Source organism: Salmo trutta, chromosome 21 (assembly GCF_901001165.1).
Source record: "Salmo trutta chromosome 21, fSalTru1.1, whole genome shotgun sequence".
Lineage (NCBI taxonomy): Eukaryota > Metazoa > Chordata > Actinopteri > Salmoniformes > Salmonidae > Salmo > Salmo trutta.
The window spans coordinates 35,158,729-35,285,213 of NC_042977.1; the positions used below are offsets into that span (position 1 = coordinate 35,158,729).

The 126,485-nt window shown below is 43.9% G+C and overlaps 6 protein-coding genes across 10 annotated transcripts; 2 read left to right on the forward strand and 4 right to left on the reverse strand.

Moving 5' to 3' along the window:
- Positions 1-17,126: 17,126 nt before the first annotated feature.
- LOC115157266 (zinc finger protein 358) lies at positions 17,127-21,352 on the reverse strand. The gene is made up of 4 exons (XM_029705371.1): positions 20,936-21,352; positions 20,715-20,836; positions 19,478-19,592; positions 17,127-19,260 (listed from the first exon to the last, which is right to left on the reverse strand). Exons 1-4 carry the CDS (start codon positions 21,147-21,149, stop codon positions 18,152-18,154), a joined length of 1,560 nt encoding a protein of 519 aa, XP_029561231.1. The 5' UTR covers positions 21,150-21,352; the 3' UTR covers positions 17,127-18,151.
- Positions 21,353-42,668: 21,316 nt separating this feature from the next.
- On the reverse strand, positions 42,669-46,816 carry LOC115157279 (zinc finger and SCAN domain-containing protein 2-like). The gene is made up of 4 exons (XM_029705395.1): positions 45,734-46,816; positions 45,511-45,611; positions 45,235-45,349; positions 42,669-45,034 (listed from the first exon to the last, which is right to left on the reverse strand). Exons 1-4 carry the CDS (start codon positions 45,945-45,947, stop codon positions 43,908-43,910), a joined length of 1,557 nt encoding a protein of 518 aa, XP_029561255.1. The 5' UTR covers positions 45,948-46,816; the 3' UTR covers positions 42,669-43,907.
- Positions 46,817-53,252: 6,436 nt separating this feature from the next.
- tep1 (telomerase-associated protein 1) lies at positions 53,253-77,622 on the reverse strand. Of its 3 annotated transcripts, none has more exons than XM_029705399.1 (56): positions 77,504-77,622; positions 75,972-76,546; positions 75,674-75,841; positions 75,380-75,529; positions 75,103-75,267; positions 73,469-73,606; positions 73,285-73,356; positions 72,113-72,234; positions 71,823-71,980; positions 71,497-71,606; positions 69,593-69,671; positions 69,294-69,486; positions 68,837-69,068; positions 68,381-68,533; positions 68,136-68,210; positions 67,924-68,045; positions 67,629-67,694; positions 67,384-67,530; positions 66,838-67,129; positions 66,527-66,648; positions 66,235-66,348; positions 66,016-66,133; positions 65,733-65,921; positions 65,413-65,597; positions 65,135-65,276; positions 64,654-64,833; positions 64,296-64,388; positions 64,080-64,212; positions 62,007-62,166; positions 61,681-61,817; positions 61,495-61,583; positions 61,290-61,404; positions 61,134-61,178; positions 60,822-61,023; positions 60,583-60,703; positions 60,292-60,416; positions 60,087-60,186; positions 59,843-59,995; positions 59,519-59,731; positions 59,172-59,228; positions 58,939-59,068; positions 58,616-58,840; positions 58,328-58,485; positions 57,727-57,834; positions 57,482-57,586; positions 57,147-57,276; positions 55,438-55,523; positions 55,190-55,325; positions 54,961-55,091; positions 54,734-54,855; positions 54,395-54,526; positions 54,211-54,310; positions 53,973-54,087; positions 53,773-53,855; positions 53,577-53,681; positions 53,253-53,458 (listed from the first exon to the last, which is right to left on the reverse strand). In XM_029705399.1, the coding sequence occupies exons 2-56, from the start codon at positions 76,542-76,544 to the stop codon at positions 53,339-53,341; spliced, it is 7,794 nt and encodes a 2,597-aa protein (XP_029561259.1). In that variant the 5' UTR covers positions 76,545-76,546; positions 77,504-77,622; the 3' UTR covers positions 53,253-53,338. The 3 variants fall into 3 exon arrangements, with proteins under 3 accessions (XP_029561259.1, XP_029561256.1, XP_029561257.1); XM_029705396.1 differs by having other exon boundaries at positions 58,939-59,083; XM_029705397.1 differs by having other exon boundaries at positions 58,939-59,083; positions 75,972-76,549; positions 77,504-77,616.
- A 69-nt stretch (positions 77,623-77,691) lies between these two features.
- Positions 77,692-79,660, forward strand: LOC115157281 (gastrula zinc finger protein XlCGF48.2). The gene is made up of 2 exons (XM_029705400.1): positions 77,692-78,083; positions 78,336-79,660. The coding sequence occupies exons 1-2, from the start codon at positions 77,798-77,800 to the stop codon at positions 79,253-79,255; spliced, it is 1,206 nt and encodes a 401-aa protein (XP_029561260.1). The 5' UTR covers positions 77,692-77,797; the 3' UTR covers positions 79,256-79,660.
- Positions 79,661-93,810: 14,150 nt separating this feature from the next.
- Positions 93,811-98,423, forward strand: LOC115157283 (zinc finger protein 232-like). Of its 2 annotated transcripts, none has more exons than XM_029705404.1 (2): positions 93,811-93,917; positions 97,136-98,423. In XM_029705404.1, exons 1-2 carry the CDS (start codon positions 93,899-93,901, stop codon positions 98,056-98,058), a joined length of 942 nt encoding a protein of 313 aa, XP_029561264.1. In that variant the 5' UTR covers positions 93,811-93,898; the 3' UTR covers positions 98,059-98,423. The 2 variants fall into 2 exon arrangements, with proteins under 2 accessions (XP_029561264.1, XP_029561263.1); XM_029705403.1 differs by lacking the exon at positions 93,811-93,917 and adding an exon at positions 95,457-95,955.
- A 120-nt stretch (positions 98,424-98,543) lies between these two features.
- Positions 98,544-108,985, reverse strand: nectin4b (nectin cell adhesion molecule 4b). Of its 2 annotated transcripts, XM_029705401.1 has the most exons (12): positions 108,537-108,985; positions 108,282-108,394; positions 106,481-106,678; positions 106,136-106,303; positions 105,612-105,890; positions 105,407-105,524; positions 100,421-100,572; positions 100,042-100,207; positions 99,728-99,803; positions 99,538-99,600; positions 99,209-99,421; positions 98,723-99,082 (listed from the first exon to the last, which is right to left on the reverse strand). In XM_029705401.1, exons 2-12 carry the CDS (start codon positions 108,343-108,345, stop codon positions 98,783-98,785), a joined length of 1,797 nt encoding a protein of 598 aa, XP_029561261.1. In that variant the 5' UTR covers positions 108,346-108,394; positions 108,537-108,985; the 3' UTR covers positions 98,723-98,782. The 2 variants fall into 2 exon arrangements, with proteins under 2 accessions (XP_029561262.1, XP_029561261.1); XM_029705402.1 differs by having other exon boundaries at positions 98,544-99,082; positions 108,282-108,985.
- Positions 108,986-126,485: the final 17,500 nt, after the last annotated feature.

Consider the following 126,485-nt stretch of genomic DNA (forward strand, 5'->3'; position numbering starts at 1 on the left):
GTTTTATAGTCACCCTTGGCCTCATGGTAAAATTCCAGAACGGTTTCCTTCCTCTCCGGCAACTGTCTTGTTCAAGTTTTAAATTGACACAATACCTGTGAGCAAAGGTGTCAGCTAGAGCTGACATGCAGGAGCTTGCAGGGATTTGTAGTTTTGCATGATGTACTTTGATGGTAATTAGCATTTTTCTAAACCTGAGAGTAAATAGAGCTGAATATATTGATAAATCAAATCAAATCAAATGTTATTTGTCACATGCGTCGAAAACAACAGGTGTAGACCTTACAGTGAAATGCTTACTTACAAGCCCTTAACGAACGATGCAGTTTTAAGAAAATACCTAAAAAATAAAAAGTAAAAAAAGTAAGAGATAAGAAAAACAAATAATTGAAGAGCAGCAGAAAATAACAATAGCAGGGCTATATACAGGGGGTACCGGTACAGAGTCAATGTGTCAATGTGCGGACCATGTTAGTTTGTTGTTGATGTGGACGCCAAGGAACTTGAAGCTCTCAACCTGCTCCACTACAGCCCCATCGATGAAAATGGGGGCATGCTCGGTCCTCTTTTTCCTGTAGTCCACAATCATCTCCTTTGTCTTGATCACGGTGAGGGAGAGGTTGTTGTCCTTGCACCACATGGTCAGGTCTCTGACCTCCTCCCTATAGGCTGTCTCATCGTTGTCAGTGATCAGGCCTACCACTGTTGTGTCATCAGCAAACTTAATGATGGTGTACCTTAGTAAGACTGACTATCCTACCAATCCTCGACTTCGGCGATGTCATCTACAAAATAGCTTCCAATAGACTACATCCAATTTGCTGAGTAGAGTACCACAGTGCCATCCGTTTTATTACCAAAGCGCTTTATACCATCCACCACTGCGACCTGTATGCTCTAGTCGGCTGGCCCTCGCTACATATTCGTCGCCAGACCCAATGGCTCCAGGTCATCTATAAGTCTATGCTAGGTAAAGCTCCGCCTTATCTCAGCTCACTGGTCACGATAACAACACCCACCCGTAGCACGCGCTCCAGCAGGTATATCTTACTGGTCATCCCCAAAGCCAACACCTCCTTTGGCCGCCTTTCCTTCCAGTTCTCTGCTGCCAGTGACTGGAAAGAATTGCAAAAATCGCTGAAGCTGGAGACTTACATTTCCCTCACTAACTTTAAACATCAGCTATCTGAGCAGCTAACCGATCGCTGCAGCTGTACATAGTCCATCTGTAAATAGCCCACCCAATCTACCTACCTCATCCCCATATTGTTTTTATTTACTTTGCTGCTCTTTTGCATATCAGTATCACTACTTACACACCATCATCTGCTCATCTATCACTCCAGTGTTAATCTGCTAAATTGTAATTACTTTGCTACTATGGCCTATTTATTGCCTTACCTCCTCATGCCATTTGCACACACTGTATATAGACTTTATTTTTTCTATTGTGTTATTGACTGTACGCTTGTTTATTCCATGTGTTGTTGTTTCTGTCGCACTGCTTTGCTTTATCTTGGCCAGGTCGCAGTTGTAAATGAGAACTTGTTCTCAACTAGTTTACCTGGTTAAATAAAGGTGAAATAAAATTAAATAAAAAATGATGGTTTTGGAGTTGTGCCTAGTCGTGCAGTCATGAGTGAACAGGGAGTACAGGAGGGGACTGAGCACGCACCCCTGAGGGGCCCCGTGTTGAGGATCAGCGTGGCAGATGGGTTGTTACCTACCCTTACCACCTGGGGCGGCCCATCAGGAAGTCCAGGATCCAGTTGCAGAGGGAGGTGTTTAGTCCCATGGTCCTTAGCTTAGTGATGCGTTTTGAGGGCACTATGGTGTTGAATGCTGAGCTGTAGTCAATGAATAGCATTCTCACATAGGTGTCCTTTTGTCCAGGTGGGAAAGGGCAGTGTGGAGTGCAATAGAGATAGCATCATCTGTGGATCTGTTGGTGCAGTATGCAAATTGGAGTGGGTCTAGGGTTTCTGGGATAATGGTGTTGATGTGAGCCATGACCAGCCTTTCAAAGCATTTCATGGCTACAGACGTGAGTGCTACGGGTCGGTAGTCATTTAGGTAGGGTACCTTAGTGTTCTTGGGCACAGGGACTATGGTGGTCTGCTTGAAACATGTTGGTATTACAGACTCAGACAGGGAGAGGTTGAAAATGTCAGTGAAGACACTTGCCAGTTGGTCAGCGCATGCTCGGAGTACACGTCCTGGTAATCCGCCTGGCCCAGCGGCCTTGTGAATGTTGACCTGTTTAAAGGTCTTACTCACATCGGCTGCGGAGAGCGTGATCACACAATCCCCCGAAACAGTTGGTGCTCTCATGCCTGTTTCAGTGTTACCTGCCTAGAAGCGAGCACAGAAGTTATTTAGGTCACCTGGTAGGCTCGTGTCACTGGGCAGCTCTCGGTTGTGCTTCCATTTGTAGTCTGTAATAGTTTGCAAGCCCTACGACATCCAACGAGCATCGGAGCCGGTGTAGTACGATTCGATCTTAGTCCTGTATTGATGCTTTGCCTGTTTGATGGCTCGTTGGAGGGCATAGCGGGATTTCTTATAAGCTTCCGGGTTAGAGTCCTTGAAAGCGACAGCTCTACCCTTTAGCTCAGTGCGAATGTTGCCTATAATTCATGGTTTCTGGTTGCGGTATGTACGTACAGTCACTGTGGGGGACGACATCCTTTATGCACTTATTGATAAAGCCAGTGACTGATGTGGTGTACTCCTCAATGCCTTCGGAAGAATCCCAAAACATATTCCAGTCTGTGCTAGCAAAATAGTCCTGTAGTTTAGCATCTGCTTCATCTGACCACTTTTTTTATAGACCGTGTCACCGGTGCTTCCTGCTTTAATTTTTGCTTGTAAACAGGAATCAGGAGGATAGAGTTATGGTCAGATTTGCCAAATGGAGGGCGAGGGAGAGCTTTGTACGGAGTAGAGGTGGTCTAGAATTATTTTTCCTCTGGTTGCACGTTGGACATGTTGATAGAAATTCGGAAAAACTGATTTAAGTTTCCCTGCATTAAAGTCACCGGCCACTAGGAACGCCACCTCTGGATGAGCGTTTTGCTGTTTGCTTATGGCGGAATACAGCTCATTTACTGCGGTTTTAGTTCGAACCTCGCTCTGTGGTGGTATGTAGACACCTACGAAAAATACAGATAACTCTCTGGGTAAATAGTGTAGTCTACAGCTTATCATAAGATACTCAACCTCAGGTGAGCAAAACTTTTGTGCACCAGCTGTTGTTTACATAAATGCATAGGCCCCCACCCCGTGTCTTACCAGAGGGTGCTGTTCTGTCTTGCCGATTGAGTGTATAACCCGCCAGCTCTATGTTCTTAATGTCGTCGTTCATCCACGACTCGGTGAAACATAAAATATTACAGTTTTTAATGTCCCGTTGGTAGGATATACGTGCTTTCAGTTCGTCCCATTTATTTTCTAGCGATTGAACGTTAGCTAGCAGAATGGGGGGCAAGGGCAGATTAGCTACTCGTCGCCTGGTCCTCACAAGGAACCCTGATCCTTTGCCTCGAAATCTCTGTTTCGTTCTCCAGCGAATCACGGGGATCGGGGCCTGGTCTGGTGTCAACAGTATATCCCTCGCGTCCAACTCATTGAAAAAAACTATTCGTCCAGTTCGAGGTGAGCAATCCCAGTTCTGATGTTGAGAAGCTCTTTTCGGTCATAGGAGACAGTAGCAGCAACATTATGTACAAAACAAGTTACGAACAACACGAAAAAACAAACAAAATAGCATGATTGAGGGCCGATAAGACGGCAGCCCTACCCATCACGCCATCACTAAAAGTCACCTTGTCAGAGCAAGATCACAACGCCACGCCAGAGTAAGCCTATACGAAACACAGCTTTTATTTTAAGTGTTTCTAAAATCACCTATGGGAAAAATGAATGGTGGAACAACGATTGGAACAATTTCCCTGTTTGACCGCTAGGTTTTATGGGTAATATGAAACCTCCACTGCGGGGCTCTATTATGTGACTTATTAAGCTAATCTTTACTCCTAAACTTATTTAAGCTTGCCATAACAAAGGGGTTGAATACTGATTTTCAGCTTTTCACTTTTAATTCATTCGTTTTTTTGTTACTTTTTTTCCATTATGAGGTATTGTGTGTATGTCAGTGACAAAAGCTCTCAATTTAATTGATTTAACGATTTAAATTCTGGCTGTAACACAACAAAATGTGGAAACGTCAAGGGGTATGAATACTTTCTGAAAGGACTATAGGTGGGAGCAACAGACTGATGGCTTGGACCAGGGAATTTAACCCCGGTGTCTAAGCAGGGTGCGCTATCACTAGAACACAGGCTCTGTTTGACTTGCATTCAATAAAAACAAAAATCACCTGAGAATAATTTCTTACAGTGTGGTTGAGTGGATAAAATTCCAGCGAAATGTACCATCTTACTGCCCCTCCTATTTCTAGTCCATCTAAATAAAGCATTGAAAAAATTAAGGTGGAGTTCCACAAAAAATATTCTCCATAGGCCCTTATATCAATGAATATTTGGGATATAAACCATTTTCATTTCTAAACCATTGATTGTATGAAAAACACATTTTTTTTGTTTTAATGCTGCCCTTTACATGCACTGAAACCCTCAAATTGTTTTCACAACACTTTCTTAAAAACACCAATATTAAGTTTGAAGAACCACATTGGGTGTTTCAGAGTTCTTAATTTCAGTTTTAAAACACATTCTGTGCATTAAAACATTTATATTGGGTTTACATTCAAACACCCTCCAAACACCAGATCTCAGCTTAGGTGCTCTAATTTTCATGGTTTCATTACACAATCATGGTGTTTTGAGACTTTATATTTTTACAGAGTAGCTGCCTGCTCCATAGACCTACAGTATATACTGTACAGTGGCAACCCGTCATTTAGGGCAGGTGGGGCAGAGCCCCACAGGTTTTGAGCCCCACCGGTTTATTGCCTGTTTTGCATGTTATTTTGGTATTAATACATGTCACATACCAGTTTGAAAACATTGTCACCCCCCCAAAAATTGAGTTAATAAAGCCGCATACAAACATAGTCTCTTTTTTGCTTTCTTGAGTAAGGCAGGTCCAAAATGCAGGTGTTTCAGCCTAGCTCAGCGCTTTCTGTGGTGGTGGGGCAGCCAACGGAAAATACCTCGCGTATAGGTTGGTAATGTTCTCTGGTTGCGCCGTGATTGGCTCAGTGTTCTGTCACTCACGGGGACACTACATCACCACAAAATATATGGGGAGAGCTCATAAATTCAAGGTCATTGGCCACAGATAAAATGACGTCAAATCATGTTATATCTACCGTAGCTTTGATTGGACTGATCCTGTCAACATCATACTTTCACAATCTTAGCTAGCAAGCTAGACAAGCAGTCATCCTCATGAATCACGTCGACAATCTACAGGCAAATCCTTCTCAATCCTTGTCATATGAAAAACTAGTTATAGATAAAACGTATCGGTGCTCATCGGCCATTGGACATTACACAACAAGTTGGAAATCGCAAATTCAACAAAGAGTGGTTTGGAAGGAATCAGTGGCTAACTGCAAGCGTTGCAAAGCAATCACTAGCCTGCTATTCAGTGGAGTGGATGTGTGGTCCAAGTCTGGGTTTAAGGGTCTCTTTTCCAAACTTAAAAGGATAAACATTCAACACCATGGGCCAAAAAAGGTGAAATATATTGGCCATGCTGTCAAACCAGCATGACTTCTGCCGCGTTCAAAACAACTGGAACCTTGGAACTGGGAAATCTCAGACTTCAGTGAGTTCAAGACAACTGGGAACTCCGACTGGGAAAATACGTTTTGAATGGTCATCCAACTCGGAATTCCAAGTCGGGAGCACGGGCCTCTTTCTAGAGTTCCGACCTTAAGACCACTGACGTCATGATTCAAACTTGTTTTTTTTCCACAGTTCCCAGTTGTCTTGAAAGCACCATAAATCCAGAGAATGACAGACTTTGATGAAAAAATTTGCCCACAAGAAGGATCACCGTCCCACCTTCCTGTTCAAGTGAGTCCAAAAATGTATTGCATGCTGCTGCATAAATGATGTAATATGCCAGGGAGATATGTATACCGTAGCTAAGAAAGTAATACTAAGTGTATGTTGTGTAGTAAGCTGTTAGTAGCCCATGTGCCTCACCCTAATAATTTGGTCCCTTTCCCCCCTCATAATTTAACCTACTATTCTGACTTGGTGGTGCACATGTTGTCACGGTAGTCGTCGGTGAAGGAGGACCAAAATGCAGCAGGACTGTGTTTGTTCATTTTGAACATTTATTAAATCAAAATTAACACAAAAACGAACTCACGAAATACCGACAGTCTTCTCAGGCTCATACATGCTAGACAAGAAACAATCTCCCACAAAACCTACACCAAACAATTACCCATATATAGGACTCTCAATCAGAGGCAACACCTGCCTCCAATTGAGAGTCCCAAACCCAATCAACCTAACATAGAAATACATCAACCAGACTACACATAGAAATACATCAACATAGACCATAACTCAAAACCCGGAAATAATAAATCAAACGCCCTCCTAACTAACACATCACCCCGAACCACATAAAACAAATACCCTCTGCCACGTCCTGACCAAACTAAAATGACAATTAACCCTTATACTGGCCAGGACGTGACAGTACCCCCCCCCCCCCCCCCCCCAAGGTGCTAACCCCGGAAGCACCTCAAGAAACAAAAACCCCAAACAACAACAAAAATCCCCCTAAACTAAAGGGAGGGAAGGGAGGGTGGCTGCCGTCAACGACGGCACTGTGCTACACCCTCCCTCCCCAACCCGCCTGTCCTGGAGGTGGCTCAGGTGCGGGACGTAAACCTCTCTCCACCTTCGGTGTCGTCCACTTTGGTGGCGCTGATAGCTGCGCCGGGCAGACGGGCCACTCGGGCTGGGCCGGAGGACAGGCGGGCCACTCGGCCTGGGCCGAAGGGCAGGCGGGCCACTCGGCCTGGGCCGAAGGGCAGAACCGGGCAGCTCTGGCGACTCATGACTGGCGGGCAGCTCTGGCGACTCATGACTAGCGGGCAGCTCTGGCGACTCATGACTGGCGGGCAGCTCTGGCGACTCATGACTGGCGGGCAGCTCTGGCGACTCATGACTGGCGGGCAGCTCTGGCGACTCATGACTGGCGGGCAGCTCTGGCGACTCATGACTGGCGGGCAGCTCTGGCGACTCATGACTGGCGGGCAGCTCTGGCGACTCATGACTGGCGGGCAGCTCTGGCGACTCATGACTGGCGGGCAGCTCTGGCGACTCATGACTGGCGAGGCTGGGCTGACGCACTAGACGCCTGATGCGTGGTGCTGGTACTGGATATGTCAGCTTTGAAACACACACACCTTAGGGCTAGTGCGCGGAGCGGGAACAGGACGTACTGGACTGGGCTGACGCACTATAATCCTGGTGCGTGGTGCTGGTACTGGATATGCCAGCTTGGAAACACGCACCTCTAGGCTAGTGCGTGGAGCGGGAACAGGATATATAGGACCGTGGAGGCTTACTGGCGGTCTCGAGCTTAAACCTGGCATCGCCCTTTCTGGCTGAATGCCTACTACCCCCTGGTAAATGTGGGGCGCTGGTATAGCGCGTACTGGCCTAAAAACACTTGGCCTCGCCATAACACCCATTACCCCGAAGCATAAGACCTGTCCATTAACTGGCCTCCGAGAAACAGTCCGGGGATTTGGCCTGGGGCTCCAAACTTGCCCCGCCAAACTACCCATATGCCTCCCCCAAAAAATGTATTGGGGTTGCCTCTCGGGTTTAATCGCCAGTCGTGTTCCTCGGTAGCATTCCCGGTCTTTGCTCCATTTCTTCCATGGGCCCTCTCCGGCCATAACTTGCTCCCATGTCTATTTCTCCCGTTTATCCAATCCAAATTCCCTCTGCTCCTTCCTCTGCTGCTTGGTCCTTTGGTGGTGGGAGATTCTGTCACGGTAGTCATCGGTGAAGGAGGACCAAAATGCAGCCGGACTGTGTTTGTTCATTTTGAACATTTATTAAATCAAAATGAACACAAAAACGAACTCACGAAATACCGACAGTCTTCTCAGGCTCATACATGCTAGACAAGAAACAATCTCCCACAAAACCTACACCAAACAATGACCCATTTATAGGACTCTCAATCAGAGGCAACGAGGAAACACCTGCCTCCAATTGAGAGTCCCAAACCCAATCAACCTAACATAGAAATACATCAACCAGACTACACATAGAAATACATCAACATAGACCATAACTCAAAACCCGGAAATAATAAATCAAACGCCCTCCTAACTAACACACCACCCCGAACCACATAAAACAAATACCCTCTGCCACGTCCTGACCAAACTAAAATGACAATTAACCCTTATACTGGGTTAATTGCAACACCATCTCCTCCCAAGGAGCCACCATTGGTAGGCACGAGGAATTGCTTCGTGGCCTTATGGAGGGGGTCTATGCCTTGGCCAAACGCCATGCCCATGGACATCTTGCTGGAGAAATTCCGGGGGTTAGTTGGGAGGCAGCCTACTATGACAGTAACCTCACAGCCCCTCAGTAACTCAGCACTTAGCAGCGCAGCCTCATCGGTCACTCCGCCTTCCCGGGAGCCCCGCTTACCTCCCCCGGAACGCTTCAATGGAGAGCCGGGCACCTGTCAGGGGTTTCTAGCTCAGTGTGCCCTCACCTTCAAGCTTCAGCCCTCCTCCTTCCCCTTGGACCACTCTAAGATAGCGTACCTAATCACGCTGATGTCCGGGAGGGCGCTCGCCTGGTCTACAGCTGTATGGGAGCAACAGCTGTCCATATGCGTCAGTCTGGAGGAGTTCATGGGAGAAGTAAAGAAGGTGTTTGATGCCCCATTCTCCAGAAGAGAGGCTACCCAGAAGCTACTCCAGCTTCGGTAGGATTTCCGAATGTTGGCAGCTGAGAGTGCCAGGAACCAGGAAGCGCTGTTCGACATGTTTCTACACGGAGTCTCGGAGGAGGTCAAGGACGAGCTTGCAGCCCAGGAATTACAGATAGATCTTGATTCCCTCATCGCCTTGACCATCAGGATCATTGGGTGACTACGGGAACGACAGAGGGAGAGGAGATTCGATTTTGCTCACCCGTCCAAGGATTCAACCTCACCTCCGAGGCATCCCGGAAGTCCCTGACGGCCCCGTTGTCGAGAGAAGCCGAGACTACCCGAGGTTCCCCGAGAGTTGCCGAAGATGGCCGAGTCACCATTTCCCGAGCCTATGTAACATCTTCCTAGCGGCTCGGAAGTTGCCCCGGACCTCTTCGCCATTCCGCTGAGTACCAGGACCTTCGGGAGGTGTTCAACAAGGTCCGGGCCACTTCGCTTCCGCTACACCAACCATATGACTGCGGGATTGACCTTCTACCTAGCACCACTCCACTCCAGGGACGACTGTACTCGCTGTTGGGACCGGAGACCAAGGCTATGGAGACCTACATTGGGGACTCCCTAGCTGCATCGACTACCGGGGACTCAATGACATAACGGTGAAGAACCGCTACCCGCTACCACTCATCTCCTCGGCCTTCGAGCCACTCCAGGGGGCCACCATGTTTTCCAAGCTGGATCTATGGAACGCCTACCACCTGGTGCGGACACGGGAGGGGGATGAGTGGAAGAACGCTTTCCACACAGCCAGCGGCCACTACGAGTATTTGGTCATGCCATTTGGCTTTACCAACGCCCCTGCTGTGTTCCAGGCTTTGGTAAATTATGTTCTCCATGACATGTTGAACTAGTTCGTCTTCATTGATGACATCCTCCTCTTTTCCCGCTCCCCCAAGGACATGTGCTCCACGTCCGCCAGGTTATTCAACGCCTCCTGGAGAATCAGCTGTTTTTAAAGGCAGAGAAGTCCGAGTTCCATCGCTCCACCATCCCCTTTTTGGGGTACATCATCTCTGCTGGGAGTGTCCAGATGGATCCCGGGAAGGTGAGAATGGTGGTGGATTGGCCCCAGCCTACGTCCAGGTTGCAGCGGCAACGTTCGCTGGGGTTCGCCAACTTTTATCATCACTTTATCCAGGGTTACAGCACAACAGTTTGTGGGTACCGTTTGTCACCATTATAGAGCAATTAATGTATTGTTTAGTGTTGTGTTGTGGCTTTGCTGGCATGCGTCAACAAAAAAAAAAGGGGAGTTTGCCCCACCAAGATGTACAGTTCAATTCAGAAGTTTACATACACCTTAGACAAATACATTTAAATTCCGTTTTTCACAATTCCTGACATTGAATCCTAGTAAAAATGTATTTCAGCTTTCATTTCTTTCATCACATTCCCAATGGGTCAGAAGTTTACATACACTCAATTAGTATTTGGTAGCATTGCCTTTAAATTGTTTAACTTGGGTCAAACATTTCGGGTAGACTTCCACAAGCTTCCACAATAAGTTGGGTGAATTTTGGCCCATTCCTCCTGACAGAGCTGGTGTAACTGAGTCAGGTTTGTAGGCCTCCTTGCTCGCACACGCTTTTTCAGTTCTGCCCACAAATTTTCTATAGGATTGAGGTCAGGGCTTTGTGATGGCCACTCCAATACCTTGACTTTGTTGTCCTTAAGCCATTTGCCACAACTTTGGAAGTATTCTTGGGGTCATTGTCCATTTGGAAGACCCATTTGCGACGAAGCTTTAGCTTCCTGACTGATGTCTTGAGATGTTGCTTCAATATATCCACATCATTTTCTTGCCTCATGATGCCATCTATTTTGTGAAGTGCACCAGTCCCTCTTGTAGCAAGCACCTCCACAACATGATGCTGCCACCCCCGTGCTTCACGGTTGGGATGGTGTTCTTCGGCTTGCAAGCCTCCCCCTCCTCCTCTAAACATAATGATGGTCATTATGGCCAAACAGTTCTATTTTTGTTTCATCAGACCAGAGGACATTTCTCCAAAAAGTACGATCTTTGTCCCCATGTGCAGTTGCAAACAGTAGTCTAGGTTTTTTATGGCGGTTTTGGAGCAGTGGCTTCTTCCTTGCTGAGCTGCTTTTCAGCTTATGTCGATATAGGACTTGTTTTACTGTGGATATAGATACTTTTGTACCTGTTTCCTCCAGCATCTTGCCAAGGTCCTTGGCTGTTGTTCTTGGATTGATTTGCACTTTTCGCACCAAAGTACCTTCAACTCTAGGAGACAGAATGCGTCTCCTTCCTGAGCGGTATGAAGGCTGCGTGGTCCTATGGTTTTTATACTTGCATACTATTGTTTGAACAGATGAACGTGGTACCTTCAGGCGTTTGGAAATTGCTCCCAAGGATGAACCAGACTTGTGGAGGTCTACAATTTTTTTTCTGAGGTCTTGGCTCATTTCTTTAGATTTTCCCATGATGTCAAGCAAAGAGGCACTGAATTTGAAGGTAGGCCTTGAAATACATCCACAGGTTGTAATGGAAATTATATGATTAAAGGTTTGACTAAATTATTTCACCCTGAAAATGTATAACCGAGTGATTATAGATGAATGTACTAATGTGTGTGTGTGTAGGAAAAGTTTAAGCTTAATGATTTAGCAATGTAAGTAAGACATTCAAGGAAAAGGGGAACTGTTAACAGACAGCAGACAACTTGTGAAACTGATAAACAGGAAGGTCTCCCCACCCAGGGAGGGGAGAAACCTTTAGGGTTGCAGTAGATTATGTAACATGGGGCAGGATATGATACGCAATGTATGTGATGGAGAAGACTTGTAAAAAAGCATTGACAGTGTTAAAGCAGAGGAGGAGCATTTGTAAGCGGTATGACATATGGTATCACCAAATGTTAGGTATAAAAGGCTGTGTACATTGTATGATATTCAGAGCTGACTATTGTAAGCTGGGTCTCCGTCTGCTTCATTCAACCAGAATCTTACAAGTTCTGGGATACAGACTGAGTAGATTAATTGAAGTTCAGTTTAAGAACATTGGGAAGAGAATTCCCATAACACAGGTACACCTCCAATTGACTCAAATTATGTCAATTAGCCTATCAGAAGCTTCTAAAGCCATGACATAATTTTCTGGACTTTTCCAAGCTGTTTAAAGGCACAGTCAACTTAGTGTATGTAAACTTCTGACCCACTGGAATTGTGAAACAGTGAATTATAAATGAAATATAAGTGAAATAATCTGTCTGTAAACAATTGTTGGAAAAATTACTTGTATCATGCACAAATTAGATGTCCTAACCGACTTGCCACAACTATAGTTTGTGGAGTGGTTGAAAAACAGGTGTTAATGACTCCAACATAAATGTATGTAAACTTCCGACTCCAACTGTACATGCTAATATTATCACTGACACTGTACCTATAATAACAAGCTGCACTGATGCAGTACAAAATGTTTTATAACTGTTTTTACACTTTCACGTGTCATCCTCTGGATTTTCTTGTTCTTAAATTGTTTTTTTTTTACTGTACAATGTGTTTTACCTAAAATAAAATCAATCAATAGTCTCTGCTCTTTTACTTCACTTTTTCTTAACCAAATGCTCAATACATCATGAGTACCCCCACCACCACTCTCAGCATCAGCCCTTATTTATCAGTGGAGGAGGGAGGGACAAGATCAAAGTTTCCCACACACCTGGTGGAACAGTGAATGGTTGATTGACTGAACGAGAAGGATAGGCCTACAGTATACTCTATACTATCGAATTAAAATGACAGGGAAAAGGCTTTGTTATCATTATGCAGAAATATGAAAAAATATATAAACGCAACATGCAATAACTTTAAAGACTTTACTGAGTTACAGTTTATATAAGGAAATCAGTCTATTTAAATAAATGTATTAGGCCCTAATCTATGGATTTCACATGACTGGGAAAACAGATATGAATCTGTTGGTCACAGATACCTTAAAAAAAAAAAAAGTTCAGTATCTGACGTGACCATCGTTTGCCTTATGCAGCGGGACACATCGGGGCTTTTGATTGTGGCCTGTGGAATGTTTCACTCCTCTTCAATGGCTGTTCAAAACTGCTGGATATTGGCGGGAACTGGAACAAGCTGTCATACACGTCGATCCAAAGCATCCAAAACTTGCTGAATGGGTGACATGTCTGATGAGTATGCAGGCCATGGAAGAACTAGGACATTTTCAGCTTCCAGGAATTGTGTGCAGATCAAGTTTCAAATGTTAATGTCACATGCACAAGTACAGTGAAATTCCTTTCTTACAAACTCAAAACCCAACAATGCAATAGTCAATAACAGTATAACACTAGAAGAAAAAAACACAATAAATAAGAAAAAATATGAAGAACACAATAAGTAAGTAAGCATACTATATACAGGGTCAGTTCCAATACCATATTTACAATGTGCAGGGATACTAGAGTGATGGAGGTAGATATGTATAGGGGTAAGGTGACTAGGCATCAGGATATACGATAAACAGAGTAGTGAGTAGGTGTGCATGTGTGTAGTCAGTATAAATGTAAGGGCATGTTATGTGTGAGTAAGCAGATGATGAAGCGAGTGTGTGTGTGAGTGTGTAGGACCCTGTGAGTGTGCATAGAGCCCGTGCAAAAATACTAATAAAAAGGTCAATGAGGATACAAGGTTAACTGAGATAGTCTGTGTAGCTATTTTGTTAGCTATTTATCAGTCATATTGCTCGGGGATAGAAGCTGTTCAAGAGCCTGTTGGTGCCAGACTTGATGCACCGGTACCACTTGCCGTGCGGAAGTAGAGAGAATTGTCTATGGCTTGGATGGTTGGAGATCCTTGCGACATGTGACTTTGCATTATCATGCTGAAACATGAGTTGATGGCACGACAATGGTCCTCAGGATCTTGTCACAGTATCTCTGTCCATTCAAATTGACATCAATAAAATGCAATTGTGTTCGTCGTCCGTAGCTTATTCCTGCCCATAACATAAACCCACCACCACCATGGGGCACTCTGTTCACAATGTTGACATTAACAAACCGCTCGGCCACACGCCATACATGTGGTCTGCGATTGTGACGCCAGTTGGACGTACTGGCAAATTCTCAAAAACCACGTAGAAGGCGGTTTATGGTAGAGAAATTAACATTACATTATCTGGCAACAGCTTTGGTGGACATTCCTGCAGTCAGCATGCCAATCGCACACTCCCTCCAAAGTTGAGACATCTGTGGCATTGCGTTGTGTGACAAAACTGTACAAGATGCACATGTGTAATGATGCTGTTTAATCAGCTTCTTGATATGCCACACCTGTCAGGTGGATGGATTATCTTGACAAAGGAGAAATTGTCACTAACAGGGATGTAAACAAATTTGTGCTCAAAATTTGAGAGATTCCTCTCTGTTTGAATTAACACTTTTAATCTATTCCACACCCAGTGATATTCCACACATCCGTTCTGCAGCTATGTTTAATTTTCCCCAGCTTTGACTATGGCAATAGTACATTTCTTTCTGACAGCCTGCGTGACAGTTTAGTGGTTGAATTTTAATCACATTTCTCAATAAAAATGACAGCCTAGGTGTGCATTCCAGATGGCATCCTGTTCCTTATTTATTTTACCTTTATTTAATTAGGCAAGTCAGTTAAGAACAAATTCTTATTTACAATGACACCGGCCAAACCCGGACGACGCTGGGCCAATTGTGCATCATCCTATGGGACTCCCAATCATGGCCGGTTGTGATACAGCCTGGAATCGAACCAGGGTGTCTGTAGTGACACCTCTAGCACTGAGATGCAGTACCTTAGACCGCTGCGCCACTCGGGAGACCCATTAAAATCAGGGTGTCTGTAGTGACGCCTCTAGCACTGAGATGCAGTGCCTTAGACCGCCACTCGGGAGCCCATATAGTGCATTACTTTTGACCAGCAATTGCAAATTGTGATTTTGATGTGTGCTTGGGGTTATTGCCTTGCTGGAAATTCAGCTTCCTGGTGTGACAGAGTGGATACAAACCCTGAGTCTACTGCAGTAGAAACCAACTTTTTACCATTAAGCCAAGAGGAAATTCCCTCTTGGTTTACAGACATTGATTTTGAAGACGCAGGTGGGGCTTCACCTTCACGTGACCATGAGCAACCATTCTTCGGCTCATGTCCACTACACCGGCAGAGGTAACCAGGTTTTTGGCTAACTAGTGTACATTAGAAATGTGTTATAAACATTATGCTGACCATGGTATCTCAAGACAGCCTTTTTCTTCTAAGCAATTTGATCTGAAAAAGCATCACTGACTCAAGAACTGAAAAATGACAGGATGTTGAGAACATGATTTTATAATTTGGATGCATAAGGATGCACTCTGCCATAATTGTAATTCATATCCGTCATTCAAAATAGCAACTCTTGATCTTTGATAAAATAAAGTCAATATGTCATAATTTACCTTGCTTAAATATATTTCTGATGCTTCTGATATCCTTATTAGGGAATATGGAAAGATTTCTTCTCTGTGGAGAAAAGAAAACAAAGTGTATGTTGACATAGGTTTAATTATTTTCCAATTAAAAGTGAAAGCAAGTGATACCAATTAATACAAGGAAGGAATTGATGCAGACTCGCATGCCCAAGTGACGATTAGAGTCTGCCTGATGTTGCAACAAACTAGCCAAGTCCGACCATCCTGATATCCTGAACTTACAGTGCCAGACAAATGTATTGACACCCTTGCACTTTTCTGAAATTGTTTACTATTTCTTTTAAAGTACTTGATGTTTTAGGAAGAGGAAGGACTCCTAAGGATTCCTTATTTCCATGTTAGAAAGACATGTTTGTTCTACGGTACGGCGTAATTCTATGTCAGATCAAACTTTATTTATAGAGCACATTTCTACAAGTGAATGCATTTCAAAGTTGTTAAAACAAAAAGTTAAATAATAAATAAAAATGACAAAGATAAAATAGATGATCTAGACAAATGAAAATGTTAAAATTAAACAGATCATATTAATATAATAACAGGACAATAAAACAGTGAAACCAGAGAGACTGTTGGAAGGAAAATAAGATAAATAAAATTGAATAAAGCAAATAAAATTATATCAGGTAGATAAAATAGCACAATAAAATGACCCTAAGTAAAAGCACGGCTAGAAAGGTATGTCTTGAGCTCTATCTTAAAAATGTCTACTGTCTCTGAGGCCGTCAGATCCTCCAGCAGGCTGTTCCAACAGTCTGGTCTCATAGACTAGACATAACATAGTAAATATAACTCCGGGACTCTCAAATTAGTATGATATGTTACGTTTGGTTACACAAGACAGATGGTTGCTTAAGGCAAAAATGAAAGTAGGGTGGTTTGTCGGGGTGGATGCATAACGTTAAAGATTGCGAGTTTGAATCTCATCAAGGACAAGTTTAGCATTTTAGCAACGTTTAACTACTTACTACTTTTTAGCTACTTTGCATGTTAGTTAACCCTTCCCCTAACCCTTTAACTTAACCCTAACCCCTAGCCTAGCTAATGTTGGCCAGCTAGCTAACGTTAGCCAACTAGCTAGAATTCGTAACATATCATACGTTTTAAAAATTCATAACATTTTGTACATTTTGCAGATTCGTAAGATATTATTTGAATTGTAATTCGAAACATATCATATGAAATGGGTGATGGACATCTACAAATTAATACATACCATACAAAATGTCACATATCATACCAAATGGAGTGTCTCAGATTTACCCACAGAATAATACGAAATGCTCTTAGACCAGGTTGGTTCCAAAGGTCCGGACCATAATGACTGAATGCAGCCACACCAAATGTTTTAAAACGTTGCATCCTGCTGAACGCACCTGAGAACAGCAGAGTGGAGAAGAGTCAGGATGTTATAGGATGAACAGGTTGGCTGTCGTGGTTCCGAAAGACAAAACTATGTTGAAAGGCTATGAAATACTTCATGAACCAAAATAATATTATGAAAATATTAATGTGCATTTTGTTATAAAGCGGGTGACCGGCATCTTGAAGGGGAGGTTCCATATTCTTAATGGGCCACTTCCTCAAAATGGAAAACAGGGAGGTGGCCACAATTGATAAAACTGTACGTGTGTGCAGCTTTGATATTGTAATCTCCATTCTCATCGACACAACCTAATGAAACCATTCTGAAAATGTGGTATGGTATTTATTAAAGTATAGAAAAAAGTATAGAACTTGTTTGAAACACAGCTGGCAAACAAAGACCATAAACTACTTTCATGTAAACTTAATTTCATTATATATTTCAAGTAACTATTGATGCATTATAGCTGATTTACATTGAGGTTCTTTACTTAGGGTTTTTAAGGCACATACATAAACACTCCCCTACTATTTATTCAGACAGTGAAGCTAAAAGTTTTTATTTTGGCAAATTGACTCTTTCATTAAATATATGTTATTGAATATAGCATGGTTTTTATGATTTTATGATACAAATACACATTACCAGTTGAAAATAGGTTGTTGAAATGAAAGTGAGGAGCCGTCAACAGTCAAACATGAAAAATCAAATCAATTTGGAGGAAAAGCTTGTCAAAATGTCTCAAAATACCTTCTGTAACACATTTTTACATAGAAAGTGTTACAGGAAAACTATGCAATTATTAACTATTTGTTTCATCTGGTTTGAGACAACATTAAAGAGCAACTGAACACACTAATTCCACATTTCTCTGTTGCTCTTTAAGAAAAAACAGATTTCAGACTTGAGGGTGTGGTTCGATGTGGCAGTTAATAATGTTTGTCCCCCATGAGACACCATAGGAACGATGCCAGTATTATGAATCTAAGATAACTCAAGAAGTCTAACTTGGACGTTTTTGCAGAGGAGATTTTAGTTGCGTAATTTTACATATAGTTAAGATGTTTGGTGCTGTATTTCTCAAGTTAAACAAAATGCAAACAAAGTGAGATGGGCAGGTGTGTCTCAACAGCTGTGTATCCGGTGTTAGTGGGCAAGTGAGCATTGTTAAAATCAAAACCCAACCCTAAAGTAAGTTATGTCGAACTTACTTACAAAACTCAGTTTTGGATGAGACTGAATTTATGAACACAATTATTCTATTTACAATTTTGACAATAGAATAAATGTTTCTGACTCATCGGTGCTACATAGGCCTTTTTATATCAGAAGATATTTATTGCCTTCAGTTGCGCTTTAAACTTGTGTGTGGATCCCCAGGGTATGCGGGTGCCACGTATTGAGAAACTGGACTCTCTCCTATGTGAGTTTTCTGATGAGACTTCATGCTGGAGCGCTGAGTGAAGCATTTCCCACACTGTTTGCACTCGTATGGCTTCTCCCCACTGTGGACCACAGCATGTCTGATCAAGTTGCACTGCTGGGTGAAACTCCTGCCACACTGTTCACAGGTGTACGGTTTCTCTCCGGTGTGACTCCGGAGGTGTACTTTGAGCTGGCAGAAACGCTGGAAGCTCTTACCACAGAAGGTGCAGCTGAAACGCCTCTCTGTGGTGCTGCCTGATCTCCACTGAGTCCTCATTCTCTTCACCATGTTAAAACTACTGTGACTCAGGCTGTATCCAGAGAAGGTGGAGGTGGTGGCCATGTTTGACCCTGTCGTGCACTCACTCAATCTCACTGTTGCTTCTGAAGCCCTGTATTGATGCTGCCTTGGCTGTAGAGCTAAACTATTTCCTTCATTACTTGAATTCAGCGTCTCGCTACTCTGTCCCTCTGGCATCTGTTGTCTAGTTTCATCAGCTAATGTCCTGACATGTCCTTTCATGTGTTTTTCTGCACTGAACATGTTAGCATGTGGTTTTCCTATAGAAGAGTGAAGCGATGGCCCTACATCATCTGTCATAGTAGGAACAGATGGCAGCCCACTATAAGATGGGCAAATTGAGATATTCTGAGAGTACTCTTCTGTGGAATGAAAGGAGAAATCTGGGTGGCAGACAGGGTCAGTGTCTCTGCCTGGATCCACAGAGGTCCACAGCTGCCCATCAGACTCATCCATAACAAACTGGTCAGGACCTGCCAGGGTCGTGGTCTGATCCAGCTCCTCCTCTTTCACCATCACTAGGTCTAGTGAGTCCTCATCTGGCCGGTGCTGCTCTGTCCTGAACACCTCTGTAGACGTGAGCTGGGGTGTTCCTGGTTCCTCTGGACGATCAGAATTTGGGTAATGTTCCACTGAGTCTCTGGGAGATATATTGGGTTGTGTGATGAAGTCCTCATCACAGTGCCGTTGCTCAAAGGATGGTGGTTTCCCAGGCTTGGAACCAGACTCTAAAGATTTAGGGATAAAGATAAAATAAACATTACAAAAGACCCTTAACAGTTGCAAAACACGACTGCTCTAGAACTGACTGTGTGTGTACGTGCACTCCATACGCCAGAACATGAAGCACCCGACACCAATGTAGCAATTTGGAACGTGCATACCACCACACCCTCACAGTCTTCCATAGACAGACAGAGCAGTGCCCCTTATGGTCACACCCACCCTCTCCAGTGATCCTGAGCTCTTCCTGAGGGTCAGTCTTCCACACATCCTCTGCTGTCTCCTCATCTTTGATCAGTATGGGTTCAGTCTCCACTCTCTGCTCCACATCTGTAGGCTGTAACAGGGACTGAGGTTATTACTCTGGACACACCATTTCGAACGCTTTTCATACTCATAATTCACACAAAAACAGTACATTCTCCTGATATTCCAATAACAGAATTGATCCTAGAGGTCAGGGGCCTCATTTAAAACCGTGCGTACGTACAAAATATACCCCAAAACATGCGTGGCCAGTTTTCACACAAAAGTTGGCATTTATAAAAACCTAATATGGCCAGAGAATGTGCTCACCTTCCCGCAAAAGTTAGACCATGCCAATGCAGTTTCTATGTGGTTGAAGCATTGCATTGCAAGCAGGCAAGTAGCCTAGTATTTCTTGCAAACGCGGGTTAAGATGGTTATGTTTGTTCATAACAAATAACAGGTTAATAACAAGATACAATCGTTTGCCTTTAGTGAGAAGACAACATCAATTTCGTTTATCTTCGTATTATAAAATAATTAGAAATAGGCAATTGCCTAGGCTATTATTTATTTAATTTCCATTATCATTGCAGATTAAATTCATCACCTTTTCTGTGATGGTTTCATACTCATCAGGTAGCCTACAGGCCTACAACAAGTTAGATACCATTCTCCGTCTCTCATTTAATTGGCCCACTTCACAGTAGTAAATAGATAAGCTATTTCAAGTATTTTGCTCTATGCCATCTGATCCAGAGCACAGTTTAACAATAGAACAAACGATTGTAGGCTACTTCTGTACTGTCTGAAAAAATGTAATTCAACATTTCTCCAGTAGACAATATTTAATTTGTAAACATAATAGATATTTTCATAATCTTACCAGAATAAATCCCTCACCTTTCTGCCCATTTTGGGTTCATATTCATGAAGTATCCTAAAACAAATTACCACGGCATCTCTCATTTAATTGGGCCTATTGAATATACCACGGCTTTCAAACAATCAGTTTATAATGCTCGATCACACGCACTGTTTCACGACGGGTCTGATGTATACCTGGAAATATCGTGTGCGCCAAGTTTATGAATTTATATATGTTTGTATATGCGCAGTCTTGTCAGTAATGGCACACGCAGATAGTGTTAAATGAATGCAACAGTTACGAGGCCCCTGGATTTCTGTAATTGTAAAAGGTGATGTATCACACCTGGGGTAGAGAGTCCTCTTCAACAGCCAGCTCTTCTTCTCTCCACTGTGAGTTACTCCTCTGCTTGTTCAAAACAATCTTGACTGGATATGAAGATCTCTCTGATGCCACGGGGTAAAAAACTGGAAAACAATTCTATTCAGTCAAATATTCACTCGTGTTTTTCTTCAGTTGCTCCATGATGCAATCAAATGACCATGAATAAGAACACATCTATATACCTTTTCTTCTGACTCGTCCTCGTGTCTTCTTCAACTCGCTCTCCATCATTTGCCACTTCCTTTTCAGTACATCAATATCTCGCTGGCTTTGGGTCATTTCCAAACGTATAACAGCACAGCTATCATCTACACGTTTGTTTATTTCTGCTACCGCTGCTTTAGCTAATACCTCCATAACGGATACCAACTGCGCCTGAAAATTGCAGCTGGCCATCTTGTCCAGCCCAGTATTCTCTGTTATTAAGTAAATATGTTACAATTATGTAGCTAGCCAATGTGCAATAAATAATACATTAATAAAAAATTCTTACACTATGGCAAATGTTGATATTGGCCAAATTTGGCATATGTAAGAGATCGATTAAGGCAAAAAAAAATTCAAGTAAGAGATGGGTGCGTAATCACACTTCCGTTCAACTCGTGACGTAAGTATTTATTACCGTAAATATGAGACTGCAACAACCCTTCAAAATTGGTAGTGTTTAGCGCTGGCAACGCAATTTCTTCTTTTTTTTACGCTTTAGTCACACAGGCGCCATTTTGAAACGAAAACGAGGCTGAGGTGGGAAATACTACAGTCGTGGACAAAAGTTTTGATGACACAAATATAAATGTTCACAAAGCCTGCTGCCTGAGTTTGTATGATGGCAATTTGCATATACTCCAGAATGTTATGAAGAGTGATCAGATGAATTGCAATTAATTGCAAAGTCCCTCTTTGCCATGCATTTTACATTTACATTTTACATTTTAGTCATTTAGCAGACGCTCTTATCCAGAGTGACTTACAGTAGTGAATGCATACATTTCATACAAAAAAATTCTGTGCTGGCCACCCGTGGGAATCGAACCCACAACCCTGGCGTTGCAAACACCATGCTCTACCAACTGAGCTACCAACTGAGCTACAAGGAAGCATGCAAATGAACTGAATCCCCCAAAAAACATTTCCACTGCAGTTCAGCCCCAAAAGGACCAGCTGACATCATGTCAGTGATTCTCTCGTTAATACAGGTTGAGTGTTGACGAGGACAAGGCTGGAAATCACTCTGTCATGCTGATTGAGTTCGAATAACAGACTGGAAGCTTCAAAAGGAGGGTGGTGCTTGGAATCATTGTTCTTCCTCTGTCAGTCATGGTTACCTGCAAGGAAACACGTGCCGTCATCATTGCTTTGCACAAAAAGGGCTTCACAGGCAAGGATATTGCTGCCAGTAAGATTGCACCTAAATCAACCATTAATTGGATCATCAAGAACTTCAAGGAGAGCGGTTCAATTGTTGTGAAGAAGGCTTCAGGGCGCCCAAGAAAGTCCAGCAAGAGCCAGGACCGTCTCCTAAAGTTGATTCAGCTGCGGAATCGGGGCACCACCAGTACAGAGCTTGCTCAGGAATGGCAGCAGGCAGGTGTGAGTGCATCTGCACGCACAGTGAGGCGAAGACTTTTGGAGGATGGCCTGGTGTCAAGAAGGACAGCAAAGAAGCCACTTCTCTCCAGGAAAAACATCAGGGACAGACTGATATTCTGCAAAAGGTACAGGGATTGGACTGCTGAGGACTGGGGTAGAGTCATTTTCTCTGATGAATCCCCTTTCCGATTGTTTGGGGCATTACATCAGAATTTTACAAATTATTTTCTGAACAAGTAGCTCCCTTCCTATTTGAAGTCTTTTTAGAGAGTATTAAAAACAATGTTCTCCCTCCTACAATAAGTCAGGGGTTAATAACACTGATACCTAAGCCTAAAAAAGAAGTGCTGCTCGTCGATAACTGGCGTCAATTTGTCTTCTTAATAATGACTATTATTATTATTACTTGCAAAAAGAATTAAAGAAGTCCTGGATGCAATCATTGATGAAACACAGTCTGGCTTTATGAGGAACAGACATATTTCTAACAATGTCAGACTAGTATTAGACATACTTGACTACTCAGACCTAATAACCGAGGATAGCTTCATATTATTTTTTGATTTTTATAAAGCATTTGACACAGTAGAGCATCAGTTCCTCTTCCACTCCCTTGAGAGACTTGGCTTTGGGGATTTTTTCTGTAAGGCTATTAAGATTCTCTATACAAATGGTAACAGCTCTATCAAATTGAAATATGGCACCTCACCTAGATTTGAGTTAAAGAGAGGGATTAGGCAAGGTCGTCCTATCTCTCTGTACCTGTTTTTATTAATCACCCAACTTCTTTTAAATTCTTTAAATAATAGTCCTGTACAAGGTATTTCCATAGCTGGTAAAGAAATTATTATAAGCCAGCTGGCTGACGATACTACACTTATCCTGAAAGATGCTAACCAAATTCCCATATCGATCAATGTGATACAAACCTTTTCCAAAGCGTCTGGTCTATATCTTAACATTAATAAATGTGAACTCATGGCTGTCAAAACTTGTGTGACACCTTACACCCAGAAGAAACTAAATCAATGGCTACAGAGGGACTTATCTTTAAAAGGAAGAGACCTTCAGCCTTGGTTATTAGGAATCTCCAGACTAACATATGACGCTCTATCTTTATATCTTGACAGTAAAATAAGCAAGGAGATAGACCAGATGCTTTTCAACTTTCTGTGGAGAAACCATACCCATTACATTAGGAAAACTGTTGTAATGAACACTTATGAGAATGGTGGGCTGAATTTTCTGGACTTTACTACCTTAAATAATACTTTTAAGATCAATTGGATAAAACAATTCCTAAGAAGAATTTTATTCCTCATCATGTCTTCTCTACTTTTGGTGGATTTAACTTCATGTTGGTTTGCAATTATAATATTGACAAAGTTCCAGTGAAACGTTCTGCTTTTCTTCGGCAGGTTATTTTGTCATGGTCCTTAATTTATAAGCATAATTTTTCTCCACACAGATATTATATATGGAATAATTGGGATATATATGTTATAAAAATACTTCTTTGTTTTTAGAATATTGGTTCCGAAATAATATCCTATTGGTGAGCCAACTGGTAAATAATATCCTATTGGTGAGCCAACTGGTAAATAATATCCTATTGGTGAGCCAACTGGTAAATAATATCCTATTGGTGAGCCAACTGGTAAATAATATCCTATCGGTGAGCCAACTGGTAAATGCAGAGGGTCTTTTACTCAGTTATAAGGAATTCTTATCACTTTACAAGGTCCCTGTAACACCTAAAGATTTTGCAATTGTTTTAGATGCCATTCCCTCAGGTGTTGCTTTATTATTATTGTGGTGAGTTTCATATTTATTAAACATGTGGAACTCTAAGTACGCTGCGCCTTGGTCTACTCCTTTTGACGAGCTTGACAGAAGATCCCACCACCAAAGGACCAAGCAGCGTGCCCAGGAGGAGCAGGGATCCTGGGCTAGGGAGAAGAGAGAGTGGAGGACGTCCTGGACATGGGAGGAGGTAATGGCAGGGGACAAGACCCTGCCATGGAAGCAGGTGGAGACGGCGCAAGTGGAACGGCGATGCTATGAGGAGCTAGCCCAACCACGGAAGCCCGAGAGGCAGCGCCCCAAACATTTTTTTGGGGGGCACACGGGGAGATTGGCGAAGTCGGGGTTGAGACCTGAGCCAACTCCCCGTGGGGAGCGAGTGACCGAGCAAGCACCATGTTATGCGGTGATGCGCACTGTGTCGCCAGTGCGCACTCACAGCCCGCTGCGCTCGGTGCAAGCTCCTCACCGTTGTCGTGCTAGAGTTGGCCGTCAGCCAGGAAGAAGTGCACCGGCTCAGCGTTCCTGGTCTCCAGTGCGTCTCTTCGGTCCAGGTTATCCTGCGCCAGCTCTTCGCACGGTACCCCCCGTTCACCAGCACAGCCCAGTTCGTCCTGTGCCAGCGCTCCGCCCTTGCTGGGCTAAAATAACCATCCAGCCAGGACTGGGTGTGCCAGCCCTAAGCTCCAGACCTCCAGTGCGCCTCCACGGCCCAGTATACCCTGTGCCTTCTTTGCGCACCCAGACTCCTGTGCGTCTCCCCAGTCCGGTGAGACCGGTTCCAGCTCTGCGTAGGAAGCCTCCAGGGATGATCTGTGGTCCGAAGCCTCTAGTGATGATCCATGGCACGAAGCCTCTAGTGATGATCCATGGCCCGGAGCCTGTAGGGATGATCCATGGCACGAAGCCTCCAGTGATGATTCATGGCCCGGAGCCTGTAGGGATGATCCATGGCACGAAGCCTCCAGTGATAATCCATGGCCCGGAGCCTGTAGGGATCTTGTTTTTTGTGTAGCTGCCTGTGAGCAGCCCAGAACGTTACGTTTCGTTTTCTTCTGTATTGTTTTTGGTGAGTTTCATATTTATTAAACATGTGGAACTCTAAGTACGCTGCGCCTTGGTCTACTCCTTTTGACGAGCGTGACACTTACACAATTGTGGAGAGATGTACTGCTTGGATTCTTTACCTACGATGGAAGTAAGCTGAAATATTTGTATGTAATTCATTTCATTATTCTTTTGGCCAAATTTCATATTCACAAATGTAAATTTACAAACAAAAAAACACATTTTCTTACCTTACCTTACATAAATAAAAAAACTTGCTAGCTAATTTGTCCTATTTAGCTAGCTTGCTGTTGCTTGCTAATTTGTCCTCTACTCCGCCAATTAATCCACACATAAAACTGTCAACCGAATCGTTTCTAGTCATCTCTCTTCCTTCCCGTCTTTTTCTTCTCTTGACTTTATATTGCGATTGGCAACTTTCATAAATTAGGTGCATTACCACCACTGACCTCGATCGTCTTTCAGTCACCCACGTGGGTATAACCAATGAGGAGATGGCACGTGGGTACCTGCTTCAATAAACCAATGTGGAGATGGGAGAGGCAGGACTTGCAGCGCGATCTGCGTCAGAAATAGAACTGATTTCTATTTTAGCCCTTGGCAACGCAGATGCTCGTTGGCGCGCGTGAGCAGTATGGGTGCAATAATTGAATAACATAGATTTCAAAATGTATTTTGCAGCGCATGTGACGCGAGCTGTGTGGTCAGTCTGTTAGGTGGTGTCGTGCAGATGGAATGATCAAGCAGGGAAGCAGTGGATTAAAGGGGTGATAACAGGAGTGCCTGTGAGTATTAGCATTCAGTAGGTAAGGGACAATTTCAGAGGAGGCGTTCTAGTAAATGTTCATAGATTGCAAGCAACAAGGGGTGAAGTTAGGGCAGATAGCCCGTATATTCTGTTACACTTCAAGGACCAGGTACTTCCAAATAAAGTAACCATTGGGTATATGAGGTATTATGTGAGGGCATATGTACCGAAGCCTTTAAGATGTTATAAATGCCAGAGGTTTGGGCATGTGGCAACAGCATGTAAAGAGAAAAAGAGATGTGCCAGGTGTGGAGGGGAGCATGAGTATGGGAAATGTGGGGATGGTGTAAAACCAAAGAGTTGCAGCTGTGGGGGTGCTCATAATGTGGCATATAGTGGTTGTGAGGCTATGAAGCTGGCAGTGGAGGTGCAACAAGTGTGAGTGGAGAGAAGAGTGTCTTATGCTGAGGCAGTGAGGGTGGTCTAGGTCCAGAGAGATACAGGTTCAAGAGAGAGATGGGTAGGAGCATCTAGATCGGGGATTACGGGGCAGGTGGGTGGCGATATGGTATACATAGATAAGAAAAAGTTGGTGACGTTCATAGCAGGAGTTATCACTCGCACTGCTGAAGTAAAGTCTAAAATATTAAGCTACTAGTGGAAGCTGCTGGGAGACATCTGAGTATGACAGGGCAGGGTTGACATGGGAAGAGGTTCAAGATGACCTCAATCAGCCGAGGGTGGAGTCATGTATTACTGGATCTTAGTTATGGTGGTAGTACTACAATGGAATGCTCGAAGCCTGTTGGCTAATGGGCAGGAGTTCAAGAAGTTAATTGTGGATATGCCAGCTAAACCTGATGTGATTTGTGTGCAGGAAACATGGCTCAAACGAATGTGGAGTTTATAATACAGGGATACGTAGTGGTTCATAGGGACAGAGGTGTGTGTGTGGGGGGGACTTCCCTACAGGATGCTAGGCAAAGGTATTGAACAGGAATATGTGGAGCTATGGTTGAGAGGAGGGATGATAGTGGTAGTGAACTACTATAATCTGTGCCAGGTATTGGACCTAGAAGAGTTGGAGAGGGTGAAGGGCCAGAATAGAAGTAAGGAGTGAACATTACCCCTACTGTGGTAGGCCAAAGGGAGGAGGTGTCAGTGGATGGAGTAGGCAGGTGGGTTTTGAAAGGGCAAAGTTGGATCAGTTTCAGGAGTTAAGTGAGTGGGTATAGGCTCGGGTGGATTTGAGAGGGGAAGTGGATAGTATGAATAACTGGGTGAGAGCAGCTTTAGTGAGGGCAGCTACTGAAGCGAGAGAGAGAACGAGAGAGGAGCATCCTGGAGTGCTGGATAGGAGGGTGGATGTAAATGATGCATTGAATATGTTGGTCAATTTCTTCAACAGATGATCAGGTCTATATAATTATCAAACATAAACTCAGCAAAAAAATAAACGTCCTCTCACTGTCAACTGCGTTTATTTTCAGCAAACGTGTAAATATTTGTATGAACATAACAGGATTCAACAACTGAGACATAAACTGAACAAGTTCCACAGACATGTGACTAAAATAAATTCAATAATGTGTCCCTAAACAAAGGGGGGGTCAAAATCAAAAGTAACAGTCAATATCTGGTGTGGCCACCAGTTGCATTAAGTACTGCAGTGCATCTCCTCCTCATGAATTATCTTTGAAAGACAGGGTCCGGAAAAAGGGACGTTTCTTTTTTTGCTGAGTTTACATTAGTAATGGAAAGGAAACACAGACTCTTTGTTTAAGTATTAGAATTCTCCTTTAGTAATACAATTGTCAGTAGAAGTTGGTACAGAGACAGTATATGATAGCTCTCCCCAGGTTCTGCAAGGTGTCTAAGACATCCTGCAACTCATATAGCCTCTCCCAGTCCTCCTTGCGTAAGTTTCCCTGGCAACAACATTTTAATAAATCTAACATCCCCCTGACAGCAGCAACCATCTTGTCAGCAATTAAAAGCTCAGAAGTGGGTTTGACCGAAACTTGACCTTTAATCACAAGTATAGGGTCATAACAAGGTGAATGAGTCCAAGCATCTTCTGATGAAAACAGCCACCTGTCAGGCCTGCGGCAGCCTTATGTTCTCAGAAAACCAGTCGTATTCTCAGAATGTCAGATAGCCAGGTGGGGCCCAGACAGGAGGAGTATGAACGTAGGCAGTTTCCGCTTTCTGATGGTGTCTGAAGGGCACAACACTCAAAACAGGTGTTAACACACACACACACAGAGAGGTCTCCTAAAGAGGAGACCTTACAGTTTATCATAACACAATTTATTAACCCTTTAAAAGGTATGAGGCATTGGTTTAACCCATTCATTCCCCCCTTTGAGGCCACAAGGCCTCAACAAAAGCAATGTAGCTCAAGCATAGTGATTATAAGAATCATCCATAAAAAGTGCATTAGATTGCAAGCAATCCTCAGGAGATTGAGGATAGCAATAAGGGTCTGGGTGTGTGTGTACTCTTATCTGTTATGATGGTTGTGACATCTTCTGGCAGTGCAATAGGTGTTGATTGTGTCTTGGCATCATTCCATATTTCTCCAAGTTCTTGATACATTCTACCTGGTGGTGGAGAAGAGTCATCGCCTTGGTCTGACAGGGGAACAGGTCCCTGCGTCTTCATACTCAGAAGGGTTAAGTCTCTCCTGAAGACAGCCTTCCTGGTAACTTCCGACTCCCCTCCTTGGCTTGGGACTTTGTCTCTCTGAGTCTAGAGAACAAACACCTGGAGCCAGTAGCTCATTCGGGAGTAATGGATAGATTCCTTCAAATTTATCTCCACAGTAGGGAGGGGGTGGAGCATATGGTGGAGCGCTGCATTCTAGAGGAAACTTCTGTTTTTTTTCCCGATATTTTACCAGGTAAGTTGACTGAGAACACGTTCTCATTTACAGCAACATTTTTACATTACATTTTAGTCATTTAGCAGACACTCTTATCCAGAGCGACTGCATACATTTCATTTCATGCATTTTTTTTTTTGTACTGGCCCCCCCGTGGGAATCGAACCCACAACCCTGGTGTTGCACACACCATGCTTTACCAACTGATCCACAGGGAAGACTGGGGAATAGTTACAGGGGGAGGAGGGGGATGAGTGAGCCAATTGTAAACTGGGGATTATTAGGTGACCGTGATGGTTTGCGGGGCCAGATTGGGAATTTAGCCAGGACAACGGGGTTAACACCCCTACTCTTACAATAAGTGCCATGGGATCTTTAATGACCTCAGAGAGGTCAGGACACCCGTTTAACATCCCATCCGAAAGACGGCACCCTACACAGGGCAGTGTCCCCAATCACTTCCCTGGGGCATTGGGATATTTTTTAGACCAGAGGAAAGAGTGCCTACTACTGGCCCTCCAACACCACTTCCAGCAGCATCTGGTCTCCCATCCAGGGACTGACCAGGACCAACCCTGCTTAGCTTCAGAAGCAAGCCAGCAGTGGTGTAGGCAGAAGTTGGTCAGAGTACAGTATATGATAGTTTAGTCCAACGGTAGCTATCCCCGTAAATCCACCATGGCTACTCCCACCTTCAGCAGTAGATCTAGAAGTATTGGAGAGACTAGGGAAAGATAGGGAGGGTGTTGATCCATCTGATTTGTTTAAGAGACGTCTGGATACTGTGTATCTGAATTTTGTGGCCATTTACACTGATGGTTCAAAAGATCCAAGGACAGGACGTACTGGGTCAGCATTTGTAGTGCAGGAATGTGGGGTGAGAGTCAGGAAACGTATTACAGATCATCTGACTGTATGGCAGAGATGATGGCCATACTGTTGGCCTTGCAGTGGGTGGAGGAAGTTAAGCCAGAAAGAGTAGTTATTTGCTCTGATTCATGTGCAGTGCTAAGGAGTCGCCAGTCCTTTATATCACATAGCAGACAAGGCCTGCTTTATGAGGTGCTACAAACTCATGGCAGGAGTAAACAAATGTGTATACAGATAATATTTACATGGGTCCCAGCTCATGTGGGAGTGGAGGGGAACAAGGCAGTTGATGTACTGGCTAAACAAGCACTAAGTAGTGGGGATGTTGTGGTAGTTTCAATGAGCAAGGCAGAGGCAAAAAGCATGATATGGACAAATGGCAGGAGCAGTGGAAGAGATAATAAGGGCAGGCATTTATTTCTAGTACAGAGGAAAGTTGGGGAGGGGAGAACGGCAGGAAGGGACATAAGAGAGGAGGCTATATTTACAAGATTAAGGGTGGGACACAGCCTGTTGAATAAGACCTTACATGTGATAGGAAAGCATCCAACAGGAAAATGTGAGCATTGCCAAGAAACAGAGACCGTGGAGCATGTATTGATACAGTGTGGACATTATTGGAGGGAAAGTGAGAGGATGAGATCTAGTATGAGGGAGAAGGGGATACAGGAAATTAGTCTAAAGAGTATATTGAGTAGAACGTCATTAGATATAGTCTCAAATATTTTATATTTTTTAAGAGCAACGAGGCTGGCAGGTAGGATTTAGTTTCTCCCTGTCTCCGGACCACACTCCAGTACAGTAGGTGGCGGTAATGCACCATAACGTTGGATGCCAAACGCTGATAAACCCCACCGAAGAAGAATATAATAATGTTGGTAAATATTTAGCCGAAGTACAACGAGAGCGGATACAAATTCATTGCTTTAACTAATTATGACAAATGTTAAGAAAATGTTGAGCAATGTAATAAAGTAATGACTTTTCAAATAAGTTACCTTACACGTTATGTTGGCTGACAATTTGTTAGCTACGCTGTCCTTTCGAACCACATAGCATATCATTACAGCAGTATGTACCGGTATATTAGCTAGCTACCTAACGTTAGAAGTTATACCTCAAACTTGCCAGTATGTTAACTATAGGCTATCTAACGACCCAACGTTTATTGACTTGACTATTCTCGTCATTCTTAGCTTAGCTAAATGGTATAGTCGTGCGTTCTCAATGGACATTCGGGTGCTTTCGTAAATTAGCTCTGGCTATCTACTCCGATTTCAGGGCACTCTAGTCTGAGTGTACCAGAGCACAGACTAATGAATTTACGAGCACTCAACACCCGTTGAATATGGTCAGTGTCAGTAAACATCGGCAAAAAAGCATAATTAAACTGTTGCCAGCAGCACAATTACAGTCACCAACGCTGTGGACAACATGAAAACAGCCTAACCAGCTCTGCTAGGGCTAGTAAAATGGTCAGAGTGGTCTCAGTTGTGAATGGAAGTAGCTAGCAAGCTAACCAACGTTAGCTTGGGTGCTTGACTGCCGTTGTAAGGTCAGAACGCTCAAATCAACCCTACTCGGCCTGAGCGTTCAAATCAAATGTTATTGCTCACATACACATGGTTAGCAGATGTTAATGCGAGTGTAGCGATATGCTTGAGCTTATAGTTCGGACAGTGCAGTAATATCAAATAAGTAATCAAAAAATTACACAAAATTACCTAATACAAACATCTAAAGGGATGGAATAAGAATATGTACAGTTAAAGTCGGAAGTTTACATACACTTAGGTTGGAGTCATTAAAACGTGTTTTTCAACCACTCCACAAATTTCTTGTTAACAAACTATAGTTTTGGCATGTCGGTTAGGACATCTACTTTGCATGACACAAGTAATTTTTCCACCAATTGTTTAGACAGATTATTTAATTTATATTTCACTGTATCACAATTCTAGTGGGTCAGTTTTCAACCATTCATACAAATTCATTGTTTATATATGATAAAATATTGTCATCTCCATTCTCATCCACACAACCTAATGAAACCATTCTGAAAATGTGGTATGGTATTTATTAAAGGATAGAAAAGGGAAATAACTTGTTTGACACACAGCTGGGGAACAAAGGACAATAAACCAGTTTCATGTGAACTTAAAATGAAACTTCATTTATATATTTCAAGTAACTATTGAAAACTACATGCATTATAGCTGATTTACATTGAGGTCCTTCTCTTAGGTTTTTAAAGGCATGTACATACAGTTGAAGTCGGAAGTTTACATACACTTAGGTTGGAGTCATTAAAACTTTTTTCAACCACTCCATAAATTTGTTAACAAACTATAGTTTTGGCAAGTCGGTTAGGACATCTACTTTGTGCATGACAAGTCATTTTTCAAAAAATTGTTAAGATTATTTCACTTATAATTCACTGTTTCATAATTCCAGTGGGTCAGAAGTTTACATACACTAACTTGACTGTGCCTTTAAACAGCTTGGAAAATTCCAGAAAATGGCTTTAGAAGCTTCTGATAGGCTAGACATCATATGAGTCAATTGTTGGTGTACCTGTGGATGTATTTCAAAGCCTACCTTCTAACTCAGTAACTCTTTTCTTGACATCATGGGAAAATCAAAAGAAAGAAAGAAAATTTGGAGACCTCCACAAGTCAGGTTCATCCTTGGGAGCAATTTCCAAACGCCAGAAGGTACCACGTTCATCTGTATAAACAATAGTACGCAAGTATAAACACTATGGGACCACGCAGCCGTCATACCGCTCAGGAAGGAGACGTTCTGTCTCCTAGAGATGAACGTACTTTGGTGGGAAAAGTGCAAATAAATCCCAGAACAACAGCAAAGGAACTTGTGAAGATGCTGGAGGAAACGGGTACAAAAATATCTATATCCACAGTAAAACGAGTCCTATATCGACATTACCTGAAAGGCCTCTCAGCAAGGAAGAAGCCACTACTCCAAAACCGCCATAAAAAAGCCAGACTACGGTTTGCAACTGCACATGGGGACAAAGATCGTACTTTCTGGATCAATGTCCTCTGGTCTGATGAAACAAAAATATAACTGTTTGGCCATAATGACCATCGCTATGTTTGGAGGGAAAAGGGGGAGGCTTGCAAGTCGAAGAACACCATCCCAACCGTGAAGCATGCAGGTGGCAGCATCATGTTGTGGGGGTGCTTTGCTGCAGGAGGGACTGGTGATTACCTTGTACATCGTGAACGTAACCCTCGATCCAGTTACTGTAACCTTTCAGTTGGACTGCCCTGAGCAGTCTGTCGTTTTCATCTGCCCATTTATCGATATAAGTTGATGTATGAGAGCATAAATTGTTCTGGACGACTCACGCTCTCCGTAGCCGATATAAGACCTTCAAACAGGTCAGCATTCACAAGGTCGCAGGGCCAGACGGATTACCAAGACGTGTACTCCGAGCATGTGCTGACCAACTGGCAAGTGTCTTCACTGATATTTTCAACCTGTCCCTGACCGAGTCTGTAATACCAACATGTTTCAAGCAGACCACCATAGTCCCTGTGCCTAAGAACACCAAGGTAACCTGCCTAAATGACTACCGACCCATAGCACTCACGTCTATAGCCATGAAGTGCTTTGAAAGGCTGGTCATGGCTCACATCAACACCATTATCCCAGAAACCCTAGACTCACTCCAATTTGCATACCGCCCCTACACATCCACAGATGATGCAATCTCTATTGCATGCCACACTGCCCTTTCCCTAGAAAATAAAGGAAAGCCGCACACTCTAAGAGCTCAGATGCAAAAATTTTAATAACCAACATTTCGACAGCGAAGCTGTCTTCATCAGGGTATCATCACAAACACTGAGAGATGAGTCATTTATATAGTGTCAAGAGACACACAGGTGTTTGTAATCATGGCCAAGTGTGGCCTAATATCATTGGTTAACTGAAATATTTAAAAAATGGAATACAAGAAACATACAAAAAGACAAACAAATGGATAACATATGATCATAGCATTTGTAGTCTAAAAAGTATCTAACAAACAATTACAATGGCAAAATCACAATAATCACAAGAATGGCTTCAGATCAAAGTCTATGTTGAGACCGAAGGGAGCAAGTGTCTTTAAATTAAAGATCCAGGCAGCCTCTTGTTTTAACTGCCCTTTCCCACCTGGACAAAGGGAACTCCTATGTGAGAATGCTGTTCATTGACTACAGCTCAATGTTCAACACCATAATGCCCACAAAGCTCATCACTAAGTTAAGGACTCTGGGACAAAACACCTCCCTCTGCAACTGGATCCTCAACTTCCTAATGGGCCGCCCCCAGGTGGTAAGGGTAGGTAACAACACATCTGCCACACTGATCCTCAACACAGGGGCCCTTCAGGGGTGCGTGCTTAGTCCCCTCCTGTACTCCCTTTTCACCCATGACTGCATGGCCAGGCACGACTCCAACACTATCAATTTTGCCACGACAACAACACAACAGGCCTGATCACCGACAACGATGAGACCTGGCAGTGAGGTGCCAGGATAACAAACTCTCCCTCAATGTGATCAAGACAAAGGAGATGATTGTGGACTACAGAAAAAGGAGGACCGACCACGCCCCCATTATCATCGACTGGGCTGTAGTGGAGCAAGTTGAGAGCGCCTATTGACATGACAACGCCTATTCCCCCTCAGGAGGCTGAAAAGATTTGGCATGGGTCCTCAGATCGTCAAATAATTCTACAGCTGCACCATCGAGAGCATCCTAACTGGTTGCATCACGACCTGGTATGCTAACTGCTCGGCCTCCGATTGCAAGGCACTACAGAGTGTAGTGCGTACGGCCCAGTACATCACTGGGGCCAAGCTTCTTGCCATCCAGGACCTCTATACCAGGCGGTGTCAGAGGAAGGACCAAAGAATTACCAAAGACTGCAGCCACCCTAGTCATAGACTGTTCTCTCTGCTACCGCACAGCAAGCGGTACCAGAGCGCCAAGTCTAGGTCAAAAAGGCTTCTTAACAGCTTCCATGACCAAGCCATAAGACTCTTGAACAGTTAATCAAATGGCTACCCATACTATTTGCATTGTCCCCACCCCCATTTTTACGCTGCTGCTACTCTCTGTTTATTATCCATGCATAGTCACTTTACTTCTACCTACATGTACATATTACCTCGACTAACCGGTCACCCCGCACACACCCCTCTGTATATAGCCTCGCTACAGTTATTTTATTGTTGCTTCTTAATTTCTTTTTTTTTTAAACTGCTTTGTTGGTTAAGGGCTTGTAAGTATGCATTTGTTGTATTTGGCACATGTGACAATAAAATTCGATTTGAACATTTTTAAGCTAGTCCACGCCATTGTTTTGACTAGCAACTTCCGGTGGTTTCCCAAGTCTGCCTCGCTTTCGTTTCAAAATAGCGCCTGCGTGACTAAAGCGTATTCTAGCCCAACCGGTCGCAAGACAGCGGTATCACAGATTGAACAATGAGAGATATTTCACTAGATGTATAAATGTGAAGCATCCGGTTGCCGTTTCCACTCACTACCAAATATGGTAGGGAGAGGAAGCCAACTGGCGGGCAATGGGAGAAGATAGAACGAGAAATTTTGCCAACATTCTGCAAATTTTCCAATCGATTAAACATTTGATCTCAATACAGTTTGTTCACAAAAATAGAACGTTATCAACAGAGTGGACTAAGTTTTGTAGACTTTACCTTTTGCAAACGTAAAAAAAAAATTGTGCTGTTTAGGAGCGCAAAAGCGTATTGAGTTAATGCACATGCGCACTTCAGAGTAGGTGTTCCCTAACGTTCCCTTTTTAGGATAAAATTGGAATAGAGCTAAGCACTGGCAAAATCCTAGAGTAAATCCTGGCTGTCTGCTTTCCAACAGACACAGGGAGACAAGTTCACCTTTCAGCAGGACAATAACCTAAAACACAAGACCAAATATACACCGGAGTTGCTTACGAAGACGACATTGAATGTTCCTGAGTGGCCTAGTTACAATTTCGATTTAAATTGGCTTGAAAATCTACGATCAATGATCAACAACCAACTCGACAACCTTGAAGAATTTTTAAAAGAATAATCTGCACATATTGTACAGCTCTTAGGGACTTACCCAGAAAGACTCACAGCTGTAATCGTTGCCAAAGGTGACTCAGGTGTGTGAATACTTATGTAAATGAGATATTTCTGTATTTCATTTTCCATAAATTAACAAACATTTCAAAAAACATGTTTTCACTTTGTCATCATGGGGTAAAGAGAGTGAGAAATAGCAATTTAATCAATTTTGAATTCAGACTAACACAAAATGTGTAAGTCAAGGGGTATGAATACTGTCTTTGAGTCACTGTATATGCATTTAAATGCACAATGGTAAAATACAAAACACTTTCTTCAACCATTCATAACTCAGTTTATATATGATCAAATATTGTCATTAATATTGTCATTTCCATTCTCCACACAACCTAATGAAACCATCCTGAAACGGTGGTATGGTATTTACTAAAGGAAAATAGATAACTTGTATGACACACAGCTGGGGAACAAGGTCGATAAACCAGTTTCATGTAAACTTCATTTCATTATACACTCACAGGCCAGTTTAAAGGTACACAACCGCGTTCACAAAAAATGGATCGCTCCTAAAGACAGTGGCTTGCTATATAAAGCAGGCAGACAGGAGGCATTCAGTGAATTTGTTCTTAACTGACTTAGTTAAATAAAGGCCTAGTTAAATAAAGGTAAAATAAAAGTTACTGTTTGATTGAATGTTAGAATGGCCAAAACGAGTGACCGAAGCGACTTTGAGCGTGGTATGATCATCTGTGCCAGGCGCGCTGGATCCACTATCTCAGAAACGACAGCCCAACTGACTTGCCTAGTTTAAAAAAAATATATATATATATATATATTTCACACCTTTATTTAACCAGGTAGGCAAGTTGAGAATAAGTTCTCATTTACAATTGCGACCTGGCCAAGATAAAGCAGATTGACACATACAACAACACAGAGTTACACATGGAGTAAAACAAACATACAGTCAATAATATAGTAGAAAAATAAGTCTATATACAAAGTGAGCAAATGAGGTGAGATAAGGGAGGTAAAGGCAAAAAAGGCCATGGTGGCGAAGTAAATACAATATAGCAAGTAAAACACTGGAATGGTATATTTGCAGTGGAAGAAAGTGCAAAGTAGAAATAGAAATAATGGGGTGCAAAGGAGCAAAATAAATAAATAAATACAGTAGGGGAAGAGGTAGTTGTTTGGGCTAAATTATAGATGGGCTATGTACAGGTGCAGTAATATGTGAGCTGCTCTGACAGCTGGTGCTTAAAGCTAGTGAGGGAGATAAGTGTTTCCAGTTTTAGAGATTTTTGTAGTTCGTTCCAGTCATTGGCAGCAGAGAACTGGAAGGAGAGGCGGCCAAAGGAGGAATTGGCTTTGGGGGTGACCAGAGAGATATACCTGCTGGAGCGCGTGCTACAGGTGGGTGCTGCTATGGTGACCAGCGAGCTGAGATAAGGGGGAACTTTACCTAGCAGGGTCTTGTAGATGACCTGTAGCCAGTGGGATTGGCGACGAGTATGAAGCGAGGGCCAACCAATGAGAGCGTACAGGTCGCGGTGGTGGGAAGTATATGGGGCTTTGGTGACAGAACAGATGGCACTGTGATAGACTGCATCCAATTTATTCAGTAGGGTATTGGAGGCTATTTTGTAAATTACATCGCCGAAGTCAAGGATCGGTAGGATGGTCAGTTTTACGAGGGTATGTTTAGCAACATGAGTGAAAGATGCTTTGTTGCGAAAGAGGAAGCCAATTCTAGATTTAACTTTGGATTGGAGATGTTTGATGTGAGTCTGGAAGGAGAGTTTACAGTCTAACCAGACACCTAGGTATTTGTAGTTGTCCACATACTCTAAGTCAGAACCGTCCAGAGTAGTGATGCTGGATGGGCGGGCATGTGCAGACAGCGATTGGTTGAAGAGCATGCATTTAGTTTTACTTGTATTTAAGAGCAGTTGGAGGTCACGGAAGGAGAGTTGTATGGCATTGAAGCTCATCTGGAGGGTAGTTAACACAGTGTCCAAAGAAGGGCCAGAAGTATACAGAATGGTGTCGTCTGCGTAGAGGTGGATCAGAGAATCACCAGCAGCAAGAGCATCATCATTGACGTATACAGAGAAAAGAGTCGGCCCAATAATTGAACCCTGTGGCTCCCACATAGAGACTGCCAGCGGCCTGGACAACAGGCCCTCCGATTTGACACACTGAACTCTATCAGAGAAGTAGTTGGTGAACCAGGCGAGGCAATCATTTGAGAAACCAAGGCTGTTGAGTCTGCCGATGAGGATGTGGTGATTGACAGAGTCGAAAGCCTTGGCCAGGTCAATGAATACGGCTGCACAGTATTGTTTCTTATCGATGGCGGTTAAGATATCGTTTAGGACCTTGAGCGTGGCTGAGGTGCACCCATGACCAGCTCTGAAACCAGATTGCATAGCGGAGAAGGTGCAGTGGGATTCGAAATGGTTGGTAATCTGTTTGTTGACTTGGCTTTCGAAGACTTTAGAGAGGCAGGGTAGGATAGATATAGGTCTGTAGCAGTTTGGGTCAGGAGTGTCCCCCCCTTTGAAGAGGGGGATGGCCGCAGCTGCTTTCCAATCTTTGGGAATCTCAGACAACACAAAAGAGAGGTTGAACAGGCTAGTAATAGGGGTTGCAACAATTTCGGCAGATAATTTTAGAAAGAAAGGGTCCAGATTGTCTAGCCCGGCTGATTTGTAGGGGTCCAGATTTTGCAGCTCTTTCAGAACATCAGCTGACTGGATTTGGGAGAAGGAGAAATGGTGAAGGCCTGGGTGAGTTGCTGTGGGGGGTACAGTGCTGTTGACCGGGGTAGGGGTAGCAGGTGGAAAGCATGGCCAGCCATAGAAAAATGGTTATTGAAATTCTCAATTATAGTGGATTTATCGGTGGTGACAGAGTTTCCTATCCTCAGTGCAGTGGGCAGCTGGGAGGATGTGCTCTTATTCTCCAAGGACTTTACAGTGTCCCAGAACCTTTTTGAGTATGTGTTGCAGGAAGCAAATTTCTGTTTGAAAAAGCTAGCCTTGGCTTTTCTAACTGCCTGTGTATATTGGTTTCAAACTTCCCTGAAAAGTTGCATATCATGGGGGCTGTTCGATGCTAATGCAGAACGCCACAGGATGTTTTTGCGTTGGTTAAGGGCAGTCAGGTCTGGAGAGAACCAAGGGCTATATCTGTTCCTGGTTCTACATTTCTTGAATGGGGCATGCTTATTTAAGATGGTGAGGAAGGCATTATTTTTTAAATAACCAGGCATCCTCTACTGAAGGGAAGAGGTCAATATCCTTCCAGGATACCCGGGCCAGGTCGATTAGAAAGGCCTGCTCGCTGAAGTGTTTCAGGGAGCGTTTGACAGTGATGAGTGGAGGTAGTTTGACCGCTGACCCATTACGGATGCAGGCAATGAGGCAGTGATCGCTGAGATCTTGGTTGAAAACAGCAGAGGTGTATTTAGAGGGCAAGTTGGTTAGGATGATATCTATGAGGGTGCCCGTGTTTACGGCTTTGGGGTGGTACCTGGTAGGTACATTGATAATTTGTGTGAGATTTAGGGCATCAAGCTTAGATTGTAGGATGGCTGGGGTGTTAAGCATGTTCCAGTTTAGGTCACCTAGCAGCACGAGCTATGACGATAGATGGTTAGTTAAATAAAAAAGCTTGTCAATTTCTAAAAACGTCCGTATTGTATTTTTCACATAGAAAGTGTTACATAAAAACTATGCAATTATGAACTATATGTTCCATCTGGTATGAGACAACATTAAACTTGTGTGTGGATCCCCTGGGTTTGCGGGTATCATGTACTGAGACACTGGACTCTCTCCGATATGAGTTTTCTGATGTGACTTCATACCAGAACGCTGGGGGAAGCATTTCCCGCACTTGTAGGGTTTCTCACCACTGTGGATCATGTCTGATCAGGTTGCACAGCTTGGTGAAACTCCTGCCAGACTGTTCGCATTAGTGAACGGTTTCTCTCCGGTGTGACTCCGGAGGTGTTCTTTGAGCTGGCAGAAGGTGCAGCTGAAACGCCTCTCGGTGGTGCCGCCCGACCTCCACTGAGTCCTCATTCTCTTCACCATCTTAAAACTACTGTGACTCAGGCTGTATCCAGAGAAGGTGGAGGTGGTGGCCATGTTTGACCCTGTCACGCACTCACTCAATCTCACTGTTGCTTCTGAAGCCCTGTATTGATGCTACCTTGACTGTAGAGCTAAACTATTTCCTTCATTACTTGAGTTTAGCCTCTCACTGCTCTGTCCCTCTGGCATCTGTTGTCTAATCTCATCAGCCAATGTCCCTACATGTCTTTTCATGTGTTTTGCAGTACTGAACATGTTAGCATGTGGTTTCCATATAGAAGAGTGAAGCGATGGCCCTACATCATCTGTCATAGTAGAAACAGATGGCAGCCCACTATGAGATGGGAAAATTGAGATATTCTGAGAGTACTCTTCTGTGGAATGAAAGGAGATATCTGTGTGGCCATCAGGGTCAGTCTCTCTGCCTGGATCCACAGAGGTCCACAGCTGCCCATCAGACTCATCCATAACAAACTGGCCAGGACCTGCCAGGGTCGTGGTCTGATCCAGCTCCTCCTCTTTCACCATCACTAGGTCTAGTGAGTCCTCATCTGGCCGGTGCTGCTCTGTGCTGAACACCTCTGTAGATGCGAGCTGGGCTGTTCCTGGTTCCTCTGGGCGATCAGAATTGGGGTAATGTTTTACTGAGTGTTCAGGAGATATGTTGGGTTGTGTGATGAAGTCCTCATCACAGTGCTGTTGCTCAAAGGATGGTGGTTTCCCAGGCTTTGAACCAGATTCTAAAGATTTAGGGATAAAGATAAAATAAACATTACAAAAGACCCTTAACAGTTGCAAAACATGACTGCTTTAGAACTGACTGTGTGTCCGTGCGCTACATATCCCAGAACATAAACCACCCAACACCAATGCAGCAATTTGGAACGTGCATACCACCACACCCACACAGTCTTCCATAGACAGACAGAGCAGTGCCCCTTATGGTCACACCCACCCTCTCCAGTGATCCTGAGCTCTTCCTGAGCGTTAGTCTTCCACACATCCTCTGCTGTCTCCTCATCTTTGATCAGTATGGGTTCAGTCTCCACTCTCTGCTCCTCATCTGTAGGCTGTAACAGGGACTGAGGTGATTACTCTGGACACACACCATATATGCATTTATATTACCTTTATTCAACCAGGAAAATCCCATTGAGACACAGTCTAGTTTGCAAGGGAGACCTGGCCAAGAAGGCAGCAGCAATCAATACATTACAACACTTAAAACACAACACAATCAGCACAGTAATACAATCCAGCCTACAGGAAACATTTACACTCCTCCTGAACAGAGTTTTGTACTAGAGTTTTAAAGTAATTGAGAGGCACTAATACATCTAGTTTAAACATACTTTGTAGAAAATGTCATGCCTCTGGTGAACAATAAAGAAGGCAGTCTTGCCTAACTCAGTAACAGCCCTGGGGACTTTAAGTGGAAACCACCTAGTCGACCGGGTCTGGTAACTGCTAGCGATGAAGAAGAGCAGGTTACAGAGATAAAGAGGGAGTTTACCCAGAAGGGGTATATGAACATATATCTAACACTTTTCATACTCATGAATCACACAAAAGCAAAACATTCTACTGATATTCCAATAACAGAATTGATCCAAGAGCTCTAAAAGGTGATGTATCACACATGGGGTTGAGGGTCCCCTTCAACGCCATATCGTCATCCCTCCACTGTGAGCTACTGCTCTGCTTGTTTGAAACAATCTTCACTGGATATGAAGATCTCTCTGATGCCATGAGGTAAAAAAAAGGGAAAATAATTGTGTTCAGTCAAATATTAGGGCTATTCACACATTTGCTTTTTGCATATGCAATCAATTTAACATAACACAACTACCTTTTCTCCTGACTCGTCCTCGTGTCTTCAGCTCGCTCTCCATCATTTGCCACTTCCTTTTCAGTACATCAATATCTCGCTGACTTTGGGCCATTTCCAAATGTATAACAGCACAGCTATCATCTACACGATTGTTTATTTCTGTTAGAGCTGCTTTAGCCAATACCTCCATAACGGATACCAACTGCGCCTGAAAATTGCTGCTGGACATAATGTCCAGCCCAAATTACAGATTTGTATTCTCTGTGTGAAGTGAATAGTTGACAATTTCCAAGCTAATGTGCAATAAACAATCCGTAGCAGTTGATAAAAGGCAACTATGTGACCGTGTTCGAGAGCATCAAAACAGTGATGTATCATGGGTAAATTGTGACTGACTGATATACAAATAATATTGAGTAGTTATTTATGTTGCAATGTTTTTTGTAGATCAGTCAGTCTCGACACGCTAGTAATGGCATCTTTATGTGGGCAGAATACGAATTGAGTGTTTTTGGGGGGGATAAATGCCGAAAATAAGGTATATGGTAAACACAGGCTTATAAGATCTTATGTTTTCTTCTATAAAATATTCTTAATCAGCTAACGTCACTATGTGAATGTATGTAATTTTAAAAAAGCACATAAAGGCTTTATAATTCATAAAGGGCATGTTAACTGACTGCGGTTATCTCATAGAGCAAAATGTAGAAGATCTCCTAAGCCTGTGTTAACCTCAGACCTTATTTTTGGCATTTATCCCAAAACCCTATTCTTTCGCCATTCATTTTTCCTGTAGGGATGGCTGGGTTTTGGGACTACAAGCGAACTGGAACAAAGTCACATTGTCTGGCAAATATTGTGTATCTAATAAGATGAAAGAAGTATCATACAAACTCATTCACAGAATCTACCCTCTAAAGACCTTTATTGTACACAGATTCAAAATTGCTATTGATAACAAATGTGTATTTTGTGGTTGTAACCCAGAGACTCTTGACCATATATTTTGGGACTGTTCTTATGCCACAAGATTTTAGAGTGAGTTAGATTTTATTTTAAAATAAACTACAAATTATATGGACCCCCGATGTAACTTTCATTGTAAGTTTATTTTTCATGGCAGATTCTTTATCCATTCACATTGTTATGGAAAGAATTGAACCATTTTGAAACGATCTGTAAGTGTAAAAACAAAAAAGCAATATGTAACATTTTTAAACGCAACATGTAACATTTTCAAAGATTTTACTGAGTTAGAGTTTATATAAGGAAATCAATCAATTGACCCCAAAAAAATCATTAAATCTCAGAATTTCATCATGACTGGGAATACAGATATGCATCTGTTGGTCACAGATTCCTTTAAAAAAAAAGAAAAAAAGGCAGGGGTGTGGATCAGGAAAACCGTCAGTATCTGGTGTGACCACCAATTTACTAACATTTCTGAAAATGGATATAGTGTTTTGGAATAAAACTCTTCATATGCACTCCCCTATTTATTTAAAAAGTGAAGCTAAAACTTTTCATTTGGCTCTATACTCCAGCATTTTGGATTTAATATCAAATATTTTATGAGGTGACCTTTTATTTGAGGGTATTTTCGTACATAAATTATTTTACCGTTTAGAAATGTATGACCTTTATCTAGTCCCCCCATGAAAGTTTCATAAGTATTTAGACAAATTTACTTAGAGTATTACATTGTCAAAAGTTTAGAATTTGGTCCCATAGTCCTAGCACGCAATGACTACAACATGCATGTGACTACAAACTTGTTGGAAACATTAGCATTTTTTGTGTTTGGATCGAAAATGTGTCAATAAAGCAGTGAATTGGGAGCATAAACAGTGTGAAGGGCCTTCATCATCTGTACATGTATTTTTTCTTTAGCCCAGCACATTTAAGGATGTGGGTATGCCCAACTTTTCTATGGTCATTATGTTGTGCCCAATAGAAATTAAAAGTAAATAATGTAGTGTGTCATTTTGGAGTCATTTTCATTGCAAATTAGAATATTATTTGTTTTTAAATAAATAGATTATCATTTTATAAGTGAGGAGCCGTTAACAGTCAAACATGAACACCATTTTACCTTCTGCACCACATTTACCCATAAAGTGATACAGAAAGAACTATGCAATTATTAACTATTTGTTCCATCTGGTCTGAGACAACATTAAACTTGTGTGTCGATCCCCTGGGTATGCGGGTGCCCCGTATTGAGATACTGGACTCTCTCCTATGTGAGTTCTCTGATGTGACTTCATACCGGAGCGCTGGGGGAAGCATTTCCCACACTGTGTGCACTTGTAGGGCTTCTCTCCACTGTGGACCACAGCATGTCTGATCAGGTTGCACTGCTTGGTGAAACTCCTGCCACATTGTTCACAGGTGTACGGTTTCTCTCCAGTGTGACTTCGGAGGTGTTCTTTTAGCTGCCAGAAACGCGGGAAGCTCTTCCCACAGAAGGTGCAGCTGAAACACCTCTCGGTGGTGCCGCCTGATCTCCACTGAGTCCTCATTCTCTTCACCATGTTAAAACTACTGCGACTCAGGCTGTATCCAGAGAAGGTGGAGGTGGTGGCCATGTTTGACCCTGTCACGCACTCACTCAATCTCACAGTCGCTTCTGAAGCCCTGTATTGATGCAGTCTTGGCTGTAGAGCTAAACTATTTCCATCATTATTTGAGTTCAGCATCTCAGTGCTCTGTCCCTCTGGCATCTGTTGTCTAGTCTCATCAGCTAATGTCCTGACATGTCTTGTCATGTGTTTTGCAGCACTGAACATGTTAGCATGTGGTTTTCCTATAGAAGAGTGAAGCGATGGCCCTACTTCATCTGTCATAGTAGGAACAGATGGCAGCCCACTATGAGATGGGAAAATTGAGATATTCTGAGAGTACTCTTCTGTGGAATGAAAGGAGAAATCTGGGTGGACATCAGCGTCAGTGTCTCCGCTTGGATCCACAGAGGTCCACAGCTGCCCATCAGACTCATCCATGACAAACTGGTCAGGTCCTGCCAGGGTCGTGGTCTGATCCAGCTCCTCCTCTTTCACCATCACTAGGTCTAGTGAGTCCTCATCTGGCCGGTGCTGCTCTGTGCTGAACACCTCTGTAGATGTGAGCTGGGGTGTGCCTGGTTCCTCTGGACGATCAGAATTTGGGTAATGTTCCACTGAGTCTCTGGGAGATATGTTGGGTTGTGTGATGAAGTCCTCATCACAGTGCCGTTGCTCAAAGGATGGTGGTTTCCCAGGCTTGGAACCAGACTCTAAAGATTTGGAGATAAACATAAACATGACAAAAAACCCTTAACAGTTGCAAAACATGACTGCTTTAGAACTGACTGTGTGTACGTGCACTCCATACGCCAGAACATAAAACACCAATGTAATTTGGAACGTGCATACCACCACACCCACATAGTCTTCCATAGACAGACAGAGCAGTGCCCCTTATGGTCACACCCACCCTCTCCAGTGATCCTGAGCTCTTCCTGAGGGTCAGTCTTCCACACATCCTCTGCTGTCTCCTCATCTTTGATCAGTATGGGTTCAGTCTCCACTCTCTGCTCCACATCTGTAGGCTGTAACAGGGACTGAGGTTATTACTCTGGACACACCATATCTAACCCTTTTCATACTCATGAATCACACAAAAGCAGTAAATTGTCCTGATATTCCAATATCAGAATTGATCCAAGAGGCCAGTCAGGTCTCTGTCATTTTAAAAGGTGATGTATCACACCTTGGGTTGAGAGACCTCTTCAACAGCCATCTCTCCGTCTCTCCACTGTGAACTACTCCTCTGCTTGTTTAAAACTATCTTGACTGGATATGAAGATCTCTCTGGTGCCATGGGATAAAAAACGGGAAAATACTAGTAATTGTATTTAGTCAAATATTAGGGCTATTCACACATTTACGTTTTGCATATGCAATCAGTTTAACATGAATAACACATCAACTACCTTTTCTCCTGACTCGTCCTCGTGTCTTCTTCAGCTCGCTCTCCATCATTTGCCACTTCCTTTTCAGTACATCAATATCTCGCTGGCTTTGGGTCATTTCCAAACGTATAACAGCACAGCTATCATCAACACGATTGTTTATTTCGGCTAAAGCTGCTTTAGCTAATACCTCCATAATGGATATAAACTGCGCCTGAAAATTGCAGCTGGCCATCTTGTCCAGCCCAAATGACAGATTTGTATTTTCTGTGTTAAGTAAAGTCTACAATTTCCAACCTAATGTTCAATAAACAAGCCGTAGATGTCTACAAATTAAAACAACGCGTGATGCGTGCGCAATTGCACTTCCGTTCAACAACTCGTGACCTAAGTATTTATTACCGTAAATATGAGACTGCAACAGCCCTTCAAAATTGTAAGAATTAGCACTGGCAAAACAAATACCAGGGTCTGTTCTAGTCTGCATGTAGGGTAGCCATATCTATTGACCAAAAAAGAATTCAGATCGTAAAACGTATTAGTCAATACAATATATGGCTACATGTAGTGCAATGCAGTGGCAAACATCGTTATTTAAGGTCATGAACAATACATGTTTTTCATGAGATTGATTGGATGAAACCAGATCAAAGTATGATGACCAAAGTATGGGGAAAAATACTGTTGCTTCTACATTGATACAATTTTATCATAAAGTTACTGGTCCCTTCCTCCATGTCAAACACATGGATTCAGGAGGCACGCTTATTGAGAAGGGTGCAATTACGCCCTGTAATTTGGAGTGTTGCGGCATTTGAGCGTTCCTGCTAAACCCCACAGAAGTAGGGTCGGGCACTGTTGTTCCCGAGTTCTGTTAACGACGGCGAGGGCAGGCGGGAGCGAAGTGCACTGTGTGCTAGTTCAGCTAGCTTGTCAATGACTCCGGTACATGGAATGCGGGGGCTAGTGAGTACATGATGTCGCTAACTATCAAGCTAGCTAGTACACGGGAGGCGGAGACAACCGATAGACAGATGCAGGAATGCCCACATGCAGGAACACCCCGAATTGTGACCTGCAGTTTCACACTATTGGGATTATTCACCCTAACTCTCATTTTAATACACTAATGAATGGTAACATGATATCCTCTTACCTAATTTAAATAAATACCGCCTTGTAACCAACAGGCATTTCACTACACCCGCTTAACACGTGTATGTGACCAATACAATTTGATTTTAACATTGGAGAACGCGTGTATCCTGAGGGGTGGTTTATGTAGCTAGATAGCTATATCACCCCACAGTGGAGAAGTCATAATACCCATAAACCTAACGGTCAAACAGGGAAATGGTTCCAATTGTTATTTCCACCATTCATTTCCCCATAGGGAATTTTAGAAACACTTAAAATATGGGCAGTGTTTGGTGTAGGCTTACCCTGGCGTGACATTTTGAGAACCAAATACATCTGACTTTTATCAAAATATTCAGCTCGATTTACTCTCAGATTCAAAAATGCTAATAAGCATCAAAGTAGACATCATGCAAGACTACAAATCTCTAGCTGACATCTTTGCTAACAGGTATTGTGTCAATTTAAAACTTGCACAATATAGTTCATAGAATTGTCAATTTAAAGAAATTTAGCCAATTTATTCATTACTAAATTTAGCTAACTTTAGTTAATCAAGAGATTCTTACCTTTGCCTCGATTCGGCAGTCTCGTCCAGATCATCATGGCACTCTTAGTTATTTATGATAGCCACATTAGCATTTCAAAATTGTTTTTTTTTTTGGGGGGGGGGGGGTCACCTTGTCTTAGAGATTTACACTGTTATCAAAACATCACACCAGGGTAAGCCTACATGATTTTTTCTATGGGAAAAAGGAATGGTGGAAAAACGATTGGAACCATTTTCCTGTTTGACCGCTAGGTTTTATGGGTATTATAACTCATACTGTGGTACTCTATTCTACTGGTGCTGACATTTGACTGTAGGGTATCAGCAAATATAAAAGTTTACACTATTCATCTTTGGCAAAGATACTTATACAGTGAGTTTCAAAAGTACACTTTGGATTTGAAATGACACAAGTACTATGGGGTTAGTGCAGACTCAACTTTAATTTGAGGGTATTTAAAACCTTTTTTTAATATTTTTTTATTTATACCCTTTTTCTCCCCAATTTCGTGGTATCCAATTGTTAGCCCTTACTGTCTTGTCTCATTGCTACAACTCCCGCACGGACTCGGGAGAGGCGAAGGTCGAGAGCATTGCGTCCCATTTTAGGGGACCAAAAGTATTGGGACAAATTCACATGTGTATTAAACTAGTCAAAAGTTTAGTATTTGGTCCCATACTTCTAGCACGCAATTACTACATGAAGCTTGCAACTCGACAAACTTGTTGGATTCATTAGCTGTTTGTTTTGGTTGTGTTTCAGATGACTTTGTACCCAATATAAATGTATGGTAAATAATGTATTGTGTTATTTTGGAGTCACTTTTATTGTAAATAAGAATAGAATATGTTTCTAAACATTTCTACATTAATCTGGATGCTACCATAATTATGGATAATCCTCAATGAAGCGTGAATAATAATGAGTGAGAAAGTTAGACACGTATCAGTCAGTTATAAAATGTAGTAATATCTTTGGTTTAGCACTGGCAAGGAAAATACCAGGATGTATTCTAGCCCAACCGGCTGCAAGATTGCGTTATAATTCCTTTAAAAATAATATTCTTGGCTGCCCTACATGCAGACTAATATTAAAACCTCTCTGGGACATCTGGGACGCTAGCGTCCCACCCGCGGGACACACTATCAACAGCCAGTGAAATAGCAGGGCGGCAAATTCAAAACAACAAAAATCTCAAAATTCTCAAACATACAAGTATTATACACCATTTTAAAGATAAGATTCTCCTTAATCTAACCACAGTGTCCGATTTCAAAAAGGCTTTACGGCGAAAGCATAACATTTGATTATGTTGGGACAGCGCTGAGACAAGAAAAACCACACAGCCATTTTCCAAGCAAGGAGAGGTGTCACAAAAACCAGAAATACAGCTAAAATGAATCACTAACCTTTGATGATCTTCATCAGATGACACTCCCAAGACTCAATGTTACAAAATACATGTATGTTTTGCTTGATAAAGTTCATATTTATATCCATAAACCCCATTTTACATTGGCGCGTGATGTTCAGAAAATGTATTCCCACCAAACATCCGGTGAATGAGCACATCAATTTACAAAAATACTCATCATAAACGTTGATAAACTTTACAACAGTTATTGAAAGAATTATAGATATACTACTCCTTAATGCAACCGCTGTGTCAGATTTTAAAATAGCTTTACGGCGAAAGCACATTTTTCAATATTCTGAGTACAGAGCTCAGCCATCAAAGCAAGCTATACAGTTACCCACCAAGTTCTGGAGTCAACTAAACTCAAAATTAGTGTTATATATCTTCCCTTACCTTTGCTGATCTTCGTTGGAATGCACTCCCAGGACTCCCACAAGAAATGTTATTTTTGTTCGAAATACTCCATATTTATGTCCAAATACCTCCGTTTTGTTCGCGCGATCAGATCACTAATCCAAAGGCATAACGCGAGAGGGTAAAACCAGAGACGAAAAGTCAAATAGTTCCATTACCGTTCATAGAAACATGTCAAACGATATTTACAATGAATCCTTAGGGTCTTTTTAACATAAAACTTCGATAATATTCCAGCCGGACAATAGCGTATTCATTACAGAGGAAAAAGAAGTGCCTGCGCTGCAAACAACTCACTGGTCCCAGGCAGTCCACTGATTGACTGAGCTCCTATTCTCTGCCCAGTAACAGTGGACGCATGAAACAAGTTTCTAAAGGCTGTTGACAGCCAATGGAAGCCTTAGGAAGTGCAAAATGACCCCACAGACACTGTAGTTTCGATAGGGATTAGATAGAAAAACTACAAGTCACTTCCTGGTTGGATTTTTTCTCAGGTTTTTGCCTGCCATATGAGTTCTGTTATACTCACAGACATCATTCAAACAGTTGTAGAAACTTCAGTGTTTTCTATCCAAATCTACTAATAATATGCATATCATACCTTCTGGGCCCGAGAAGCAGGCAGTTTAATTTGGGCACACCTTTCATCCGGACGTCAAAATACTGCCCCCTATCCTAGAGAAGTTAACCAAAAAGAGAAGACATTAAAGAATTCAAGATGGTAGAAAGTCTTGTTTTTAGTAAATATATACGGTGCATTCGGAAAGTATTCAGACCCCTTTACTTTTTTCCACATTTTATTACGTCACAGCCTTTTCCAAAATTGATTAAATTGTTTTTTGTTTTTTTTACACTCAATACCCCATAATGATAAACCAAAAACAGGTTTAGAATTTTTAAATATCACATTTACATACATTTTCAGACTCTTTACTCAGTACTTTGTTGAAGCACCTCTGGCAGCGATTACAGCCTTGAGTCTTCTTGGGTATAACGCTAGAAGCTTGGCACACCTGTATTTGGGGAGTTTCTCCCATTCTTCTCTGCAGATCCTCTCAAGCTCTGCCAGCTTGGATGGGGAGGGTCGCTGCACAGCTATTTTCAGGTCTCTCCAGAGATGTTCGATCAGGTTCAAGTCCGGGCTCTGGCTGGGCCACTCAAGGACATTTAGAGACTTGTCCCAAAGCCACTTCAGCGTTGTCTTGGCTGTGTGGTTAGGGTCGTTGTCCTGTTGGAAGGGGAACCTTCACCCCAATCTGAGGTCCTAAGCGCTCTGGAGCAGGTTTTCATCAAGGATCTCACTGTACTTTGGGCCGTTCATCTTTCCCTCGATCTTGACTAGTCTCCCAGTCCCTGAAAAACATCCCCACAGCATGATGCTGCCACCACCGCGTTTCACCGTAGGGATGGTGCCAGGTTTCCTCCAGACGTGACGTTTGGCCTTTAGGCCAAAGAGTTTGATCGTGACTAGAGAATCTTGTTTCTCATGGTCTGAGTCCCTTAGGTGCCTTTTGGCAAACTCTAAGATGGCTGTCATGTGCCTTTTACTAAGGAGTGGCTTCCGTCTGGCCACTCTACTATTAAGGCCTGATTGGTGGAGTGCTGCAGAGACGGTTGTCTTTCTGGAAGTTTCTCCCATCTCCACAGAGGAGCTCTGTCAGAGTGACCATCAGGTTCTTGGTCACCTCCCTGACCAAGGCCCTTCCCTCCTGATTGCTCAGTTTGTCCTGGCGGCCAGCTCAAGGAAGTCCATTTCCAAACTTCTTCCATTTAAGAATGATGGAGGCCACTTTGTTCTTGGGGACCTTCAATGCTGCAGAAATGTTTTGGTACACTTCCCCAGAGCTTTGCCTCAACAACAATCATGTATCGGAGCTCTACAGACAATTCCTTCGACCTGATGGCTTGGTTTTTGTTCTGACATGCACTGTCAACTGTGGGACCGAATATTGACAAGTGTGTGCTATTCCAAATCATGGCCAATCAATTTAATTTACCACAGGTGGACTCCAATCAGGATGTAGAAACATCAGGATGATCAATGGAAACAGAATGCACCTGAGCTCAATTTCGAGTCTTATAGCAAAGGGTCTGAATACTTATGTAAATAAGCTATTTCTATTGGTATTTTTAATACATTTGCAAAAAAAAAACATGTTTTGCTTTGTCATTATGGGGTATTGTGTGTAGATTGAGTAAAAATAATAATTTATCAATTTTTTAATAATACCCGACCTCAACCCTACAGTGGTGGTTTGGGATGAGATGGACCGCAGAGTGAAGGAAAAGCAGCCAACAAGTGCTCAGCATATGTGGGAACTCCTTCAAGACTGTTGGAAAAGCATTCAAGGTGAAGCTGGTTGAGAGAACACTAAGAGTGTGCAAAGCTGTCATCAAGGCAAAGGGTGGCTACTTTGAAGAATCTAAAATAAACAAATCAAAATACATTTTATAACACTTTTTTGGTTCCTACATGATTTGTGTTACTTCATAGTGTGTTACTTCATAGTTTTGATTTCTTCAATGTAAAAAAATTGTCAAAATAAAGAAAAACCCTTGAATGAGTAGCTGTGTTCAAACTTTTGACTGGTACTGTGTGAGAGAGCGAGAGAGAGCGAGAGATAGATCACACACCCACACACTTTATTTCAGGTAACTATTGCATACTACATGCATTATAGCTGATTAACATTCAGAGGACCTTCTCTTAGGTTTTAAAGGCATGTACATATAAGTAGAGATATTAGTATGCATATTAGATGGTATGTAGAAGATAGCAGGTAGTGTTGATTGAGCTGCTTGAGAGAATATTCATAAAAGTACAGTAGTACTGATAGACTACATGACCAAAAATATGTGGACACCTGCTTGTCAAATATCTTATCATGGGCATTAATATGAAGTTGGTCTCCCCTTTGCTGCTATAATAGCTTCCAGGCTTCTGGGAAGGCTATCCACTAGATGTTGGAACATTGCTGCGGGGACTTGCTTCCATTCAGCCACAAGAGCATTAGTGAGGTCGAGCACTGATGTTGGGCGATAAGGCCTGGCTTGCAGTCAGCGTTCCAATTCATCCCAAAGGTGTTCAATGGGGTTGAGGTCAGGGCTCTGTGCAGGCCAGTCAAATTCTTCCACACCAATCTCAACAAACCATTTCTCTATGGGTGCATTGTCATGCTGAAACAGGAAAGGGCCTGCCCCAAACTGTTGCCACAAAGTTGGAAGCACAAAATTATCTAATTCTATGCTGTAGCGGTAAGATTTTCCTTCATTGGAACTAAAGGGCCTAGCCCGAACCATGAAAAACATCCCCAGACCATTATTCCTCCTCCACCAAACTTTACAGTTGCCACTATGCATTGGGGCAGGTAGCGTTCTCCTGGCATCCGCCAAACCCAAATTCCTCCATCGGACTGCCAGATGGTGAAGCATGATTCATCACTCCAGAGTCCAATGGCGGCGAGCTTTACACCACTCCAGCCGACGCTTGGCATTGTGCATGGTGATCTTAGGCTTGTCTGTGGCTGCTTGGCCATGGAAACCCATTTCATGAAGCTCCCGACGAACAGTTCTTGTGCTGACGTTACGTCCTGAAGCAGTTTGGAACTCTGTAATGAGTGTTGCAACCAAGGACAGGCAATGTTTTACACGCTTCGGCGGTCCCGTTCTGTGAGCAGTCCCGTTCTGCAGGGCAGAAATTTGACGAACTGACTTGTTGGAAAGGTGGCATCCTATGATGGTGCCACGTTGAAAGTCACTGAGCTCTTCAGTAAGCCCATTCTATTGCCGATGTTTTCCTATGGAGATTGCATGGCCCCCCCAAGCTCTGACAGCTATGTTAGAGGAACATTTTTACTTTCTATGCCTGTGATATGTGGTTGTCCCACCTAGCTATCTTAAGATGAATGCACTAACCTTTAGTCACTCTGGATAAGTGCATCTGCTAAATGACAAAAATGTCAATGCAAGAATGTGTGGCTGAAATAGCAGAATCCACTAATTTGAAGGGGTGTCCACATACTTTTGTATATACAGTGTATATCTGTGTGAGAGTAAGTTAACTATGACTCCTTGTGTGTATACAATGACTGTGTGTAGACTGGGTGGTTATTCTCTCCAGGAGAGGAAGTAGAGCTGGCCCAGTCCATCGCCACACACCAGTTCACTGGAGCAGTGTGGGTTCACCTCCAAGACCAGAACAGGACCCGCACACACAAACACACCCACCTGAGCAAAAACACAGAGAGATAGTGTAAGCGCGTGCACACACACAGCATTACTGTGACTATTCATCTGTTCTTTGTGAAATGATTTGAGTGTGTGAAAGAGTTAGAATGACATGCACCTGTTTCTTGGTGTTTCTGTCCCACATTTTGACCGTTCTGTCATGGGACGCCGAGATGATAGTGCTGTTGGTGAGTCTCAGAACACTGATCCTGTCACTGTGTGCCTAGGGAAAATCCATCAAAATTATCATAGAAAATAAGACAACAGTTTCCTCTTCAAGACAGTCACCATCAGAGAAAAGGGACAGATCTTACAGGTTTCCTGCTGCTCCAGGAGTTGATGTTTGGTGGCTGGTTGAACCACATATTCCCCTTGGAATCTCCACACACCACCAACTCTGGAGACAGGACACAAATTACAGTGCAGTTAATAAATTATTAATTTACAGATGATTCACAAGTAGTATCAAAATTAATATGAGTATGCGAGTGTCATTGTACTGCAGTGCAGCTACCTCTTTCCACAGTCACAGCAGTTATCCAGCCACCTTTTCCACCACAAGTCTCCTCCATTTCTAGCTCAATTTTACCACATGATGACTGCAGGTCAGTCTTTGGGCCCATGGCATACTAGGGAAGGCAGATAGGACCATATTATAATCTACCAATAGAACTCTTATTAAAACTATCTATCTATCTAAAACAGCAGCAGGTCATTGATGATGATTATGTCGGTGATGGTGGTAAACTTACCATGAAGCCAAGCACAATCTGTCCTTTCTTTTCGCCCACCAGCCAAGTGCTTTTTTCATCATTGGCCACCATCCCAAGAATTTGTGTGTCATCCTTCCAACTGCAATTTAGGCAAGTTATGTACATTTCAAGTCAGTATTTTTCATCTAATAATGTGTATAGCATAAGTGAGTGAGTGCTTTACTTGTCAATTTCTCTATCAGCGTCAGCGAGGACATTGATGATATTTCCATCCTCACAGGTTCCCAGCAGGATGGAACAGTAGTACAGGTGCATCACTGGGGTAGGCACTGAGTATGTGGAGACCTTCAACAGACTAGGGACAAAAGGATGACAGTCTTTGCCGGCATGCAATGCAGGTGTACAAGAACAAATGTTGACAAAAATGTAATCCATGTACTACTGAAAGTTTTACAAATTTGCAACCAGCAGATATTTCCTGAATCAATCTCGCACAAATGACAAATTGGGCCAATAGCAACCGTCGCCATACTGTGAAAACATATAATAGCCAAGAGCTGACCTTGCAGCATTGTGCTGAGGATTCCACTCCACCTTCCACACTGACACAGAGTGTTGCCTGCATCCCACAGCAAACTGGTCATCAGGCATGGAGCATATCGCTGTTACACTACTGTCAGACACCTGAGCGACACAAGCAAATCAAAGATAAACCAACTTTGTTCTATTAGTCAATGAGAGAATCACAACACTACAAGGTGCTGAATGGTTGGCACTGTAGGGAGATACCTTTTTGTGGCCAACTGCAGAATTGTGTTTCCATAGCTCCACTCTGCCAGACTCATAGCCAGACAGTAGCAAATCCCCACTCTGGCAGAAGGACAGAGCGGTAACAGTGCCCCTCTGGTTGAGAGGACTCTCTGGAGGAAAAAATAAAGAGGGGAAATGAATCAATAAAACAAGTATAGAAATTGGAGGATTGGTTTAGGTTGACAATTCAGGTTTATAAATGTGTTACCCATTGCTGCAGCAACGCTCCAAGACCTCAACGACCGATCTTGAGAAACAGTGAGGAATGCCGGGACTCCTTCCTGCTTTGAGACTGCTCCATGTATCCCTCCGCTGTGGCCTTGCAAGGTGCTGTGATGCTGTACCTAGAATTAGGCAAAGAGATAATCAGACCAAGCATCACTGCATATTGATACATGTATCTTATTCAAATCAACCTAAATCCTAGAAATTACAAGAAAATTGCATTAATCTCACCTGGAAGGGGTGCCACAGCTTCACTGTGCCATCATCAGATGCCGTAGCAACCACCATGTCCTCCTGCTTAGTCTCCTTGGTCTTGTCTGAATATAAAACATTTAGGAACAATACACTATATGACCACAATGCTATGTGTATCATAGTATTTTTGAAAAGGGGAATAATATTAATAAGTATACTGCTCAAAAAAATAAAGGGAACACTTAAACAACACATCCTAGATCTGAATGAAAGAAAAAAATCAATGGAAATCCAATTTATCAACCCATGGAGGTCTGGATTTGGAGTCACACTCAAAATTAAAGTGGAAAAACCACACTACAGGCTGATCCAACTTTGATGTAGTGTCTTTAAAACAAGTCAAAATGAGGCTCAGTAGTGTGTGTGGCCTCCACATGCCTGTATGACCTCCCTACAATGCCTGGGCATGCTTCTGATGAGGTGGCAGATGGTCTCCTGAGGGATCTCCTCCCAGACCTGGACTAAAGCATCCGCCAACTCCTGGACAGTCTGTGGTGCAACGTGGCGTTGGTGGATGGAGCGAGACATGACGTCCCAGATGTGCTCAATTGGATTCAGGTCTGGGGAACGGGCGGGCCAGTCCATAGCATCAATGCCTTCCTCTTGCAGGAACTGCTGACACACTCCAGCCACATGAGGTCTAGCATTAGGAGGAACCCAGGGCCAACCGCACCAGCATATGGTCTCACAAGGGGTCTGAGGATCTCATCTCGGTACCTAATGGCAGTTAGGCTACCTCTGGCGAGCACATGGAGGGCTGTGCGGCCCCCCAAAGAAATGCCACCCCACACCATGACTGACCCACCGCCAAACCGGTTATGCTGGAGGATGTTGCAGGCAGCAGAACGTTCTCCACGGCGTCTCCAGACTCTGTCACGTCTGTCACATGTGCTCAGTGTGAACCTGCTTTCATTTGTGAAGAGCACAGGGCGCCAGTGGCGAATTTGCCAATCTTGGTGTTCTCTGGCAAATGCCAAACGTCCTGCACGGTGTTGGGCTGTAAGCACAACCCCCACCTGTGGATGTCGGGCCCTCATACCACCCTCATGGAGTCTGTTTCTGACCGTTTGAGCAGACACATGCACATTTGTGGCCTGCTGGAGGTCATTTTGCAGGGCTCTGGCAGTGCTTCTCCTGCTCCTCCTTGCACAAAGGCGGAGGTAGCGGTCCTGCTGCTGGGTTGTTGCCCTCCTACGGCCTCCTCCACGTCTCCTGATGTACTGGCCTGTCTCCTGGTAGCGCCTCCATGCTCTGGACACTACGCTGACAGACACAGCAAACCTTCTTGCCACAGCTCGCATTGATGTGCCATCCTGGATGAGCTGCACTACCTGAGCCACTTGTGTGGGTTGTAGACTCAGTCTCATGCTACCACTAGAGTGAAAGCACCGCCAGCATTCAAAAGTGACCAAAACATCAGCCAGGAAGCATAGGAACTGAGAAGTGGTCTGTGGTCCCCACCTGCTGAACCACTCCTTTATTAGGGGTGTCTTGCTAATTGCCTATAATTTCCACCTGTTGTCTATTCCATTTGCACAACAGCATGTGAAATTTATTGTCAATCAGTGTTGCTTCCTAAGTGGACAGTTTGATTTCACAGAAGTGTGATTGACTTGGAGTTACATTGTGTTGTTTAAGTGTTCCCTTTATTTTTTTGAGCAGTGTTTTTAGTAAAGATGCAATACCTGGGTCAGGTAGCACAGAGCAGTGGTGTATGCGTGACCTGTGAGCTGAAATCGTGCTGATTTCCATCCCTGAATCCCATTTCCACACGTGCAGCTCCCCCTCGGCACAGCCTGCTATCACAAACTCTCCCTGCGGACCCCCCAAGACAACACAAACATCAAGACAAAATGGAAACACCATCACAACAGTGCCTCATTACATATAGACACCACAATTTCGCCGTGAAGACAGACTTTTTCCCCCTCAACACCTTCTCCATTAAGACTAGAGTTTAAAGCCATCCATCCAGTACTATTTTAGAGAGGTCCACATTGCCCCCTATTGTTAGACTCACCAGGCAGCAGACTGCACTGAGGGAGGATCTCGCCAGGATCTCTCTCACACTGCGACCTTTCTGTAGGTCCCACACACGAATCTTGCAGTCACTGGAACAGCTCACCTGAGAGACAAACAGACAGTAAGTTACTTGGGTTTAATTCAGAAGTCTCTTTCTTGTTGAAATGGGAATTATCATCAGATAAAAAACAGGCAACAAAAGGACAAAGTCATAGAAGAAAAAAACACTATCCAGACACTCACCACACAGTTTGGGCCCCAGACACAGCCAGTTATCCAGTCTCCATGGCAGTGTGGTAGAGACTGAGTGAGAGTAGGAGGAGAGGAACTGGTATTCCACACCATTAGAACCTGAAAACAAAGTCACATTATCTCTACAACTGTCACAAGTAACAGACAGCTCTTAATATTCTTGGTTGTTTCCATCAACAACATCCCCACTATTCACAATAAAAGTAAAATTGCAACACACCAACTAATCTCTCATGGACTGACTACGTAAACAACTGGTACCATAGATCTGTCATGATACAACGGGATGCATGAGATAACGAGCAGCATTAGTTTCAGTGCTTGGGTTTTTTGTCAATGGTTATTTGGACAAAACACGATTTCACAGGTGTTCACAACTTTCACATTTCTGAAGGGGACATTTGGCCCATAGACTTGCCCGTAACTTGCAAAGAGAGCAGGTGGAGCTCTTAGTTCCGATCCTCGTTCTCTCTCTTCCTTTAACACGTATGGACCCAGAACTTAAAATCGAGCATCTGACCACTTTAGTTCTGGGTTAACTGAGATTACACACCAACCGAAACTCAAATATGAACACTCTTTAAACCTATACCTGATCTTTTCCACCAGACAGCAACTCCTCCCCAGTTAGATTGAAGGCCAGGCAGGTGACCCCTCCACTGTGACCTCTCAGGACAGAGATTACACTGGGGTCAACCCAGGGGTCAGAGGTCAAGTCCTTCACTGCCCACAGAGCAATGGAGCAGTCATCTGAGGAAAGAGATGGAGAAAGTTAGTAAATTGTCTTAATAAAATTATTAGATGAATTAGTGATTAGTACAAAATGAGTTTACTATTGATCAACTGAGTGTTTAATGAGAGTTTAAGTTCTTGGTCTGACCTGAGGCAGAGGCCAGATAAGAGGAGTTTTGTGCCAGGGCCAGGATGGGGCCTTGTTGCACCCCAAAACATCCCAGCAGCACCATGCCTGCCTCCTCCTCCTGTCTCCACACCCTCAGCCGCTGGTCCCCGCCCCCAGACACCAGCAGCTCAGGTTCGTCTGCAGCCAGCCACATCAGGCAGAGGATAGACACCCGCAGGTCCTTGCTAGCCCATGTCCTCTCACCTGCGCAATAGGGTTGGAGTGTGTTAAGTTATTCATTAAATTAATTAATTTCCTTGGCTTGCAGAGTTGTGTTTGTTGGCAAACTTAAAACCATATACCTGATTCAAGACTGAAGAGCTTCAACCCATCACCATGGTAACCCACTGCAGCATAACCACCAGTGACAGCCACACATAGAGCAGCGGGCTCCGTGGTTGACATCTTCTTTCCCTTCTGAATAACAGACTCCTGAATAACAGACTCCTGTCAAGGCAAACAAAGTGATTTTTGAGATTCCAAGTGACAGAAATGAAAATTGAGGAACTTCTGAAACATGAGTGGAACAGCATACCTTGGATTCTCCAAATACATTCACAGAGCGACCCAGACCACCTGACCATAACTGGACCTGTGGAGGAAGGGGGGACAGGCACATAAGGAACCTCTCAAAGTAAGTGTGTGTGTGTGTGTGTGTGTGTGTGTGTGTGTGTGTGTGTGTGTGTGTGTGTGTGCGTGCATATGGGAAGATCTCAATTGCCTACTCCTCGCATCCGCTCTCCTCATCTCCTCAAAACCCATTGGATGAGAAAGCCTCCTCTCTGAAAATTCTCCTCCAATGGGTTTTTGACAAGGATAGGATGCAAGGAGTATGCAACTGAGATCTTCCCTGTGTGTATGTGTGTAAACCATCCTTCTCACCGTGTGGTCAGATCCAGCACTCAGGAGTACCGTCCCTCCCAGCAGGAAGGTGAGCACCTCTGTAGATCCGCTGTGAGCCTGGTAGCGCCCCACGCAGGTAGAGGCTGGAACTGACCACAGCCTCACCTCTCCAGACAGACAGCCAGAGCATAGCAGAGAAGAGGAGGGAGAGAAAGACAGACTGCGTACTGACCTCTGATGACCAGAGAGAGTCTGGAAGGGAGTAAGGAGGAATGATGAAAGAAAGGTTGTTTTAAAACGAGCGAATAAAACATCTAACAGTGTGACATCTCTCGCTGCAATATGGTCCTTCATTCGACTAACCGTAACTTCACCCTTCAGCCAGTTCCAGAGACGCACAGCCCCATCCCAACCCCCAGCTGCCACAAGATGACCTTCGGGGTCAAAGGTCACACAGTTCAGAGGGCTAGTGCTGGAGAGGGCTGTGACCAGACCGCCCTTTGGAGATGACCACACCTGTGGAGAATAACATTGATAACATTAACGTTCAAATGAATGGCTGAAGTAGTAGTCAGAGCGACTGGCATAGTCTTGATGTGAGACTCACTTTAAGGCTTAAGTCCAGAGACACAGTTGCAAGGTGCTTCCTGTCTGCACTGACGTCACTTCCTGTTATTCTGTTTGAGTGGCCATCGATGAGGGCAGTTCTAGAAAGACAAGACAGTTGACCATTTCGTATGTCTGCAAGATTGGAATTTCGTAATCCCATATAGGCCTTGGGAACTTTTTTTTTATTCCAAGCATTGTCTCACCTGCAGCCATTCTCAACATCCCACAATTCAATCCGTCCATCAAATGAAGTAGTTCCCATAAGCCCCTCCCTCAGAAAGACACATCCTGAGATTCCGTCACAGCTGCTCACCAGTGATCTCACTTCCTGTTAACGGTCAAGGTAAAATGGACTTAGATTCAAAGATGGAGCATTTGAAAGATATTACTGTCATATTTTAGTGCGGATGGTGGCATATAGTCAGTAGTAAGTCCTTTCCTAGTCTGTTAGGTCAGTGGCATATTGTTGTTATGAAAAGAGAGCAGGAGTTTACCTGTCCAGTCTCTGTGTGGATGAGGTGGAGGGTGCCCTGTCCAGTCCCTACTGCCATAACCCCACCCCCTGGACTCACAACCACACAGGTGGGCTCAGAGGAGAAGGTGGAGACCAGCTTACTGTGGTAACAGAGGACACCAGCATCACCAAGATAACAATATAACTAATTCACTGAGGTAGGGAACACAGAGACCAATATGGTCTAACTGCAATAACTGTAAAAATCAGATTAGCTACCTGGTTTCCGTCTGGGTATGTTGTTCATTGTTCAGACACCTCATCACGTGCACCCCTTTTCCCATCATGCCTTGTGCCCATACATGGGCGTCAGTGTGGTTGGGCTCGTTGAGAGCTTGCTGCAGAAACAGGGCTGGCCATGAGGACAGGATGGGAGCATGGCGCTGCAGGAACCCGACACGATCTGTCAGACAGCTCTGGTCTTCAGAGGAAAAAGGAGAGGAAGACTCAACTCTGGGCTTTCTGTCTGAGGAACAGATTCTAGAGACTTTTCTATGCAGGTAACCGGTAAAAAGAGATCAATTATTTTACCTAAAGTGTCCCATGAACCAATACCTTCCGACTTGAACCTCTTGCCTGCAGTGAAGAGAATAATAAAAGTGGAAGTAGAGTAGATTAAAAGTTACTAGATAACCTAACACCCATCATCGAATAAAGTACTTCCATTTCTCCAGAGAGGTGACTTACCAAACAAGCTGTAGGTCTCCAGGAGGTGGTGCAGGAGGCCATGGCGCACGCTGGCAAACAGGAAATTATAACTAGAGAGCAGGCAATGCAGCGCCTCCCACTGGCCACTTCTCATCTGACCAAAGACAACCAAGTGTTAAGGTGTGGTCAGTGACACAGAGGTCAACTGGGAGAGAGGTTAAAAGCGAGAGGAAGTGCCACTGACCAGGTGGAATGGCAGGTTCATGATGGAGCTGGCCTCACAGTGAAGAAATGAGCATGTTCCCTGAGGATCTGCCAGCACCCAAAGATGGGCTGGGAGAGAAATAAACAAATCCTTGTGTATCCATGTTTGATTATATACAGATGTAAGCAGTGAATTTGTGTGTAGGATCTTTATAATAGTAGCTACCTGCCAACAGGATATGAGCCCTGGTCCAGTCAGCTTCTCCTGGTAGGAGGAGCTCTTTTTTAAAGGCCAGCTTGACCTCGGGATTGGTCAGTGCCAGGAGGTCATCTGGGCCGTAACAGCGGGATGGATCAATCAGGCTGCAGAACAGAGTCAACAAAGAGATGGACTGTGTTTACGTTCAATTCCTTACAACAGCGCATTCCATGAGAGGGAGTGAACACTTCTGGGAGAAGAGTAGAGAATTGAACATCAGCCAATATTAGTTTGATTGCCTCATCAACCCAAGTCTGACCTCCGACTGCCCATCATCTGACACAGTCTCATACCTCTGTAGACTCCGCACCATGTGGGAGAAGTTTGCCATTGGGACACGCTTTATGGGCTTTCTGGCCAAGTGCAGCATATCCTGCCATGTTGCCTTCTCACCTCCAGAGGTCAGGCCATTGCACATGTTCAGTATGGTATATAGGTCTCTCTCCCTCAGGCCTGCAATGGAACCAGGGGGGAATTGTCATGACATGTCACAGAGCACCATTGCTGAGTGAGATGAGTAAATGTGATTAGTAAGTAGGGTATGAATATTAGTGAGTGGTAGATTTTAACCACTGGAGTCACTTGAGCAGATATAAAAGTTTGTCCACACCACCATCAGCCACCAGGTAAGGAATGTCCAAATTAGGTTTTGGGTAACATATAGGACGTACAGTTGAAGTCAGAAGTTTACATACACTAAGGTTGGCGTCATTAAAACTTATTTTTCAACCACTCCACAAATTTCTTGTTAATAAACTATAGTTTTGGCAAGTCGGTTAAGACATTTACTTTGTGCATGACAAATAATTTTACCAACAATTATTTACAGACAGATTATTTCACTTATAATTCACTGCATCACAATTCCAGTGGGTCAGAAGTTTACATACACTAAGTTGACTGTGCCTTTAAACAGCTTGGAAAATTCCAGAAAATGAAGTCATGGCTTTAGAAGCTTCTGATAGACATCATTTGAGTCAATTAGAGATGTACCTGTGAATGTATTTCAAGGCCTACCTTCAAACTCAGCGCCTCTTTGCTTGACATCATGGGAAAATATAAAGAAATCAGCCAAGACCTCAGAAAAAAAAATTGCAGACCTCCACAAGTCAGGTTCTTCCTTGGGAGCAATTTCCAAATGCCTGAAGGTACCACGTTCATCTGTACAAACAATAGTACGCAAGTATAAACACCATGGGACCACACAGCTGTCATACCTCTCAGGAAGGAGACGCGTTCTGTCTCCTAGAGATGAACGTACTTTGGTGCGAAAAGTGCAAATCAATCCCAGAACAACAGCAAAGGACCTTGTGAAGATGCTGGAGTAAGCAGGTACAAAAGTATCTATATCCACAGTAAAACGAGTCCTATATCAACATAACCTGAAAGGCCACTCGCAAGGAAGAAGCCACTGCTCCAAAACCGCCATAAAAAAGCCAGACTGCTGTTTGCAACTGCACATGGGGACAAAGATCATACTTTTTGGATCAATGTCCTCTGGTCTGATGAAACAAAAATAGAACTGTTTGGCCATAATGTCCATTGTTATGTTTGGAGGGAAAAGAGGGATGCTTGCAAGCCGAAGAACACCATCCCAACCGTGAAGCACGGGGGTGGCAGCATCATGTTGTGGGGGTGCTTTGCTGCAGGAGGGACTGGTGCACTTCATAAAATAGATGTCATCATGAGGCAGGAAAATGATGTGGATATATTGAAGCAACATCAAGACATCAGTCAGGAAGTTAAAGCTTGGTGGCAAACGGGCCTTTCAAATGAACAATGACCCCAAGCATACTTCCAAAGTTGTGGCAAAATGGCTTAAGGACAACAAAGTCAAGGTATTGGAGAGGCCATCACAAAGCCCTGACCTCAATCCTATAGGAAATTTGTGGGCAGAACTGAAAAAGCGTGTGCGAGCAAGGAGGCCTACAAACCTGACTCAGTTACACCAGCTCTGTCAGGAGGAATGGGCTAAAATTCACCCAACTTATTGTGGGAAGCTTGTGGAAGGCTACCCGAAACGTTTGACCCAAGATAAACAATTTAAAGGCAATGCTACCAAATACTAATTGTGTGTATGTAAACTTCTGACCCACTGGGAATGTGATGAAAGAAATAAAAGCTGAAATAAAATCACTACTATTATTCTGACATTTCACATTCTTAAAATAAAAGTGGTGATACTAACTGACCTAAGACAGGGAATTTTTCCTAGGATTAAAATGTCAGGAATTGTGAAAAACTGAGTTTAAATGTATTTGGCTAAGGTGTATGTAAACTTCCGACTTCAACTGTATGTGTGTGTGTTGAAAAGACAGTGGATGCAGTTAGTGAATAAGGTGGTTTTGAAGTGCCCTGACTCTCACCGTTGCTGCTGACAGTCAAGGCGGCTAACGCCCAACCCAGTCCCACTTCTCTGTACTGGGACTGCAGTCTGCTCAGGCTGTGCTGCACCAGCTCACTCAGAGACGGAGGAAGAGCCTGGAGGCTCTCCTTCATCTGGAACACAGACACTTATTCATCATCTGACACAGATCATCATGACTATGGGTCGGGTCAATTTGACATGCATGATGTCTGACCTTTTCAAAGGAGGCAAAGTTCCTCAGATCCTCACAGGCCAGGTGCAGATAAAGTGGACTCACTGCTCCCTTCTTCATCAGAAGGGTCTGAAGCTATACAGGTACACAGAGACAATAGTTCATTAATGGTGACAAAATTATACAGAGCAGGTCATACTATTCACAACACTGTTAGTAGGCTTTTCAGAGTGATGATATGGGGTCCCATGTGGCTCAGTTGGTAGAGCATGGTGCTTGCAACACCAGGGTTGTGGGTTTGATTACCACGATGGACCAGTACAAAAAAGTATCCACTCACTACTGTAAGTTGCTCTGGATAAGAGCAGCTGCTAAATTACTAAAATGTAAAGATAATAACCTGATTATTGAAAGCGGAGTCACTAAGCTTCTTCCCGTAAACGCCAAGTTCCTTCTGAACTATCTCCTTTCTGTCCGGCAAAGAAAGCTGTCCTAAAGGAAACAAGAAGGCCCGTTTCCTCTTGGCGAGGACTTGCAGCAGGGCCGAAGTGGAGGTGAAACTCAGCACCAAAGACACACCCTGTCAGAAGAACACAACAGAAGAAAGAGTAGAAGTTTTGTATGCGTTATGTTAAATCCTATACTATATGATACTACATCACAATCAGTGGAGGCTGCTGTGGGGAGGCTCAACGTCTGGAACGAAGCGAACAGAATGGCATCAAACACATGGAAACCATGTGTTTGATAACATTCCACCAATTCTACTCCAGCCATTACCACCAGCCCGTCCTCCCCAATTAAGGTGCCATCAACCTCCTGTGTTCACCATGTACACAGAAACTGAAAACGTCTGTGTACATTTAGGCTGAGTTTCTGACCTGAGGAAGGTGCTGTGGTATCCAATCAGAGGTCAGCTGTCCTGTACCATCCTGCACATGCTCTGCCCCATCAACTAGCAGGGCCAGTGGTTGGTCCTTCCTGGTGTCACTCAACTGGGAGTGGAATTCTGTCAGCAGATCTCTATGATAAAACAGATATGGTTGGATTAGTCTTCAGCAGCATTTTCCCTTCCTATTGAATCAAGCACATTTATTGGCAGGGTCATTGAAAGGCCATTTGACAAAATCTGGATAAAATGTTTGCTGTCTGCCCTCACTTATAAGAGGAAGGGAGAGGCAAGTCTTCTTTTTCATTGCCTCTCCGTAACCACTGTACAAGGCAGCGTAGAAGGTTTTCCACAGTGCATGCTGATTGGGTAGCAGCAGTGGAAAAGGAGATGACATCACCTCTAGGGGTTTTCTGGGACTTGGTAGGAGTTCTTAGGGCGTTCGCCAGAGCAGCCTGTGTGAAGGGAGGAGACAATTTATGAGAAAAACCTTACAGAAACCGGGTAGGACTAAAAGATGGATAATATCTTTATACTGAGCGAATAAATTATGTTTGTGTATCTCTGCTAAAGCTGCTGCTATGGTTTACCATGAAGACAGTCTTGCCCTCTCCTGGAGCTCCCTCCAGCAGCACCATTCCTCCTTTGAGCTGAGCCTCCTGCACCTTCCCCACCGCCCCAGAGAGCAGCTTGGCACGGCCAAAGAACTGCCGCTGCAAGGCACTCTGGTGCACTTCCTGCGCTGACAGATCTGGCCTGGAATCACTTTCATCCGTTTCCTGTCAGAGAAACAACATCAATACAATGATTGATGGAAGTGGAACTCAAAATGCCTTCAATGTTAAGTTGTCTGTCATTTTTAAAGTCTCTAACCTCTACAAACTGCTTCAACAGTGCCCCCCAAAGGTCCTCAAGCACCACCTTCCCAAACTCCTCCAGGCCTTTCACATAGGGCTTCCCATCCACAACACCACCCCACTCACAGGGGTAACTGAGACAGAGAGAGACAGAGAGACAGACAGAGCACATGAGGCCAATAACCTTAATAAAGCTACTTCAAGACCATGTGTAAGGAACAGAAACTGAGCTCACTTCTCTGTGACTTTTGCTTCACTATCCACTATTCTTCTTTTCAGGTCAGCCATCTTACATTCAGCCTCCTTGGACTCAGGAGCAAAGTCTGACCTCCACGCCACAGGAACAGACCTGAGAAAAATCAGGAAACAAACATTGTACGATGATTATTAACATTATTTAATATTCAAATGCATACAGTCATAATTTTATTGTTCATATGAATCATTGGCAGATGAACGATTGGACAAATTTGTATTTTTCAAGGCGTGAACCTGGATAAGTGAAGTGGACTGATTTGATAGTGTACCTAGACAGGTGGGGTGTCCTGAAGTAGCAAAACATGCGATTCTGAGCTGTGTCTGGATGAAGGGCCTGGAACTGTCGAATCTCCATCTCGGTGATGGACAACCCCGATGGAGCAGAATCCAGCTGTAGAGAAGGGTAACCAAATCATGAAATATCTTTATCTTATTAAGCATATTTTCTGACTAGATGTGGCTGCAAATAAAACTTCTCTCCTGATAAAAAACATGACATTTTGTGCAACCAGACAGCTTAGTAGGACTAAGAAAGAGAGAGATGGAAAGAATGATAGCGTCTTGAGAAGGCAAGCCTTACCCAGCTGTATTGTGGGAGGTCTGGTAGGGATGGACGGGGAGGTAGCAGTCCATATCGCTCTCCCAGAATGCCTAGCAGCAGTTGGCTACGGCACACCTCTGAGAGGCAGAGCTCCACGACACGCCCAGTCTCCTCCTCAGTCACCCCCCAGCGCAGTTCCACCTCCTGCAGGTAGAGGCAGTGTGGCGCCGCACGACGCCGGAGCTCAGGGAACACACTGCGCACCAGAACATCTCTCTCACCGTGCATGTCTCTGAACGTGGAGGAGACAAACACACGCACGATTCGCCATCTAAAAAGAAACAGGTAGGACAGAAAGCAAACGACAGGCAGAGAAAAGGAGGGGGATAAGAGAGTCAGTGATGCAAGAGGAGAGAAAAGAGAGTAATGCTCAGTTGGTTTCGTGTTCGTTCAGCTCTGTGGTTCTCTTGGTAACCCTATGGCTACTCTATGTTGTCAGAGACAGCCCAATCATCAAGTATGGATAATCATGGACAACCAAACCAGTTTCGAAAGAAACGTATTCAACCTGCCCTGCCACAGTACCTCAGCTTTGGAGTGGCAAGAAGTGGGGTGATGGTAGCTTCTCGCTCAGCCTCTTTAGCACCCCCCTGTGGCGGGATAATGTGATGCAGCTTGTCTATGCTCTCCACGTGATCCAGCAGTCTAGACGAGCCTCTTTCAGCCACAAACCTGTAGAGTTAAACAAACACTTCAGAGACACCATGCCACAATGTGTGTGTGTGTGTGTGTGTCTCAGAGACAAGAGGGTGAATGAGAAGAAAGCTTGCCTGAGGATCTGCTCGCTGAAGCCTTGGAGTACCACACAGTTCCTGTCTGTGGATTGGTCTGTCGTCCTGCAACAGACAGAGGCAGGACATACATGGCGAAGGTTGTAGCTGTTAACACACTGGGGATATAGAACATGGACTGAAAATGCTCCTTCCAGGAAAGAAAGCGAGCAGGGTGACTATAGAAAAGGTAGTTTCTCATAGAATAGTAAATGTATGGAGACAGCCCACTGCTTGCTCTCTCCTATGTGGCAGAGATATGCTGCTGCTCAGCACACAGAAAAGCACCCCCTACCTTTTCCCAAAGAAGATTTTCACTACGAGGGTGTTGTTGTTCACATCCTTCCTGTATCGGTCAAGCGCTATGTCCATGTTATTCTCCAAGTGACGATCCCCCAGCACGATGATATTGTCCACCTGAGAATGAAGACGGGAAGGTCACATTTCAAAGTACAATTAAGTCAAATGGAGCCCTGAAAACAATTCAAAATGTGCAAATAAACACACCTTGTTTTTCTGCGTCATCTCTCTGGTCATGAAAGAAGAGAATGTTTCCTGCTTGTCATAGGCATTCTGAGACTCCTGTTAGACAAATTATTCAATCTACTATCAATCTCCAATACATCAGACTTTAAATATTCACTTCAGTTTATTTAAAAGGACTTCACAGCGATGGCGTTATGTTGGAAGTGTATTGAAACCGTTACAACAGCGTGTAGATAGACGTGAGGGAAAGGAAGCGACAGCCTCACCTCTAACTGCTTCATCACATGCCTGACATTATCCAACAATACGTCCGACTTGAGCTCTACTTCTGCACAACCCCACCAGTAAAAGTGGATCAGCTGGGGATGCTCAGCGCTGTGGGCTATCATCAGTGACAGCAACACTGCCACCTCCAGCATCTGTGAGGAAATACACAAATCAGCAGGATCAGTAATAAGCACAGATTACAGCTGCTAGGCGTTGTAGAGTGTGGCCCCATCTAGAAAACAATCCCTAGCCCCTACTCACTAGGCACTTGTCTGGGAGGACTGGACAAGTCTAAGCAATATGGAGACAATGTGACCTAGCATGTCTGAGGGAAGGACGAAGCTGCTACCATACTGACTATACGTCCCCATTTATTTTAGATCTACACAAGTGCGTAGAGGGAAGAGGCTAGGGGTTGTTTCTGGTCAGGGACGTAGTGTGTTGAGGGTTCTTACAGAGGGTGTGAGTTTCTCTTCCTTAGCTTCATCTACATTCTCTGCCTCTAAGTCAGACGGGCAGCAGAAGTCTTGAGTGGCGCTCCAGGTGCCGTCCTCACCCATGTTACCAGCGAACAAGATGACGGTGCGACCAGGGAGGGGTGGCACGTTGTAACGGCACGAGATCTGCACCGCTGTTTCCAGAGCCTTGCGGTACTGCTGCAAAAGGGCCTGCGAATACAGTCTCTGGCTGTGGACACATACGCACTTCAGGGTGCATCCTCCTTACTCAGTATAAACATGCATCTAATTATTATCACGCAAACACATTCATGCAGATTTTAATATTACAGTTTTTCTCTGGACTTCCTCTACCTGATAAATATTCATTATCAAATCTCCCATGTCTCTTGGTTTCCCTGTCTGGATCACCTGATTCCTCTCCCAGGTGAATACCCGGTGTTGCTGTCTGTACCTGGCTTTCTTCAACTGACTCTTCTTCATGTTGTAGATGCGGTAGACAAAGGGCACACCTAACGCCACCCTCATCCTCTTCTGCCCAGCCGTCTCCCAATCCAGACGACTGAGGCTCTTGCTCTTAGGCATCTTCTTCAGAATGCCCCTGAGGATCTCCTTAGAGCTGGAGACCGCTTTCTCTGATGCACGGGCTAAAAGAGGGAGGTAAAGCTTTGTCCGACAACATCAAATGTAGACTTCTCCAAACTAGAATGTATTGATGTTGCTAGAGTGTATGTTTGTGTGAAAGATACTAACCCATGTTGTTGAGCTCCATTATGACCTTATAGGCGGAGAGGAAACGGAAGGGAAACTGTCTGCTCTGAATCACTGCTTTCTGTAACACCACCAGTGTTTTATTGAGATATGGGTGTTAATGTAAACATGCTGTATTCCCTACTGCAATTTCTAGCAACTTTTATTTGATCCTCTGCTAGACTTGCATCCTAGAGGTCAAAATATACATGGATGTTGGACATGTGCTGACAATATACACTGCTCAAAAAAATAAAGGGAACACTTAAACAACACATCCTAGATCTGAATGAAAGAAATAATCTGATTAAATACTTTTTTCTTTACATAGTTGAATGTGCTGACAACAAAATCACACAAAAAGAATCAATGGAAATCCAATTCATCAACCCATGGAGGTCTGGATTTGGAGTCACACTCAAAATTAAAGTGGAAAACCACACTACAGGCTGATCCAACTTTGATGTAATGTCCTTAAAACAAGTCAAAATGAGGCTCAGTAGTGTGTGTGGCCTCCACGTGCCTGTATGACCTCCCTACAACGCCTGGGTATGCTCCTGATGAGGTGGCGGATGGTCTCCTGAGGGATCTCCTCCCAGACCTGGACTAAAGCATCCGCCAACTCCTGGACAGTCTGTGGTGCAACGTGGCGTTGGTGGATGGAGCGAGACATGATGTCCCAGATGTGCTCAATTGGATTCAGGTCTGGGGAACGGGCGGGCCAGACCATAGCATCAATGCCTTCCTCTTGCAGGAACTGCTGACACACTCCAGCCACATGAGGTCTAGCATTTTCTTGCATTAGGAGGAACCCAGGGCCAACCGCACCAGCATATGGTCTCACAAGGGGTCTGAGGATCTCATCTCGGTACCTAATGGCAGTCAGGCTACCTCTGGCGAGCACATGGAGGGCTGTGCGGCCCCCCCAAAGAAATGCCACCCCACACCATGACTGACTCACCGCCAAACCGGTCATGCTGGAGGATGTTGCAGGCAGCAGCATGTTCTCCACGGCGTCTCCAGACTCTGTCACGTCTGTCACATGTGCTTAGTGTGAACCTGCTTCATCTGTGAAGAGCACAGGGCGCCAGTGGCGAATTTGCCAATCTTGGTGTTCTCTGGCAAATGCCAAACGTCCTGCACGGTGTTGGGCTGTAAGCACAACCCCCACCTGTGGGCGTCTGGCCCTCATACCACCCTCATGGAGTCTGTTTCTGACCGTTTAAGCAGACACATGCACATTTGTGTCCTGCTGGAGGTCATTTTGCAGGGCTCTGGCAGTGCTCCTCCTTGCACAAAGGCGGAGGTAGCGGTCCTGCTGCTGGGTTGTTGCCCTCCTACGGCCTCCTCCACGTCTCCTGATGTACTGGCCTGTCTCCTGGTAGCGCCTCCATGCTCTGGACACTACGCTGACAGACACAGCAAACCTTCTTACCACAGCTCGCATTGTTGTGCCATCCTGGATGAGCTGCACTACCTGAGCCACTTGTGTGGGTTGTAGACTCCGTCTCATGCTACCACTAGAGTGAAAGCACCGCCAGCATTCAAAAGTGACCAAAACATCAGCCAGGAAGCATAGGAACTGAGAAGTGGTCTGTGGTCACCACCTGCAGAACCACTCCTTTATTGGGGGTGTCTTGCTAATTGCCTATAATTTCCACCTGTTGTCTATATTCCATTTTCACAACAGCATGTGAAATTTATTGTCAATCAGTGTTGCTTCCTAAGTGGACAGTTTGATTTCACAGAAGTGTGATTGACTTGGAGTTACATTGTGTTGTTAAAGTGTTCCCTTTATTTTTTTGAGCAGTATATTTTTTATTTGTCCAATAATTTATTCTGCCGATTGCTTGAACATTATAAAACAAGTGGGAATTAAAAAAGCTAAATGATTCATGGTTACTCACCCTGAAGGTCAGTCTTCCCAGAATCTTCTGATGATGCCGCTCACTGATGCCCTGGGTTATCATATTCCTCAAGTTCCTCAGCATTGCCATGAAGGGCAGAGAGTTACTATCTGTAAAATAAATAAGGACAGTATTATAACAATATTACAGCCACAATCTGCAGCATTGATTCACTGTGACAGTGTGTGTGTGTGTGTGTGTGTGTGTGTGTGTGTGTGTCAAATCAAATTTCATTGGTCACATACACATGGTTAGCAGATGTTAATGCGAGTGTAGTGAAATGCTTGTGTGTGTGTGTGTGTGAGAGAGAGTGTTTTTAACTATACCTATCAGTTTCTCCCAGGTGGAGGCTTTGTTTCCCTCTTGGCTGAGTTTGCGTTCCCATGTGTCTGGCTGTTTGAGCTTCATGCGCTGCCCTGCCCGCTCCCTGTCCCACACCCCACTGAGCCCACTGCGGGAGAACGCCTTGGGGTCACCAGGGTACCTGAAACACACATACAAAGCACAGTATCGAGATTGTATACAGCTCAGAAAAGTAAAAAAATGTTAGCTAATAGATCTTTGGATCTGTAAAATAGAAAAACATCTGTCAACTTCGGTGTTTGGTATACAGTACCGCTTTCCCAGTATGGCCAGGACATGCTGAGCAGGCTCTTTGATGTGGAGCCTCTTGATCATCTTCTTCAGACTGAACTCACTCTGCTTCTTATCCACCACTGGTCTCTCCTCCATTTTCAACTGCAAACATTTACATTATAGTAATTTAGCAGACACTCTTATCCGGAGCAAATTACAGTTCATGCAAAATCTTAAAATAGCTAGGGGGGGGGGGGGGGTGCTGTGGGCTTATATAGTTTCAGAAGATGGGTAAGGCTATGGACTGCTGTCATAGCTTCATACAGAGATATCACACACACACAGTATAGGCTACATATCAACATTTCCCAAGACATCACAACAGCTAAAAGAGATTATTAGCATGCTAGAGAACACAAGACTGTACACACAAAATATGACACAATATATACAAACACAAAATACGTTTCCATCCAAGTTTTATGCGAGTAAAGTCATACTGTAGAGAAAAAAAATGCTATTTTATAAATGCTAGCAGGTAATTTATTTGTTCGACATGGTGGGATCTTCTTGTGTCAGTAAAATGTATTTAGCAAGAAAATGGCAGTGGAAACACCTTTATGCGCATATAGTGATATAATAACCATCATATCAATGTAAACTTGGAATCACGCGATGATATGGTGTGTGGTTCATTTATTTAATCTGTAGCCTAATAAAACTCCCACTACGACTCAGTTTATTAGGCTACAGATTAAATAAATGAACTTCACAGAGCTGTGCACGATGCTCCTTTCCAATAAATAATCGAGGGTCTTATTCTGGTGACATGATGATCAATGCTTAAAAATCAATGCTTAAAGATATTAATCTTATCCATAATAATCTCATCATCTAGACTACCTGCACAGCCTACCCGCACTGTATCTGCGAGCAGATGTTGGCTAGAGTGCACATGACAAGAATTTGCTATTTAACACAACAGACTGTGATAAAACTAAACGGTAGAGTTGAAAATGCATTAAAACACATTTTTATTCAGAACATAAAAACTGTGTGCACCAAGTCATCATGCACAGATTGTTATCCGCAACAGGTCTGTTCGGTGGAAACACTACTAGTGGGAAATGTAGTATTTCTCTTCATGCGGATTTTAGAACATTCACATGAAAATCTGTCACCAATAGGATGGAAACCTAGCTCCACGCTCACATATTTCTGCAGATTGGTGGCATCACTTCCAAGCATGTTTGCCCATTTTTCCAACTGCTGAGTGGATGGTTTCTGTGATGGAGAGAAAGAGAGAGAAGATGGAGAAGAGAAAAAACAAGGTGTGTGTGTGTGTGTGTGTGTGTGTGTGTGTGTGTGTGTGTGTGTGTACACACGCTTGCCGTACCTTGCCTTTGGGTCTAGAGCAATTGTGTTTGCAGCGATGTTTGCGTGTGTTGTATTTGGCCAGCTGATACTCGTTGAACTGCTTGAACTTGTCTCCCAGGGCTTTCTTCAGACAGGTGGGTAAAGAGTGGCCAAAACACTGAAGATGACATCACAGTGGAATGGTTAGGAGAGATATTCGGTGTGGATCGGCCTGAGCAAAGCTCTGCACAGAATCCCTGATCTACAAATCAGCTTGCCTCCCAAACAACTACTCATTAAGCGATCAAGATGAGCAAACATGTGCAGTACCTTACTGAGTCTGTCACATGCTGTCAGAGCAACTCACAGATCACTGCACCTGTAAACAGCCCATCTACCTACCCCATCCCCATACTGTATTTATTTATTTATCTCCTTTGCACCCCAGTATCTCTACTTGCACATTCATCTTCTGCACATTTACCATTCCAGTGTTTAATTGCTATATTGTAATTACTTCGCCACCATGGCCTATTTATTGGCTTAATTTACCTCATTGGCACTCACTGTATATAGACTTTTTGTTTTCTTTTACTGTATGTTTGGTTTATTCCATGTGTAACTCTGTGTTGTTGTATGTGTCGAATTGCTTTGCTTTATCTTGGCCAGGTCGCAGTTGCAAATGAGAACTTGTTCTCAACTAGCCTACCTGGTTAAATAAAGGTGAAATAAATAAAATAAAAATAAATAAAATGTAGAGAGAGAGAAACAAACATGTGCAGTACCTTACTGAGTCTGTGTGTGAGAGTGAGAGAGAGAGAGGAGAGAGACATGTCCTGTACCTTACTGAGTCTGTGTGTGAGAGTGAGAGAGAGAGAGGAGAGAGACATGTCCTGTACCTTACTGAGTCTGTGTGTGAGAGTGAGAGTGAGAGAGAGAGAGGAGAGAGACATGTCCTGTACCTTACTGAGTCTGTCACACTTTTATGTCCGTTTTAGATTATGGTGATATTATCTATATGCATGCATCGGCAAACACATTAAAACCACTGGATGCTATTTACCATTGTGCACTCAGGTTTATCACGGGTGATAGTTACAAAACTCATCACTGTATCCTATATCAACATGTGGGTTGGGCCTCTCTATCTGTGAGGCGAGAGCAACATGCTCTCTTGTTTATTTATAAAGCACTTCTTTTAAAACTACCTCCATATATATCATTAATTTCCACTAGATATATTAATTTTAAAACCAGATCACAGATGTGGATTACATTAGAGACTCCTGCGGTCTCCACAGAGTTGGGTAGGACTGCCTTTAGTTCCTTTGCACCTTATTTATGGAACAAACTGCAGATCCAACTTAAGTTAGACACTCTGGTGTCCCTTGCCCATTTCAAAAATGTTATGGAGGATCAATATGATATTGTCTGATTGTTTCTGTTGAATTCTGTCTTTGTTTTATATGTTTCAAATGTTTTTGTCTGTATGCCTAAAACTGTACATGTCAACATGTTTACACAGGGCACAGCCGTAAAAGAGATCCAGGTCTCAGTCTGTTTTCCCTGTTAAAATAAAGATTTAAAAAATAAAAATAAACATGTAGAGAGAGAGAGACAAACAAAGAGCAGTTGAGATTAGTAAGAGATTCACAGAGATTGACCAAGACTCACCGTGCTGTAGAGTCTCACCACTTCCAGCCAATCAGAGGGTAGCTGCACAGCTGCACAGAAGTACCTACGCACGTGTGGCTTAGTGGTGGGCAGATGGGCAGCTAGAGCCAAAAGGAAGTTAGCTGTGATACGGATGTTCAACTCCTGTCTGGTGTAAACTGCAACCTAAAGGGGAACAGGAAAATATGGTAAAATAGGATAACTGTTTAATGTACCCCAAAATCCATAGAGGACCCTAGTTGGACATCACCAAGAGAGGTTCTCCAGAAACACACACCTTGAGGAGAAACTGGGGATCGTCGGTAGAGATGGCTTTGGACAAGTTTTGGATCCTTTTCCAGACACTTTCCTCTACATCCCAGTCCTTCTGACCGGGAGCAGTGCTCTTATTCACCAGAGAACAGCACACCTCGTTCAGCAGCAGGTACTGATTGAAGGGAAAGTGTGAGGAAAATAAATTATGGGGTAGAAAGAGCGCAGGAAAGGGGAGGTAGAATGGTTTTGAGGTTCAGGTTGATGTTGAGATACATGGTTTTCTGTGCGAGACTAAATGCAGAATCTACTCCCTCACCTTTTTGTCTTTCAGTTCTTCCTCCAGTTCATCTTTCCCCCTCTCCATCTCACCAAACTCCTGTTCCCCGAATGGCATGGTTTGGTCCAACTTCTCTTCATCCAATACCATGTCCAAGACAGGCATCTCTGTGGTTGCCTCAGTCATGAGGCTGTCCTGGTCAGAATCCTACCATTTCATAAGGAGGAAAGAAAACACATTTGGTACAATGGCAACAAAATGTGCCAGGATTGGAAGGGACCTTGTGCAAACTACATCACAGAAAGCCAAACTGAAAAGGATGCATTGTGCCATATACCACAGTCATCTCTTCATAGTAAGACAGCGCGTCCTCAGAAGCAGGCTGCCTAATTCTTCCTTCTCCCCCCATCCGCTCTTCTACATTCAGAACCGGAGGGGGGAGAGAACAGGTAGGAGGCAGGACACGAGTAGAGGGTGCCAGGGTTGAAGAGAACAGAGGGGGGAGGGGGGAGGGAGAGGAGAGAGAGAGGGAATGAGGGAAGAGTAGTGAATCCTTCTTTAGGAATTTGTTCTCTGTGCTGAGGAGTGGAGAGGTGAGGAGGGGGGAGGTAAGACAGGGAGAAGTGAGGGAGGAGGTGGTAGTGGAGAGGAGGGAGGAGGTGGTAGTGGAGAGGAGGGAGGAGGTGGTAGTGGAGAGGAGGGAGGAGGTGGTGGAGGTGAGCCTGGAGGGCTGGAGAGAGGGGCAGGAGGAGGGCTGGGATACTGGTCCAGAGAAGGCCTGAGGCAGCACAGATGCATGGATCAGGCATCTGTTCTCCATGCTCTGGCCAAGGTAGTTAGAGTAGAGCCCCCCTGATGCAGCCTGCTGGTCCTGGGCCCCATGAGGCTGGAGCAAAGTCAGCACCTTCATTTCTGCTGGAAGACAGGTCAATAGACTGTCAGGCAAATATTCACTCAGCACAGGGAGGGTCCTTTTTACAGTACATCTAGGACAGCGTTTCCCAAACTCAGTCCTCGGGACCCCAAGGCGTGCACGGTTTGGTTTTTGCCCCAGCACTACACAGCTGTTTCAAATAATCAAAACTTTATGATTAGTTGAATCAGCTGTGTTCTGCTTGGGAAAAATAACTAAACGTGCACCCCTTGGGGTCCCCAGGAGAGTTTGAGAAACACAGCTCTAGGACAAACAGATTACACAGTACCTCAAGGTAAGAATGTCATGTACTGTTTTACACCTATTGTAACCTGTGCACGTGGAAAGTAAACTTTGAAACTCGACTGACTACGTTTGTTAGAGATAAGCAGTTCATCCGCATTCTAGCCAGGTCTTATTTAAACAGTCAACGGTAAAACATACAAAAGGGCATTCATGTGTTTGGGTGGGTCGCTTGTATGACAAAGAGAGTGGTAAAAAAAGAACAAAGTTCACTCGACACACAGATAAAAGATTGTCTTGTGCTTTAGATATGACTGGCTCATTAAATGAATGACAAATCCAGAACCATGCACCAATGCTGTTCTGTCCATGTCCAGAACACCAGACTGAAGTGGTGCTTGTACACAATGATAGATTGGTACATTACTGCCTAGCTCTGGTCTAGGGCGTTAGGGACGCGCACTAACGCCCTGGACCAGAAGTATCAATGTTCTTCCTACAAATATAATAACACAGAAACACGAATGTCCAGACTAGAATACATTGTGCCCATAAAACAATATTCTGGGAACTGCACAGGGATGAAAGTCTAAAACCAGGTAGTAATCAAAAGGCACATTGAAGTAGCTAGGCTACCCAGATTTACAAGTACTTTGAATGGGCGTGACTGTAGCTAAGTCTTCCGAAAGTCACAAACAGAGACTCAAACTTACCTAATAAGTAGCGGGACAACTACTTGCTAACACTTCTCAAATAATTATATATGTGTTCAAAGCAGCAAGATGAAATATTAATTCCGCATACGTCTACGCTATGTAGCTGTCTGTCAGACGAGCGCACAATCTAAACATCTATCCTCTACGGACACCGTAGGAGATCATATGATCAGGCGCTCCTCCCCTCCGTTTGTTTTCGCGGAAGTAAAAACGATCAATGTGGTAGCTAGTAAACTAACATTTGTGTTTCCAACTGAAAATTATTTTTAGAAACATAACACTAGTCAGAAAATGTTGTTCCAGGAGAATATGACTAATTGTGTTACTTTTCAAACCAAATTAAGCTCAGTTATGGATGTGTTGGCCAAAGCTGCGGTGGCAGAAATAAGTAAAATGTTCGATGATGGGTTTGCTGTTTTACGCTTGGAAATGTGCCGAAGAGAAAATGAAATTGAATCCTTGAAAAGACAATTATTGTTTATGGAGAACGAACGGCAAACGACGAGGTCCAAAACGCAAGAAGCAGGCTGTTCTTCTACATGCTCGTCGTCTTCCAGCAGAACGGAGGAGGGACAGGGTGAGCCACCTCCTGCTTACTGTACTCATAGAAATATAATTCTGAAATATGTTTCTCAACTCAATGGTCAAACCTTCAAAAATATATTAAATGCAGTAGGACTGAATCCTTTAACACAATGCCTAACTACTGTAGCTAGGTTTCAGTTGTATTGTTTACTTTGTTAAATTGTGCAGTGCTCTCTCTCAACTTTGATTTTGACATACCGGTAACGTTATGCTTCTAACAAGTCATTAAAACTTCCACTTTCAGGGTCCAAGGGGTCTGATGTGGATGCTAGTGAAAGGACTTCGTTTGAGCAGAACGCCAGAGAGAAAAATGACCAACTGGATCGAAATAGACCACAGCCACATGCAGAAGAAGTAGAGGGGCTTGATAAACAGTACAGGTCTGGCCACAGAGAGAAGGGTAGTAGACTAGAGTTAGTGAAGAGAGAGCAAGTGGAGGAGTATGATGTTATTTCACTACATACATCAGGAAGTGAACATGACACGGAGAGATCAGATCATGAGGAAACTGAGTTTGCTGTGGATGAGAGAGAGAGTCAGCTCTGGGCGTCTTTAACAGAGCGCAACTGTGACTCGGAGGGTCCAGATTACCATAAGTGCACAGAACAATATCCACTGGATCAAGATACAGACATACAGCTCATTCAAAGTGCAGTGGAGGGTCTCAATAGCGGTCCATCATCAGAGATGGGTGACATTAACAGAGTTATGACAGAAGAGATGCGAGCACAGTCTGTTTGGAATGACAGAAGAAGTACCCCTACAGATTTGGCACAGCCAGGACAGCACAGAGAAACCATGCACCCAGAGAGAAGGCAGGATGGGACAACTACCAGAGTGCCGTCAGACAAACAAACACTAGCCAATGAGGGTGTAGCATATTCCAATGTTTGGTTAAACAATGTATTTTCACTTGCCCCAAATAGTTTTCACTCAGCAAAAGTATCCCCAAGGAGAACCCTAGCAAGAGAGAAGTGGTTTGTTTGCTCCTTCTGTGGAAAGAGCTTTGACCGGTTTGGTCACCTGGAGATGCATCAGCGGATTCATACGGGAGAGAAACCGTACAGCTGTGTCACGTGCGGGAGGTGTTTCGCTCAGCAGAGTAATCTCCGCACACACCAGCGAGTACACAGGGCACTCAGAACAAACCAAACTGTCTACTGATCCATCACCATGACGAGACAATTTAGAGCATCCTAGAGAAACCAGCTGGGGCCCACCCCGCACATTATGAAACACAACCTCAGTGACAAACATTTTCTAATGAGGAGACCATCAAGACACTCTTGCAGAAAGCAGCAGTGTGTTACTTTTGTCTTCCCATTCTATAAAGTGAGAGCAGTGAGACCCTACCACAACTGTTGCACTAGTGGCGCTTATGTACTGTAGTGAGGGATCAGAGTTGCTGGTTTACAGCTTCCTGCTTGTAACCTTTTAAGGAACGCTTAAGAGGAGGATCTCCATCATCTTTCATTTTTTGTAGAGCTATGCCAGACTAACACTACAATGGACATGCTTTTGTCAATGCATATATTTTTATGAATAAACGTGAATTCTCTCAAACTTTGAGCCCTTTCGTGTGTGTGTGTGTGTGTGGATTCTATAGGTGCCAGGATAATGTTCAGGAGGGCTAACATCTGAAATGTTGCAGATAGAAGAACTGACATGGGTCCTTGATGTACATGAGAATCATATCTATTATACACAATGTATTTCTACATTTTTATACAGAACATTCTGTAATGTTGTACCCTACTGAATTCAATCCTTATTAACCTCTTAAGCTAACAGGTTTGTGTGTGTGGGTGGGGGAGGGGGGGGGGTGTATTTACACTGAACAAAAATATTAATGCAACATGCAGTTACAGTTCATATAAATCAGTCAATTGAAAAATCCATTAGGTCCTAATCTATGGATTTCACAGGACTGGGAATCCAGATATGCACCTTAAAGAAAAGTAGGGGTGAGGATGAGAAAATTAGTCAGTATCTGGTGTGACCACCATTTGCCTCATGCAGCGTGACACATTTCCTTCGCATAAAGTTGTTCAGTCTGTTGATTGTGGAATGTTGTCCCACTCTTCAATGGCTGTGCGAAGATGCTGGATATTGGTGGGAACTGGAACTGCAACACTCTGTCTTACACGTTGATCCAGAGCATCCCTAAAATGGTCAATGGGTGACATGTCTGGTGAGTATGCAGGCCATGGAAGAACTGGGACATTTTCAGCTTCCAGAAATGATGTACAGACTCTTGCGACATGGGGCCGTGTGTTATACTGAAACATGAGGTGATGGCTGCGGATGAATGGCACGACCATGGGCCTCAGGATCTCGTCACGGTAGCTCTGTGCATTAAAATTGACATCGCTAAAATGCAATTGTGTTTGTTGTCCATAGCTTATGCCTTCCCATACCATAACCCCACCGCCACCATGGGACACTCTGTAAACAACGTTGACATCAGCAAACCGCTTGCCCACACAATGCCATACACGCTGTCTGCCATCTGCCCGGTACAGTTGAAACCGGCATTCATCCATGAAGAACACACTTCTCCCAACATGCCAGTGGCCATCGACGGTGAGCATTTGCCCACTGATGTTGGTTGACGCTGAACTGCATTCAGGTCAAGACCCTGGTTAGGACGAAGAGCACGCAGATGAGCTTCCCTGAGACGGTTTCTAACAGTTTGTGCAGAAATTCTTCGGGTTGTGCAATCCCACAGTTTCATCAGCTGTCTGGGTGGCTGGTCTCAGACAATCCAGCAGGTGAAGAAGCTGGATGTGGAGGTCCTGGGCTGGCATGGTTACACATGGTTCGCGGTTGTGAGGCTGGTTGAACTTATTGCCAAATTCTATAAAATTACATTTACATTACATTTAAGTCATTTAGCAGACGCTCTTATCCAGAGCGACTTACAAATTGGTGCATTCACCTTATGATATCCAGTGGAACAACCACTTTACAATAGTGCATCTAAATCTTTTAGGGGGGGGGGGGGGTTAGAAGGATTACTTTATCCTATCCCAGGTATTCCTTAAAGAGGTGGGGTTTCAGGTGTCTCCGGAAGGTGGTGATTGACTCCGCTGTCCTGGCGTCGTGAGGGAGCTTGTTCCACCATTGGGGTGCCAGAGCAGCGAACAGTTTTGACTGGGCTGAGCGGGAACTGTGCTTCCTCAGAGGTAGGGAGGCGAGCAGGCCAGAGGTGGATGAACGCAGTGCCCTTGTTTGGGTGTAGGGCCTGATCAGAGCCTGAAGGTACGGAGGTGCCGTTCCCCTCACAGCTCCGTAGGCAAGCACCGTGGTCTTGTAGCGGATGCGAGCTTCAACTGGAAGCCAGTGGAGAGAGCGGAGGAGCGGGGTGACGTGAGAGAACTTGGGAAGGTTGAACACCAGACGGGCTGCGGCGTTCTGGATGAGTTGTAGGGGTTTAATGGCACAGGCAGGGAGCCCAGCCAACAGCGAGTTGCAGTAATCCAGACGGGAGATGACAAGTGCCTGGATTAGGACCTGCGCCGCTTCCTGTGTGAGGCAGGGTTGTACTCTGCGAATGTTGTAGAGCATGAACCTACAGGATCGGGTCACCGCCTTGATGTTAGTGGAGAACAACAGGGTGTTGTCCAGGGTCACGCCAAGGTTCTTATCACTCTGGGAGGAGGACACAAGGGAGTTGTCAACCGTGATGGCGAGATCATGGAACGGGCAGTCCTTCCCCGGGAGGAAGAGCAGCTCCGTCTTGCCGAGGTTCAGCTTGAGGTGGTGATCCGTCATCCACACTGATATGTCTGCCAGACATGCAGAGATGCGATTCGCCACCTGGTTATCAGAAGGGGGAAAGGAGAAGATTAATTGTGTGTCGTCTGCATAGCAATGATAGGAGAGACCATGTGAGGATATGACAGAGCCAAGTGACTTGGTGTATAGTGAGAATAGGAGAGGGCCTAGAACAGAGCCCTGGGGGACACCAGTGGTGAAAGCACGTGGTGCGGAGACAGATTCTCGCCACGCCACCTGGTAGGAGCGACCTGTCAGGTAGGACGCAATCCAAGCGTGGGCCGCGCCAGAGATGCCCAGCTCGGAGAGGGTGGAGAGGAGGATCTGATGGTTCACAGTATCAAAGGCAGCAGATAGGTCTAGAAGGATGAGAGCAGGGGAGAGAGAGTTAGCTTTAGCAGTGCGGAGAGCCTCCGTGACACAGAGAAGAGCAGTCTCAGTTGAATGCTCAGTCTTGAAACCTGACTGATTAGGATCAAGAAGGTCATTCTGAGAGAGATAGCAGGAGAGCTGGCCAAGGACGGCACGTTCAAGAGTTTGAGAGAAAAGAAAGAAGGGATACTGGTCTGTAGTTGTTGACATCGGAGGGATCGAGTGTAGGTTTTTTCAGAAGGGGTGCAACTCTCGCTCTCTTGAAGACGGAAGGGACGTAGCCAGCGGTCAAGGATGAGCGAGGTGAGGTAGGGGAGAAGGTCTCCGGAAATGGTCTGGAGAAGAGAGGAGGGGATAGGGTCAAGTGGGCAGGTTGTTGGGCGGCCGGCCGTCACAAGACGCAAGATTTCATCTGGAGAGAGAGGGGAGAAAGAGGTCAAAGCACAGGGTAGGGCAGTGTGAGCAGGACCAGCGGTGTCGTTTGACTTAGCAAACGAGGATCGGATGTCGTCAACCTTCTTTTCAAAATGGTTGACGAAGTCATCCGCAGAGAGGGAGGAGGGGGGGGAGGGGGAGGAGGATTCAGGAGGGAGGAGAAGGTAGCAAAGAGCTTCCTAGGGTTAGAGGCAGATGCTTGGAATTTAGAGTGGTAGAAAGTGGCTTTAGCAGCAGAGACAGAAGAGGAAAATGTAGAGAGGAGGGAGTGAAAGGATGCCAGGTCCGCAGGGAGGCGAGTTTTCCTCCATTTCCGCTCGGCTGCCCGGAGCCCTGTTCTGTGAGCTCGCAGTGAGTCGTCGAGCCACGGAGCAGGAGGGGAGGACCGAGCCGGCCCGGAGGATAGGGGACAGAGAAAATCAAAGGATGCAGAAAGGGAGCAGAGGAGGGTTGAGGAGGCAGAATCAGGAGATAGGTTGGAGAAGGTTTGAGCAGAGGGAAGAGATGATAGGATGGAAGGAGAGAGTAGCGGGAGAGAGAGAGCGAAGGTTGGGACGGCGCAATACCATCCGAGTAGGGGCAGAGTGAGAAGTGTTGGATGAGAGCGAGAGGGAAAAGGATACAAGGTAGTGGTCGGAGACTTGGAGGGGAGTTGCAATGAGATTAGTGGAAGAACAGCATCTAGTAAAGATGAGGTCAAGCGTATTGCCTGCCTTGTGAGTAGGGGGGGAAGGTGAGAGGGTGAGGTCAAAAGAGGAGAGGAGTGGAAAGAAGGAGGCAGATAGGAATGAGTCAAAGGTAGACGTGGGGAGGTTAAAGTCACCCAGAACTGTGAGAGGTGAGCCATCCTCAGGAAAGGAACTTATCAAGGCGTCAAGCTCATTGATGAACTCTCCAAGGGAACCTGGAGGGCGATAAATGATAAGGATGTTAAGCTTGAAAGGGCTGGTAACTGTGACAGCATGGAATTCAAATGAGGAGATAGACAGATGGGTCAGGGAAGAAAGAGAGAATGTCCACTTGGGAGAGATGAGGATTCCAGTGCCACCACCCCGCTGGCTCGATGCTCTAGGGGTATGCGAGAACACGTGGGCAGACGAGGAGAGAGCAGTAGGAGTAGCAGTGTTATCTGTGGTAATCCATGTTTCCGTCAGCGCCAGGAAGTCTAGGGACTGGAGGGTAGCATAGGCTGAGATGAACTCAGCCTTGTTGGCCGCAGACCGGCAGTTCCAGAGGCTGCCGGAGACCTGGAACTCCACGTGGGTCGTGCGCGCTGGGACCACCAGGTTAGAGTGGCAGTGGCCACGCGGTGTGAAGCGTTTGTATGGCCTGTGCAGAGGGGAGAGAACAGGGATAGACAGACACATAGTTGACAAGCTACAGAAGAGGCTACGCTAATGCAAAGGAGATTGGAATGACAAGTGGACTACACGTCTCGAATGTTCAGAAAGTTAAGCTTACGTTGCGAAAATCTTATTGACTAAAATGACAAATGATACAGTACTGCTGGCTGGTGGAGTAGGCTAGCTAGCAGTGGCTGCGTTGTTGACTGTTTGAACGTGTAGCTGGCTAGGTAACCTCGATAGTTTCAGTACTACACCTTGTCATGATACAAAAGCAACTTTGTAGCTAGCTAACATAACACTAATCAAGACGTTCCTTTGTAATGTATTTAGTTTCTACAATGCTGCTCGTCGGTAATAGTTGGCTAGGTTTGGAAAAATGGCGTCGCGGTGGACGGAAATAGCTGGCTAGCTAACCTCGATAATTACTAAACTACACAATTATCAAGCTATGACAAAGACAACTATGTAGCTAGCTAGCTAACACTGCACTAGTCAAATCGTTCCGTTGTAATGTATTAGTATCTACAGCGCTGCTAGTCGGTAACGGTTGGCTAGCTAGCAGTGGGTTTGATGACTAGGTGTGTTGACTAAGTCTGGAGTCTGGACAAGGCGTCGCGGCTGGCTAGCTAACCTCGATAATTACTCTAAACTACACAATTATCTTAGATACAAAGACAGCAAAGACAACTATGTAGCTAGCTAACTAACACTAACACTACGCTAATCAAGTCGTTCCGTTGTAATGTAATAGTTTCTACAGTGCTGCTAGTCGGTAGAAGTTGGCTAGTTGACTAGCTAGCTAGCAGTGTTGACTACGTTAGGAGGACGAAAAATAGCTAGCCTCGATAATTACTCTAATTACTCTAAACTACACAATTATCTTTGATACAAAGACGGCTATGTAGCTAGCTAAGAAAAATTGCTCAGATCAAACAAACCAAACCGTTGTAATGTAATAAAGTGTAATATTACCTGTGGAGCGAAGTGCGACTGCTCGCTCCAAACCGGAAATCAATTACATTGGGTGCGGCTTACGGTAGAGAAATTAACGTTAAATTATCTAGTAACAGCTCTGTTGGACATTCCTGTGGTCAGCATGCCAATTGCAACCTCCCTCAACTTGACATCTGTGGCATTGTGTTGTGTGACACAACTGCACATTTTAGTGGGCTTCTATTGTCACCAGCACAAGGTGCACCTGTGTAATGATCTTGCTGTTTAATCAGCTTCTTGATATGCCACACCTGTGAGGTGAATGGAAGATCTTGGCCCAAGTTAAACAATTTAAATGCAATGCTACCAAATACTAATTGAGTGTATGTAAACTTCTGACCCACTGGGAATATGATGAAATAAATAAAAGCTGAAATAAATAATTCTCTGTACTATTATTCTGACTTTTCACATTCTTAAAATAAAGTGGTGATCCTAACTGACCTAAGACAGGGAATATTTACTAGGATTAAATGTCAGGAATTGTGAAAAACTGAGTTTAAATGTATTTGGCTAAGGTGTATGTAAACTTCTGACTTCAACTGTATGTTAGAATGCTATTCATTGACTACAGCTCAGCGTTCAACACCATAGTGCCCTCAAAGCTCATCACTACGCTAAGGACCCTGGGACAAAACACTTCCCTCTGCAACTGGATCCTGGACTTCCTGACGGGCCGCCCCCAGGTGATAAGGGTAGGTAACAACACATTCGCCACGCTGATCCTCAACATGGGGGCCCCTCAGGGGTGCGTGGTCAGTCCCCACCTGTACTCCCTGTTCACTCATGACTGCACGACTCCATCACCATCATTAAGTTTGCCAATGACACAACAGTGGTAGACCTGATCTCCGATAACAATGAGAAAACCTATTCCCCCTCAGGAGACTGAAAATATTTGGCATGGGTCCTCAGATCCTCAAAAGGTTTTACAGCTGCACCATCGAGAGCATCCTGACAGGTTGCATCACTGCCTGGTATGGCAACTGCTCGGCCTCCGACCGCAAGGCACTACAGAGGGTAGTGCGTACGGCCCAGTACATCACCGGGACCAAGCTTCCTGCCATCCAGGACTACCAGGCGGTGTCAGAGGAAGGCCCTAAAAATTGTAAAAGAATCCAGCCACCCTAGTCATAGATTGTTCTCTCTGCTACCGCACTTCAAGCGGTACCGGAGTGCCAAGTCTAGGTCCAAGAGGCTTCTAAACAGCTTCTACCCCCAAGCCATAAGTCTTCTGAACATCTAATCAAATGGCTACCCAGACTATTTGCATTACCCCCCCCTCCTCCTATTTTACGCTGCTGCTGTTGTAGCAGCGAAGGGGAGACCAACTCTGTATTAATGACCATGATTTTGGAATGAGATGTTCGATTAGCAGGTGTCCACATACTTTTGTTCATGTAGTGTATATCCTACCACCTCAGTTGTCTTTTTTATAGTTCTTATATCATTGCGGCATATGCGGCAATACTATTGTGAGTCTCTCAAAAACCCAACCCCTCGTCCAAGTTGTGGGAGGCGGAAACGGCTCAAGTACGGGATTCCCAGACAGGGCTAAGTTTTGTGGGTGGCTTTGCTACCCAGGCCGCTACGGTTGCCACGATGGTCTGGATCCACAACACGCTGGATAACGGGGTTCTGGTAAAGCTAGGTGGACCAATCATCCGCTTAGTGGATACTACCGATTACAGATACATTCACGAAGAAACTATAGCGTAAATGACCTGTGCTTCCCAAAGAATACAAGGGTTTAAGTAATACCCTTGCAAATGTCCATTCCCAGTGTCCCTAATAGTTTGGTATAATTAATCATTGTTTTAAAAGAAAATGGTCATCAAATTATTGCAGCAGATGCACTATTTGGGCTCCCCAGGAAAAGATGGTCTGGGACCAGCATTGTTGGGTGGTTCTTTTGTGACCAAGACAAAGTCAACTGCTGTGTAGGAGGAGCATCAGACACACCAACTGAGGTATACTGGATGTTGACGAATGGGATGTATCTCACAATCGGTTACTTTCACTAGCCCTCTTCTGTGTGACTTGTGTGATGTGTTTTTGTGTATAACCAACAGCTGGGCTAATGCTGAAGAAGTTTGATTGAAATCAGGAGAAGCCATTTATCCTTGGTGATATGGCATCGTACTATTCCGTCCCCCTGACTTGTTGCAGTGGGCTGGCCCTACTCTGACGTGCTACCCGCATCAACACCTTAAGCCCTCTGTCCCCTGGTGGTTCCTGACCTGCAGCTAATGGAGTGGCTGCATGGGGTACCTACACAGGGTGGCTGGACCACCACTACTGACATTCCGGCAGGGAATCCTTTTATTTTTGTAAATATGCTGCACATATTTAGGGGTGGCTGTTACAGAATCCCCCTGCTGAGGGCACTGTGGGACTAATTTCCATGTCTCACCCCTGTGCATATTCTAGCCATGCAGTCTCTACAGGTCCTGATTGGCTAGCCAGCCTGACCCACACGCCAAGGGAGTAAATATTTCCGTACCTAAACAGTGTTATTCCAGTCTGTGAGTGTGGGTGGACATATATGTGCATGGGATGCGTCAACACAGAAACCGGGGACGGTGTCAGTGAGTCACAAGCCTGTAAAATACGTAGAGCCGGGTCGCTCTCTTTCAACTTTCCTATACCCTACTGTGTCCTGGTACCACCATTTTCTGGATGCATAGCTACTCCCTTTTACTATATAATCTTACCTCCCTCCCTTGCTTAATCCATCCTACATTAAGTCTTCTGACCGGATTGTACACTGGTCTCCAACACTGTGCAGTAATTTTGGAAAGTCTGCAGACTAAGAAGACTTACTGTCTGCTGGCCACGAGCCATTGGCTAGTCCTGGAGCGCTCTTTCTATTGTGTCCTGGTCAGAAAGTATGCAGGTACTGCAGCCAATTCAGTGTTGTTGAACACTGCATCACACCCTCCATATCACTGCTATTGTTATCTAAGTGTCATTCACCCAGGTGTTTGAACTATTACTATCAAACTTAAAGATTTTGATTACCATTTCTTTAAATTGTTTTTCAGGTGGACAAACCATTGCTGTGTGGCTCTTAAGAAAAATTAAGTGGACATCGGAGAGAATAAAACAGCAGATGAATGCCTACAATTGAAGGAACAAGTCTCCTCAATCCCCCCCCCCCCCCCCCCCCCTAAAGACTGGAGTATGTGGATGTTCTCCAGAAAGACCATCCAGTCTGGTCCCAGGTGTCCAACAGCTTGGGGGACAGTCTGCTCCGGGCCAAGCAGCGTGCAGCGATGCTGCATAACATGTGCCTTAGGGCAGCAGAGGAGAGGCACCTTATACATGCAGACCTACACAATGGCCTTTTTTATTGCCAGAGAGCTGGGGCTTTTTGAAGAGACCCTTGCTTCTCTTGGGCAGTGTGAGGCCGAGCCAACACGCTTTCACCTGGGTGCCTCTGTGTTGCTCCGAAAGAAAATGCAGAACTTATTAAAGCTCCATATGCATTTTCAATGTTGACTGGTGATGGCTTGGTCAGCACAGACGTAGAGGAGGACAGTGAATTGGAGGGCAGTGATTCAGAAGATGAAAGTGGTTGAGGAATGAACGTGTGTGTGCGCGTGCAAGTTCTAAAGGCGCAAGCTATACACTAAGTATTCCGAACATTAGGAACACCTTCCTAATATATATATTTCTTTATTGGGGGGAGGGGGCCTCAGAACAGCCTCTCGAAGAAATTCATCGGGGCATGGACTCTACAAAGTGTTCCACAGGGATGCTGGCCCATGTTGACTCAAATGCTTCCCACAATTGTGTCAAGTTGGCTGGATGTCATTTTGGGTGGTGGACCATTCTTGATACACACGGGAAACTGTTGAGTGTGGAAAAACCCAGTAGCGTTGCAGTTCTTGACACAAACCGGTGTGCCTAGCACCTACTACCATACCACATTCAAAGGCAATATTTTGTCTTGCCTATTTACCCTCTGAATGGCACACATACACAATCCATGTCTCAATCGTATCAAGGCTTAAAAATCCTTTAATTCTTCAGTCTAAGACATTGGGGGGATTTTGAATTTTAGGACCTGTTTAGTAGCCCATAGAAACACATTGAATAACACATTCATAAAATGGCAAAATGGACATTAAAAAATGGTATCATAAGAAACAAAGTTTTGAAGTGTCTGTCCTAATTCTAAGAGATATAAAAAAACATTTTTTACACATTTAATCCCTTTTTGTGGTAGGAACAAAACGACCTTACTTCCATTTGTTTTTTAAAACCGGTACCAGCTACCTTTAGACAAGTCCCGTGACGCTTGTGGGGTTCGTAGAGCAAAATAACACCTTCGTGAGAGTCTCCCCTTTCCATAGAGTGGTCATAATAGTTTGTAGGCCAAACGCTACAGACGTTTACGTGAGAAGACCGATTTTCGGGATGTGTCATTGTCTGCCAAACACTGCTCCAGCGCTGCCTCCTTTCAACGCAGATAAAGAAGTGCGACACTGGCGGACGTGCTGGATTGAGACGCATACAATGCAAAAAAAAAAAAAAAAAACATATCTAGTTTAAACTGACAGGCTTTGATGGGGATTTTTTTGTTATGTAAACTTAGATTAACGCACCAATGAGTCAACCGACTCTAGGGGATTAACCTGTCTCCTCCCCCTTATCTACACTGATTTGAAGTGGATTTAACAAGTGATCATAGAGTTCAATTGGATTCACCTGGTCAGTCTATGTAATGAAAAGAGCATTTACATTTACAGGTGTCCTTAATGTTTTGTACACTCAATATAATTGTATATATTATTACCAACTTCAGGGGAATTAGACACAGGTCCTGGTGCAGCCCAACCTCCATCCTAGGTTGGCCTAGATGTCACAAAATGGGCACAGTACTGTATGCGTGCGTTTTAAAGGCATTATAAATGTACAGATGTAGGATCTTAATTTGAGTCAGTTTGCAACAGCAGGAAAATGAACCTGCAGCAACAGAAAATGTGAGTTAAGTGGATTATAATAAATGTACATTTTGTCAGAGTTGATACATTTTCCGTAAGGGAAAATAAAGTATACATTTCAAAGTGGAAATTAAACTTTAGAAGCCTTTCAAAGCCTCAAATACACTACAAGTAAAAAATTTCCTGCGTTGCATAAGTTGTCCTGCAACAGGGTGATCAAATTAAGATCCTACATCTGTATACCACCATGGCCTTTTTTTGCCTTTACCTCCCTTATCTCACCTCATTTGCTCACATTGTATATAGACTTATTTTTCTACTGTATTATTGACTGTATGTTTGTTTTACTCCATGTGTAACTCTGTGTTGTATGTGTCGAACTGCTTTGCTTTATCTTGGCCAGGTCGCAATTGTAAATGAGAACTTGTTCTCAACTTGCCTACCTGGTTAAATAAAGGTGAAATAAATAAATACAAAAAAAATACTTAAGGTTAACCATTACCAAGGTTATTTTGAAAATATGTTTACGAGAAAAGATCCTGGCCCTCAACAAATTCCCCTCCCAGGTGAGACTGTGCAGACTGGTATGGGGTCCTCGAGGTTGTGGACAAGGAATTATGTAGAAAAAGACCAATAATAAATCCTTCTGTAAGAAAAATGCCTGTTCTCTGTCTCTCAAATCCAACAATAAATTACTTTTTTAAGTCAAGGTTAATGAATTTCGTTATTTACTATTGTGATCCTATATATTCCCACCAATGATTTCAGCCGTCTTGAAATAATCTTTGACTTTTAATGCCTTCAGGATCCCCTTCAATTCCTGACCTCCTCACTAATGGGCTTTTGTGGTAATGCCTGCCATTTGCCCTGTGTACCTGCCATAACTCCTGACATACAGAAAATGTGACAATGTCAGTGACACTTATCTATGTTTTCTATCAAGGCATTACAAAAACAAAACATTTACTTCTTGAAATAAAGTAGAAATGCTGTAAGCGGAGGTCCAATTCACAAACGTTGCTCTCTAGGGAGCGATTTGAAGAATTTTGATGTAATATGTTATAACTAAACCAAGAGACCACAGCCCATTGTTTCAAAACGGGAACAAATTAGTAATAGTGGGCAGAACAAGCAAGGAAGTGGGCAGAGCCAAGTACGAGCTAGCGAGATCCTATTGGCGCCTTCTAGCATCATTTACATATTTCCGTTAGAGAATGCATACTCTGAAGTGCGCGTGTGCCATAACGCCAATTCGCCTTTGCACTCCTAAACAAATCCAAAATATATTTTTACTTTGGGAAAAGTCAACTCTAAAAAACGTTACCCACTCTGATTCTAGTTTTAGGAACCCAAAACTGTATTCAGAACAAATGTTTAATCAATGACAAAACAAGCAGAAAGTCGGTCAAAATCCATCTTCTCCCACTGCCAACCACTGGGCTTCCTCTCACTACCATATTTGGATACGTCACATTTATACATCTGGTGAAATATGTATCATTGTTCTATCTGTGCTTTGATCACTTGAGGGTTGATATGACCCACAATTCAATGCAAACTGTAGACACGTGTCAAATTTAATCAACACTGCTGCATTATCGGCATGTCAGACAAAATTATGACGTTAGCTTGCAAAAAATTACATATACAGTACCAGTCAAAAGTTTGGACACACCTACTCATTAAAGGGCTTTTCTTCATTTTTTACTATTTTCTACATTGTAGAATAATAGTGAAGACAAACTATGAAATAACACATATGGAATCATGTGGTAACCACAAAAGTGTTAAACAAATCAAAGTAGATTTTTGATTCTTCAAAGTAGCCAGCCTTTGCCTTTGACAGATTTGCACACGCTTGGCATTCTCTCAACCAGCTTCATGAGGAATGCTTTTCCAACAGTCTTGAAAGAGTTCCCAATATACTTTGTTTCATTTATTTAACCTTTTAACTAGGCAAGTCTGTTAAGAGCAAATTCTTATTTACAATGACGGCCTACCCGGCCAAACCCGGATGACGCTGGGCCAATTGTTTGCCGCCCTATGGGACTCCCAATCACGGCCGGATGTGATACAGGCTAGATCATATGCTGAGCACTTGTTGGCTGCTTTTCCTTCACTCTGCGGTCCAACTCATCCCAAACCATCTCAATTGGGGTGAGGTCGGGTGATTGTGGAGGCCAGGTCATCTGATGCAGCACTCCATCACTCTCCTTCAAATGATAGTCCCACTAAGCACAAACCAGATGGGATGGTGTATTGCTGCAGAATGCTGCTATTTCCATGGTGGTTAAATGTGCCTTGAATTCTATATAAATCACAGACCGTGTCACCAGCAAAGCACCCCCACACCTCCATGCTTCACGGTGGGAACTACACATGCGGAGATCACCCGTTCACCTACTCTGCGTCTCACAAAGACACGGCAGTTGGAACCAAAAAATCTAACATTTGGACTCATCAGACCAAAGGACAGATTTCCATTGGTCTAATGTCCATTGCTCGTGTTTCTTGACCCAAGCAAGTCTCTTCTTATTGGTGTCTTTAGTAGTGGTTTGTTTGCAGCAATTCAACCATTAAGGCCTGATTCACACAGTCTTCTCTGAACAGTTGATGTTGAGATCTGTCTGTTACTTGAACTCTGTGAAGCATTTATTTGGGCTGCAATTTCTGAGGTGCAGTTAACTCTAATGAGCTTATCCTCTACAGCAGAGGTAACTCTGGGTCTTCCTTTCCTGTGGTGGTCCTCATGAGAGCCAGTTATATCATAGCGCTTGATGGTTTTTGTGAGTGCACTTTAAGAAACTTTCAAAGTTCTTAATTTTCCGGATTGACTGACCTTCATGTCTTAAAGTAATGATGGAATGTTGTTTCTCTTTGCTTATTTGAACTGTTCTTGCCATAATATGGACTTGGTCTTTTACCAAATATGGACTTGGTCTTTTACCAAATATGGACTTGGTCTTTTACCAAATAAGGCTTGGTCTTTTACCAAATAAGGCTTGGTCTTTTACCAAATAAGGCTTGGTCTTTTACCAAATAAGGCTACAACACAACTGATCGTCTCAAACGCATTAAGGAAACAAATTCACCAAATTAACTTTTAACAAGGCACACCTGTTAATTGAAATGCATTACCGGTGACTACCTCATGAAGCAGGTTGTCACGTACGAGTGTACCTTAAATGTCCCTTGCTAGTAACGATCAGAAAGGCAACGTCCTTGGTGAAAATCTTGAAGTTGAGCTTAAAAACAACCAACCTAAAGCTATTAATGTGCATAGCAAGCTAACATAGCTAGGTAGCACTGCTGTCAGGTAACTAGCTACCCATAGCTAGTTTTATAGTTTGGTCATTTATTCTAATATATTTCAGAATGCCCAAAAATATGTTTATGAAGCTAGCTACATTTTATAAGCTTCTCACTACGATACTAAGCCCATTTCCCAACGCTAAAATCAATGTAATTTATATATATATTTTTAGCATGCTAGCATAATTTTGTCTGACATGCCGAAAATGCAGCCTTGTTGATTAAATGTGACACTTCAGTGACTACAGTTTGCAACGAATTGTGGGTCATATCAACACTGCAAGTGACAATGGCTGCGTTTCAAACTCAAAGTAGACAGCCCTCGGCCCTATGCCCTCGGGGGAATCCCCGCGGCCATATTTGTCATCGGTCCAAACGATTAGTCAAGCAAGGAAAGTTTGCAACGTAAACCTGAGGGGTTTACGATTAGTCAAGCAAGGAAAGTTTGCAACGTAAACCTGAGGGGTTTACGTTGCAAACTTTCCTTGCTTGACTAATCGCCCTCGTTTTTAATGGAGTTTACAATTATGTTCACTTCAGGGCCTGAAATGCCCCATAATTCAATTCACGATGATTACACCCGCTAAGAGAATTCTGACAAAACTTAAAACCTCAACTTTAATATGGAGTCAACATACAAGTGTAAGTAAAAACGAATTTAACTAAGTTAGAAATTGTGCTACTAATGCACAAACACGTCTCATGTTTTTGTTTGGTTAGCTTTTGGAAATTGTAGAATTAAAACATTTTCCTTCTTCCGAAATAACTAGGCAGACTAACGTTAGTTAGCTAGCTATCATACAGTAGGTGTATATTAATAATTCTATAGTTAATGTAAGCTGCCTGCCATCCAGGACCTCTACACCAGGCAGTGTCCCTAAACATTGTCAAAGACCCCAGCCACCCCTGTTCTCTCTACTACCGCATGGCAAGCGGTACCGGAGTGCCAAGTCTAGGGCAAAAAGGCTTCTCAACAGTTTTTACCCCCAAGCCATAAGACTCCTGAACAGGTAATCAAATGAATACCCGGACTATTTGCATTGTGTGCCCCCCCAACCCCTCTTTTTACGCTGCTGCTACTCTGTTAATCATATATGCATAGTCACTTTAACTATACATTCATATACATACTACCTCAATTGGCCTGACCAACCAGTGCTCCCACACATTGGCCAACCAGGCTATCTGGATTGTGTCCCACCCGCCAACCCGTCTTTTACACTACTGCTACTCTCTGTTCATCATATATGCATAGTCACTTTAACCGTACACACTACCTCAATCAGCCTGACTAACCGGTGTTTATATGTAGCCTCGCTACTGTATATAGCCTGTCTTTTTACTGTTTTATTTCTTTACCTACCTATTGTTCATCTAATACCTTTTTTGCACTATTGGTTAGAGCCTGTAAGTAAGCATTTCACTGTAAGGTCTACACCTGTTGTATTCAGCACACATGACAAAAACTTTGATTTGACATGCAATCATAATTGACTGTAGAGCATATAAAGCACCCACAAGCCAATGGTGGCTGAAAACACAATCATGGCAGGATTAATTTCTGAGCAAGGGCAGTCCATTTAAAAATCATTCCTTCCTCCCTTGCACCTTACCCTGCAACTGTATACTCTTCAGACGTCATGAGACGTCATCAGAAGTGTCCATTTAATTTGAGGGGATAGGGTGTGTCTTAAGTGTTTGGAATGCAGCCTAAAGTTGTTCACTCGCTCCCTCGAGCTAAATCGAGGGGGCAACGTTAGTGAATTGGACCTCCACTTAAGATGGCAAGGGCTTGAAATATTCATATGTGAATACATACCGAATTATAATTGGATGCATTTTACCGCCGTATCCTACTGTGCGGTGATTGGTCCCAGACGGTTAGGTCATGGCCAGTTGATCGTGGTTGGAGATAGGCGAACATGCAGTTGTAGCTAGTTAATAAAGAGTTATGTTAAGAAACATCCTGTAGTTCTGCGTTTTATTTTGTACAAAGCGTACAAAATAAGACAGGGCTGAGGGGGTAAAAATAACGTGTTTGGACTGCAGCCAAGTTCTTCACTTGCTCCATTGTTGACTAAGCGGAGGGGGCAACATTAGTGAATTGAACCTCGATTTAAGATGGCAATTAAACTGCATCCGGTTTCGACGGGGATTTCGCTGAGGAAAAGTGGCTCGCTCGAGGGCTGAGGGGGGTAAAAATGTGTTTGGACTGCATCCCCTGCTCTACAGACACCATAGGGCTCTTTAATGATCATATGACCACTCGTTCCTCCCCTCCGTTTGCTTTCGCGGAAGTAAAATCTGTCAATGTGGTAGCTAACAAAGCAGAGCATCTATTACTATTTATAGTTTTTTTCAGATTGAAAATCTGTAGAAACATAACACTAGTCAGATAAAATGTTATTCCAGGAGAATATGACAAATTGTGTTACTTTTCAGACCAAATTAACCTCCGTTATGGATGTGTTGGCCAAAACTGCGGTGGCAGAAATAAGTAAATTATTCGATGATGGGTTTGCTGTTTTACGCTTGGAAATGTGCAGAAGAGAAAATGAAATAGAAGCCTTAAAAATCAAATTATTGTTTATGGAGAACGAACGGCAAACGACAAGGTCCAAAGCGCGAGAAGCAGGCTGTTCTTCCACATGCTCGTCGTCTTCCAGCAGAACGGAGCAGGGTGAGCCAGCTCGTGCTTGCTTACTGTACTAGCTAGCTAGACCTAGGCCTATCTGAAATGTGTTGCTGTCCATCTCAACTCAAGGGTCAATTCTTAAAAAATATGCAGTATTAACAATGACAATTATTTCTCAATGCCTAACTAGTGTAGATAATGGGTTGCTATCGCAGTGCTCTCAATTTTGGTATTTTAAAATCTGTAACATTAATCTATGCAGATAGTGATTTACTCCTGTGACCCCTCAGTACAGCAGGTCATCCATGACCTTCAGCATGGTTTTGACTCAACTCAAAAATGGCCTACTTATCTTAAACTAGTGCTAAATGCTAATAAAACCAAGTTTGTTGTTCTGTCGGTTTCGTAACGTTGACTCGTGAGGACCTGCACATTGACTGGAGCCCAAATTGAGCAAGTTCCCCATTCTAAGTACTTAGGTATTTGGATTGACGATACTCTTAAAACACACTGAAAACTGACAAAAGCTGAGAATTAAGATAGGATTTATTTCTATAAAAGAAACCAGTCTCACTTTGGAAAGTAGAAGGAAGATTGTTCAAGTAACGCTTCTCCCAGTACTTGATTATGGTGATATAATCTACATGCATGCAGCAGCCTGTTTTAAAACCTTTTACATTCAGTCTCACTCAGCACTATGATCATTTTCGTACACAACACTTCATTTTAAATAGTTCTGTTGGCTGGGAGTCTGATTACCAGAAGAGCCCAACATTGGCTACTTTTTGTATATAAAGCGGTTCTTCAGAGACTCCCCAACTACCTCAGCTCATGTATTAAGTGGAGATACAGCAATTTTCAGACCCGTTCTCTGGACTGGCTAGTTCTGGAGGTCCCGCAGGTCTACATTGACCTGGGGAAAAAATGCTTTGTTTTTATGCCCCCAGCTCATGGAATAGCCTTCAGGCCACATTGAAATTGGACTCACTGGTCTCCATTGGACAGTTTAGATAGTTTAAGGGAGGTGATATGTGAGAGTGGTTTGTTTTGATTAATATTGTATTGGTATTATTCTTAAATGTTGTATGTTCTTGTTCACAGGGCACCCTTAATTAGACCCTGGTCTCAATGGTGACCCACCCTGTATAGATAAAAGTAAAATATAATTTTTATTTAAAAAAAAAATAATTACATACTGACAGTTCCTTTAAACCTTCCCTTTCAGGGTCCAAAGGGTGTGATGAGGATGCTGGTGAAAGGACTTCATTTGAGCAGAACGCCAGAGAGAAAGACGACCAACTGGATCAAAATAGACCACAGCCACCTGCAGAAGAAGTAGAGGGATTTGAAGAGAACAGGTCAGGCCACAAAGAGAAGGATAGTGGACTAGAGTTAGTGAAGACTGAGCAGGAAGAGTATGATGTTATTTCACTACATACATCAGGAAGTGAACATGACACAGAGAAATCCGATCATGAGGAAACTGAGTTTGCTGTGGATGAGAGAGAGAGTCAGCTCTGGGCGTCTTTAACAGAGCGCAACTGTGACTCGGAGGGTCCAGATTACCATAAGTGCACAGAACAATATCCACTGGATCAAGATACAGACATACAGCTCATTCAAAGTGCAGTGGAGGGTCTCAATAGCGGTCCATCATCAGAGATGGGTGACATTAACAGAGTTATGACAGAAGAGATGCGAGCACAGTCTGTTTGGAATGACAGAAGAAGTACCCCTACAGATTTGGCACAGCCAGGACAGCACAGAGAAACCATGCACCCAGAGAGAAGGCAGGATGGGACAACTACCAGAGTGCCGTCAGACAAACAAACGCTAGCCAATGAGGGTGTAGCATATTCCAATGTTTGGCTAAACAACGTATTCTCACTTGCCCCAAATTGTTCAAATGGTTTCAACTCAGCAAAGGTATCCCCAAGGAGAACCCCAGCAAGAGAGAAGTGGTTTGTTTGCTCCTTCTGTGGAAAGAGCTTTGACCGGGTCGGTCACCTGGAGATGCATCAGCGGATTCATACGGGAGAGAAACCGTACAGCTGTGTGATGTGCGGAAGGTGTTTCGCTCAGCAGAGTAATCTCCGCAGACACCAGCGAGTACACAGGGGCCTCACAACAAAGCAAACTGTCTACTGAGCGTTATCACCATGACGAGACAACTAAGAACATTGTGGAACAACATTTTCTAATGACTGAGAACAGAGTTGTTAAGACCATTAAGACACTCTTGCAGAAAGCAGCAGTGTGTTACTTTTGTCTTCCCATTCTATAAAGTGAGAGCAGTGAGACCCTACCACAACTGTTGCACTAGTGGTGCTTATGTACTGTAGTGAGGGATCAGAGTCGCTGGTTTACAGCTTCCTGCTTGTAACCTTTTAAGGAACGCTTAAGAGGAGGATCTCCATCTTTAGGTTTTTGTAGAGCTATGCCAGACTAACACTACAATGGACATGCTTTTGTCAATGCATACATTTTTATGAATAAAAATTTGAATTATCCAACTTTGAGCCCTTTCGATTTGTTGTTGAAATGAACATGAAAATAACTAACTCACAAGGTCAGGATATATTTGGATATCAGAACTATAAGGTTAGCTAAAATGATAGCACAATCACAACTGATGAGTGCTTACACAAGACTGGGTTTATAGTTGATACAAAGTGATGGTGCAATCTTGTCCAATCTCTACTTAGACTAGTACATTTTGTTTACATAGGACATACAAGAAGACAATGCTGATAAAAAAAGACACATGGCAATGAATGTGAGCATGAAGTTGCCAAACCCTCATTTCTGTATAATGACCACTAGGTTAGGGTGGAGCTGAGGGCAGTTCCCTTTTCAGCCAAGCCTCCCATGTCTAGATGATCTGTCCTCTGGGGTGTAGGAGGATGGCGTTGGAGTGTGGTTTGGGCCGCAGGAACCCGTTGCTGTAGTGGAAGTGGTTGGAGAGCGCCTCTGAGATCTGGTAAGAACTGGTGTCACAGTCTGCCTCATCAACCTCCAGCACAGCACGTCTGTGGCCCCAGTCTTCCCCTTTGGTCACCCCCTCCCTCTGGCCACACAGGTCACTGAGCATTGGGGGGATGTCTGTGGGCCCCACACTGCCATCCTGGTCCTGGGGCTTGATGGGGACAAGGGAGGAAGGAAGGCCAGAGTCCTGCAAAATTGAGACCACATATTGCAAGGCATTGAGAAAAACAGATAGGCCTGTGAGTTATTACAGAATAAACAATGTGCATTTAAGCTTTTACGTATACTCTTCCTTGATCAGACAAATACACACCAGGGACATATTGCTTCTCTTCAGGTACGACTCCACCCTTCGTCTGCGCTCTTCCCTCTCGCCCTCCATCTCAGCGCCCCTCATACTCTCTCTGCCCTCATGCCAGCTAGACTGGTACAGGACAGGGCGGCCTAGGTAATCCACATCCCCCTCTCCAACAGTCCCCCGCCTCCCACCCAGGGATGATTCACTGCCTATGTAGATGGGGCGGTCCTAACAGGAGGGATCCAAATAATGCCATATATTAAACGTCAATGTAAAAAATCTTTGATAGTGGACATAATGTTGTAAATGTATAATATTGCTTAAAAGTATTTTATGGAACTCACCTCAAGGGACATTAGGCTGTTTTTCATTCTACTGTCTAGTCTAAGTAGTGTACAGTCTTCATTCTGGGGTGAAAAGTAGAGAGAATAATTTGGGGTATCACAGTCATTCACAAGTAGATACTAACTGATCATTATAGTTTATCATCTATTTTGCTCAAATTTCCAGTTGAGTATGTAAAGTACTGAGTACCTGTCCTCTGGGGTCTGTGCTGACAGAGTTGAGTCTCCGGGAGGAGTCCTGTCTGGAGAGTGTGTTGATTTTTAACCTGTGAAAGACAGAGAATGTCAAACTGAAGGGGATTTGAGGATAGGGGTTAAGAGCATTGGGCAAGTAACCAAAAGGTTGCTGGTCTGAATCCCAGAGCCGACTAGGTGAACAATTGCAGATGTGCCCTTGTGCAAGGCACTTAACCCTAATTGCTGCTGTAAGTCGCTCTGGATAACAGAATCTGCTAAATGACTAAAATGGAAAGGGGGAGCAAAGTATTGTGGAAATCAACTCACGTTCTTTCACTAAGCTCCATCTCTAATTTTCTGTTTTTGCGCCTGTGGTATCGGTTGACTAAGATGATGATGATGATCATGACGATGACCAAAACCCCAGCAGCCACAACTATAATGATCATCACTAGAGTGTCAACAGTGGTTTCCTGCACACTGCGAATTTTCTCTATGTGAGGGAAGGGAACATACACAATTGTAAACAAACGACCAACTGCAGTGATCTAGTTAAGTTGCGGATTTTCTATTTGAGCAAGGTTGGTATTTCAGATCATCACAAGGGGGCAGCAATGTTGCACAAATGGTACCAAACACATCGGGAGATAAGTTCTATTATGCTGTCCAGGTTCTCCCAAAATACAGGAGTAACTTTGCCCATTACCTGTCACTGTGATGTTCGATTCTACTTTCCTTGTCCCAATGCCGTTGTTCACCACACATTCATAAACTCCAGTGTCATTCTGTCTCAGGGCTCGGCCAAACAGAAGCCTTGCTCCATTCACAGTAAGACCGTCTGGCAGGGCCTTACCACCCCTGCAGATGGAGACAAAACACATACAGGAAATTAAAGAAGAATGCCCATATTAATACTGAGCTACTCAACAATGTAATCGTAACCTACTTAACATGCACTACATGACCAAAAGTATGTGGAAACCTGCTCATCAAATATCTCATTCCAAAATCATGGGCATTAATATGGAGTTGGTCCTCCCTTTGCTGCTATAAGAGCCTCCACTCTTCTGGGAAGGCTTCCCACTAGATGTTGGAACATTGCTGCGGGGACATACTTCAATTCAGCCATGAGCATTAGTGAGGTCGGGCACTGATGTTGGGCGATTAGGCCTGGCTCGCAGTAGGCGTTCCAATTCATCCCAAAGGTGTTTGATGGGGCTGAGGTCAGGGCTCTGTGCAGGCCAGTCAAGGACAGACAATTTTTTAAGTGCTATATGCGTCGGCACTCTGCGGACCCGTTCTGTGAGCGTGTGTGACCTACCACTTCACAAAAACAGTATTTACAGCAGCTCTAGCAGGGAATACATTTTACAAATTGACTTGTTGGGAAAGTGGCATCCTATGATGGTGCCATGTTGAAAGTCACTGAGCTCTTCAGTAAGGCCATTCTACTGCCAGTGTTTGTCTGGAGATTGCATGGCGGTGTGCTCGATTTTATACACCTTTCAGCAACGGGTGTGGCTGAAATAGCTCAATCCACTAATTTGAAGGGGTATCCACATACTTGTGTGTGTGTATATATATATATATATATATATATTACACACACACACACACACGTTACAGTGTAGGTTCCATCCCTCTCTTCGCCCCAACCTGGGCTCGAACCAGGGACCCTTGCACACATCAACTGACACCCCACGAAGCATCGTTACCCATCGCGCCACAAAAGCCGCGGCCCTTGTGACGCAAGGGGAAACCCTACTTCAAGTCTCAGAGCGAGTGACATCACTGATTGAAATGCTATTAGCGCGCACCACCGCTAACTAACTAGCCATTTCACATCGGTTACACACACAGTTGAAGTCGGAAGTTTACATACACTTAGGTTGGAATCATTAAAACTTGTTTTTCAACCACTCTACAAATTTCTTGTTAACAAACTATAGTTTTGGCAAGTCGGTTAGGACATCTACTTTGTGCATGACACAAGTAATTTTTCCAACAATTGTTTACAGACAGATTATTTCACTTATAATTTACTGTTTCACAATTCCAGTGGGTCTGAAGTTTACATACAAAGTTGACTGTGCTTTTAAACAGCTTGGAAAATTCCAGAAAATGATGTTATGGCTTTAGAAGCTTCTGATAGGCTAATTGACATCATTTGAGTCAATTGGAGGTGTACCTGTGGATGTATTTCAAGGCCTACCTTCAAACTCAGTGCCTCTTTGCTTGACATCATGGGAAAATCAAAAGAAATCAGCCAAGACCTCAGAAAATAAAATGTAGACCTCCACAAGTCTGGTTCATCCTTGGGAGCAATTTCCAAACGCCTGAAGGTACCACGTTCATCTGTACAAACAATAGTACGCAAGTATAAACACCATGGGACTACGCAGCCATCATACCGCTCAGGAAGGAGACACGTTATGTCTCCTTGAGATGAACGTACTTTGGTGCGAAAAGTGCAAATCAATCCCAGAACAACAGCAAAGGACCTTGTGAAGATGCTGGAGGAAACAGGTACAAAAGTATCTATATCCACAGTAAAACGAGTCCTATATCAACATAACCTGAAAGGCCGCTCAGCAAGGAAGAAGCCACTGCTCCAAAACCGCCATAAAAAAAGCCAGACTACGGATTGCAACCTCTGGTCTGATGAAACAAAAATAAAACTGTTTGGTCATAATGACCATTGTTATGTTTGGAGGAAAAGGGGGAGGCTTGCAAGCCGAAGAACACCATCCCAACCGTGATGCATGGGGTGGCAGCATCATGTTGCGGGGTTGCTTCGCTGCAGGAGGGACTGGTGCACGTCACAAAATAGCATCATGAGGCAGGAAAATTATGTGGATATATTGAAGCAACATCTCAAGACATCAATCAGGAAGTTAAAGCTTGGTCGCAAATGGGTCTTCTAAATGCACAATGACCCCAAGCATACTTCCAAAGTTGTGGCAAAATGGCTTAAGGACATCAAAGTCAAGGTATTGGAGTGGCCATCACAAAGCCCTGACCTCAATCCCATAGAAAGTTTGTGGGCAGAACTGAAAAGGCATGTGCGAGCGAGGCCTACACACCTGACTCAGTAACACCAGCTCTGTCAGGAGGAATGGGCCAAAATTCACCCACCTTATTGTGGGAGGCTACCCGAAACATTTGACCCAAGTTAAACAATTAAAAGGCAATGCTACCAAATACTAACTGAGTGTATGTAAACTTCTGACCCACTGGGAATGTGATGAAAGAAATAACGATTTATTTAATCTTTTATCTCTACTATTATTCTGACATTTCACATTCTTAAAATAAAGTGGTGATCCTAACTGACCTAAGACAGGGAATTTTACAAGGATTAAATGTCAGGAGTTTTGAAAACTGAGTTTAAATGTATTTGGCTAAGGTGTATGTAAACTTCCGACTTCAACTGTGTGTGTGTGTATGAATGTACTTACAGTGCATTCGTAAAGTATTCAGACCCCTTCACTTTTTCCACATTTTGTTACGTTACAGCCTTACTCTAAAATGGATTAAAGTGTTTTGTTTTTATCTACACACAATTCCCCATAATGACAAGACAAAAAACTGAAATATCACATTTATGGAGGTCCTGAGCATTCTGGATCAGGTTTTCATCAAGGATCTCTGTACTTTTCTCTGTTCATCTTTCCCTCGATCCTGGACTAGTCTCCCAGTCCTTGCCGCTGAAAAACGTTCCCACAGCATGATGCTGCCACCATTATGCTTCCCTGTAGGGATGGCATTGGCCAGGTGACGAGTGGTGCCTGGTTTCCTCCAGATGTGACGCTTGGCATTCACGCCAAAGAGTACAATCTTGGTTTCATCAGACCAGAGAATCTTGTTTCTCATGGTCTGACAGTCCTTTAGGTGCCTTTTGGCAAACTCCAAGTAGGCTGTCATGTGCATTTTACTAAGGAATGGCTTCCGTCTGGCCACTCTACCATAAAGGCCTGATTGGTGGAGAACTGTAGAGATGGTTGTCCTTCTGAAATGTTCTCCCATCTCCACAAAGGAACTCTGGAGCTCTGTCAGAGTGACCATCAGGTTCTTGGTCACCTCCCGGACAAAAGCCCTTCTCCCCCGATTGCTCAGTTTGGCCGGGCAGCCAGCTCTAGGAAGAGTCTTGATGGTTCCAAACTTCATCCATTTAAGAATGACGGAGGCCACTGTGTTCTTGGGGACCTTCAATGCTGGCAGAAATGTTTTGGTACCCTTGGTACTAATATATATATATATATATATACACACATACATACATACATACATACATTTGCTAACATTTCAACAACAACAAAAAAAACTTTCATTATGGGGCATTGTGTGTAGATTAAGGGAAAAAAAGATTTAATCCATTTTAGAATAAGGCTGTAACGTGACAAAATGTGGAAGAAGTGAAGGCGTCTGAATACTTTCGGAATGCACTGTATGACTAATGGAATAGCAGACTCACTGCATGAAACAACGGCTATGTTCATGAAGGCAGATGTATTGGGCAGGGTTGATCAATTCTTAATTTAAAAGTTCTAAGTCAATTTATGAAAAAAAAAATGAAGCCTTTTGTTCAGCTAGACATTACCAGAATATAAACCTCTGAAGGGAATGTCAGCTAAGCTACACAGAAGTAGCCTATAATTACATCCAAACAATAGGTCAGTGTGCATTGGTGAGGTGTTTTAGCAAAATACATTTGTTACATCAGGTTTACCACAAAAGGGAAACCAGCAATTTTCATTTATCTGTAAAACCAGTTTAATTACTGCTCCTATTGATCTGAATAGACAAATGCCGCTTGGCTTGGTATGAGCCAACTACTATATGAAGGAAGACTAAGAGGCCCCTGAATAAGCTCAGACGTCCCAGGAAGTATAATAGAGAGGCAGTTTCTGATCCCACCAGGAACTAGGTCCACTGAGAGGGCTCAAGTTGCCCAAGTTTCACTGTGCCAGCCAGGCTGCCATTTTACTGTTCACCCCAACAAGGGGCTTCTCACATTTCTCTTCTTACTCACTCAGCCCCACCTTATTACCAATCCTTTATAATGGAATCAAAGCCAGAGATTACATCTGACACTGAATACATGTTTGACAATAATTATACTGACAGGGTTTATTTTCATTCAAATGCATTAAGGTTTTAGAAACATGCCATAAATGTGATACTCTATATACAGTACATTTAGAGCAATTTTGGAAAAGTATCTCTCCTTCAATTATTTTTAACTACTGCGGAAACTGACACACGATTTGTTAGCATGTTGCAATAGTGAGTATTTAATTGTGTGTTCTGTCATTATTGTAATGCTCAGAGAAGAATCTTTAATTACGCGCAGACCCTGTGTTTTACAGTGTATTAGAGTGATATTTAAAGCGAGGCACTATGATTAAGTGCTTAAGAGGCGTCTCCAGCGCTTCCTCCCTCCATGGCTCCCTCCCCTCCCTGGATCGCTCACTCGTGTGAAAATGTCTCCCTTTCAATCGGTTCTCTAATTCTGTAACTCGACAATGTATTTATTCCATATTGAATGGAACAAAGAGGAAGACACCCTCCTCTAGTTGACACTTTATCCTGCATGTGTGTTTCTTTTGCAAATATTAGAATAGTACATTTTTAGTGCAGAGTGTTACATTACGCAAATAATGACAGACAGAAATAGTCAGACAGGTAATACCTGGTCCAGGTGAAGCTCTGTGGTTTGGGGTTTCCTCCAGTCTCACACTTGAGTTCAGCTCCCTTCAGTCCCATGTACCAGTTTCCATTATAGCCAGTGACAGCTGCATCTGGGGGAACTGTCAACATCAACTTTGTCACTTTAATCCAAGCATGGCCATTTAACTATACTACCCCACCATAGTGACAGCTGAGGGTAAACTCACATTGCACCACCAGGCGGTTACTGATCCTCCGGGGTTGCTCCAGAGCAGGGTGCCAGACGAGGCAGTCCAGCCGCATGCCGTTCATACTCCTCAGGGGGTGCAGGGAGAAGTGGGTGGACACGGCCCCGCCCTCGGAGCTGCGGTTCTGCGTCTGACCAGGGAGATCCGTATCCCAGGTCAGTCGAGGTGGAGGACGGGCCACGGAGCGGCAGGAGGCAGCTATGCGGAAGGACTGGCCCTCCTCCAGAACCACCGGGTCCAGAGAAGAGATTGGTAGGGCTGGGGGGGAAGGGAGGTAGAGGGGCAGGGCCAGGCTATATGAGATTCCATGTTGTGCAGGTAAATCGAGTGCGTAAGTAAGGTTTTGGTCAGTCAGAACAGAGATTTCCTTCCGTGGTTGACGCCAACAAATCAAGTCAAATGTGGGGTTATTAACAGGAAATGACTATGATGAGTATAACAACGAAAATAGTCACATGGTTTACAACTATGATGAAGAGGATGGTGAAAGTAATTAGTCTTACTCCACACAGTGAGTGACAGCTGCCTCTCAAAGTTCCCATAGGGGAATGTGCTGATGTGACAGGTGTATTTCCCCTCATAAGACTCCTCCGTGTTCATGATGAGCAGGGCAGAGTCCACTGTGGGGGTACTGCTCTCAAACCTCACTCTCCCAGAGTACCGCCCAAACTCTGACAGACATAAGACAGAGACAAACAGAGAGACAAAGACAGATTTATTCCTGGTAAACATTACAATCATTGCAGACAAATGCAAGAAAACAACATTATGATTATAGTGATTGAGTGACTAAGTGGTTAAGATGGGGGTCTACTCTGTGTGAGTTGGTGAGGGCATGTAGTACCAACCTGTGTGTCCCTCTGTGAGGTGGGCAGTGATGATTTGTTCCTTGGTGCCATCAGGTAGCTCCTTGAACCAGCTGACCTGAACTACCTGCTCCTCCTCCTGAACTTGAAACTGACAGGGCAGCCGCGTCTCATCCTCCGTCAAGGATCGCAGGGAGAAGGACGGAGGAGGCTCCACAAACCCACCCCTCACACACACTGCTGTATGAGAAAGAGGTGTGTGTGTGTGTGTGTTAGAGAAAGCGAAACAGGGTGAGTGACGGGGTGGAGAAAGAGTAATGCATCATCACTATAACAAACAAGGAATCGCAAACATTGCCCTTTGAAGTTTTGAGGTGGGTATAGACTGTCTGTAGTTAATGATTCCTTCACTCATTAATGATTACACCCGCAGTTAAAAGACCATGGCACATACATGTAACTGCCAAAATAAAGAAAACACCAACATACTGTAAAGTGTTAATAGGGCGTTGGCCCAACACAAACTGCCAGAACAGCTTCAATGCGCCCTGGCATAGATTCTACAAGTGTCTGGAACTCGACACCCTTCTTCCACGAGAAAATCCATAATTTGGTGTTTTGTTGATGGTGGTGGAGTCGCAGTCTCAAGCAACACTCCAGAATCTCCCACAAGTGTTCAATTGGGTTGAGATTTGGTGACCGAGACACACACACACACACACACAACCTTTAAACCCCCTATTTGTATTTATTATGGATCCCCTGACAGAGTACTCTTCCTGGGGTCCAGAAAAATTAAGGCAGATTATACAATTTTAAAAACATTACATTCACAGACTGTATGCCCTCAGGCCTCTATTCCACCACCCTATGCTCCTTTCAAAGTCACTGAGATCTTAAGGCTCCCGAATGGCTAAGCGGTCTAAGGCACTACATCTCAGTGCTAGAGGTGTCATTACAGACCCTGGTTCGATCCCGGGCTGTATCACAACCGGCTGTGATCGGGAGTCCCATAGGGCGGTGCATAATTGTCCCAGCATCATCTGGGGTTAGGGGAGGGTTTTGCCAGGGTAGGCCGTCATTGTAAAATAAGAATTTGTTCTTAAATGACTTGTCTAGTTAAATAAATATACATCTCTTCTTCGAGCCATGGTAGCCAAAATAACGGGTAACTTGCTTAATTAACTCAGGAACCGCACCAGCTTTGAATATAATTTGTATCTCTCATTTATCCAAGTGTTTCCTTTATTTTGGGGCATGTTACCTGTATACGAGTTATTCCGTTCATTTCAACCACACAAGGACACAGACCCACAGAGGAATGCAAACAAACTCACACACAGGCTCACACATTTCTAGTGAACACAAAAAGGGACTCGTTGTGACCTATTTTAAAACGGGGGAAACAGACAGGCGCACACAGGGCCTCAGACAGAGGTCGTTTGTGCCACAAAGCTGTGTTACTTGCTTTTCCTGTTCATGGCATTCATTGACCTTTATCACACCTCAGTTTGGCAGTTATGCGAAGGCCAATATTAACACACTGACAGAGTGCACTTACCACAAAGGAAGCTTACTTTTAAACACAGGTATAGGCCTACACATGCTACAAAAATGTGTTTGTTGAAACACTCACTACTAATCAAAACAAAAAGATAGAGCAGGGAAGTAGCCTGCACTTTGTTTTCCAAAGAATGTTACGCTACTACATTTCTATGATGCCGATCCGTACTTGTCACAACTCCCTTTCCTTATACTGTCATTGTTATACACCATACAAATGTGAAGCCTAATTGTATTTTTTTTAAAGAAAAAAAACCAAATAAACATTCCCAAATCTTACCAAATGCCCATAGCACCAACCACGCTGTGCCCCACTGGCTCTGGCCCCGGACAGGTAACTCCATCCCTTGATTCAGTGGCACTCCCAAAATCAATCTTAGGGAGTTCCAAAATCTATCCAAGTTCAACAACAAGCTTCAAAATGGTATGAAATAATGCATTTTCGTCATCTCATTATTATTATTATTAGAAACATGAGAGTAACGTGTTGCCATTGGAGTAGCCTATTTGGAGAAACATTTGTAGACAAGCTTACGGTGGACTGTGCGTCAGGTGTTCGTGTCTCTTCGTAGTTCTTGCCAATAAAACCAAAGCTGCTCGATTTATTTACAGTAGCACACAAATTGTGTACCCATTTTCTACAGTATAACTACATTCCAAATATTCAGTAACAAGAAAAAAGGTCCCAACTTTTCGGTTTACTTTTCAAACATTTCTTTCGCTCACTCTCTCCAGGAATTCGTAGTCCGTAGCCTACCTGACGCACGAGGTAAAACGTTAATTCCAACTCGAACAGTTGCAAAACACCAGACAATCGGGTAACACAACATCGGAACAGAATTAGATTAAGTCACTAGCCTACACAAGACTAACATTATTCTGTGAAATGTCTCTAATTCTCGAATTTACACTTTGCTCAAGCTTTTGCATTCCAGTGTTGTATACATATGTTACTGCCTGCGTCTCTCTCCACCCCCTAATTATCATACGTAAAGTAGCCTCCTTTTTTGTCTTTTAAGTCTGACCATACAACAGTGAATTATTTTATTTGACACAATGCAATGCACAATACTGTACACCTAATTTATAAGTGGTCTATTCTCAAATGGCTCTAGTCGTGTTTAAATCTAAACGTATTTGGCCAGATTAATGGAAATGACTATTGAATCAGATAAAATCTCACTTCAATAAGTAAAGTTGACGTCTAATTGGTCACTTTCACTCTTACTGAGGTCTACAGTCATATATTGGCCCGGAATTGTAGATGTTTTGTTTGATATTAATTATGGGTATTCACAAGGGGGCGGCTTGTAGCCTAGTGCTTAGAGCGTTGGACTTGTAACCGAAAGGTTGCAAGATCGAATCTGTCGTTCTGCCCCTGAACAAGGCAGTTAACCCACGGTTCCTATGCCGTCATTAAACATTTAAAAAAGGATGATGCTGTTGTTACAAAAATGCATGATATAAGGTCTAAATTTGTCATTCCTGTTTCAGACCAAGACCATTTTGAAAAAGTAAACAGGTTGGTTGAGGTTCACAGACATGTATTTTACTACCAGGACTAGAATGTTATTGTGTTTTTGGTCTTGTGAGTTCATGTTACTGTGGAGATGAAATCTGGCATATTGCTGATTCTCTATTATTTTATTTAGATATTTTTTGATTTGAACCTTTATTTAACTATTGAAGTGGTTATTGTTTTGAATTTGTTTTGAATACAGTTCCATGACCAGTTATTTGTGTATGTAAATAATGGTGATGCATGAGATATTGTAGCCTAGGAGACACTTGTGCTTCATTTCCAGTGAGGATGTACCCCAGTGTTTTACCCAAAAGTCTCAGACTCTTCTGTTTCTATCTACCTGGGCCGGCACCCGTATCTCACTGGGCCATGGCTCTGTCAGACCAGCTCAATCTTGGAGCCAAGGCAAGGCCCTGGGTACTTTTCAGCACCATTTACATAACAATGGCTAACTGTGAACTTCAATACCTTCAACCAGAGGTTGTTGATTAGGCTCGCCACAAGTATTGATGGAAACACAATAACATCAAAGGGGAATTTCACCTTGGCTCTGCCACGGCATATAGTCATTACTATATTAACAACATTACATTTTTATCATAAACACAATTATCCAAACCACAAGCTAATACTAGCACATTTTCATTTCACTGGTAGAATCGTGAAGTTTCAACTTCCTATGTATGAGTCTGCTCATAGTCAACCACAAAGTCTGGCACTCCAGGGTGGCAAGGTAGCCTAGTGGTTAGAGTGTTGGACTAGTAACCGAAAGGTTGCAGGTTTGAATCCCCGAGCTGACAAGGTACAAATCTGTTGTTCTGCCCCTGAACAAGGCAGTTAACCCACTGTTCCTAGGCTGTCATTGAAAATAAGAATTTGTTCTTAACTGACTTGCCTAGTTAAATAAAGGTAAAAAAACACACATCAATCTCAGAACTTCTGTGTGCCAGATTTCTTTAGACAATATTTGCTTGTCATCATACCTGTGTGGTGTTCTGTGCCTGGCTGTGCTAATTACAAACAAGCACGAAAACATGTTATCTTTCATCGTTCTATCTACCAGAGATTTACCACAATTCTGCCAGTGGCTTGCATCTATCAAGAATGATGCTGCTTGCGGTGACCAAAGATTATCAGAGGGATTTTCAGGCTGAACTGATGGGGAATCCATTTTGACTACAGCTGAGAAGTGATGCGATACCATCGATTTTTTTCCTTCACAACAAAATGGAAGATTCTCAATTAGAGGTAACCTAACATTAGCTAGCTTACTAGCCTAGCTGGACTAGCTAAGCTAGCTAGCTAGCTAATGTTACAAAATCAAATCAAATCAAAGGTTATTTGTCACAATACAACAGACCTTACAGTGAAATGCTTACTTATAAGCCCTTAACCAATAATGCAGTTTTAAGAAAATACCAAAAAAGTAACAAATAGAAGTAATAAATATTTACAGTGCAGAAGTACGGTGACAATAGCGAGGCTATATACAGGGGGTACTGGTACAGAGTCAATGTGCAGGGGCACCGGTTAGTCGAGGTATTGTAGGTAATATGTACATGTAGGTAGAGTTATTAAAGTGACTATGCATAGATAATAACAGAGTAGCAGCAGCGTAAAAGGGGGGACACAATGCAAATAGTCTGGGTAGCCATTTGATTAGATGTTCAGGAGTCTTATGGCTGCAAATAAACAATGATTCATTTAAGATTGACTTCGAGTGTCCCTGTGTAAGAATTTTTCCACAACATGTATTGAACTCTGAAAGCCATCAGCTAAATCGTATAGCTATATTATTTGGTATACACACTGTCAATCAATTTCGCCAATGCCATGGTAGTCACTGCTAGACTGGTAACTACCTTCAGCAGAGTAAACATGTTTGTTTGTTCATTCTATCTTTGACTGACTTTAGCTAACATAAGCTACCTAATGTTAGCAAATAAGAGTAGCTCAATCTGGTAACCATCTATTCCACCCTTGTCTGGAAAACACTCCGTTACTACAAACATAATTGTTGCTATAGCTAACTCACCCTCTGTTTGTGTGTTGGTAACGTTAGCAATGATGAATGTGTATAAATCGTCTATGGTTGGTTAGTTGGTTCTCAGACAGTCTCAACTGGATAGCAATCTTGCTGCCAATTTAGTGATGCTAGTTAGTTAACAGCAAGCAGACAGTATTGAAATGTCCATGTTAGGTATGCTAAGCTAGCCAGTCTAATAGAGATCAATACAGTTAGTGGGGTGGTTAAACTGTGTATTTTGTTGTAGGTGGTACATAATCTGATTCCACCAACATGCTCTTCCAACCCCTAGCTCTGCACAAGGTAAAGGTAAGGTATTTACAAACAAATAGTCTGGGTAGCCATTTGATTAGCTGTTCAGGAGTCTTATGGCTTGGGGGTAGAAGCTTTCCATACTCGCAACGTGAATTGGTGACCACGGTCGGAGATTATGTCAGTTGGAAAGCCATAGTGCCGAAGACCTGCTGGAACAATGCCTCAGCGACCCAGAGAGCGGTAGGGAGACCTGAGAGAGGGATAAAATGGCAGGATATGGAGAATCTGTCCACAAAAAACCTAACAGTGGTGAAACTATCAGACAAGGGAAGATCAGTAATAAAATCTATAGATAGATGGGACCAAAGCCGCTGAGGCAAGGGAAGGGGAAGGAGTCTCCCTGCTGGGGTGTGCCGGGGAGACTTGGTTTGATCACATACAGAGCAGGAGTTGATGTGGCGGTGACGTCCTGCGCCAAGGTGGGCCACCAGTACTTCACGGAGATGGATTGAGTGGTGTGGGTGATACCTGGGTGTCCAGCAGCAAGGGATGTGTGCGCCCAGTTCAATAGCCAATCCCTTACCTCCATAGGAACGCTCCTGAGGACAGGTAGCAGGCACGGATCCCTCTCCAGAGCCTGGTGTATGTCCACTTCTATGTCCCAAAGCACGAGTGCAACGAATTGGGATGGCTGTATGATGGGCACACTCAGGACTGGAACCTCTCCCGAATCATGGAGACGGGGCAGGGCATCGACTTTGATGTTCTTTGAACCTGGGCGGTATGACAGGGTGAAGTTGAATCTTGTAAAGAAAAGGGCCCATCTTCCTTGATGCGGGTTCAGCCGCTTCACTGTCCGTATGTACTCCAGGTTCCAATGGTCATTGAAGATGAGAAACGGGTCCGTGGCTCCACTCCTCTAATGCCAACTTCACCTCCAGGAGCTCCTGATCACTGATGTCATAGTTCCTTTCTGCAGAAGACAGTTTTTTAGAGTATGCACATGGATACAATTCTTGTGGAGTAACTTGAGGTTGTGACAGGACGGCCCCCACACCAACTTCTTAGGCATCCACCTCCACCACGAAGGGCAGCGTAGGATCTGGGTGTTTCAGCAGTAGGCAGAAGGCCTCATCGGCCGCAGGATTCCACACCAACCTAGGGGGAGCACCTTTGAGGAGAGAGGTGAGAGGAGAGGCGATGAAGCTGAAGTTCCTAATGAAGTGGCGGTAGAAGTTGGCAAACCCCCAAAAACGTTGTTGTCCCTTTATGGTGGTTGGGACTGGCCATGACCTGACTATATTTATTTTCCTCTCCTCCATAACCACTCCCTGTGGGCTGATCCGATATCCCAAGAAGGAGACAGCGGCCTGTTGGAACTGGCACTTCTCCACTTTGACATACAGATGGTTCTCCAGGAGGCATGCCAGGACTCCCCCGATGTGGGCAATGTGCTACTTCAAGGTGGCCGAGAAAATCAGGATGTCGTTGATTTATACGACCACCTGATGCCCAAGCATGTCCCAAAGCACCTCGTTCAGTAATACCTGGAACACTGACAGAGCATTGGCTAATCCATAAGGCATCACCAAGTACTCGTAGTGCCCAGACATCGTGCTGAAGGCCGTCTTTCATTCATCCCCCTCCTGGATGCAGATCAAATTGTAGGCACTACGCAGGTCCAGCTTGGTAAAAAAAACAGGCCTTGCGGAGCTGTTCAATGGTGGCCGGCATCAATGGGAGGGGGTAGCGGTACTTGGTGGTGATGGCATTGAGACCTCTGTAGTCAATACATGGACGAAGACCCCCCTCCTTCTTGGCCACGAAGAAGAAACCTGCCGACGCAGGGGAAGTGGATGGGCAGATGAAATCCTGTTGGAGAGCCTCCTTGATGTATTCCTCCATAGCCTTGCTTTCAGCCACCGACAGTGGGTAGATGCAGAGTCTGTTAGCAGGTCGATGGCACAGTCCCAGGGGCAATGAAGAGGGAGACAGGTGGCGAGGGTCTTGGAGAAAACCTACCGGAGAACCTGGTAAACCTCCAGGATGTTGGCCTGGAGGGCAACCACAGGACTCTCAACTGACGTGGAACCACAGGGTAAAGGAAAGCAGGTCTTCTGACATCCGGGTGCCCAGGCCATGGTCTCCATCCTCGAGCAGGAGATGGTGGGGTTGTGGCTTGGGAGCCATACGAGGCCGAGGATGACTTTGTGTACGGGTGCCTGGATGATGAGGAGGGAAGGTTTTCTTGGTGCAGAGGTCCCACGGTGATGGTGAGTGGTGCTGTGATGTGTGTGATTGTCCCAGATCCCAGTGGTTGGTTATCCAGCTCTTGAACCGGAAATGGAGAAGAGAGTGGGTATGATGTTATGTTCAGGGAGGAGGCAAGGACCTGGTCAATAAAATTCCCTGCGGCACCGCAGTCCACTAGAACTGTAGAAAGGTACAGCCAGGTAGTGAAATCGGGTACTAAAAAAGGGTATGGTGGAGAAGGATGATGATGTAATACTCACACCTACCCCTGGAGACGGATGATCACAGGGCCATCCCTCTGCTCTAGTGGCTCCCGGGTTGGGACGTAGCGGACACCGTTGAAGCTGGTGCCTCGCTTGACCACAATAGGGACAGAGCCCCAGCTGTCTCCAATGCTCAGCTGCAGGGAGCCCTTCGGCCCCTATGTCTATGGGTTCAGACTCAGATCAGTCAACGAAGGAGGGAGAGAGGCGATGGGAGTGCCGACACTCCCGAAGGAGGTTATCCAGACGGGTGGCCATCGCGATGAATGCGTCCAATGAGAGGGTGTTGTCTTGGCATGACAACTTCATCTGGACCTCCCTGCACAATCCTCTTCTGAATAAGGAGCGGAGAACCGGCTCATTCCATCCACTGAATGCTGCCACTGTACGGAAGGTGAGGGCGTACTCCGCAGCGGTCTGGTCCACTGTTGGAGTAGGCGCTCACAACCCTCTCTGCCCTCCGGTGGATGATCGAGGACTCCTCTGAACATAGCCATACACCTTCAATAGAAACCCAGCTCCTCCTCTCCTCACTCCCAGGCAGCCGTAGCCCACGCACCCCAACGCCCGCCCGGTTAGCAGGGAAATAACCGTGGCAACTTTGGACATCTCGGTGGTGGGGGCTCCTGTTTGATGAGAAAAATAGAGGTGAGCACTGGAGGAGGAAGCCACGGCATTTGGATGGAATCCCATCATATTTGTCTGGAAGAGACAAAAGGGCATCGCTGACCTGGGCAGACTGCTGAATGGACTGGGGTGCTGGCTCGCTGGGTCGACTCATTGTAGAAGATCCTCCGCTCGTTGGGGGTGACGTCCTTTGAGGAATATCTAGACGTAGAAGAACGCAGAGGACCTCATCCATAGCCATCCCTAGTTGCACCAGCTGGTCGTGGTGTTGGCAAAGTAGGTCGCCCTTGTTTGCCGACGATCAGGGAGATGTTTTCGTTGGCTGCTGCTTCCATTCTGTGAGGTAGTATTCAGTAACAGACATGCATAACAAGTTAGCAGGCGCCAGGCTAACTAGCTAGCAAACTCTAGTCATGTGCTAATGTTTGCTGGTAAACCTAGCTTTAGTTGGCTGGTTGTAATGTTGTAGCTTGCTGTTTAGTAGCCATATCTACAACTAAAAAGAGAAGAGGTTTTACAATCGAGATACAAAAGATCTCCAATTGTAAAACCTCTTCTAATTTTAGGTATGGATATGACTACCGGTAGTTGTTTAGCTAACTTAGCTACCAAAATAGTTAGCTAGATATTACAGAAAAATTATTCGATTTCCCCCCACTGTAGCAAAATACTATGTTAGCCAGCAATACACAATATGGGTTTCAGTAGATAAACTAAAGTTAGCTAGCTAGGTGGCTTGCAGGAAAAATAACTTACTTAGCTTCTTCAGGATTGGTGGGTCCCCCATGGGGCGGTTGAGCTAACGTAGGCTAATGCGATTAGCATGAGGTTGTAAGTAACAAGAAAATTTCCCAGGACACAGACATATCTGATATGGGCAGAAAGCTTAAATTATTGTTAATCTAACTGCACTGTCAAATTTACAGTAGCCATTACAGTAGCTATTACAGTGATGCTATTATTTGAGGAGAGTGCACAGTTATGAACTTGAAAAGTTATTAATAAACCAGTTAGGCACATTTGGGCAGTCTTGATACAACATTTTGAACAGAAATACAATGGTTCATTGGATCAGTTTAAAACTTTGCACATACACTGCTGCCATCTAGTAGCGAAAATCTAAATTGCACCTGGGCTGGAATAATGCATTATGGTCTTTCTCTTGCATTTCAAAGATGATGGTCCAATTTTCTTTTTTTAAATAGTTGATTTATTTTGGAATTTCTTTTACAAGATCTGCCACTTCTAACATCATTAGTTAGCTAAATCCAACTCTTTGTTTCGAATCCTCTTCGCTATATTCCGGTGGAAACATATATGGTTGAACCATATAGCTAATAAAACATAAAAAATGGTTGAATTCTTGTTGATGAGAGGAATAACTTGAAACCATTGCGCCTGGTCAGTTCTTTCAGTTTTGCCCAAAGGATTGTGTTTGAAAAGGAGTGTCTGCCTCCTTTTCAAAAAAGTCTGCCTTGGGGGAGGGATGGTTGCCAGAGCACGAAGCACTGCCCAACACAAGTTGTAGTCTTCCAGAAACTGGAAAAAATTTATCTGCTTGTACATTTAGCAATGAATCAAATGTTATTTGTCTCATGCGCCGAATACAACAGGTAGACCTTACAGTGAAATGCTTACTTACAAGCCCTTAACCAACAATTCAGTTTTAAGAAAAATAAATGTTAAGTAGAAATGTATAAGTCAGGTACTCAGCAGGAAGGTCTGATTTCACTATTATTAAAACAAGACCCAGATGGAAATATAAAGATCCAGTCTATCATAAAAACTGGAGGCCTCTTACACTTCAATGTTGTGATGCAAAAATACTAGAGAAATGCATAGCACTCAGAATTAAAAAGTTTTACCAGGTATTGTTTTTTTTTTTATTTTTTTTTTATTTCATTTTTTTTTTTCATTCAACTTTCCTACCCCGGAGGTTTTATCTGGACATGGTTCGTCAGGACTTCAAACAGCCGAAGCTAAGTAACATTAACATGATGCCTTCTAATTGCAGTCGTTGTACTCATAATATACAGGAGAACGATCGCCTTACGGCAAGGATAGCTGTGCTGCAAGCCCAGCTTCAGACGCAATCGTTAGGCAAGGGTAATTTCAGTGTAGGAAAGGATGAAACAGCGTCTGTGCCACCAGCAAGTACAGATAGTAACGTTAGTATAAACCCCCTCGCACGGTCCCCGCAGCCGGACATCTTTCTCATGGTTTCTGGAGGGAAACGCTGTAGGAATGCTCAACCGGTGTCGCTTATTCAGCCGACAGAAACTTTCAACCGGTTCTCCCCGTTAAGCGAGTCGGAGTCGGAGGCCGAGACTTCTCTGGTCTCTGCTCCTCCCGTTGTGGGGTCTGAGACGCCGACGGCTCCCACCATTAGCTCTGACAAATTGAAAACCCTAGTCATTGGCGACTCCATTACCCGCAGTATTAGACTTAAAACTAATCATCCAGCGATCATACACTGTTTACCAGGGGGCAGGGCTACCGACGTTAAGGCTAATCTAAAGACGGTGCTGGCTAAAGCTAAAACTGGCGAGTGTAGAGAGTATAGAGATATTGTTATCCACGTCGGCACCAACGATGTTAGGATGAAACAGTCAGAGGTCACCAAGCGCAACATAGCTTCAGCATGTAAATCAGCTAGAAAGATGTGTCGGCATCGATTAATTGTCTCTGGCCCCCTCCCAGTTAGGGGGAGTGATGAGCTCTACAGCAGAGTCTCACAACTCAATCGCTGGATGAAAACTGTTTTCTGCCCCTCCCAAAAGATAGAATTTGTAGATAACTGGCCCTCTTTCTGGGATTCACCCACAAACAGGACCAAGCCTGGCCTGCTGAGGAGTGACGGACTCCATCCTAGCTGGAGGGGTGCTCTCATCTTATCTACGAACATAGACAGGGCTCTAACTCCTCTAGCTCCACAATGAAATAGGGTGCAGGCCAGGCAACAGGCTGTTAGCCAGCCTGCCAGCTTAGTGGAGTCTGCCACTAGCACAGTTAGCGTAGTCAGCTCAGCTTTCCCCATTGAGACCGTGTCTGTGCCTCGATCTAGGTTGGGCAAAATTAAAAATGGCGGTGTTCGCTTCAGTAATCTTACTAGTATAAAGACCTCCTCCATTCCTGCCATTATTGAAAGAGATTGTGATACTTCACATCTCAAAATTGGGTTACTTAATGTTAGATCCCTCACTTCCAAGGCAGTTATAGTCAATGAACTAATCACTGATCATAATCTTGATGTGATTGGCCTGACTGAAACATGGCTTAAGCCTGATGAATTTACTGTGCTAAATGAGGCCTCACCCCCTGGTTACACTAGTGACCATACCCCCCGTGCATCCGGCAAAGGCGGAGGTGTTGCTAACATTTACGATAGCAAATTTCAATTTACAAAAAAAAAAACAATGACGTTTTCGTCTTTTGAGCTTCTAGTCATGAAATCTATGCAGCCTACTCAATCACTTTTTATAGCTACTGTTTATAGGCCTCCTGGGCCATATGCAGTGTTCCTTACTGAGTTCCCTGAATTCCTATCGGATCTTGTAGTCATAGCAGATAATATTCTAATTTTTGGTGACTTTAACATTCACATGGAAAAGTCCACAGACCCACTCCAAAAGGCTTTCGGAGCCATCATCGACTCAGTGGGTTTTGTCCAACATGTCTCTGGACCTACTCACTGCCACAGTCATACTCTGGACCTAGTTTTGTCCCATGGAATAAATGTTGTGGATCTTAATGTTTTTCCTCATAATCCTGGATTATCGGACCACCATTTTATTGCGTTTACAATTGCAACAAATAATCTGCTCAGACCCCAACCAAGGAAGATTAAAAGTCGTGCTATAAATTCTCAGACAACCCAAAGATTCCTTGATGCCCTTCCAGACTCCCTCTGCCTACCCAAGGACGTCAGAGGACAAGAATCAGTTAACCACCTAACCGAGGAACTCAATTTAACCTTGCGCAATACCCTAGATGCAGTTGCACCCCTAAAAATTAAAAACATCTGTCATAAGAAACTAGCTCCCTGGTATACAGAAAATACACGAGCTCTGAAGCAAGCTTCCAGAAAATTGGAACGGAAATGGCGCCACACTAAACTGGAAGTCTTCCGACTAGCTTGGAAAGACAGTACCGTGCAGTATCGAAGAGCCCTCACTGCTGCACGATCATCCTATTTTTCCAACTTAATTGAGGAAAATAAGAACAATCCGAAATTTCTTTTTGACACTGTCGCAAAGCTAACTAAAAAGCAGCATTCGCAAATGGAGGATGGCTTTCACTTCAGCAGTAATAAATTTATGAACTTCTTTGAGGAAAAGATCATGATCATTAGAAAGCAAATTACGGACTCCTCTTTAAATCTGGGTATTCCTCCAGGGCTCCATTGTCCTGAGTCTGCACAACTCTGCCAGGACCTAGGATCAAGGGAGATACTAAAGTGTTTTAGTACTATATCTCTTGACATAATGATGAAAATAATCATGGCCTCCAAACCCTCAAGCTGCATACTGGACCCTATTCCAACTAAACTACTGAAAGAGCTGCTTCCTGTGCTTGGCCCTCCTATGTTGAACATAATAAACGGCTCTCTATCCACCGGATGTGTACCAAGCTCACTAAAAGTGGCAGTAATAAAGCCTCTCTTGAAAAAGCCGAATCTTGACCCAGAAATTATAAAAAACTATCGGCCTATATCGAATCTTCCATTCCTCTCAAAAATTTTAGAAAAAGTTGTTGCGCAGCAACTCACTGCCTTCCTGAAGACAAACAATGTATACGAAACGCTTCAGTCTGGTTTTAGACCCATCATAGCACTGAGACTGCACTTGTGAAGGTGGTAAATGACCTTTTAATGACGTCAGACCGAGGCTCTGCATCTGTCCTCATGCTCCTAGATCTTAGTGCCGCTTTTGATACCATCGATCACCACATTCTTTTGGAGAGATTGGAAACCCAAATTGGTCTACATGGACAAGTTCTGGCCTGGTTTAGATCTTATCTGTCGGAAAGATATCAGTTTGTCTCTGTGAATGGTTCATCCTCTGACAAATCAATTGTAAATTTCGGTGTTCCTCAAGGTTCCGTTCTAGGACCACTATTGTTTTCACTATATATTTTACCTCTTGGGGATGTCATTCGAAAACATAATGTTAAATTTCACTGCTATGCGGACGACACACAGCTGTACATTTCAATGAAACATGGTGAAGCCCCAAAATTGCCCTCGCTAGAAGCCTGTGTTTCAGACATAAGGAAGTGGATGGCTGCAAATTTTCTACTTTTAAACTCGGACAAAACAGAGATGCTTGTCCTAGGTCCCAAGAAACAAAGAGATCTTCTGTTGAATCTGACAATTAATCTGGATGGTTGTACAGTCGTCTCAAATAAAACTGTGAAGGACCTCGGCGTTACTCTGGACCCTGATCTCTCTTTTGAAGAACATATCAAGACTGCTTCAAGGACAGCTTTTTTCCATCTACGTAACATTGCAAAAATCAGAAACTTTCTGTCCAAAAATGACGCAGAAAAATTAATCCATGCTTTTGTTACTTGGGTTGTGCCTTGGGTTGTGCCGTGGCGGAGTTCTTTGTGGGCTATACTCGGCCTTGTCTTCGGACGGTAAGTTGGTGGTTGTAGATATCCCTCTAGTGGTGTGGGGGCTGTGCCTTGGCATAGTGGGTGGGGTTATATCCTGCCTGTTTGGCCCTGTCCGGGGGTATCATCGGATGGGGCCACAGTGTCTTCTGATCCCTCCTGTCTCAGCCTCCAGTATTTATGCTGCAGTAGTTTATGTGTCGGGGGGCTAGGGTCAGTCTGTTACATCTGGAGTATTCTCTTGTCTTATCCGGTGTCCTGTGTGAATGTAAATATGCTCTCTCTAATTCTCTCTTTCTCTCTTTCTTTCTTTCTCTCGGAGGACCTGAGCCCTAGGACCATGCCTCAGGACTACCTGGCATGATGACTCCTTGCTGTCCCCAGTCCACCTGGCCATGCTGCTGCTCCAGTTTCAACTGTTCTGCCTGCGGCTACGGAACCCTGACCTGTTCACCGGACGTGCTTGTTGCACCCTCGACAACTACTATGATTATTATTATTTGACCATGCTGGTCATTTACGAACATTTTAACATCTTGACCATGTTCTGTTATAATATCCACCCGGCACAGCCAGAAGAGGACTGGCCACCCCTCATAGCCTGGTTCCTCTCTAGGTTTCTTCCTAGGTTTTTGGCCTTTCTCAGGAGTTTTTCCTAGGGAGTTTTTCCCAGCCACCGTGCTTCTTTCACATGCATTGCTTGCTGTTTGGGGTTTTAGGCTGGGTTTCTGTACAGCACTTTGAGATTTCAGCTGATGTACGAAGGGCTATATAAATAAATTTGATTTGATTTGATTTGATATTGTTCATCCTGATCAGACAAGTCTTTTACATGGACGATACATTGGAGATAATATACGACAACTACTAGAAATAATAGAACATAATGAAACATCTAAGAAGCCAGGCCTGGTATTTATAGCGGATTTTGAAAAAGCCTTTGATAAAGACTGGATTTTATTTATAAATGCCTGGAGTTTTACAATTTCTGTGATTCTCTTATAAAATGGGTAAAAGCAACGTATAGCAACCCCAGGTGTAAAATAGTAAATAGCAGCTATTTCTCAGAGAGTTTTGAATTGTCAAGAGGAGTTAAACAAGGGTGTCCGCTGTTACCATATGTATTCGTTATGGCCATCGAAATGCTAGCTATTAAAATTAGATCAAATAACAACATTAAATGATTAGAAATCCAAGGCTTAAAAACGAAGATGTCCATGTATGCCAATGACTCAAGTTTTATATTAAGTCCGCAAGCTAGATCCCTGCAATGTCTTATTGAAGATCTAGATAACTTTTCTGGACTAAAACCTAATTTTGATAAGTGTACAATATTACGTATTGTATCTTTAAAACTTTTACATTACTCTGCAGTTTACCTATGAAATGGACTGACGGTGAAGTGGACATGCTTGGTATTCATATCGCAAAAGATATAAGCTCTCCACAATGAATTTCAATAGAAAACTTGTAAAAATAGACCAGATCCTGCAACCATGGAGAGTTAAATACCTGTCTATTTATGGAAAATTTGCCTTGATTAACTCCTTAGTCATATCTCAGTTTACTCACTTATGACGCTGCCTACACCTGATGATTCGTTTTTCAAATCATATGGGCAAAAAATATTTTGCTTTATCTAGGATGCTAAACCAGACAAGATAAAGCGTGCCTATCAATGTAATGAATTGGGTGGGTTGAGATTATTAAATATAAAAGCACTAAACCTCTCTCTATAAGCTTCACTTAAGTTTTACTTGAACCCTAAATGGTTCTCAAGTAGATTACTAAGAAAAGCTCCTCCATTGTTTAAAAATTGCCTTTTTGCAGATTGCCATGTCTCATTTTCAATTAATTGAGATTATACTTTTTTCGAAGTGTCTCTTTCAAACAAGCATTGCAGAGCTGGCTATAATTTCAATTTCATCCCCCTGAAAAGAAAGAACAAATATCATGGCTGAACTCAAATGTGCTGGTTGATAAAATACCTGTATTTATGGGAAAGGTGTTTGAAAAGGGTATTTTGTTTTTAAATGATATTGTAAATTGGAATGGTAGAGTTATGTCTTTCATAGAGTTATCAGAAATGTATGGGAAGGTCTGCTCAATCTAAGATTGCAACCAATTGATTGCAGCAGTACCCCAAAAATGGAGGAGGCAGGTGGCAGCAGGAGGAGGTAGGGAACTCGTCTGTCTGCCCAATATAACAGATCTGTAACGAGTGCCCTGAGAGTCGGGAAGCAAGTACATGGAGTGAGTGTTTTAATAAATAACATGAAACACAAACAATGCACCGACATGAAAACAGAGTCAATAACACCTGAGGAAAGAACCGAGGGGAGTGACAGATATAGGGAAGATAATCAAGGTGGTGATGGAGTCCAGGTGAGTGTCATGAGGTGCGCGAGACGATGGTGACAGGTGTGCGGGATAATCAGCAGCCTGATGACCTAGAGGCCAGAGAGGGAGTATACGTGACAGTACCCCCTCCCCGACGCGCGGCTCCAGCCACAGGACGCCGTCAAAGGGGACGAACCTGGGGATCAGAAGCAGCGGACCGGTCACCCCTACAGATGCGCGAGAACCTGTCACGCCAGCTGAGGCACTGGAACCTGTCGAGTCAGCTGGGGAGCGGGAACCGGACAGATCTGTTGAGGCAGGGGAGCCTGGTGATCTGGCTGAGGCATGAGAACCTGACGAGCCAATGGAAGCAGGGGAGCCTGGCGATCCGGCGGAGGCATGAAAGCCCGACGAGTTGGCTGAGGCAGGGGAGCCTGGCGATCCAGCTAAGGCATGAAAGTCCGACGAGCTGGCTGAGGCAGGGGAGCCTGGCGATCCGGCTGAGGCAGGGAAGCCTGGCAATCTGGTTGAGGCATGAGAGCCTGTAGCAGTTCCCGGACCCGATATCATTACTCTGACACAAAAAATAAAACACTCCATGATGCTTCCCTTAGGTGAGGTGTTATTCTGTAACGAGTGCGCTGAGAGTCGGGAAGCAAGTTCAGGGAGAAGGTGTTTTAATAAATTAAAGAAACAATGACCACGAAACACAAACAACGCACCAACATGAAAATAGAGTCAAGAACACCTGAGGAAAGAACCAAGGGGAGTGACAGATATAGGGAAGATAATCAAGAAGGTGATGGAGTTCAGGTGAGTGTCATGAGGCGCAGGTGTGCGAGACGATGGTGACAGGTGTGCGGGATAATCAGCAGCCTGATGACCTAGGCCTGATGATATGGAATTCTTGCCACCAACAAAATGTTGAATATTTGGGGCATTTAGTCATCGAAACTGCACATTTTGTTGTGAGGATACAGAATCAATAGACTATTTATTTTGGTATTGCCCTCAGGTAGCCTGTTTCTGGTCTCAGGTTCAGGAATTGCTGAAAATGCAGAACATTGATCTAAAATTGACCCTAGAAATAGTACTGTTGGGAGATCTGGAGATACCGGGTCAGTCAATTAATAATATACTAATACTCTTAATAAAAGTATTTATCTTCAACTCACAATCTGTGGATTCTATTCGATTAGATAGATTGAAATTGTATGTTAAACATCACAGCATGGTGCGTGATGGTGCTGACCATCCAAAGAGGGTGGTCAGCGAGATAGTTGGGAGGGGCTGAGGGAAGCTGAGGGTTGGGATGTGGAATTGGAGACAAGTGGGAGTGGAGTTGCTGGGCGGAGGATAGAATGATGGTCAAAGATAAAACTATAATAAAATAAAGTCAAAATAAACCATAACAAAAAGTATGTTTGAATGACACTGAGGGGCAGTGTTTTTACAGCTAATGCCGGTTTGCCTGAGGCTGATGCCATGCAGGTGTTTGACACCTGCATATACACACAGTCTCATTCAAATGCACACATGTGCATATACACGGACGCACACACACAGGTAAATAGTGCCATACATGCACTCAATTATTATTATTCATTTTTATTTCTCGGGGGGGCAGTGGGGGGTGTCTCGGATGGTTGAGGGGCAGCTCTTGGGGAACTGTGGGGGGGGATCTTGGACAGCTGGCAGTTGGGAGCTTGGGCCAGTGGCTGATGGATCGCTGGTTCGGGTCTATGTTTTTTGACCTTGTGGAATGTCTGTAGATGTGCCCTTGAGCAGGGCATTGACCCTGGTTGCTTCTGTGTGTCGCTCTGGATGGGTGTCTGTTAGATAACTAATGTGATGTAGTTGTTGAGCGGCTTCACTGCAAGTATATTGTATGTTTTAAATATTCAATACATTTTTTTAAAACAAAACAAAAAAATAGATAAGTCAAAAATTAAATAGGTTTTGTCGTGCCCTCTTCACGACTGTCTTGGTGTGTTTGGACCATGATAGTTTGATAGTTTGATAGACCATGATAGTTTGTTGGTGATGTGGACACAAAGGAACTTGAAGCTCTCAACCTGCTCCACTACAGCCCCATCGATGAGGATAGGGGCCTGCTCGTCCCCCTTTTCCTGTAGTCCACAATTATCTCCTTTGTCTTGATCACATTGAGGAAGAGGCTGAGGGGCCCCTGTGTTGAGAATCAGCGTGGCAGATGTGTTGTTACCTACCCTTACCACCTGGGGTCGGCCCGTCAGGAAGTCCAGGATCCAGTTGCAGAGTGAGGTGTTTAGTCCCAGGGTCCTTAGCTTAGTGATGAGCATTTGAGGGCACTATGGTGTTGAACGCTGAGCTGTAGTCAATGAATAGCATTCTCACGTAGGTGTTCCTTTTGTCCAGGTGGGAAAGGGTAGTGTGGAGTGCAATAGAAATTGCATCATCTGTGGATCTGTTGGGGTGGTATGCAAATTGGAGTGGGTCTAGGGTTTCTGGGATAATGGTGTTGATGTGAGCCATGACCAGCCTTTCAAAGCACTTCATGGCTACAGACGTGAGTGCTACAGGTCGTAGTCATTTAGGCAGGTTACTGTAGTGTTCTTGGGCACAGGGACGATGGTGGTCTGCTTGAAACATGTTGGTATTACAGACTCAGTCAGGGACAGGTTGAAAATGTCAATGAAGACACTTGCCAGTTGGTCAGCGCATGCTCGGAGTACACATCCTGGTAATCCGTCTGGCCCTGCAGGCTTGTGAATGTTGACCTGTTTAAAGGTCTTACTCACATCGGCTACACAGTGCGTGATCACACAGTCGTCAGGAACAGCTGATGATCTCATGCATGCTTCAGTGTTGCTTCCCACGAAGCAAGCGTAGAAGTATTTTAGCTTGTCTGGTAGGCTCGTGTCACTGAGCAGCTCACGGCTGTGCTTCCCTTTGTAGTCTGTAATAGTTTTCAAGCCCTACCACATCCGATGAGCGTCGGACCTGATGTAGTACGATTCAATTATAGTCCTGTATTGACGCTTTGCCTGTTTGATGGTTCGTCAGAGGGCAAAGCGGGATTTCTTATAAGCGTCTGGGTTAGAGTCCCGGTCCTTGAAAGCGGCAGCTCTACCTTTTAGCTCAGTGCGGATGTTGCCTGTAATCCATGGCTTCTGGTTGGGTTATGTACGTACGGCCACTGTGGGGATGATGTCATCGATGCACTTATTGATGAAGCCAGTGACTGATGTGGTGTACTCCTCAATGCCATCGGATGAATCCCGGAACATATTCCTGTCTGTGCTAGCAAAACAGTCCTGTAGCTTAGCATCTGCGTCATCTGACCACTTCTTTATTGACCGAGTCACTGGTGCTTCCTGCTTTAGTTTTTGCTTGTAAGCGGGAATCAGGAGGATAGAATTATGGTCAGATTAGCCAAATGGAGGGCAAGGGAGAGCTTTATACTCGTCTCTGTGTGTGGAGTAAAGGTGGTCTAGAGTTTTTTCCCCTCTGGTTGCACATTTAACGTGCTGATAGAAATTAGGTAAAACGGATTTAAGTTTCCCTGCGTTAAAGTCCCCGGCCACTAGGAGCGCCCCATCTGGA

Excerpts from the sequence above, each read along its gene's own strand:
- LOC115157266 (XM_029705371.1), bottom strand. The coding sequence starts at position 21,149 with ATGGCCAGCTGCAATTTTCAGGCGCAGTTGGTATCCGTTATGGAGGTA. Across the intron at positions 20,837-20,935 it reads AGGACGAGTCAGAAGAAAAG|TTTTTTACCCCGTGGCATCA; the intron begins GTATATAGATGT and ends ATTGTTTTCCAG. Across the intron at positions 19,261-19,477 it reads GCTCAGGATCACTGGAGAGG|AGTCTGGTTCCAAGCCTGGG; the intron begins GTGGGTGTGACC and ends CTAAATCTTTAG.
- LOC115157279 (XM_029705395.1), bottom strand. The coding sequence starts at position 45,947 with ATGGCCAGCTGCAATTTTCAGGCGCAGTTTATATCCATTATGGAGGTA. Across the intron at positions 45,350-45,510 it reads AAGAGGTCTCTCAACCCAAG|CCTACAGATGTGGAGCAGAG; the intron begins GTGTGATACATC and ends TCCCTGTTACAG. Across the intron at positions 45,035-45,234 it reads GCTCAGGATCACTGGAGAGG|AGTCTGGTTCCAAGCCTGGG; the intron begins GTGGGTGTGACC and ends CCAAATCTTTAG.
- tep1 (XM_029705396.1), bottom strand. The coding sequence starts at position 76,544 with ATGAAGGTGCTGACTTTGCTCCAGCCTCATGGGGCCCAGGACCAGCAG. Across the intron at positions 75,530-75,673 it reads AAGAACTGAAAGACAAAAAG|TACCTGCTGCTGAACGAGGT; the intron begins GTGAGGGAGTAG and ends CCCTTCAATCAG. Across the intron at positions 61,818-62,006 it reads ATGGTGCGGAGTCTACAGAG|CCTGATTGATCCATCCCGCT; the intron begins GTATGAGACTGT and ends TCTGTTCTGCAG.
- LOC115157281 (XM_029705400.1), top strand. The coding sequence starts at position 77,798 with ATGTTGTTCCAGGAGAATATGACTAATTGTGTTACTTTTCAAACCAAA. Across the intron at positions 78,084-78,335 it reads CAGAACGGAGGAGGGACAGG|GGTCCAAGGGGTCTGATGTG; the intron begins GTGAGCCACCTC and ends TTCCACTTTCAG.
- LOC115157283 (XM_029705403.1), top strand. The coding sequence starts at position 95,676 with ATGTTATTCCAGGAGAATATGACAAATTGTGTTACTTTTCAGACCAAA. Across the intron at positions 95,956-97,135 it reads TTCCAGCAGAACGGAGCAGG|GGTCCAAAGGGTGTGATGAG; the intron begins GTGAGCCAGCTC and ends CTTCCCTTTCAG.
- nectin4b (XM_029705402.1), bottom strand. The coding sequence starts at position 108,345 with ATGGAGTTACCTGTCCGGGGCCAGAGCCAGTGGGGCACAGCGTGGTTG. Across the intron at positions 106,304-106,480 it reads CCTCACAGAGGGACACACAG|AGTTTGGGCGGTACTCTGGG; the intron begins GTTGGTACTACA and ends TATGTCTGTCAG. Across the intron at positions 99,422-99,537 it reads ACAGCCTAATGTCCCTTGAG|GACCGCCCCATCTACATAGG; the intron begins GTGAGTTCCATA and ends CCCTCCTGTTAG.